We start from the raw sequence: 139,442 nt of genomic DNA, 5'->3' as shown, positions 1-139,442 counted from the left end.
TTTCATTTTCCCCATCTGATCCATGCCATTGTTAGCAAACAAGAAAGTTACACGTTAACCATATTATCAATTGTGATGGCCTCGGGATTGAGGAAGGAGCAAAATATCATAGCCAGAAAGGGAGGCAGATGTTTCCACAGGGGAGCTCAGTCCATCCGGTGTCACAGGGGCTGGGGGGCTGGTCAGTGCTGGGGGAAATACACAGTGATTATGCCAGAAGGCACACGAGGAGTTCATTGATTTCATCCAGTTCCAAACCTCTTTAAGTTTTGGTAGACTATGTTTGTGCTTTTTGAAATCTAAAAAGGGAAACTAAAATTCTCATTATTCTTATGTCCCAAATCATGAATTTTCTTTTTCTGTAATTCCCCTTTCACCAAATTTGATTAAGGGGAAGCAGTGCATAGGGAGTATTGTTTCCTTCGTTTGGCTGTGGTTCAGGAGCAGTGCAGGGGGTAGAGTGACACTTAGGGCCTGGTGAGGATTTTCGATGAACCGAAGAGGCCAGAATAATCAAGGCTTCAGGAGTAACGAAGCCTTGATTCGTTACTTGAAGCCTTGAAGTCTGCTTGAGCAGACGGACAGGGCGAGGAGACAGGGCACGGGGGTACCTGGTACTCAGAGGTCCCAGGAGAACCGCGGGAGGGAAAGCTCAGATCACGGGAAGATCAGCGCCTGATCGTCCTCCAGCACAGGGGTCTGAGTCTCTGGCTGGTGCTGCCAAGCCCCTGTCTTTACACTGGACAGCAAGCGTCGGAGTTGTGGGGCGGTGGCAGGCTGTGCGTGCTGACCCCCGAGTCCTTTGTGCACCGTGTTCGGGTCTGCAGAATTCTGGACGATGCTTCAGTATCTTCTGTCATGCACTGAATAATAAGCATAGAGCTTGTATTTAGTGGTGTGTTTTAGATAGTGCTCACTGGATCTTTAAAAAATTCACAACTGTTAAATGAGCTCACTGATTGAGGGGACAGGGGACGAAGGAGGACCGTCTGCCTGTAGTCCTGGTTAAAAAGCGGCCGATGATGGATGCTACATTCCTTGTGATGAGGCTGCACGTTTCCTTGAAGTTGGTGGAGGAGAGCGTTTTAATTACAAACTTTCAGGTGCAGATTTCCTGATCATGATTTGCAGTCACGATTACCCATTTACCGGGATCCAGGTTACATCACACCACACACCTCGTGTGGTATTTCTTCACAATGGAGTTATGTGTGTGTACAGTGGGTACATCTCTGTGGGTGCATCTCAGAGTCAGGTGTCCAGGTGAGCAACGAGAACGATGTGACTAGACCCAAAACACACACTCAGACCCGTCGGCACACTCAGCCACCACCACGGTAGGACCGTCGCCTGCCTGTGCCACCCTCCCCAGGGGCGGGATGGCCATGGCCCTGTCTGAAGCAGCATCCATGCCATTTCAGGAAGCTGTGTCCTTTGAGGATGTGGCTGTCCACTTCGCCCAGGAGGAGTGGGCCCTGCTGGACCCGGCCCAGAGAAAGCTGTTCACAGATATGATGCTGGAGAACATCAGTCATCTGGTCTCGATGGGTGAGTCTCTTATTACTCACTGTTTTCAAATGGGTAAGTAAATGTACTGATTTTTTTTTATTTTATTTTTTTTAAAGATTTTATTTATTTATCTTTAGAGGGGAAGAGAAGGAGAGAGGGAGAGAAACATCAATGTATGGTTGCCTCTCCTGCGCGTCCCCTGCCGGGAACCGGGAACTGGCCTGCAACCCAGGCATGTGCCCTGACTGGGAATCGAACCTCGATTGTGTGGCTCGCAGGCCCGCACTCAATCCACTGAGCCACACCAGCCAGGGTTGTACTGATTTTTTTAAATTACTGTTTTGCTGTGGGGACTGAGGTCAGACCAGTACACAGTATTAAAAATAATAGGGCATTTTATTTTCCACATAGAACTTAGATTTTTTTTTATTTTTTAAAGATTTTATTTATTTATCTTTAGAGGGGAAGGGAAGGAGAGAGGGAGAGAAATATCAATGTATGGTTGCCTCTCATGCATCCCCTGCTGGGAACTGGCCTGCAACCCAAACATGTGCCCTGACTGGGAATCGAACCGCGATCATCTGGTTCTCAGGCTACACCAGCCAGGGCTTGAACTTAGATTTTTTTTTTTCTGGTAGAAGTTGTATTTATTGGCTTTTTTGGCTATATTAGTCAAACACTGTGAAAACTTGTGTTTTCTTACTGAGTGAAAATATTGATGACTCTGCAATCTGTCTTTGAACTTGGGCATGGGCATCAGCAGTGATAGGTCCTTCGTAGTTTTTGGAACAGTCCAAGAGCCACGTTTTTGCTGGAGAAGAACCGTCCATTCTGCTTTTGACACAATCTTCTGTGGGCTGACCTTCCGTGGTGAACTTCCTCTTTCTTGTGAACTTCCTCTTCATCAGCACTTGACCCTGTGCTGATGATCATGTACTGTTACCAGCTCAAAACAAAATCCATGTGCCATTTTCCTATAAAGAGGCGGTTGGCTCCACAAATCCCATGTGACTTCCCAGTGGAAGGAGGGAGAGCAACTGTCAAGAGAGGGAATGGGCGCTCTGCAAGGCCGGTGTCCAGGTGAGCACCCCGAGCGGGGCCTCCGGAGGAGGAGGACCTGGTGGGGAGGGAGTGGACTCTGCACAGGAGTGAAGGAAGGTCTTTCCGTTTAGTCATGTTTCTTAAACGCAGGGGACAGATTCTTCGGATGTCATTAAACCTCGAAGGTGTTAACTTCTATTCAAGGGTCTCTCGTTGTCTTTGGTTTGGGGGAAGGGTGTATTTATGTACTCACAGGAGTTCTCCATTCACCTTTCCCCCATCCCCCACCAAGTTTCACACTTGTAGTCAAGCCCTCCTCACCGCCCACACCCCCTGGAGCACTCTGACTGTGCCTTTGTGACAGCAACGCCACCTATGACACCCGTCGTAGAAGCCTCAATAGTGAGCACCCAGCCTGCACTAACTGTAACTGTCTTTCCATCCAGCCCTTGGGGTCTGGCGGAGCCCCGAGCGCTGATCTCACAGCATTCACACCAGCCTGGGACCCCGTCCCAGAGTCCACTTCCCTTTGGTCACGCATGCCCCATCACCTCTGCTGAGAAAGCCTCCTGCAAACAGCTGCTGCGTCAGAGACCACCGCCACCTGCTTTGAGCCCGTCGACCTCTCCACCGTGACCAGCTTGCTGCCTGTTCTCTTTTGGTGACGTGGTTTCCAAAGATGACAGTGCTGGTGTCAGCACCACTGAGTCCAGGTGAAGCATCCAGTGTGTGGACTGGGGCCCACTGGTCAGAGTTGGCGTTAACCACCACCTCCCACGGAGGTGCCTGGTGCAGCCCCGGGCAAAGGGAGCATGCTGTCTGCACACCAGGCAACTCAGCTGTTGCTGCGGGCTGGGCGCACCTGGACCACAGGTGTGACCTGAGGTTTGCCCAGCAAGCCTTTGTCCACTGGGACATGGGTGAGGGCGTGCGGCCCGCAAGGACGTGGCTGCCCTTGAGAAGGACCGCGAGGAGGATGGAGCAGATGCTGCTGAGGATGAGGTCGGGGGTGAAGAGTGACTTGCCTGCTGTCATTCTGCTCTCCATTGTCTGGGGACTGTCTTACTTGGTTGTTCGTAAAATTGCCCATTGTGTCCCTGACTTGCCAGTAGCAGCTGTGCTTTTGATTTTTTTAATTCACAAACATCCCCTTTTGTGGACCTGTTCCACGGAAATTTTCTCTCTTCCTCCCCAAGTTGCCATTCATTTTATTTTTCTCAAATTCTACTTCAGAAGATGTCAATTGTTGATGTCCGTAATGTGTTTCTTCTGAAAGCATTCCTTACTTTGACATTCTTTCCCATTCACGTGTTAGATTTGAAACATACTGCAGTGGGCATTGGGTCTCCTCACCATTGTAATCCTCATAATGCAGGTCTGTTTTTTCCCAGTCATGTCAGACAGGAGAGATGATTTTAAAAAACAAGAAATGACATGCACTCCACATTTCCACAAGACGGACGCGTCCCTAATCAGCACCACGGTAAGTTCAGTGTGTGTGATCCTGCCCTTTCAAGCACAGCCCCGGGAGGTGAACAAGTCGTGAACTTGGCACAGTCGCCTGATTGAAGTTGGGACCACTGGCTCTCGTAGGAGAAAGCTTTGGTGAGTTTGGTTTTAGGGAAGAAATTTAACCTGAAGTCAAAACTATTACCTGAGGCCTGGTATGCAATGGTGTAACCCTGGTTCACAGACCCACTCTTTGAAACATAACGTCTAAAAATTAATCACACAGCTGCTGCTGGGATGCCACAGGAGAGAAAACCATATGTACATGGGAGAGAAATGCCTACATTTGTGTGAGGGAGGGGAACAGTTTTAGCTGGGGTCTCTCACAGAACAATCACTCCACAATGCAGCGTATGTGTGGGGAAATGTGCGAAGGAGTGAATAAATGCAGCTAAACCTCTAACAGTTCCTTCTTTCCTTTCAAAAAGCAGAGATTTCCTACTGAAGAAGATCCTTTGGAATGTAATAATCTGGGAGAAAATGTTACTGAAATCTTAACATTGCCTCCATGTGTGATACCTCGCCGTGGAAAGAAACCCCGCGTCATCCAAGAATTTAGAAGCGCGGTCCGTTACTTTAATCGGGGATAGACCAGGCGGCGGGAGGACTACGTGGGACGAGTGTCAGCGTGGGAGCGCTTCGGCTCGCCGCTCTGCTGCTGGGCAGCCCAGCGGAGCTCAGGACGGAGAGAAGACCTTTGAGTGTCATGTGTGTGGGAAAGCCTTCCGTAATGCCGCCAACCGCAGGCGACATGAGATGATCCACACTGGAGAGAAACCACATGGGTGTCACCCGTGTGGCAAGGCCGTCACTCATCATTCGCACCTTGGGAAACACGAGAGAACTCACCCCGGAGAGAGGCCCTACGAGCGTCGTCAATGCGGAAAAGCCTTCTCCGGCTCCTCTGTTCTCAGACGACACGCGAGGACCCACGCTGGGGAGAAGCCGGACGGGCGTCGCCTGTGTGGGAAAGCCTTCACGCACTCTTCTGTCCTCAGGCGACACGAGAGGACTCACACGGGCGAGAAACCATGTGAGTGCAGCGTGTGTGGCAGGACCTTCGACAGAAGCTACAACTTCGCGCTGCATCGGCGGACTCACACCAGACAGAAGCCACGCGAGTGCCGTCTGTGTGGAAAGGCCTTCAAGGAGTATTTTAGTCTCAGACAACGTGGAAGGGCGCACACTGCAAGGGTCACCGATGTGGAATACTCACCGCACTTCAAAACTCTAAACACTCTTGAGGACTCACACGCAGAAAAACCAAAGCTGTGTTTGTAATTGGTCTGGAAGAGCCTTTATTCGTCCATGTTTCGTCCAGTTGAAGTTGACTCAGAACAGACAGAGTCCGTTTGTGTAGCGTCTCCCTGACAGTCTTTAGACAATGGACCGACCTGGTAGGAGTCAAGCTGCAAGTGGAATGGGCGTGTGTGAGCCTTTGTCCACAGTTCTGCCAGACCACGTGGAGAAGTCAGAGGCTGGCCTGGGGGTGCAGTCACGGGCGGGGCGCTGGCTGTGTGGGGCCTGCAGGCCGCTGGTACGGCAGGACCTGGGCTCTAGCCCTGACCACGAGGTGCTGTTGGCTGGGGCTACTTGCCACAAGTGTGGTGGTGGGCGCTGTAGCGGGGACTCGAGTGCTGTGTGATGGGCCCTCTGACTGCCCCGAGGTGAGGATCTGACCAAATCCGTATTCGACCTGGGGCTGACCCGACCCTGGGCCCATCCAGCTGAGAGCCAGAGCCGACACGAGTTTCCGCCTGGCTTCTGCTCCCACTGCTCCCTCTGACCCTTATTCCCTACCAGCAGGGTCTCGCCTGGGAGTGGGTCCTAACCAGCAGTGAGGTCTGAGTCCAAACTCAGGATGGAGGTCTGTTGGCCCAGCCCTGGGCCTCAGCTGGGCCTAGACAGGACTAAGGTGGGAGGGGATGAGAGCAGGTAGGGACATTAATGATGAAGGATCAATCAGCTGACTGGCATGAGTTAGACTCTCAGTGGTGGTGGTGGTCCCTGGGCAAGTGCTTGTGCAAGCCCCCTGCTCTGTCTCCCTGTGGAAGTGACAGGGCAGGAACCAGAATCAGGGACCTCTCAGCCACATGAAAGATTCAGTTAATCTAAACCATGAGTGATGGTGGGGACATGGGGAAATTATGTGTCAGAGAAATTCTCTGCATGTAATCAGTGTAGACCTGGCTGGATTCATGATCTGTCCTTTAAACAAAGCAGTGGACTGCCCAGGAGGCCAGTCCCAGCTCTGCGGCCACAGTGCACTATTTGACCAAGCGCCGCCCTGGTGAGCACCAGAATGTTCCGGCGACTGCTGAAACAAGCAGTGAGTGGGAAACACCCAGGACCAGGAGGGTGATGCCGCTGGAAGATTAGTAGGTAATCTGTGCTAAAAATGGTATTCTATGAAAAAAGGTAAAACATTATTTACCAGTGAGCCTAGGGTGTGACTACCTGCCACAAACTGCTTTTAGTTAGTAAGTTTTAATTTAAGATCCTCCTTTGTGGCTACTTTGGGTCCCTGAGTTTGTAAGGCTGCCTCACAGTCCCTTCCGAGCTTTCAGGCTCAGCACGTGGCCTCTCTCCTTCCACACTGTTGCTGCCAGAGACTGACTTTCAGATTGACCCTGAGTGGATCAATGTGATGTGTGACGGGCCCCCCGACCCTGAGTGGTGGTGGGTGAACAAAACCATATCAGAATCTATTTCATGACAGGGTTGGTCAGTTCAGGGGCTTTGGCGCCGCGATGGGGTCAATGGCACCCATCATGCACATTTACTCCTGGCGTCCCCGCGTCAGGAGGCAGCACGCATCCTCATGGGACTGGCATGGGAGACAACGTGAATGGGAAAATACAAAGTAGATACTGACGAAGTTTGTATATCCAGTTGCCGTTTTGGTAGAAGACTTTGAACTTGGTAAGACATGAACAGGGGGCTGGAGGGAAGATGGCTGACCTCTGGTTCAGTGGAGAGCCCCCAGCCCCAGATGGCGAACACAGCATGGCCAGCTCCACCCCGACGCAGCCTCCAGTGGAAAGCAGCCCTCCGGTCCCCAGCGTCTGCTCTGCCCAGCTGCTTTGGGAGAGTGAGGGATGTGGGAAACCCTAATCACAGCTGAGCTCCACAGCTGCGAGGCCCAGGCTGGGCTCCTGCCTCTGGCACACTGCCCGTCCCCTGCACTGGGCTTGGATTTGCCAGACAAAGGGGCCCATCTCACTGAGTAACAGAACAAGGAAGAGCCTTTGAAAGGGAACCTCGAATATTCTTTTATACATACTTGACTTCATTGTACTTCAGTTTTATAAAACATACCTTTTCATGACACCTTGACCCAAATGCCTGCAACCTGAGAGAAGCATTTACTCAAGTGGGAGAGAAGTTTTCTTTACTTAGGAAAAATAACCACTTTCTGTTTCCACCTACACATCACAAACAGCTGCTATAATGCTTCACACAATTCCCAGATATGGGAACGATAATAAGACCAGTGTTTTTGAACAGTTGGTTAAGACTTTACATAAAAATACCATCCTATTTTCCTCCTAAGTCTGTAAAATACCAGAAATTGTTCTCCCACCTCTGCATGTATTCAGGAATTTCAAGTCATACTCTGCACGACCTTAATACCTAATCCCTAGCTATTTGGGCTCAAGCACAAAAGATCAAAATCAGCAAAGATGGCAACTCCCTTGTATTCAGCCCATCTCCCAGGATGAAGGCTGCATTGCACCCACCAGCCCTCTGCAGTGCCCCATGCTGTGCAGGGCTGGGTCTTTGGGCTGTCCTGATTTGTTCTGGTGGCGGAGCAGATGAAGCTTGCCCCTGACCTGGCAGCAGCAGCTCCATACTCTCCCCGGAGTGAGCCAGAGCCCAGTGGCCACGGGACCAAGGTTCGAGAGCCAAGTTGTGGTCATCCCTGGTGGGGATTGAAGGCAGTAGCCCACCGCCCGCCAGGCCCAGGGAGTGTGGTGCGTGCACTGTCCTAGCAGTTCAACTCGCTCCCTTCTGCCAGGATTCCAGAGAAAGAACCCATTTTTATTGCATGTGACTCCCTGCTTGCAGATTATGTAATAACATAAACAGGCTTTATCAGTCCAAGTGACAACCCCTGTGGTCTGGGTTCGCTGACCCGTTGAACAAGGAAGAATGAGTTCAGAAGGCGCCAGGAACAGAGCAGAATCACGTGGCTATCGAATGGTACAGCTACTGAGCAGCGTTTTAATCTCCACTGGTACGCAGAATCCGTCCCCATACCCAGGTTCCCCTACCACCTGGGGACCTGTAGTCCATCAGCCACACCTAGAGTACACCGCACCCCACATTCCTCCTTTCTTCACTGCCCATTTAATCCACGTTTACTCTCGTCAGCTGATGTCCAGTGGGACCCACCATTCTTATTCACCCGGCCCTTGAACCCATCTGTCGATGGAGACACCAGTCCCAGCGACTGGATTATTCTCCATTCCGGGGCCGTGTCTGACAAAGCACCGACTCGGACATGGCTCCTGGTTTAAGTGCCCACACCCACTGACTTCCTTTCCCTCCTGTGCTCAATGAGCTCCAAGGCCCCCCTGTGAGTTTGGCAAAGTGCACACCCTCACCCACCCCTGTGGCTTTCTACACACAGACGGGGTCGCCGCCCACAGCACAGATGAGCTCGACCCTGAACACCCCTCAGCTCACTGCCTCCACCACCTCCCACTGCCCCTGAACAGAAGGGCCTTCCACTCTGGGATGCGCCCAGCCTCTCTCAACCCATCCCCTCTCCTGCTCTCTCGGGGACTCTCTGTTATTAGCTACACAGAATCTCATTTACTGGCCACATCTCACCTTTTCTACTCATTAAATTGCTATGTCTCTTCCATTTTGAAACAAAAACCTCATACAAACATTGTTATCTATAATTTCTGACCTCAGGTTGCAATCAAAATGAAAGTTGAAAAGGCGTTTACTGTCCCCTCCCTCTGACTTAGACAACTAAGTACCTCCCCGTAAATGCATCTTGCTAACACCTCCGATGTTCTTCCCATAAAATACCTAAGGCATGTGTCCCCACCTTCTGCTTGGAACCAAGGAACTGGACTATGACCTCCTTTGGGGACCTTTGTTCTCCTGTAACTTCTCAGGCCCCTGGGTGACTTCAGCTGACTTGGTGGTCCCTGCTCAGCATCCTTGCAAAGAGCAGCGCCAACAACACTGTGGGAATGTCTCCAGCACCCAGCCTGGCCCTCTTCTTTCTGAGAGCAGTGTCCTAGAGCCTTGCCCCACACCCAGGTCCCTCATCCGCAGCTGCTCACAGGGGACTTCGTCCTGAGTTCAGCTTCCCGCTTCCCCCACCCATCGCCCTCCCCACAGCTCCACCGGGCACTGGCAAGATGCCATCATATACCTAGTCTTCGGTTTTATATATTTATGTGTTTACTGTCTTCTGCACCAGCCACACTCAAGCAGGCCTCACTTCTGCCAGACCCTGTGTGTGCTTTGTGTGGACATGGTTTTCCTTTGATAAATACCTCAGAGTGGAATGTGCTGGGTTGTATGCAGTTCCAGACATTTTTTATTTGTCAATTTTAAAGAGAGTAAAGAGAGTAAAGAGGTGAGGGAGGGGGAAGAGAGAGAGACACACAGAGACGTTAATTTGTTACCCCACCTACTGAAACATCGTTGATTGATTCCTGTATATGCCCCAACTGGGGGTCAAACCTGTGTCCTTGGTGTATCAGGATGAGCTACCTGGCCAGGGTGGGTTGTTTGTATCAAGGTAAATATGTCTATAAGCAGGATTATTGGTAGCCTAACTTCTTACATGTAGATGAGCTCACGGCCTAAAACATGCAAGAAAGATTAAGAATAATGTTTGCTGAACAAATGGAAACACCTATTTACCCATTTAACATTCCAACAGCCTTTCCAGTACACACCATCACCTTCACTTAGCTCAGGGGCCCCGCTGCTTGCAGGGAGCTGCGCATCCAGGCACCCAGACAACGCCCCTGGTCAGGCTCTAGTTCCAGGACAGAGGAACTGCTGACTTCAGGCCAAAGAACTTTTCATTTAAAAGCATACAGGAGGTTAAAGCATAGAGTTGTTACTATTGTAATAGTGCATCGCCTTGTTTAATCTTTGGAGAAATCCTGTGTGGTATGGACCACTATTGGTGGGAGAGTCCTGCTTCTTCCTACTGATGCCTGTAAAGAAGTACAGATCAGCACATCTATTAGCGTGCAATCAGTTTTATTAGTGATCTGCTCCCACGGAAGACAACGGGCCTAGCTCAGATGGGGTGGGGTGAAAGGTAGAGGTTCAGGGCACAGCAGAGCAGGGGAAGTAAGGGCAGCTGAAGGCTGGGGCGGGGGTGGGGGGGGCAAGCCCCCAGTAGCCTGAGAGCCAAGGCAGCAAGTCCTCTGCTCCAAGGACTTACATAGTAGGCGGGACGGGAATAAAAAAGTCACATATTGATTGACAAGTAGATGTGGTGTCAGCTTTTGGGGGGAGGCATGACTGCCCACACTTAGGTATGTGTGGGGGTCTGTTAGCCCAAATCCTTATCTTGCTCCAGACCCCATTTGTTCATCTTGTTGTAAAACAGATACATGACAGGAGGCAGTTAATTAAAGTTGGGGCTGTTACCCAGTGTTATTTATGGGCTTTTTGCTTTGGGCACTGGGGACCCTCTCTTAACTTTCAGGCCTTGGGATGAAAGCACAGCTTCAAGGCTTTCTTTCCCAGACAGTGGAAATGCTACATAGAATTTTAAGGACTTCCCTCCTTTCTTGCTAACAAGTTGTAACTTGTGTTGCCAGAACACCTGGCAGTATTACAGGACCAGGCTCAGAGCTGCTGAGTTAGCAGGTGAGACATGCCTCCCTCCTCCTCCCAGCCTTGGTTTGTTATTCATTCTCCCTAAAAGTGAAGAGGCGTTTGCTAGCAACCAGGACGCTAGACTGGTAACCAGAACAGTAGGCTCAGTCTTAAGAGGTCTGCCCATGCTGTCTCCTGCCTCCCTACTGCCGTCCCCACGTCATCCCATCTCGGAGGAAAAATGAGGCAAAGCAGCCATTCCTGGGTCCAGCCCTGCAGTCGGTTTGCAGCCCGGACTCCGACCGCCAACCTGCCCCTGCTCCTGCAGCAGGAGCCAGGGACCTGCCCCCGCTCCCCACCCCCACGGACTTTTCTCCTACTTGGGGAAACACCCACAGGCTGAGAACACTTGCCACCATCTAGAAAGAGCTGAACAATATTCTGAATTGCTTGTAAATAGCACTTGGGCCTGAAACCCACATCTAAAAGACAACCGGGTGCACAGGAAGGCTGAGAGCAAACCTCAGGGCCACCTCCGAAATTCCTGTAGTTTCTGGGTTTCAGGGCTGTGGTTGGAAGCGCGAGCGGGTTGGGCTCTGCATCCGGCTGCAGGCCGAGGGCCACCAGGATCCCGGTGCTCTGGCGCTGTGAACGCGCACCGGGAACAGGAAGGGCAGCCACTGCACCCGGCCCTCTGGGACCACCTTGCACGGAGGGCGGGGAAGAAGTAAGGGCCCACCGCGCATGCCCGCCCCTCGGGTCTCCGGACTCTGGTATCACACAGTCACACGGACCAATCAATGCCTCCAGGGGCGGAGCTTTCTGCAGCGACTTCCGGCAATAAACCCGGACGCGCCACCGCAGGGACCCCGAGGTGGTCTGCGCTCGTGGCGGGGACCGGGACTTTTGGTGCGCAGGTAGGGAGAGGGCATGGCAACCCGGGTGCGCGCTTCTTTGGGGGACAGGACCGTGGGTGCGCCCGATGGGGACCCTTGCGCGTGCTCAACCCGCCCCCCGCCTTCGGTGCACCGGGTACCCGCGGCCCGAGTGTCCCTGCAGGGTGGCCCCGTCCAGGGACCCTTGGCCCCTGTCCGCTCGGGGCCATCTGGGGCCCGGCTCCCTCTGTCCTCTCCGTGTCGTCCCGCACGGATGTTCCTGCGTTGTGCGTCCCCCGCACAGTGAGCTCGGTGTGGACCCATCCTCCCTGGCCCTGGTCAGCTTGTGCAAACTCGGGCTTCTGGAGTGTCCTTTCTTCCCTGCGAAGCCCGCTTTTCCTCCAAACCCTTACATTCCGCCCCAGTCGGAAAACGCACCTTTCCTTTTAGTCCTTCACATTCCATTCCTGTCCTCCTCGTGCTCTGGGTTCCTTGAAGCATCGATGGTGATCTCTGGTCTCGTTGCGGTGAACCCCGCTTTGACCATCAGCCCTGCGTTCAGCAGTTCTTGGTGTTCTTTCCGGATCGAAGTCGTCCACTCCGTGACTGTCGTCCACAGTCACGCTTGACCCCAAGTTGCTTGGAGATCTTGTAAGGAAAACAAAGCAGTAACAGAGGTCAAACGCTTATGCAGTTGAGGGCCAGTCATCTCAGAACAATGAAAATGATTTTCTCAACATGTATGTGTATGATGAAAAATAACAAACAAGGGGGGAAAACTCCTTTGCCAGTTTTTCTCTGAAAGTGCCTTACTGTTACTGTCGTTGTAATCTTTTGTTCTTATTTTTTTATAGTGTATTTATAGCACCAGCTCTTGGTCAGCTCTTACAGCTGGATAACTGCTGTAAACTGGCTACTCCAGTCCATCTGACTTCAGTATAAGTAGCAAAATACATGCGGACTTTTAAAATGTATTAGGTATGCTTTTTCTGGTCAGGTCTTTCTTGTCTTAGTGTTTTTATATTTAAATCAGTCATTACTTTAGATCCTTCCTATTGATATGTGCAATATAAGGTTGTAATGTGAAAAAACCTCTGCAATTTTATGACACCTATTTCATAGGGTGCTCAGGAGTCGCTGTTACACGAACACAGCAACAGGGCATTGACCTTGGAGTGCCAGCTCCACCAGACTCTCTGCCTCGGTTTCCTCTATAAATGGAGAATCAGCCCTGCAAATCGGGGCCGAGAACATTCCCCGCCTTGCAGTGAGGCCTAAATGAGCTCATATGGGGACATTGTTCAGAGTGACGCCTGACCCACAGCTAAGATGTAAAGATGTTTGCCCTGATTAGCATTAGCTACCAGGAAGTGTGCTTGTGAACCAAAAACACTTCTCTTTAGTCTGACTCAAGTCAGGGATCTCCCCCAGCACGGAACGGCACAGGGTCCAGTCCTGCAGAGCCCACTGTGTTCTGCCACCGAAACACAGTAGGGGGAGATTTGCTTCAGTTCGGCCCCCTGTTGCTGTCTCACACTGGTTGGCATAAACTGGGTATAAAAATTGCAGGTTTAACCAGCTGTGCCATGACTGAGTAGCCGCCCTTTGAGTAGTTGCTCTTACACACTTAATTTCCAAGAGTAATTTATAGTTTTTGGGGGTTTTTTAAAATATATTTTATTGATTATACCATTACAGTTGTTCTATTCCCCCCCTTCATTCCCCTCCACCCACACACTCCCTCCCCCACCATTCTCCCCCCCTTAGTTTATAACCACTTGTCTCAAGTTCTTTAGATTCTATATTTCCCCCACTATTCTTGCCCTCCCCCTTATCTATTTTCTACCTACCATCTATGCTATTTTCTGTGCCTTCTCCCCCCTTCTCCCCCTCCCACCCCCCTGTTTCTAATCCTCCATGTGATCTTCATTTCTATGGTTCCACTCCTGATCTAGCTGTCCTCTTGGTTTGCTTTTGTTTTAGGTGTGGTTGTTAATAACTGTGTGTTTGCTGTCCTTTCACTGTTCATATTTTTCATCTTCTTTTTCTTAGATAAGTCCCTTTAGCATTTCATATAATAAGGGCTTGGTGATGATGAACTCCTTGAACTTGACCTTATCTGAGAAGCACTTTATCTGTCCTTCCATTCTAAATGAAAGTTTTGCTGGATAAAGCAATCTTGGCTGTAGGTCTTTGGATTTCATGACTTGGAATACTTCTTTCCAGCCCCTTCTTGCCTGTAAGGTCTCTTTTGAGAAATCCGCTGACAGTCTGATGGGTACTCCTTTGTAGGTGACTGTCCCCTTATCCCTTGCTGCTTCTAGGATTCTCTCCTTCATTTTAGTCTTGGCTAATGTAATTATGATGTGCCTTGGTGTGTTCCTTCTTGGGTCCAACTTCTTTGGGACTCTCTGAGCTTCCTGGATTTCCTGGAAGTCTATTTCCTTTGCCAGACTGGGGAAGTTCTCCTTTATTATTTGTTCAAATAAGTGTTCCACTCGTGGCTGTTTCTTTCCCCCTTCTGGTACCCCTATAATCCGGATGTTGGAATGTTTAAAGATGTCCTGGAGGTTCCTAAGCCTCTCCTCATTTTTTTGAATTCTCATTTCTTCATTCCTTTCTGGTCGGATGTTTCGTTCTTCCTTCTGGTCCATTCCATTGATTTGAGTCCCAGTTTCCTTTCCATCGCTATTGGTTTCCTGGACATCTCCCTTCATTTCAATTAGTTTAGCCTTTATATGTTCCTCTAATTTGTGACTATAATCAACCAGTTCTGTGAGCATCCTGATAAATAGTGTCTTGAATTGTGCTTCTGAGAGGCTGGCAATTTCTCAGTCGCTTAGAGTTATTGGCTCTGGGACTTCGAGTTCTTCTTGCACCATCTTTTGGGCTGTTCATGCCTGTTCCGTAGCAGGATCAGAGCCCTAAGGTGTTCACTAGAGCAGGGCATCTAAGTCGCTGGGTTGTGACGTTGTATGTGGGGGCAGGGTCAAAGAGGGACAATGGCTTCCCTCTGCCGCCTGCCGCCCAGGCCCCCACCGGCGCGGCAGCCACCACCGTCACCAGGCGCACGCGTTTCGTTCCACTGCACGCGAGTGTGCCACCGCCGTCAGCCCTCCACCACTGGGTTCGCCCCCTGGGGCCTGCGTGGTCCGTCTCACTGTGCGCGAATGTGCAACCGTGGTCAGTCTGCCCCACACCCCGACTGGTTCCGGGCTGCCTGTGCGCCTAGGTCGGGTGATCTGTCCTGCCTGACCCATCTCCGCTGCTGGCCCCGCCTCTCTTACCGTCCCCGTTGAACGGTTCGTAGTTGTCGGGCTTCCGTATAATTCAGTTTTCTGGTCTTTGGGTGTGTCCTTGTTCTCCAAACCTTTGTTGTATTCAAACGTGGTTGTGGCAGAAGGCACAGTGTTTCCACCTATGCCTCCATCTTGGCGGAAGTCCCCAATATACTCCAAGAGTGATTTATAGTTTTTATTTTTCATTTTGAAATTCTGAAAACAGGCAATTATAATTGACTGTATAAAACCCCAGTAATTCAGGTCTTTGGCAGAACAGATACATAAATTCTCAAAAAGTGAAGGGCCAGTGTCATTCTAAAAGTTCAGTGACATTGACTGATTTGCTAAATTAGGTGCCTCAGATTGGGAATATTTTTTAAATATTTTATTAATTTATCTTTAGAGGGGAAGGGAAGGAGAAAGGGAGAGAAATATCAATGTTTGGTTGCCTCTCATGAGTCCCCTGCTGGGAACTGGCCTGCAACCCAGGCATGTGCCCTGACTGGGAATCGAACCACGATCGTGTGGTTTGCAGGCCCGAGCTCAATCCACTGAGCTATGCCAGCCAGGGCTCAGATTGGGAATATTTTTGAAAATTTGAGACCCAGGCCTTTAAAATTGCAATGTATCTTCATCCCCCTCACCCACCCCATTGGCTGTTTTGTTATTATTTATAATAACTGCTCATAGAGGCTGTGCTCTTTATTTTTAGCTCATGATCTATATGAGATTATACTTTAAAGTAAAACCTTATTGTAATCCACACAGCATAACATGACAAATCTATGGAATACACACATCTATAGTGAAACAAATACTTTCCTCTGTTGAGCCCTAGCTGGTGTGTGCCCGACTCATGTGTGTGCCCCCTCCTAGTTGTGCACCTGCCACCCCTGTGGTCAGTGTTTTGTCCTCACCTGACCATCACCTACAGTCTCACATGCCCCAAGGCCAAGCTCCCATCCTCTTCCCTTCACAGGTTTCCCACACGATTGGCTTCTTTCCTCTGAGTTTCTCTACCACTCACTCAGTACTCACACTGCAGAATTGCACCCATGTACACATTTTCCTGTGCTTTAAATACATTTGCATATGTCATGACATGACGTGTGGCTCATCTCATCTGTGTGGCTGCTGTGTTTTCAGTTTCACAGAGCATGCTGATGATGTGTGTGGTCTGTGCTCACACGTTTGTCACTGGAATGCACAATCCTGTGTTCGGTCTGTGCAGCAATGTTCTGCACGGTTGCCACTTGATCTGTTCTTCCAGTCACGGAATTCTGAATCCACAGAATGCTCCTGAGAGATACTTGGACACTAGTCAAAGATTGTGCTAACAGACATTTTCCTTTTGTATGTTTTCTCTGAGACTAAATTGCCATTCAGTTATCACCTCCTATATCACAGGACTTGCCGCTTTTTGTAGAAGTGTTCTCTGGCTTATATCTGAAGCTTCAAGAAACTAAAAAATCAGATGTGTGTTGTTGGGCAGTCATAGATAGCTCTGTGGATTGGCTGGATGTGGGAGGTGGCTCTGCATTTCGGGGTGATTTGGGTTGTGACACAAACCTGAAGGTGAGGCTTATGCAAACAGTGTTAAGAAGTGGGGGGTCCGAGGTGGCTGCAGAGTGTAGGTGGAAATGACACACACCTCCTTCCGGTGCCAAACCAGGTTTACAGCTAAATTGTAGAGACATCAGCCTGAACGACCAACTGAAGGCCAGCTGGACGAGAGCATTATATCCGACTGTTTCTGGAGGAAGCACACAGGAACCGGTAAGAAGGGCGGAGACATGAAGAGGGCTGGTCCCTGCATCCAGGTGCGGCGCGGAGAAGCTGGAGGGATAGCTTGGCAGCAAAAGCACTCCCTGAGGAGTGTGGGGTCTCAACCCCACACCAAGACTCCCAAACCAGAGCACCAGGGCCCGGCGGAGGAGTCCGCATAGCGTCTGGTGGTAAAAATCGGCAGAGTCTGTCCCCGGGGAAGAGCAGGGAGTCCGCTGGAATCCCCAGGGCTCTCCTCCAGTACCGATGCTCAGGAGCTCACTCTCGGACACTCGCCCGGGGCTCTGGCAGAGGGAAGGTTGCCGAGGGCCCCCAGAAGCCGTGCAGGGGCTCTGGAGAGAGATCTGGAGGGTCAGCTGCGGAGGTCCTGGCCTGAGGCAGCACCCCACACCACCCTTGGGTGCCACCTTTCAGAGTCAGGCACCCCTATACTTACAGCACCAATGTGGGCAGCGCACTCACCCAGTCCTCCAGACACTGGCACCACCACCCTGCCAAGATCGAGTCGGGCAGAAAGGAAGACTGGCTGCCCCCTCATGGAGCCTGAGGTACACTGTTCTTCCAGAGAAACCACAGCCGGACCCTCAGATGGACCTTGAACCGGGTGCCTTTGGAGTGGGGACCACGCTCCACCCTATCCTGTGGGTTAGGCAGGCACTGCCCCCAACAGAAGACGCCCTTGTTGTGGTCTCTGGCCTACTGCAGCCACAGAGCCGAGGGCAGGGGTGCAGCTTGCCCCCATCCCTGGGGCCAGTGCCCCCCCATGGGAAACTGCCTTCATCTGGTTTGATAAGCTCTGCTCTCCCCGTCTTTCTGGGCTCAGTTCTGAGGGGGGGACAGGGGAGACGCCTCTTAGAGCTGGGACACTCAGAGGCCCTCTCCCTCAGAGTCTTCAGTCTGGGGCTTGAGCAGGCGCGGCTGCAGAGCTAAAGGGAGGAGTGCAGCTCGCCCACCTCCCACAGCCCAGCCTGTGCCACCCCCCAGTAGAAGCCTTTCTTGATCTGTCTGCCCAGGTTCCTGTGCCCTGCCCTGCCAGACCTGCTCCCACACTGGGGACATACCCAACCTGAACCTGTGGTGCGTGGAGCTGGAGACTCTAGCAGAGACTGAATGATACAGCTCTGGAGTAGGGGCCACATTCTCCCCACTGAGTGCCTGACCACACTGACCCCAAGTACGGGACCCATCAGCCCCATCCTCCCGACCTGATTGCCCCATCTGACTGAGCTTGAGCCCTGTGTGAGGGTCAGTAGGGCATAGTCAGCTTGGGCCCACTCTGTAGCCTCTTCCTAAGATCTGGAGGGAGCACGGGCAGCCTCAGGCAGGGGCTGATTAGCTGACAGGTAGACACCAACCTCAGGGAGCCTTGGACTTGTACTGATCTTTTCCCAGCTCAGAGCTCCTTGTGCGAAACCTGGCCCCACCATGCACACCTGGGCCCAGTGGATGCAGCCACAACAGTGAGAAGCATGGGCGCTCCAGATGGGTGGGTGGCCCAAGGCCAGTCACACACAGTGTCTGACATAGACCAGCGCCAGCGCCCTGGCCAAGGGGAGCCAACACCAGTGTGACCAGTGGAGGGCTTCTCACCGCACTAGAGCTTGACCTAACAAGCCACACACGGCACAGCCCAAGTGGAACTCCAGCAGACACTAGACCCTGCTAGAAACAACTCCGCCTCGAGGGGAAGCCCCTCACGGCACGCACACCACAAAGCCCTCATCACCAGTTTGAGAGTCACAGCTTGTGATGGTCCACCTAATACACAGAGATAGACGCAAACATGGAGACGCAATGGGGAGACAAATGTGTGCAAAATGAGAGAACAAGAAAAATCCCCAAGGATGGCGTGAAATGAAAGCAACCAAAACATGGGGTGCGGCAGAGTTGGAGATAACGGTTGTAAGGATGCTCAGGACCTTGGGGAAGGTTGGGTGATCTCAGTGAGGACTTAAACAAAGAGGTAGTTGTTATGGTCAAACTGGATGGTCACTGGTTCAATTCCAGGTAAGGGCACATGCCTGGGTTGCGGGTTTGGTCCTGGTGCATGTTTGAGAGGTGGCTGATTGATAGTTCTCTCCGTCTCTTTCTCCCTCTCTTCCTCACTCTCTAAATAAATAAAATCTGAAATGAATGCATCTAATAGCAGGTTAGGTGAAGCAGAAGATCGAATCCCTGATTTAGAGGATGAGAAACAGTAGGTTACCAAGCAGAACACCAAAAAGAAAAGAGAACTTTAAAACCTGAGGAAAATCTAAGGGACGTCTGGGTCAAGATCAGGTTTAACAACATCCATATCGAGTGAGCGAAGGATAGAGAACCCGTTTGAAGAAACAGTGGCAGAAAACTTCTCTAACCTGGGGAAGGAAAAGTCCCTCAAGCTCAGCAGTCAAGATAGTGCCAAAGAGGCCCACTGCAGGGCACCTCGTAATGAAAATGGCGAAGGTTAAACACAAAAAGAATCCTAAAATCTGTAAGAGAGTCAGTTAGTTACCTATAGGGGGGCTCCCATAGGACTGTCAGCTGATTTCTCAACAGGAGCACTTCCAGCCAAAACAGACTGGCATGAAATATTAAAAGTGGTGAAAAGCAAGGACCTACAACCAACACTCTCCAGCTAGGATATCATTTAAAATTGAAGGTGCAGTAAAGAACTTCCCAGACAAAAGGGGAAAAAAACCCAAAACACAAAAACTACCTAAAGCAGTTCATTACCACAAAATGAGCATTGCAAGAAATGGTAAAGGGAATGCTTTAAGAAGAAGAATAAGATGAAATATATAGAGAAGAACATAGGTATGAAGAATAAAATGTTGGTAAGTAAGTACCTACCAATAATCACCTTAAATACAAATGGATTAAATGCTCCAACCAAAAGACATAAGATCACTGAATGGATAAAATAACATGACCCACATGTGTGCTGTCTACAGGAGACTCACCTCAGAACAAAAGATACACACAGACTGAAAATGAAGGGGTGGAAAAATATTACATGCAATTAGAGACCAAAAAATCGACCAGGGTAGTGATACTTGTGTCAGACAAAACAGACTTCAAAACAAAGGCCCTGCCAAGAGTCAAAGGTTACTACATAATACTAAAGGGATCTGTCCAACCAGAGGATTTAACCCTTATAAACATATATGCACCCAACACAGAAGCACCTAAATATGTAAAGAGAATCCTGGTGGACATCAAGGAGAGATTGACAGTAATACAGTCATAGTTGGAGATTTTAACACCCATTGACAGAAAGTCAACAAGGAAACAGTGGCCTTAAAGAACACCATAGATCATATGGATTTTTAATTGTTTAGGGAAGGGTGTTTTTTTTTTTTTGAGGGGAAGGGAGGGAGAAAGAGAGGGAGAGAAAAATTAATGCATGAAAGAAACAGTGATCGTTTGACTCTTGCACTCCACCAACTGGACACCTGGCCTGCACCCCAGGCATGTGTCCTGACTGAGAATTCAACCAGCAACACTTCAGTGTCCAGGACAACAACCCACCCGTCGAGCAACACCAGTCAGGGCTAAATCAGATGTTTAATTGACATCTTCAGAGCCTTTCATCCCGAAGCAGCAGACTGTGCATTGTTTGTGTTCCAGTGCACATGGAACATTCTCAGGGTTGACCATGTCTTCGGACATAAAACAAGTCCCAGTAAATTTAGGAATATTAAAATAACATCAAGCATTTTCTCTAACCATGATGCTATGGAACTAGAAATCAGTCACAAGAAAGACACTGGAAAAACACACAAAAACATGGGGGCTAAATAACATGTTACTAGACAATGAGTGGGTTAACAGTAAGATCAAGGAACAAATCAAAAGATACCTTGAAACAAATGCAAATGAGGACACAAAACCCCAAAATCTATGGGACACAGCAAAAACAATTCTGGGAGAAGGAAGTTCAGAGCATTAAGAAAAATCTCTAATAAACAATCTAACCATACACCCCAAAGAACTAGAAAAAGAACAGCAAAGCCCAGAGTAAATAGAAGGGAGGAAATAATAAAGATCAGAGTGGAAATAAATGACATAGAGACTAATGAAAAAAAATACAAAAGATCAGTGAAACCAAGAACTGGTTCTTTGAGAAAGTAAACAAGATTGATGAACCTTTAACCAGACTCATAAAAAAAAGGAGAATATAAATAAATAAAATCAGAAGTGACAGAGAAGTAACTGACATCACAGAAATACAAAGGATTGTAAGAAAATACTATGAACAACTTTACGCCAATAAATTGGACAACCTGAATAAAATGGATAAATTCCTAGGAACATACAATCTTCTAAAACCGAATCAGGAAGAATCAGAGGATGTGAACAGACCAATTACAACTAGTGAAATTGAAGCAGTAATATGTTCATTGCAGCATTATTTATAACAGCCAAGGTTTGAAACATCCCAAGTGCCCATCAGTAGATGAGTAGATTTTTTAAAAAAGCAGATTTTTTTAAAAGCATTTTTTAAAAATGTACACAGTCCACTGTGTACATTTACACAATGGAATTCTCTTGGCCCGTTAAAAGAAAAAGAAAGATTATCTTTTATGACAGTATGGGTGAACCTGGAAATTATTATGCTGAGTGAAATGAGCCAGTCTGAGAAGACAAATACCACATGATCTTACTTATTGGTGGAGTCTAATGAACAAAGTAGAAATATGCATGGATACAGGGAACAGACAGCTGTCGCTGGGGAGGGAGGTTTGGGGACTGGATGGATGAAGGTGAAGGGATTAAGCAAAAAAACACCAAAAAACCCCACAAGGAGATAGAGTGGCAACAGAGTGGTGATAGCCAGAGGGAAAGGGGGTAGGTGGATGTGGGCAAAGGGGTGGGAAATGAGGACGGAAAGAGGCCTTGCTCAGGCCAGTGGACACAGTGCAGGGTACAGATGGTGTTTCCTTGAGTTGTGACCTTGAAGCCTGTATGGCTTTGCAAACCAACAGTACCCCAATAATTCCAATTAAAAATAAATACAGAGATTTAAGGGCACATAATAACTTCCTTCCAAGATACAGGTATAGGTAGATACACTTTGCACAACCAAAAGAAGGACACGACAAATTAAAAAAAAATAACCAAAACTGCCAGAAAATCAAACTGTACGGAAGTCCAACAACCAAGGGGTTAAAGAAAAAACATTCAGCCAGACCGGCAGGAGGTACAGAGACAGGCAGCTGGGTGGAGAAGACTTACCACGAGGTGGCAGCTGGTGGAGCAGGCAGTCCTACATTTGGGGGCAGATACACCAGGAGGAACAACTGGGGAGCGAGACAGACTGCGCAACCCAGAGTTTCAGCGCGGGGAAATATAACCTCAGAATCTCTGACTGAAAACACCTGTGGGGGTTGAGGCAGCAGGGGAAACTCCCAGCCTCACAGGAGAGATCACTGGAGAGACCCACAGGGTTCTAGAACATATACAAATCCGTCCACCTGGGAGTCAGCACCAGAAGGGCCCAACTTGCTTATGTATAGTGACAGAGGTGACTGAAAACCGGCCCAGAGCTGAGCAAGCCGCGCTGTTCCCTCTGACCCCTCCCCACATACAGCGTCAGAACTCTGCAAGGTGGGTTGCCCCACCCTCGTGAACACCTAAGGCTCCACCCCTTACTATATAACAGGTGTGCTGAGACAAAAAATATGGCCCCCAAAAAAGAACAGATCAAAGCTCTAGAAAAAAAATACAACTAAGTGATGAAGAGATAGCCAATCTATCAGATGTGTGGTTCAGAACACTGGTAATCAGGCCCTGGCTGGTGTGACTCAGTGGATTGAGTGATGGCTTGCAGACCACAGGGTTGCTTGTTCGATTCCCAGTCAGGGCACATGCCCAGGTTGCTGGCCAGGTCCCCAAAAGGGGGTGTGTGAGAGGTAACCACACACTGATGTTTTTCTCCCTTTCTGTCTCCCTCCCATACCCTCTGTCTAAAAAATAAAAAAATAAAAAATAAAAAACACTGGTAACCAGGATGCTCACAGAAATGGTTGACTTTGGTCACAAAATGGAGGAAAAAGTGAAGACGATGAGAAGTGAAATAAAATGTACAGGGATCCAACAGTGAAGGGAAGGGAACCGGGACTCAAATCAACAGTTTGGAGCAGAAGGAAGAAATAAATATTCAACCAGAAAAGAATGAAAGATCAAGAACTCAAAAAGACAAGGAGAGGCTTAGCAACCTCCAGGACAACTTTAAACGTTTCAACGTCCAAATCAGGGGTGCCAGAAGGAGAAGAAGAACAAGAAATTGAAAACTTACTTGAAAGCATAATGGAGAACTTCTCTAACGAGGCAAAGGAAATAGATTTCCAGGAAGTCCAGGAAGCTCAGAAAGTCTCAAAAATGCTGGACCCAAGGGAGCACACATCAAGGCGCATCATAATTACATTAGCCAAGATTAAATTTAAGGAGAGAATCTTAAAAGCAGCAAGAGGAAAGGAGAGTTACCTGCAAAGGAGTTCCTTAAGACTGTCGGCTGACTTCTCATAAGAAGTCTTACAGGCAAGAAGATGCTGGAAAGAAGGACCAACCTCAGGAAAGACAAGGGCCTACTTCCAGCACAGCTGTCATTTAGAATAGAAGGACAGATAAAGTGCTTCCCAGAGAAGGTCAGGTTAAAGGAGTTAGCTCCTTTATCGTCACCACGCTCATACCATATGAAGTGTGAGAGGAACTTATGCTAAGAAAAAGAAATAAAAATACAGTAAAATGACAGCAAACAACTGTCAACAGCCGAACCTAACAAAACAGAAACAAAAATAAAAATGAACTAAGCAAACAACTAGAACAGGAATGGAATCACAGAAATGGAGATCACATGGAGGGTCATCAGTGGGAAGGAGGAGAAGGGAGAATAGAGAAAAGATACAGGAAATAAGAGGCATAAATGGTTGGTACCAAATAGACGGGGAAGTTCAGAGTAGTGTAGGGCATGGAGAAGCTGTAGAATTTATATGTACGACCCATGGACAAGAACTAAGGGGGGGGATGATAGTGGGAGGCGGGTGCTGGGTGGAGGGGACTAAAGGGGAGAAATGGGACAACTGTCATAGCATAATCAATAACATCTTTTAAAAAAATTAAGGAATGACTTTTAAGTGCCTTCAAAAGCAAAAATTTAATGTGTGACTGAAAACGTGAATATGTGATTATAGATTGCACAGCTTTGAGATTCTTTTGGTACACAGGACAACCTCTTCGTGCGCATCCCACACTGGTTCAGGGGCCGGACCTGTGGTGGGGCCAGGGGTGTTGCCGAAGATGGAGACTTCCTCCGGAAGATGTCTGTCTCCCCCGAGCCTTTACGGATGCCTGTGCAATAGCCTTCAGCAGTCGCACGAAATGCAGTTGCGAGATGGCGTTTGGATATTTTCGTGTCTCTATACTCTATAGGAGATTTGTACTCTATAATCTCCCACCTTAGTGAAATACGCCAAGTCTGCTGTTGGCGTGAGATTAATAGGCCATGGCCTGTGCAGACTTTCAAATGTTAATTAGGAACTCACTGTTCGTGATCTCTTAAACATGAATGAATAAGTGCTCTAAGTGAAAAGGAACTCGCTGATTACACAAGTTTTTAAACACGTATCAATGGTTTTTACAGGAGAACTATGCCGTTTTTGGGTCAGGACTGGAGGTCTCCTGGGTGGACCTGGATGAAAACGGAGGACGGCTGGAAGAGGTGTGAGTCCTGGAGCATGGAGCTTGCACGCGAGACAGACCAGCGTGACCTCAGTCACAGCATGTGAGTCGTAGTGAAGCAGAGCTGCTCACAGAGGGGTCTGCTTGGTGTTTACGGGCCCACCTGTCTCTCGGGTGGCTGCCCCGCTCTGTGACCTGGGTTCTGGCTGAGACTTTGCTCACACAGGCTGCTGTGAGGAGCGAAGTTGTGTAGCTCACGTCTGGGCTGGCGGGGAGCCTGGTGGCCACCCTTAGATGCAGCATTTGTTACTGAGCAAGGTCTCGCTGCCCCGTGCTCCCAGAGGCCCACACTGTGGCACCAGCGTTTGAGAAAAGAAAAGGCTTTTCTTGTGAAGTCTCTCTGCAAGGAGAGCTGAGGAGAGACTCACATGTGTCTCCCTGATTCAGGGTCCAGGGCAAGTTTTTTGCTGTTGTTGGTTTGTTTGCTTTAGAGAGAGGAAAAGGGAGGGAGGAAGAGATGGAGAGAGGTTGATGCGACACAGAAGCAGCAATGGGCCACCCTTCGCACACACCCCGGGGGTGAACCCGCAACCCAGGCCTGTGCCCGACCGACCGGGTCTAACGGATAGACCAAAGGCCTGAACCTAACCAACTGAGCCACACAGGCTGGGGCTCAAACTTAATTCCTTAAAGACTTTTTTGTGGTGTAACATATGATTTGTCCCAGAAAATGTTCCATGTGCACTGGAAAAGAGTGAGCATGCTCTTGCTTTTGTGTGGAAACTGCTGTTTCCATCTGGCCTGTCATGGCGTTTGAGGCTGATGCTTACTCAGCACTGTGTCGGGGGCGTGGCACACCACTAGTACCCAAGGTCATATTGTCACGCTAATTGTTTTCCAAGGAGTTTATAGTATAATGTAATCTCCTGTTTTAACAAAGCATTTAAAGTCGGAAACTGCCTTGGTTGAACATATCAGAACCCTTGGGACACTCTACAACATGTTCAGCTGTTTCTAGCAAAGCATTCTCAGAAAAACCAGGATCTTAGGTTTCTCGAAACAAAGAAGAAAAAGGAATTAGACATTAGCTGTGTAGTGTCAAACTGCAATGCATTGCTTTGAAAAATAACTGCTGCTTTCTGAATTTAACGTGATTTTTATTTCGCTCTCCTGAATTGCAAACCAAATATTTATGATTGTTTTTTAAAAAGAAAAGCCAAATGAAGATCTCCCTGTAAAGACATTTAAATAGCCTGTATCTTTATTTCAGAATCCTGAACAGTGAAGACAAAGACGTATTCACTAATGAAGAGCATGGGTGTGCATCCAAAAAGAGGAAAAAGGGCCATTTTAGGAAGGACGGCAGCGCTCAGTGTAAGCTCATTTCATTAATAATCTCATGCTGTTTACGTGAATGTGTTGGCGGCTTGGAGCTGTGGGAGCGCTCGGGAAAGACGGCGCAGACGGGTGGTGGCAGGCCCCGCCCAGCACCGCCCACAGACCCCGCGGCACGCTTGTCACAGCTCCTCCGCTGTCTTAGTGAGATTCGCAAACACAGAAGACAGCAACCCACAGAAGAATCCGCGTGTCGGAATGCCCGAACGGGGTCACGGTCATTTCTCTCCCACGCGGGGAAGCCGAGGCTGAGGCGTCTTGACTTTGGACGTTCGTGCAGGAAATGCTGGTGGTGGGAGGAGGACACAGACACCGTCGGAGGTGGGCCCCGGGTGGGACGCGGGGCTGGAGGCTGCCCCCGCCCTCCACGTGCGAGGCCTGGCCCTGCACCGGGGCCCCACCGTGAGGCAGGGGACATGCTCTCCTGTCCGCAGTCGGGGGGGGGGGGGGGGGGGGGCTGGTGGGGACTAGTCATCGTGGTCCTTGAATTCCATGAAAACAATTGATTTAAATTGAATACAGTATAAAGGCAATGAGGGAAGAATAGACCTTTTTATAAGCTACCTAATGTATGAAGAACTGTATCTTTATAATGATGTGTTATGATATCACTGCAGTCGTCATTAAGGTAATTTTCTTCTAAGTTACCAAGAGCCGGTGCCGTCCAGAGTCATTTTCCAGGCACAGATGCGCTCCAGACCTGCTAAACGGACGTTAGGGGACAGAGCCGTTGCTTCCCATTAACCAAGTGGAAGCATCTCCCGTCTACACCTCAGACACTTTTGCTGACATGCGCAGCTATTTTAAGTTCCTGGAAACTTCATTTTGAAATGATTCCCCAGATTTTAGAAACAAAGTTAATTTTTATTCCAGGTTTTTATCGTGAAAAATGGATCTATGTCCATAAAGACAGCACAAGAGAAGTAAGTATCACGATGCACGCAAGTGTCTCTGTGTTGTTTCTGCTGGCTGTGTGATGTCACGTTAAATAGTCTCTTCCACAACATCATGGCTGTGGTTCACACTCTCACAGAAGAAGGCACCAGGGTCTTGGAAACAGTCACTCTCTCTCGTGTGTGTGCGCGTGTGTGTGCGTATCCATGTGCACACGTGTGTGGTCGTGCCCCCAGGACAGGCCTGAGACCACAGCACAAATGTGGTCCTGGGCAGCGTGCCGTGGCCTCCGCCCCATCCCCAGCAGCTGTCAGAGCCCCTCCTGTGGAGGGGGGAGCCCTGTGTGACACCCTCATTAACACCCCGAGTAGCTAACGTGACCTTCGGCAGCGCCTGTGTGCACCTTTCTCCTCTCGGTCGAGTTGGAGAAGCTTCTCTGGGAGCCCCGCTGCAGCCCCACGGATCTCCTGTTGCTCTGCCTGGTCTCCAGGGAGCGGCGCCCTTGCTGTTGCCATTGGAGATGCTCAGCATCCGCCTTCTTTTGTAGCAACCAGGGGAAATGATTGAGGGAGTGGCTGGGGAGTGTGTGTCCGGGCAGCATGCACTTGTTAAGTGTTCCAGACGTGCTCCCGATGGTGAACGCAGCCCAGCTTCCCAGACGCTCACGGATCAGATTCTGAGACAACACTCGCTTGCCCTGTGCAGTGACAGTTGACGTTGTCACGTGCATGTGAAACACCTCCAACCCTTCGTACAGTCGATAGCACCCTTAGAAGAATGTTGGCAGAACCTGACATAGTTTGAGCTTGAGACTTTTCAATACTTCAGCCTCTCTGTGTTGCCACGCCGGTTACAGAAAAGACTGCGGCTCAGACCTGCACCAGCAACAGAGTAGAACTCCCCGTGAGTCTGGGGTCTTATGTGGCCCGAGGGGCAGGGTGTGGCCAGGGCCAGGGAACGAGCAGGATGTGGCCCGAGAGCTGGCACGTGTCACTCTGCAGCATCAGGCTGTCTGTCTTCTCAGCAGGTCAGGACAGGTATCTCTGCTGCCCGTCCCCGTGGCTGACCGTGGCTGACCGTGGCCGACGGCGGCTGCCGCAGCCTCCAAGTGCCCTCCTGTGTGGTTCCAGGCCCCCACGTGGTGAGCAAGCCTGTGCTGTTCAAACGTGCGATTTCCCCTTGCACTGAGTCACCTTTAACTCCCCCAAAGGAAGAGGCTCTTGTGAGGGGGCGGCTGCCTGGGAAGCAGTCACTCCACCAGCAGGGGGAGGTCCGTGCATTGAGAGGGCACCACAGCAGAGATGGCGGCTCGGATGGGTTTCAGATTCTTTGTCTAATCGACCTTTGCTCCCCTCCCCGCCCCCAGGAAAGTGCATATGTGTTGTTGGTGTGTGCGCACGTTGGGACTGGTCCTGGGACTTGGAACGAAGTGCTGTACCCTCCCCAGGCGCCTGTAGTCTGAGCCCCAGGTGTCTCCTGCCACACCTGCTGTTCTCCGTGGTCCCTCCCCACGTGGTCCGTCCCCATGACTCTGAATTGAACATCTCTCTCTGTGTTCTTTGTGTTTCAAAGACTGCAGGTTAGGTGTACAGGGATGCCTGAAGCCTAATGCACAAACCAGTCCGTACAACCATCCAGAACACAGGGTCCTCATTAAAGGAGGACGTGTAAAGCAGGAGAGCTGTGTCTCATTCTGTTTTCAGTCCTCACCTGAGGATGTGTGTGCTGACTTGAGAGGGGGAGGGAGGGCAGGAGGGAGAGGGGGAAGCGTGGATCAGTGGCCTCATGTGTGTGCCCTGACCAGGGGTTGAACCCGCAGCCTTCTGGTGCGTGAGACGATGCTCCAGCCGGCCAGGGCAGTGTCCTTTTTCTTAAAAAGAGGGACTCAGGTTTCCTCTGTGCCCATGGGTCTTGTTGCCTGCGTCCTGGGGTCAGGTGCTGGGCAGGCCCAGCTCCCCTAGTCACACCCCACGGTGATGGGCGGACCCCAGGCCTGCAGGCCTGTGTGACCCCCACAGAGGAGTCGTGCCCTCTGCACAGGTGTCGATAGTGGACACTGTCCACAGTGGAGAGCACCGGATCGTGTGTCTGCAGTGTGCCTTGGGGAGGAGTCCTCCTCCATTGAGGTTTCAGGCTTAAATTGCCATCCACCATGTGTGTCCCAGCAGAAGAAACTGAAGTCCGTGATAAACACACCCTCGTAGTTCAGTGCAAGGCGGTGCGAGGAGGCCGCCGTGTCCTGTCTGGGTGATCGGAACGACTCGGGATTGGCACCGGCATGGCTTCACACTGCTCTCGCTAAGTAGGGACTCAGTCACAACCCCAACCAGCGTCCTTGGCCAGAATTTACAGCCACGTTGCGCAGACTCAGCCCCGTCCCAGGAGCGAGTGCTGATGGGAGCCTGTTTTCCAGCGGCACGGCTACTGCACACTGGGGGAGGCCTTCACCCGCCTGGACTTCTGCAGCGCTGTGCAGGACGTCCGCCGGTTCAGCTACGTGGTCAGAGTGAGTATTCGGTGCCTTTGGCTCCTGCATGGAGCTGCGCTCGTTGGCTGTGTGCAAGGGGGCGCCAGGAGTGGGTTCGGGAGAGAGCAGACTCGGTGCTGCTCAGGGGGTGGGCCTCCGTGGGCTTGGGACAGGTGGGGGAGGGGAGTTGGGGGGAGGGGGCCGGGTGGGCAAACCCCATGTGCAAGAGGTGACGGGTCGCGGACATCTCCCCACGGGGCTGCCTGGTGGTCGCCTGAGTGTTCTGCTTCACAGGCACGGTGGCCTAGCGGAAAATAGGAAATCCATAGAAAATAGAACTCAGAAAGCCTGCTGTGTTCCTGATCTTTTCAGAAGAAATCTGCCTCTTGCTCTGCATGCGAGAGGGGGCTCATGTCTGTGCTCCTGCTCCTGCAGACGCCCTCCCTGCTGTGCCGGGCCAAGGGCAGGTGCCTCCGGCTGCGGGGGCTGGCGGGGGCTGGCGGGGCTTTCGGGGACTCGGGTATGAGGACAAGCTCCTAGGCGTAGGGACCCTTCAGCCTGAGGGGTCTGAGCTGTGTGCCTCAGTCTCAGTTTGGGCATCGCACTGGTGCGTTCGGGGGCTCCTTTGGCACCGGGTGGCCGCCGGTGTCCCCGACTGTCCCCGAGCCACCTGGTGACTCCCGTCTGCAGCCCTGTGTTACTGAGAAGCCTTCTTCCCGACGTCTCTTTAAAAGGAAATGCTTCCCTTGGCCTCACTTTGGACAGCACTGGTGAGACCCATCGCAGGTGTTTGGGGCTGGTGGTTCTCTGGCACAGGAAGTCCGGGGGGCATGTCAGGAACGGCAGAGTGTGGCATGCACCCAGTGTTTGTGTTCGCTGAGACTCCAGAGGGGTCGTGGGGAGGCGCTCTGCCCGGTGAAGAGCACGCCGTCCTATCTGGGCTCAGTACCCCTTCCCTTCTGGCCTTCCCGCCCGCGCCTGGGGCTGTCAGTCCCACGAATGGAGGTCGGCTTCCTCTGGGACCCTGGCCTGTTCTGGACGCACCTCCAGCCTCAGCAGCTACAGTTTCATTTGGCTGAGGTCGCCTCTGGTTTCACGATCTCGTTGTCAGAGTTTGGCCTGCTGACTTCTACTTCTCTGAGGTGAAAGTTTACTTTGTGGCCCTTTTGCGGTTGGTGTTTATGAATGTTCTGTTGACAGGAGGACCCTGCAGACCCTCTGAAGGATGTAATTTTTTTGGATAATCTATGACGCAGGTGTGGTTTAGTTCTATTATTTGGAACTATTATTTAGTTGTTCCACACTCTTCTTCTGAATTTTCTCTTTTAAAGATTTTATTTATTTATTTATTTATTTATTTCTAGAGGGGAAGGGAGAGAGAGAGAGAGGGAGAGAAACGTCAGTGTATGGTTGCCTCTCACGCGCCCCCTACTGGGGACCTGGCCTGCAACCCAGGCATGTGCCCTGACTGAGAATCAAACCAGCGACCCTTTGGTTTGCAGGTTGGCACTCAGTCCACTAGTCACACCAGCTGGGGCGCACATTCTTCTTTAGAATTTTCAAAATTAAAAAGATATATAAAAATCTCCTACAATATTTGTATTTTAACTCTTTGTTATTCAGTTTCTCAGAGGTCATGCTCTATATATCCAGCTGATAGATGCTGATGTCTGGTTATGACTCTGTACAATGTTTGTCTTTTGTCCTTTTATCTTCATTTCCATTCTAACCTGCAATGTACCTTCTCACCTGCTGCCATAGCCCCTGTGGTTCCTGGGTTTGTGCCCTGCCGCGGTGCCATCTGCGGTGGGGCCTGCGCCCTGCGGCCCCCAGAGAGCCAGCTGAGACGCCCGCCAGCCCTGCCTTCTGCTGGGGCCCAGCCCCTCTGGGGAGGATTGTGTGGGTCGTGATGTCAGAAAACTAGCTGTGCTGACGATGGAAGGACCACTGGTCCCCACCCCGAAGGGCCAGCTGTTGGAGCAGCCGATCCCAGACTGGGCTTGGTGATGCTTTTCACTTGGAAATTACAAGGACCCCAGCGAGGTCCTGGCTTTGTGAGATATAGCTGTTAGGTCCACCACATGGGAGCTGAACCACTTTAAAAATATTTCCGTTTATTTAAAAATAAAGGTGGTGTTTTCCACCTTTGTGAATCTCCCTGATGTCTGGTGCAGTGGAAGGCCCCTGGGTCCTCACGTCCGGGACATGTCACCGTGCCCTGCAGGTGCGGGTGGGACCTGTGTGGGGGTCACCTCTGTCCCAGGGACCCCGAGGAGGCAGGTCTGACCCCAAGGACTGCCACAGCCTCAGCCCCTGGCTGTCTGCTGACATGCAGATGGGGCTGTGGAACGGCCCTTCTCCCCTCCTCTCTGAGGAGTGCCTGTGGCTGGGCGGTGAGGCTCTCGGGGTCTGTTCCCGAGGCCCAATGTGGCTGCAGACTCGCCTTGGTCGCATCTCAGTCCAGCCCTCGTCAGCAGTGGTGTGGGCTCTGCGCCTCGTTGCCTGAAATCTTTGTCATTGGTTCCAAGTGCAGGTGGGAGAGACGGGGTATCACTCAGCACTGTGACGATGGTCAGACGAGGAAGACATTTAAGAACGCGTAGGTGGTGAGGAGGATTGAGTAGGATCGGGTCTGGTCCTGTGTGTGGGGCAGGGTCTCCTCCGTGCCCTCCGAGGCGCTGGGGCTGTGCGTGCGCTGCCACGTGGGGCAGGCGCTCTTCCCATACACATGTTAGACGCTGAAGAGAGACCGCTTCCCAGAGACCATAGGGGACTGTCATGTTCACAGTGTGACTTTGGGCACTCTCCAGCCCGTGCGTCTCCGTGAGTGTGAGATGCGCCTCCTCTTCTGCTCTGGAGATTGGCACAGGCAGCGAGACAAGGGGAAGGGGAGGGAGGGGACAGAACCAGCTGGTTCTGAAGTGTGTGTGAGGCAAGAGTGGGCGGAATCGTCAGGAGACCTTCGAGGACGTGTTCACAGGCTCAGGGCAGGTCAGGCGACAGCAGCAGCCACATGTGTGGCTCAGGGGGAGGCCGGGGGCGGGGGCTGGGGACAGGAGGTCACAGCTCTAGGCAGGTGGCAGAGGTGGGTGGTGGGATGGGCCGTGTTGAGGGAACCAGCCCTCCCTGCTGAGGGCGGGACAGCACTGGGCCAGGAGCCTGGAAAGCCCGTCTCCCCTCCCGAGCCTCCTGGGGGCTCAGATACGGGTGAGGGCAAAGAGCAATGATGGGCGCAGGGACCTGTACCCATGCGGGGGGCAGACTCGCCCCAAGTGGAGCCTGCAGACCTGGGGAGGTAGCAACGGCGGCGGGGGCAGGGCTGGGAGCAGACAGACAGTGTGAGCACCAGAGGACAGAGGACAGCGCAGGAGTTGACAGGGGCAGGAGGGAAGGAGCCCTGGATGGCAGGTGCTTCCGAAACTGAGGAGGGGACTGAGGAATGGTGGTTTTGAGTTTTAAAGGTCAGAACAGAAGCGACAGGTTAAGTAAAGCACAGATGGAGTGAGCAGAGCCCTGGGACAGGTCAGAGGTCAGGCTGAGAGCCTGAGTCTCACAGAGTGTGCAGGCCACGCCCCAGACACGCAGGCCACGCCCTCAGCAAGCCACCGAGGGAGCAGACTCAGGGCAGAGGCTCCAGGTGGGGCAACGGGGCCTCTCTGGAGGAGAGGAGGGGAGGCCCAGGGGCTTGCCTGCCTAGGGCTGCCTGGTGCGGGGTCGAGGGTTGCGCTCGCTAGGGTCCGGTTCCCTGTGAGGGAGACTCAGGCGCAGCTTTCCCCTCTTTCTTTGAAGCTTTTACAGCTCATCGCGAAATCCCAGTTGACGTCGCTGAGTGGCGTGGCACAGAAGAACTACTTCAACGTTTTGGATAAAATCGTTCAAAAGGGTAAGAGGGGGACTGATGTTTCTCACCACCCCAACCTCACTGAGGTGGCGCAAGGGGGCTGCTGGCCCGGGTGCAGAGGAGAAGTCTGCCGGGTCACGATGAGCAGTGCGCTGCCGTTTGGACACAACCGGAAAGGCCAGTGAGCCAGGCACACGTCCCTTGGCCAGAGGACATTTCCCTGATCAGCAGGGTGGCGGCTCGTTTGTGCTGGCCTCAGATAAACCCCAAATTTTCTTTTTAATTCACTGTTCACATTGGTTAATCCGTGGCTAACCAATGGAACTGCAGATTGCCCAGCACGGGTGTGCGCAGGTAGGTGAGTTTGTGAGTGTGTACGGCCGCTGGAACATCGGCTCTTTCTGATGAAGGGACAAGCCTGACAGGTTTAAGTCCGAGTTGGAGACTTGGCCCAAGGTGCCCTGTCAGGAAACATTTTCAACTTTTAGTCAGTGCATTGGTGGTGCTTGGAGCGTGCCAGTTTGGGGCTGCAGCGAAGTCAGATCATTGTCTCGGTTGTGGTAAAGTGTACGTGATATAAAATTAAATTTTTCCCATTTTTAAGCTTGTGGTTCAGTGGCATTCAGCACATTCACGCAGTTGTGTAACCACCACCGTCTGTCCCTAGAACTTCCGGTCTTCCCATCCTGCCCCCTGCCCCCGAGCTGCTCGCCCAGCCCGTCCGCAGCCCTGGGCCCCCCACTTGCTGCTCTCTGTGGTCTGGCGACTATGGGGACCTTGCGCAGTGAGGGTCACACAGTGCCCGTCCCCCTGTGCCTGGCCAGCCTCACTGAGCACCAGGTCTTCAGGGCTCCCCGTGCCACAGCACGGCAGGGCTGTGTCCCCGTCTCAGGCAGAGAGAGACTGCCACGTGAGTGGGACACGCTGTGTGTGTGATGCCCAGCGGGTGGCGGCACCCACCCACAGCTGTGCTCTGCCCCTCCCAGTGCTCGAGGACCACCAGAACCCACGCCTCATCAGAGGCCTGCTGCAGGACCTGAGCTCCGCCCTGGGCACCCTGCTCAGGGGGGTCGGCAAGTCCGTGCTGGTCGGCAGCATTGGTGTCTGGGCCTGCCGGCTGGAGACAGTCCTCGCCTGGCAGCGGCAGCTGCAGGACCTTCAGATGACGCAGGTACGACCCTGCACAGAGGCCGTGACGGCTCCCCAGCTCTGCGAGCCAGTCATGTCTTTACCCTTCCGTGGTGTTGTTTCGAGGTGGGTTAAGACCAAAGACTCTTCAGTGTAGTTGCTCCAGGAAAGAGCTGCCTCTGGGTGATGAGGGAGTAAACGTACTTACTTTTAGAAACATTGGGTGTTTCCGGCTCAAGTGACGTACGGCAAGCGCAGGCGTGGTGCTCCGCACCCCTCGAGCCTCCCGCTGCCCTCTACTCTACGGGGACCACACAACCAATCCACTCCTCGTATGTGTCCCTCACCCAGGGACCCGAGGGCCAGGGAGTCTGGAGAAGAGACACCAGACAGAAGCCACCTGTCCTCAGGCTTACAGGTTCTGCCCAGCTGGAGGCGCTGCCCCTCGGGGGGGCTTGTGTTGGGGTGGCAGGTACTGAAGGTCCGGTTGGGGGTGGGGCCATAGCTGGGTGGGACCATGGGGATGTCTGCTTCTGGGGACAGTGAGGGACGAGGTGTGAGTCCAGGTGGGGCCTCCTGTCCCCAGCACACTTGGGCCCCTTGGACGTGGCCCTCAGACGAGCCACCTCAGCCTCCCCGAGGGACGGACACATTTGCTCGCTCACCGACTCTCTTGAGGGAGGGTGTGCTCTGTGCTTGAAGTTATGAAATCCCAGTGATTCAAGCGCCAAGGCACCTCAGGGACAGATAAGCTGAGACTTGGGACTTGAGCTGACCCAGGTGGACACTGCAGGGGACGGCAGCGCAGCACATGACCTGACTGCCACCTCCGTGGCCTGCAGTGTCCTGTGCAGCTGGTAGGTTCAGGTGTGGCCACCTGGTGAATGTGTCTTGCTCATGTGGATGGTCAAGGAGGAACTGTCACCACAAAGCAATCTCGTCCACTCTGGCTTCTCCATTTTCCGCTGTCCCTGTGTGACTGTGCATCCCGGGCCGCTTCGAGGACGAGGACTCTGCAGGGCCACCGGGTGGGGGAGTGGCAGCTGTGTTTCAGTGCCACCGCCGGCCTTGCTAGGCCCTCAGTGCCTAGTGGCTGAAGGCACCGTGTGCCCTGCTCCCTGTCCCAGGTGAACCACGGCCTCACGCTCAGTGACCTGCCACTGCACACGCTGAATGACATCCTGTACCGGCTCTCGGACGGCTGGGACATCGTCACCCTGGGCCAGGTGACGCCGGCACTGTCCGCGCTCAGCGAGGATGGACGGCTGTGGAGGAAGCTCTGCCAGTACCACTTTGCTGAGAAGCAGGTGAGTGCGGGGGGCCTCACCTGTGGCCACAGGGGCAGCTCACAGTGTCGGGAGCGGCCAGACCTTTACAGGAAGTGCCGTGGTTTCCCTTCGGCGGCCTGCACGCAGAGTTGCTCTTCCTTAGAAACAGCCACGACTCTAGAGCACCCCAGGTGACAGGGTGCAACAGGGTGAGCTTTCTGTCCTGGGGGTCTGTCACCTCCGGCAGCCGTGGTCTCAGGGACAGTGGAGCTGCCACCCTGGGTCAGAGCCCACACTGCCCTCTGATCCTCTGGGGGGGGGGGGCAGTGAGGATGGGGCAGCAGTTGGTCACATTCTCAGAGACAGGTTCGGCTGAGCACCTTGAAGTGGTGGAGACTTGTGAGTGCCATCCCCTCGGGCGGGCAGGATGACGGAGGGTTCCTGAGAAGCCCTGGGTCCCGTGGGTGACACACTGTGGTGCGTGGGGTCTGTGCGCAGAAGCCTGTGTGCAGGGGAGTGTGGTGAGCTTGGGGACGTGGGGGCCAGCGCAGCCACCAGGCCTGGGAGGCCATGCTGCCCCGGCCATGTGCCTGGCAGCTGGAGAAGCTCTGGGACAGGCGAGGCCCCATGTGCGGGTCACACTTCGCAGAGTGAAGGCCGGACCCTCTCCAGAGGAAACCTGGTGGCTCGCACTGGACCCCGAGGGCTGTGAGGTGCTGAGGAAGGGCAGAAGCCCCCCTACTCTGGGGGGCCCCCCACGGGTCCTTCCATTCACATGCACTGTCCAAGTGCTCACATAGGCCTGCACTCGCCTGGCTGCCTGCGTGTCGGCACTGTCATTGCGGCACCCAAGCCCATGTGCCATGGTTCCCAGCTATTTTCAGAGAGGGAACTCCCACCCATGAACTTGGGACTGAGGCCCCTGCCCCCCATCCACTTCTGTCCTGGATGCTTGCTGCAGCCGTAGTTGTGGCTGCTGTCCTGCCGCGTGACGTCCCCAGTGCCACTCACGCTGCAGCTCGGGCCAGCAGGCCGTCCTCCTGAGCCCACTCGTTGTGTGGGCATTCGCTGCATGCCTCCTGGCTGCAGACCTGGGCGTGGCTGCTCTGGGCCAGACAGTGACTGTGTCCGTGCTTCTGAGGAGCCGCCAGACCGTCTGCTGTCCCCCCAGTGTGTGCGCGGGGCATTCTGCCTCCTCCTCGTCACCTGTTAGCACTAGTGACAGTCACGCCGTCCTCATGTGCTTGAGGCGGTGTCTCTTCCAGGGAACCAGGAAGAGATGGAACGGGGATGCTGAGCATCTCGGGCCATTTGTGGGTTTTCGCAGAAAGGTCTTTCATGCTCTTCACCCGTTTTTTCACTGGGTTTTCATCGCTCAGCTGTCTTCTCTGCATGTCCTAGACACAAGTCCCTTGTCAGGGAGGGGAGGTGCGTAACATGCCATTTTTTACAGTTGCTTTTCAGCGAGAGCTGACGTACAGCGTTGTATTAGTTTTGGTGTACAGCGTGGTTGACTTACTAACATGGCTTTAACTTAGTAACACATCGCAGGCATCATTCTGGGTCTGAGTATTTCAATCTGCTCAATGGCCTCGCCGTATTTCTAGTACGGACCTGCCCTTGATTCGGTCAGTCCCGTATGGGGTTAATCGCAGGAAGTTTAATTCCAGTAAGTCAAAGTTTCGTGCACTAGCTGCCTTTGTAAGTAGCTTTGCTGCTGGTGCTGCGCAGCAAAACCCTGGGCTGACGCTGATCAGGACACGTGTGTGTCCAGTTCTGCAGACACTTGATCCTCTCGGAAAAAGGCCACGTTGAGTGGAAGCTGATGTACTTCGCGCTGCAGAGGTGCTACCCGACGCGAGAGCAGTACGGGGACACCTTGCACTTCTGCCGGCACTGCAGCATCCTCTTCTGGAAGGTAGTGGGGGGGGCGGCGGGGGCTTCGGGACGCGGGGCAGCCGGTCACTCCTCTGTGTTTTGGCTGCAGTGCTCAGCACTGGGAACTTCTGTGACACGAGGAAGGTGACGGTGGGTGGGGGGTGGGACCAGGCATGGGGCGGCCGCCTGGGCTCGTGGACGCAGGACTGCCCTGTGGTTGGGGGGCGCATCCCCAGGGCAGGTCTGGCTGGGGCCCTCGGGCCACGTGCTGGCAGCTGTCCTGGGAGCCCTCGGTCTGAGGAAGAGGGAGACCCCAGACTTGGCCTTTGCCCCCAGCAACCCTGGCCACCAGCAGTTGCCCTCAGGGTCAGCTCAGCCCACAGCGCCGGCACCCAGGGCCCCAGGCTCCCAGGCTTTCAAGGGGAAGATGTGCCTTCTCACGGGTTTGGTGAAACTTATTTCTACTCTCCTGGCTTATCCACAAGTCTGACCCTTCTGTGAAAAATCTGAACTTAGAAACTTGATCTCTGGCAGTTTCCGTGTCCAGAGAACACGAGGAACCCTTCTTCCCAAGACTTTCCTGGTCTTCATTTTACTGCCCACAGCCCAGGCTGCCCTGAGACACACAGGTTGCCCCACCCAGAGGTTGGCTCCTACAGCCCCCTCTGCAGTAAACCCCAGTTTTCTCACCCTTGACTTCGTGTCAACTAGGATGCTGTCTATGCTTCGTCTCAAGCCTGACCGTGACCCTGGGTGACCTTGGTGGGAGCCGATGGCACCTTGAGGGCCGCTGAGCCTGGCCCAAGGGTGTCTCGCCAGTCCACCTGCCCTGGTGCCTCGGGCTTATGCCTGTAAACATCCCACTTGTCTGTCGAGTGACATATCATTTAACAATGAGGACGCATGAGAAATGTCACTAGGTGGCCTTGTCCCTGTGGACATCACAGAGGCGTTCACACAACCCTGACGGTGCAGCTGCCTGCCTGGGCAGCCGGGTCCAGCTCAGGGGACGGGCGGCGGGCACTCCTGCCCACATGACATGGCAGGTGGGTGGCGGTCGTTTTGCAACAAGCAAGAGTGACAGAAGCACACGCACAGCCTGTCACCGTCAGCGCCGCATCCCCACGGCGCCCCACCTGAGCCAGGGTTCCAGCTCCATGGTCACCGGTGAGACCGCAACAGCCTGTGACTGAGTTTCCTAAAAACACATCCCACCTGCTCTCTGTGTCCACCCCACATGGAAAGGCCAGTTCTGCTTCCCTCTTTCTAGTGAGCCCTGGGGGACGGGAGCCACTGCAGCCTCGTCACCGTCCCTCAAGTTGCCTAGAGGGACCGTGACGTGTGTCTGGGTCTGAAGCCTGTCTTCTCGTCTTGGGTCTTTGGGGCACTTGCCGGGGTCTGGGGTGCTCTTGGCAATAACGGCTTTGCTGAGTGTTGCCTGACAGTTCCAGTTCTCTTAAACAGTGCATCAGACTGGCGCCTTCTAATCTCTCCCCTTCCCTCCCTCGCTCCCCTTCCAGCCTGCCTTCGCCCCCGAGGACTGCCGCCTCGCTTTGCTGCTCAAGGTACCTTGCACTTCTCCACCCTGCCCTGCTCGAGGTGGACCCTGCAGCCACCTGGCCCTGCCTGGGCCGCCGTCCCCTCGGGCAGCAGCCTCAGTGGCTTGACGGGGGTTGGTGGCCAGACTGTGAGGGTCTCGCTTACTTTAGCCGTCACCAAAGTGTTCTGGTGAAATGCCTCAGAGCCCTGCACCTGAGCAGAGGCTCAGCCTCAGGGAAGCTCTAAACGTGTCCGGTGGCGTTCCCTTCGGTGGCAGCACGTAGCCTCTGGGGCAGCCCTGTCCTGGCCGTGGCCACCCAGAGAATGTGCTTGCCTCACCAGGCCTCTAACTCCCACTGGTTCAGGTTTTGGGTGCCGCGTTCTCTGAAGTTCATCAGTCTTCTCATGCAAAACCTCTTTCCTGTTAAGCACGACCCTGGGCCATCCACTGCTGTGGGAGCGTGGGCGGTTCCGGGGCAGCACACCAGGATGCGGGCGGCAGGGACCCTGGGTGTCCCTTCCTCTGGGCAGGGCCAGCTGCTGGGGACCTGCTTCAGGCCACCTGTCCGCCCATCTGCTCCAGCAGAAATCTGCCAGGAAGTTTCTGTATAACCGTGTGCCACCTGTGACGTGGGGCCTGGGGACCGCTCACACAAACACCTGGTAGCTGACCTGTGTAACCCTCTCTCTCCACACCCGCAGGACTCAGGACACCCCTGCACGGCGGCCGACCCTGACAGCTGCTTCACACCCGTGTCGCCCCAGCACTTCATCGACCTGTTCAAGTTTTAGAGGCCACTGGCCCCGCACAGCAGCCAGTGGAGCCAGGAGGTGACCCTGTGACCGAGGGCACAGCAGGGGCAGGACAAGCTGCTCCCAGGCAGGGGACCCACGCAGATGCAACTTCTTTAAAAAGTCCCTTTCTTGTGAGCTCATGGTGATTTGCAGCTTTGCAGATGCATAAACGTGGTTTGGAGGATACCCTGGGTTTCCAGCTCCGCGTTCTCTGCCGAAGACACTAATGGCTGACTACGCACCTCCTCACTGTGTTTCGGCTTCTGGGTTTGGCAGTCACGGAGGCAGGGGCAGAACCATCGATCAGTGTAAATACCTTGTGCAGAATATTTATTTTTCTTAAGACATGTGTTAGCTGCACTGGTTTTGTCAGACAGCTCCTTCGTGAGTGCGGAACGAGCCCCATGAGACATTCCGTGTCTGCTCCGGTGTTCCGTGGCCGGGTTGTGTGTTGTGCAAGGCGGCCGTGACCGGCCAAGGCGCCGCCGTGGGGCCGAGCCCTCAGACAGAGGCCAGCGCCCTGGGTCCTGGGCAGCGAGGTGGAGGGGCCGGCGGTGGAGCGCGTGGAGCCGGGCAGCCCGAGGCTGGGGCCTTCCTGGACTGAGCCTGCTGTTGTGGACCCCAAGTCCTGCCTGCTGACCTAACTCCGTCAGTTTTGCATCTCGCCGGAAAAAGTGGAGATAGCGATTTTGGTATCGTTTATTTAAACCTTTCCAACCTTTAAAAGATTGTTTTATTTTTAAAATAACGCATGGCCATTTCAGAAAATTGGCCCAATGTGAAATCACCTGTCGTCTGGCTGCCCAAAGGGGACTGTCAGCCACAGAGCGGGGGCCTCACCGCTGACCGTCGGCGGGAGGAGGACGGAATCGCTCGCTGCCCATTTTCACCTCTGAACTTGCAGGCCAGAGGGCTCACGCAGACTCATTTCTGTTCCCTTCTTTTATTCTCTTCCTCCTAAGCGTGTTAACGTGTGTAGCTTTGTGTTTGTGGATGACAGTTCTGGGTTTTCAGGGCCCTAGTCCGGGCTGCACGAGCCCCACGGCCACGGCCACGCTCCCTCCCCCGGCTGCCGTGGCGCCCGCATGGCCCTGGAGTGAGGCCCTTGGTCAGTGGCGGCATCCTCACTGCCACCTTCCTCTCAGGACCTGTGACAGGCAGCACCGTGACGCATATGTGTGTGCCTGCCCGTGTCCTTAGTGACCGAGAGGAGGACGAGAGAGCAAGTTGTCCTCACAGGTGTTTCCAGGCTGCTCGTGAGAACAGAGACCGCCCTGACCTTCCTGGACGGCGAGGCGTGTGAGGCGACCCCCTTGCTGCCGCGTGCGCTGCTGCACCGGTGAGGGCTGGACTGTGAGGACTCGCGTCGCCTCCGTGTGTGTGCGGGCCACTGGGTCTCGTTTCGTACTTGCTAAATCCCCCACGTGTGTTCGTGCCTGTAGTACTTGTGGAGTTTTGGTACTTTTTGTATTCATTTTTTCTTTTTAAAAAATTCAATTACTGATTTTCAGAGAGAAAAAGAAACATGAACCTTGTGTTGGTTGATTCCTGTATGTTCCCCAGACGGGGATCAAACTCACAATCCTGGCACAGGGGGTGGACACTCTGAGCAGCTGAGCCACTCGGTTGGGGCGTATTCTAACATTTTCTGAAAGGATACTCACCTTGTGAGGTCACAGTTCTTGTCCCTAAATTAGGACATTGTGGCATCGGGAGAGAAATCGGGCCGCGTGCTCTGGTAGGAGCTGCAGGTGCACTCAGACCCAGGACCACAGGTGTGTGGGGGGTGAGACAAGGCAGGAGGGAGGTGAGCAGTGGAGCAGACGGAGTCACAGAAGACACAGACGGAAGATGGGGAACTACTCCCAGGAGGCCAGATGCCACGCAGGAGAGGGAAAGAAAGGGTCGTGGTGTTTGTCCTTTTTAAAATTGTTTTACTAAGTTTACTGGGGTGACACCGGTAATAAAGTTATGTAGGTTTCAGGGGCACAATTCTGTGCCACGGTGTCTGTACACTGTACTGTGTGCTCTCCGCGCCACGGCGCTGCTCATCCTCACCCAGTGTGCCACACTTCCTTCCGCACGGGCTGTGGGCTCCCGTGGGGCTCCCCTGAGATGGTTCTCCTGAGTTGGCTCTCTGGTTTTAGGGTCATTGTGGATGGTTCCCCGAGTGAGGGTGCCCTGGAGGGCCTGCCTCTGGGGTTTTCAGGAGCACCCGTGCGGAGAATTGGTGCCGATTCTCCTGTGAACATCTGGTGGAGCCCACGCTGGACGCGCAGTGAGCCTGACCCCTCCAGGGACCTCCTGTGGAGGGAGCCTGCAGGGTCTGTCCTCACTTAGCGCTGGGCTTGCTCCGCTGGCTGTGACGTCCTCAGGGTCTGAAGAGCCCTCCCTTGCAGGCTGTATTTCCGTTGCTCATCGTGCTTACCTGCTGGCCCGTCCCTGGACACTCGGACGTGCTTCTGTCTCCCGCCTCGTGTGACTGATGCTGCTGGACACGATTCCTCCCCTTCCTCCCATTCTCACCAGGAGGGGCTCCCTCCGCATCATTCTGCTCACGTGCATGGGGGGGGTGGCCGTGACCCCCCCAGAAGTGGGCGCTGCAGTCTCAGGGCTCCACAGAGCCACCCTTGCTTCCTCCACATGCACTCCCTTTATTCACCTGACATTTGCCTCAAACATGTTTATAATGACAGCTACTGGTCACATGCATTGCATGTATTTTTCATGTGTCATGATATACTACTCTTAATTTTTCTACCCCTTAAAAATGTGAAACCATTCGTACCTGGTGGGGCCTGCAGACACAGGGCTGGTGGGCTGCCATTTGCAAACACTGGGTTTGGCCTTCTCTGTATGTTTCACAGTGTCTCAAGTTAGGTGAACCTGCCTTTTTGTACTCACCCTGCTGTGTCATTGCGAAAGTAAAGTGTGTTCATTGTAAAGTTTTCTAAGCTAGTACACACAAAAAACTTAAATGCCACCCATATTTTGATATATCTTTCCAATGTTCCCAATCTTTTATCTCCTACTACTTTTTAAAGATGTAAGCTCTCAAAGATAAAGTGAGAGAACCAGGTAAACCTGGGAGCTGGGCCCTCCCCTCGCCAGCTGGCGTCTGGAGTCTCCCAGAAGCCACCTGCCCCAGGGGCTGCTCCCTGCTCCCCGGTCCCAACACCCCGTGGAGGGAGTGGCCTTCAAAGCCTGGTCTCTGAAGAAAAAACCCTGTCTCAAAAAAACCTCAAATAAATGACATTTCCTGTCACTCCCACCTCCAGATTCGTTCAGCTTTCTCAAAAAGTCTAACTTATCGAAATTGCACTTAAAAAAATCACATGCATATTTCTGTAAAACTACACTAGTTTAGACTTAGAAAATGACATTAAACAGCAGTAATTCCAGAGGCATCAATAATAATCCCTTGTTTTGAACACTAAAATCCTACCCAACCTTCATCATTACGTGAAAAATACCTGCAATCCTGGGAACCGAGCAGAGACGCTGATTTCTGTCAGGATGGCCGGGTAAGACAAAATGGCGGCTGGACTACAACCCGGAAAAGACGGCGGGCGTCAAACCAGGGAGCCGAAAAGGGCGGGCTTTGCCAAAACGGATATCCGCACAGCAACCTGAGCCGGAGAAAACCCACCAATGATACATTGCAGCTTTGTTCAAAGGGGTCCAATCCCCAGCTCCCATGAAGAGAGTCAGCCGAAATAAACCCCGCCACATTCCCTGCCTGGGCGTGACTTCCCTGGCCCCACTCAGGGATCCATGGGACCAGGGAGCCTCGCCCTGGTGCGCAAACCCCAATAAAGCTCTATACTGTCTAATTTTGTGACCGATTGGCATTTCTTCCTCGGTGGAGCCTAAGAAAATCTTTCAATTTCTAGTCACAGAAATCTGTCCGTCCCAGCTCCTGGGCCAACAGCACAGAGGGCACTTCGGGACGGGGCTCGCCCTCCACAGACCCGGCAAGGGAACCCTGGACGCCAAGGTCAAGATGTCTCGAGCCACATCAGAAACTCCGTGGACCGTTACCGAGACAGCTTACTGGGGGCTCAGTGGCCAGTACCCAGAGTGGACACTGAGTGCCGGGGCCCTGTGCCGAGCAGTCTGTGAGACACGGTGGCTGCTCGGGACGGAGCAGCTGCCTCAGGAGCACGTGTGCCCAGCACGGGCCAGCCTTCCACACCGTCCATGGAGGCAAGAAAGGAGTGAGCCAGGCACAATGCGTGTGCCGTGTCCTGGCTTTGTGGGAGAAGTCAAAAACGGCTAAAAAGACAACTTACCCACAGTTGGGAAAATTTGAATACATATACGAGGGGGGACACCAAAACCAGGAGGATCTTCTGGAGGGCCCCTCGTGGGACAGACCTCCTCTCTAGGGCAGTGCTGGAGGAGCCCACCTGTCCCAGTGCACCAGCGGGTGTTGTTGTGAGAGGCTGTGCTGGGCTTCTGTGAATGTTTTTTTAAGACTCAGCACGTTTGACCATTTCATGACAGGTGATTTGTGAGCACACCTTCCCACAACGCGCTGAGTGGTCAGCAGTTTTTGACCAGAAATGGTGTGACCCCTGTGGCCCACCTTCCCTGTTCACCAGGTCTCTCCCCAAGTGATTGTTTCCCCAGATGAAAAAAGTCCTCAGAGGGAAACGTTTGCTGGTGTGGAAGAGGTGAAACAACCAACTGCTGCCTGGCTGGTGTGGCTCAGTGGATTGAGCACAGGCCTGTGAAGCAAAGGGTCGCTGGTTCCATTCCCAGTCCAGGCACACGCCTGGGTTGCAGGCCAGGTCCCCAGTAGGGGGCGCAAGAGATAACCACACATTGATGTTTCTTTCCTTCTTTCCCCTTCCCTTCCCCTCTTTCTGAAAATAAATAAAATCTTATTTAAAAACCAGCAGATGTACTAAAAGGCACCAAAATCGACAAGGTTGAGAACTGTTCTGAGAGGGAGAAAAGTCTCCAGAGGTGTAACTGTGTCAACTGGAAAGTCCTTGGATGCTGAGCGAGGTTTAACTGTGTATGGATAAGTACAATTTTTTTATAAACGAATTCTGGGTTTCGGGGGTTCCCCCCTCTTATGCGTATTAGATGGTATTAGGGAATTGGTAATTTTGTTGGGTGCGCCACTGATGCTACAGCTGGGCGGGGGGCCCTGCTCTCGCCTCCGAAGTGCACCCTGCAAGTATCTGGGGTCAACGCTGTGAAGTCCACGGTGCGTCTTCAACCGCTTCACCCAACGCAAGGCTCCGCCAGGGCGGCCGACTGGGCTCTTCGCTGCGGAAGGTCAGAAGCAGAGTTTGTGGGTGTCCTCTGCATGATTCCGTCTGCTCTTGCCTAGTTTTCTCATAATACATTTTTTTTTCATTGAAATACTTGTCCCCTCCCAAAGCAAGCCAAATTGAAAGTGCTGGGTCAGTTGTGAAAGTTCAGGAGTAATCTGGCCTCCAGTGGACACGCCTGCTGCTCCCGCCCCTTTGCAGGGATAAGGGACACACTGGGAGAAAGCAGACGCCCAGCTCTGGTTCTGGGACTCGGGCACCCGGGCCACTCGCAGCCACTGAGGAAGGAGTGACAAATACTGGAGATGCAGCAACATCACCACCAGGCTCTCCAAGTTGCCTGGTAAAACCCGTGTAACTGCCTTGTGCCCTCGGGGCCTGGCTCTGTGGCTGGGACTGTCCCCATGTGTCCGGGGGGACTGCTCTTCTGGCTCTGGGGAACGCCTTCCAGGTAGAAGATCTTCCCCTTCCAACCGTTTGCACTCGGGCTGGCTCGTTCGGGGTCCTCTCGCTCACTCCTCGCTGCAACTCAACTTCCCGCCCACCACAGCCAGGCAGAGACACAGCTTCTGAAGGTGCTGTCCTTCCAGGGGGAGTGGGTCCGGACTCACGGCACTCAGTCTCCTGCCCCGCTGGGACTTGGCCTCCGCCCTGGACTCCAGGCAAGTGCTCACCACAGGGTGGGGCCTCCTCCTGGGCTCAGCACAGTGTAGGAGGGTGCAGCCAGGGGGGTCCCCCAAAGAAGAATTTGCAATGGGGTCCAGAACTCAGGGTGTCCAGGAAATATTGCAAAATATGGGATGTCCTCACCCCCACAAGTCTGAGCTGGGGGATGGGATACACGGAGCAGGGCCTCGAGTTGTTTTGCATAAAAACAGTTTCACAGATAACCTCTAGAAAGGTCATTTAACACATCTATAACCTTTAACTGGTTTCACAGATACGTGAAATAGCTGTGGCCATGCTTTGAGCCAGGGAGAAGAGGCTGACTTCGAGATGTAACTAGGAGGCAACTCCCCAGCCCATTACAGGGCCTGCGTGAGAGCTTGGAGATGATTGGCCCCATGCCCTGGGGCCACGCCTGCCCACACTCACCACGGCAGCCCAGTAAAGCTGGGAGGGTATGGGGGTCCTGGCGGATGGAGCCGACTGTGGGAGGAGTCAAAAATGGGGCTGCAAAGGAAGACTGGCGTGGGGATTTAGACGCGGATGCAGCAGCCACTGGAGGGAGACGCGTGCGCGTTTGGCCAGAATGGGGACTCCCTCAGCCCTGTGACCGAGAATCACCACGCAGCTTTGGCAGAGAGAGCCACACGCTTTGGGACAGAGTGGGGGACCCCGCCCCCTACAGCCAGAGGAGCATCATCATGCCGCTTGAACGGAAAACTGCCACGCAGCTTTGGCAGGGAACCGCCACACGGCTATTTCTTCTCCTGAGACATGGTGCCTTGGACTGGGCAAAGGGACAAAGAAGGACTGTGTGTGTGGTGGGTGTTTTAAGGGACTTTGGGATTTTGATGAAGACATTAAGTCATTACTCTTAAGTCTGTAAAACTTGAATGAATACTTTCTTTCCTTTTCACCACTCTCTGACATGGAGAGCCATAACTCTCTGGTGAAGGGAAAGGCGAACCTGGTACAGGGGGACCCCAAGAGAAGGGGGGTCAACTAGGTGACATTGTGGGACCCCCGTCCCTGGCGGCCAATCCGGGAAAACCCTGGGAGACCCCATGTGCAGTAGCTTTACAACTACTTGTCACAGTAAAAGCTGCCAAAACTAGTCAGGAAGGATCTGCCCTATAAGGAGTCCCTCCAGCCCATGAGGTCAGTCTCTGCTTGGAGTTGGCCTGCTCCCATGTTCTCGGCTATAAAATCTGGGTGTTTGGTTCAAATCTTTGTCCCGATCACCAAGAACCTGGTTACCTGTGCCACCAGGATCCCTCCTCTGCGAATGGGATTGGGACCCACTGCTTTGCTAGGGAGCCACACCCTCTGTGTGACTGCAAACATCTCAACCTCTCTTGGCTTTTGAGCTGGTGCTCCCCACCAGTCCCTGCAGTTTTGAAACCTTGGCCTGGGTCCCCTGACCTGCTCGGCCAACAGCAAGGGGCTGTTTGGGAGCTGGGCTCGGGGGAAGGCCCGCGCTCAGAGCCAGGGACCTGGCAGCCTCCCACTGAGGTTCCGAACCCCCCTCCCCTCCCCCACCCTGATCCCTAGGGCCTGCAGGAGGGGCCGCATGGGGGCGCCGTCGAGTGCGCTCCCACCCTCAGCACCTGCCCCCTCTCAAGACAGGAGAGGGAGGAACAGCGGGAGTTGGGAGGCACAGGGCAGCAGGGCAGGAGGGCTTGCGAGGGGACAGAGGCAGGGGGTGCCACGGAGATGCAAACCAGCTTTTCCGTCTCCCTCGGAGCCACCCAGCCTCCATCCAGAAGTCCCAGCCCAAGGCCAGCGAGAGGTCCCCAGTTCTTGTGGGAAGTTGTTGTCCCTCTCAGGGGCCACTGCTCCTAAAACAGGCTTCCCTCTGAGGATAAAGGCTCCTCCAAAAAGATATGGTGAGCAAGTTGTATTCCTCCCACTGGGTGCTCAGGCTCCAACCCAACTGACCAAGCCGAACAAAAAGTGGGACCCCGCCGTAGCTGTGTGGCCAACTGGGCGGCAGTGTGGTCCCAGGACCGAACGTTCGCTGGTTCGATCCCCAATCAGGGCACTTGACCAGGTGTGGTTTTTATCCCCTGGTGGGGTGTGTGCAGGAGGCAGCCAGTTGGTGTTTCTCTTTTCCTCCCCACCTCTCTCAGAAGGGAATAAAATAAACATGAAAAACACAGACCTGGGGCCAGGGCACAGCCTCCGCCAGGCAGACGGCAGCAGGGGCAGAACCTGCTCCTGGGAGCTGAGGCTGAAATTGTCACTCATTCTCCAAGCACCTCCGTGTAGCGTCTGCTTGGAAAACGAGGTTTGAAGTGTCGAGGAAAGTGCACGGGCTCCGAGGCCGGAGCCATGAGTGCGGACCTTCCCCGGGGGGCCAGCAATCAGGCGACCGACAGCGAGACAGTGAGAACAGTAGTTTTATTTTTAAAAATTAGCATTAAGGATGTCTCCTACATCGATGGAAGCACTTCCACATTACAAGACGAAGGAACATCAGTAGGAGGAGCAGACACCTTGCTCCTCACACGGCGGCGCCGTCTGCACAGAGTTCGAGCACAGCCCCCAAAGCAAACCTCTTCTCTCACCCTGTGAACAGAAAGCTGCCTGGATAACGATACTCCTCCGGAGGCAACACCAGTGAACATGTGCATCAGAGCCCACAGCCAGCCGTTTTCATTTCATTGGATACCAGAGAAGGAAAACACTCACATCATCTTTGAAGATTCGAAGCGAGTGAGGTACAGTGCATGCCCCAGCCCCACCCCAGCTGTGCTCTGACTGAGAAACCGCACCCTGCTCTGCCTGCTGGGTGTCCCTGCGGCACACCACCAAGGGCGGTGACAGGCACTGGGTGCCACGGCAGCTGCTCACCAGGCCGCAAAGCTCCAGAGTCCAGATGGTGCCCGCCCCCAACACATGCACCCTGGGCTCAGGTGTGTCAACGTCCAGGGCATGTTTCTTGGGGACATGCAGGGCAACGGTCCCCATGCGGGGCTGTTCGCCTGGGGCAATGAGACCCCCCACCGCATCACAGCTCTGTCACCACCTGACCCACGCACCTGGCCACACACTCGGTCAAATAAACGTCTTGTTCCTTTGAAAGAACACGGATGGGTGAACAGGTGGCCGACAGGAGAGAGAGAGAGAGATGGGTGACTGACGGGGTTCACAGACACGCTTGAGGGACGTGGATGCTCACTGGAGGCTGGAGGTCGGGTGGATGACAGATGACAGACACACCGACCCACTGGGCGTCCAGCCGCCAGTGTGCGGGCTCATTCGGCAAGAGTGGAACAAACATGCAGTGACGTGTGGCAGCACCGCGGGCACCCTGAGCAATGTGCACATGGTGCTCCTCACGAGGGGAACACAGTGCGCCCAGAGAGCGGAACCTCTCCTTCCACGCCAGCCCGAGACGGGCCCGTGGCCTTGCCACAGGAGCAGAGCCATGGGGGGTCGCCACCCAACACAGCAGCAGCCACCACACACAGCTCGTTTTCAAAGCGAAGCCCTGGGTGTCACAGAAAAGAGGCACTTCCAGTGTTTTATACGCAGTTTTAACCCTACGGTGAGTGAATCCACACAAAATCACAGTACTATCAACTTATGAAAACTGATCCCCACTCTATAGCATTCTTTAATCTGTAATCAAAAAAGAACAAACTTTTAGAAGAAAATAAAGATCAATATGTAAAATTCCAGCAGTAAAAATAACACCTGAACGTCAGCAGCGCTGTCCGCACCTGCTGCGGAAGGAGGGCCTTTGTGCAGTGGTGTCTGGTGCTCGACCAGATACCCCCTTTGCTTCTCCAGAATGCGGTTTGCTTTCCCAGCTTTTAACTGTGTTGTGAAAACAGGTCTGATTTTCCAGGTCAGACGCCAGGTCAGGATGTGGCCTCTGTGGAGCTCACTGGGCACCTGGACAGCCCGTCTGTCACGGCTGCTCTGTCCGGTGTCCTGGGCTGAACAAGCCACGGAGCCCTCCTGTCCCAGAGCCGAGGGCTGCAGCCGGGGAAGGTGATGCACCACGCCCAGCGGCCCCAGGGCAGCATCAACACCCACATCTGTGGGTCAGGCTTCCAGGACGCCCAGGATGGCAGCGGCGAGCCAGGGGAGGCCCCGGCAGTCACGAGGTTTGGAAATCGTCACCCGGCGTGCGAGAGGGAAGTCCAAACAGGGACGCAGGCAGAGTGGACTCTGCTGTCTAATTGGGGAAAGACCGGCGACCGGCAGACTAGCAAGGACACCCTGGCGCAGCAAACCTAAGGATGAGGGCACAGTGCAAGGCGAAGCAGCAGCATCGGGCGGAGGCGGCGGCGGAGAGACGCTGGGGTTGGCGTGGCTCAGTCACTCAGCTCCTCCCAGGTATCCGTCAGGTGGCCGCGGCTCTGGCGCCGGATGCCGACCAGCTTCCCGGCGGACTTGAGGCTCCAGCGAGAGCTGTTTCCCGGGCCTGCCAGGCTGGTGTACTTGCTGGAGCCCTTGGCCCCCTCCTCCCAGCCCGGCCGGGGCACTCGGACACTCGGGCCATCACCTGACTCAGCTGCCACATCTTCGAGGGCAAGTCTGGGAGGCTCCCAACCTTCAATCTCATCTGGCTTCTTAGGCTGTAAATTCTGTTTTAAAACCAAGTTGTCCCAAAATCCAGATTTCTTCTCCGTCTTCAACTCTTCCTTTAACCGCAAGCTGGTTCTGTGGAGACAAGAGAGTTCTGTAACGCAGGGAGCTCGCCCTCAGCCCATTTCATAAACACAAGCGGCTCTCCACCACACTTTGAACAGCGCAGACAGTGAACACAAATCCGACTGTGAATCTTTAACAGAAAAACGAGGAAGACTCAGGCAGCCATGTGGGCGATGGCACGCGTGAAGACCACAGACCCACTCGCAGAGCCAGGTCTCAGAGGAGAGGCCGCACACTCGGATGCTCGGTGCCCAGACTCGGGTGCGGGGACTGTCCTGTTGCCCTCGGGTTTCTGCAGGGGCACCCCTCCAGCACGATGGTCTCTGGCGTTTAGCAGGTAATTTGCTGGACAAAACTAAGAATGCAGAACTCCGTCCGCCATGGAGGGAGGAGATATAGCCAACTGGTGGTGGGGACAGACCCCACTTTGAAAATTTTCAAAATATTTGTAATAAACGAGCAGCAACACGTCAGTTTAAATATATTCCATTTCCTAAAGCCTTTTGCATCCTTCACATTTTTAAGGTTTTCTTACCCCTGAATTTCTGAGACTACTGCGCGTCTAATGCAGGGCCCCGGCCTGGGCTTCCAGGCTCTGGCCCAACTGCCGGGTCACAGTAGGTCTGAAACACTGCTTCACCCTCCTCAGCCGCCACCGTCCGCTCATGGGGAGGGACGCTCTCGGTCCCAAGGCAGGCCCTGCTAGCCCCACGCTCCAGGAGGGACAGAGTCGGCGATGGGAGCTCTGCCGCCCTTGGTTCCCTCCCGAGGGCTGACTGCGCTCCCCCCCCACCCGGAGGGACTTACCCCCTGGACTTGGGGGACCGGCATCTTCCCAGCAGGTGTTGTTCATCGTCGTTACTGAACAGTGAGGTCACTTCCTTCCAACCCCGGAAACTCGCTCCCTGCACCTAATCAAAGGTTAAGAGAGAGATCAACTCTGATGCAGGAAAGAAGCAGAACCAGGCGAGGCGTTGGTGCCCCCAGCAGGCACTTCTAATGTGTCGGGCTGGCGGTTGGCAGGAACCTCTCCAAACCTCCTCATGGTAAGTGGGGGAACAGCTAGCCTGTGACGTGGCCGACCAAGGAACGGTGTTCTCAGAGGCTGCTCCTCGGGGGACAGACGAGCCCTGAGTGCTCACCTCGAGCACAGGGCACCCCACTGCATTTACTGATGGAAACACAGGAGCCACAGCAAAAAACGTGCAAAATGTGTCTGGCCCACCGCCAATTACACTTGGGTCACTCGGTGTCCCCATCACCTGTTCAACCAGGTGTGTTTACAGCTGTGTTTACAGCTTCTCTTTTAAACACCACATGCATGTCAGCTCCCCCCACCCAAAGCACTGCAGCTGACACAGGGGACAGAGACATCCCCATTCAGAGCAGAGTGCGTCCTGTGACAAAGCCCGTGAGCAAGAGAACACACTTCTCTGTCCCACCGGGCAGCAGCTCCCGGCCGCAGCAGACAGCGGGACAGACAGGCGGATGCCTTTGCCAAGCGAGGGGGGTGAGCAAGGGGCCTCCCGCCAGGGAGCAGCTACAGCCTGAGACACCTGCAGACACACCTGCAGACACAGGTGACCACTTCACGGTCTGTCCTCGTGTGCCCGCGTATACAATGTACATGAACTGATCCGTGTCATTTCATGTACCTACCACGCTGCCCACGTGCACATTTTACACACAGAGTCCACTGGGGAGGACAGTGCATGGCGGACAGAGGGACTGTCACTGTCTCCTGCTCTGCAGACCCTGAACTTCGTACCATGCGTCAGGGCAGCAGTATGGCTGTCAGGACATACACACCACAGATGGGGATGTCAACCACCATCAGCTCCTCACGGTCCTGGAGGCCAAGGCCAGATTAATGAGGGACATATCTGGGCTCCGGGGAGGGTTCCCGGTCTCCTCTTGTCCCCCAGTTGGGGGTACAGCCTTTGCTGGGACTCCCAAGGGCACCCAGGGCTGCACCTCACAGCCCGATGCCTCCGCAGGCCCCGCTCCTGACCCGTCACAGGGGGTAGGGGGGTGACATGCAGCCCCCGCCCTAGGGGTGTGTACCATCTACCGGAGGTGTGCTGTCCTCCCTAGGCATCACGGACACGGCTTTCCTGATGGGCGCCCCTCACCTGAGCCACGAAGATGGAAGAGGATCTGAGTGACCCTTCTTAACTTCCCCCAGGGAGCCATGCACGGGCAGTCCCAGATGCACAGGAGAGAAGCTAATCCACTTCCAACCACGTCTCCATTTCAGGGAGCTGCCAAGTGTGTGGGAGGGCCTGGCCAGTTAGAGGTCCAGAGCAGGAGGGGCTGTCGCTCCTGGGACAGTGGTCTGGGGGGAAGGACCTGGGAACACCACCGGGGAGAGGCACTCCGAAGGCCCCAGGAAGTGAGGCCAGCGGCTGGCCCCTGGATGTGGTCTGGCCCCTCGTCCCAGGGAAGAGGGGTTCACTGGGGCCACCTGGAGCCCAGGAGCCAGAATACACCGAGTGGTGAGAAGCAGTTGGCGGGAGCATAGGACCGCCACTGGGCAGGCCACGAAAGCTCGGCTATGACGGCGGACACCCCGGGGCCTCGCCTGACTCCCCCAGGAAGGGCAGGGGAATGCCGAGGATTTTCAGAGTTGGTGACAGGTCTGGGGTGAGGGGGTGGCACGTGTGGGGCCCTCAGCCAGGACACCGGATGGAACACAAAATGTGAGAGCAGCGAGAAAAACCAGACTTCCCACCACAGTGCTGCAAAACCCAGCGCGTCAGCGAACACCCGTCCGGAGCTGGGGCCAGAGTGAACCCTGCCTCCGGGTGAGCAGGAAGCCACCCTATCTCGAATTCTGTGCCGCAGGGACCAGCAGCACCAGGCCTGTGGGGACCCCTCTCTCTGAGGCTCTGGGAAGCAGGCCCCTAAGCCTGGCCCTGACACCCCAGCGTGGAGGGGGCCACTCCCGCAGCCTCATCCCGCCCCCGGGGACAGACGCCACCCTGGGAACGTGAGGCCAAGTACATGGAGAAACAGCTGAAACGCCGAGGGACTGCTTGAGAGCCGAGTCCCCGAGTCCCAGAGTCCCGTCGGGAAGGGGACCTGGGGACCTGGGGACCTGCTCCTTTCAATCACCAACTTCACGGTTCTTCGTGAATTTGGAGAACAAACAAGACCCCAGCAGAATACTGGGGAAATTTTCAATACATAATGATAAAATTCCAGTATCCTCAACATCAAAAGTTTTATAAAACTTTACAGAAAGGGCAAGTAGAAAAATGGGCAAAGCGAAAGAAAACCCACGACTCGGCGGGTGTGGAAAGTCCCTGCTCGTTTCCAGGAGAAGACGCCCGACACCGAGAGGCTCCCCCCGGCTCCGGTTGTCTCTGCAACTTTAATGCGCTGGGCGGGCGGGCTGGGGGAGGGAGGCACAAAGGGATCTTTATTGACCTGGTCAGCTGTCGCCGAAGCAGCGTCCAGGCCGCGCGGCCACTCCACCTGGGCCCTGGGGACCGTGTCCACGGCCCGGGGCCTGGCTCCCCGCCTCCCGTGGTCTCCCTCAAGCCTGGCTCTCCCTCGCTCACCTGCCTGTGTCCACAGTCTCTTGGGCTTTCTAAGTCCCGTCCTCCTCCTTCTTGTTAACTTGATCATTTCAAGTTACCTGTCTTCACATTTGCTCATTCCTCCTGCTTGGCCGAGTCTGCTGCTGACACTCCCCCAAGAAGTTTTTCCAGTTTAGTTCTTCAGCTCCTTGTGACACCGTCCGTGTCTCTGTTGACGCCCACACTTTGCTCACGTGTCACTTCCGTGAGCCCTTGGGGATGCACAGATCAGTTTCTATACATTTATTTTGTTCCTTAGATCGGTTTCTGTTGCTTTGTGCACCTTCTTATTTTTGGCTGGGATCGGGCCCCATTGGGGAAAGACCCGGGCCCAGCAGCACGGCTGGAGGCCTGGGAGCCTCCTGACCTCCTGTGGGACGGCCTTCTCAGAGCTCGTGCACTTGACCCCTCTGCCTCAGGGCCTGTCGGCTGGAGGGTGGGCTCATGGGCCCCGGAACAAGCAGCCGAGCTCTGAGGCATCCTCGGTGGCCCAGGCACCCAGAGCAGGCCAGCTCCATCGGCACTGCAGCCAGTGAGACGGGCTCTGGTCATGGGGCAGCTTCTCTCAGAAGCCGGACATGCGTCCCACTCCCTCCCTCAGTCCTGAGGGACGGGCTTGCCTTTGGGCTCCAGGACCAAGTACGCTGAGGTCCACTGTGGCTGCAGCTGGTGAAGTGAGCCCGTGTCTCTCGTCCATTTTTGCACCACTGTCCTCGCCTATGCACCGCGGCTGTGAGTTCAGGCCCTTGAGTCTGTCCGTACGGTCTGCATCCTGCCACCAGCCCTTCTCCTTGGACAAGGCCCCCTCGTAAAACGCCAGGAAGCCCCGACTCAGGAGTCTTCAGTGTTCCCCTACACGGTGGAGGCGGAGCTCGGTGGGGCCTCCCACAGGTCCTCTCTGACAACGTCCTGGGCCAGTCACACAGGCTGCTTTTCCGTCCCCAGGTCTACAGGGGCTGCTGCCCCACGGCCTGCTCGGTCATTTCCTCCCACCTGACACCTTTCTTCCCAGCTACCCTCTCCCCCCACCCCCACCCCTGTCCGTGGCACCCAGCCCCTCACCTGCCTTCTCACACCTACTCCCTCCTGCAGGACGGCCTTGTCCACAGCCCGTCCTGCACACACTTGGGTCCAAGCTCTTGTTAGTGGCTCTGTAGCTCCAAGTCTCCAACCCTCAAAGTACCCCAGAGGTACTACCCCAAAGTACCCCAGGACCTAATGTGCCGTCAGGTCCTATCAGTGAGGAAGCCATGCTGCTGACACCTAGTGAACCGGTGCTGGTCCCTGTGCCGCTCTTGGGAAATGCAGGGGCCACTGGGCTCCTGGTTTTTGGCACTCAGGATGCACGTGGCCTGCCCCGTCTGTGTCTGTGATTCAGACGCCTCCTTTCATGTTTACTGCTGCCCTGTAGGGCCACCGAACCCATGCCGACACACGTCACCCAGCCAGAAGGAAGTCGCGTGTTCTCTCCATGAGACATGCCCAGCCTTCTGGCCCGGAGCACAGCCGGAAGGCTATTTCAGCCTGAGCTTGGGGACCACTGGAAACAGCAACATCACGGACAAAAAGCACCGAGCGTGCGTGGACCACGGGCACTCAGAGCGCAGGGGCCGCAGCAGCAGCAGCGGTGGTGGACAACTCGGGCCGGGGCCACCTTGGCTTCCCCATGGGCCGGGGCACTGAGTCTGCTGTGCGTTCGCTGTGCCCACTTTCAGGGATGCGGTGAGGACCAGCGATGGCCCTGCTAAAATCAAGTGCTCGCTGCAGCTGCCAGTGCCCTCAGAGGGACCCCAGGACCTTCCAAAGGCCGGAACCAGTTCCCATCTGCCCCTCCGGTCCGACGGTAGCAGTCCGGGTGGTGCACGGTGTGCCATCTTCAGACAGGACTGGCAGCTGCTGGCCGAGGCTGGCCCTTCCTCCAGGCAAAACTGTTGGCCCGGTGCACCCTGTGCTCGCCTGCCTCCCACCCAGACACCCAGGCCCCTCCTCTCCTTGGTCACTGCAATCAGTGAAAGTGAGAGCGCCAGTCTTGCTTCAAAGCAGCCCCACCAGACTTTTCGGGCAGAGTCCTGGATGTGTCTGTCTGTCCGTCCACAGGGTCAATGAGGAGAGGCGCTGGTGGATGAACTGCAGCCAGGAAGCCACAGAGCCACCCCCCTCTGCGGCCTAACCCACCCTCAAGTGGCAGATGAAAGTCGTCCTGAGCGTCCACCTGGCTCTCAGCCGTGAAGCCGGGGCCCCTTGCCTTCCATGCACACCCACCCCAACGAGACAAAGGCAAGGTCCCCACAGAGCACACCCCCACCCTGGCCTTGCCTCCGGGGACAAGGTGCGGGAGGCCTGGGCCAGCTGAGGCTGGGGGCAGGGGAGCAACCGTGGCCACAGGTGACTTGGACTCTGTTCAGTGGGGTTCGCGCAGGTAAACTCAGTCGGCTGGCTCCAAGGTGGTGATCGGTGCCCTTTTTTAATGAACACTGGACACTGCGGGACCCGACACTGTGGGACCCGAGATGCCAAAAGGCCGGCCTCCCTGCCCTGTAGCCACCTGCCCTGCAGCACCTGGTGTCCGGCAAGGGTGGCTCTGTGTGACCCAGAGGGTGGCCCACGGCCCCGACTCTCCCAGTCTCCAGGGCTGATTGAGGAGCACACGAGATGGCCCCCGGGTTGTTTTTTGGGGGGGTGCCTATGGAATATGTCTAAGCCTTTTAAAATCTTAACATGAAACTATGCCAAACATTCTCTGAGGTTTGTTATTTAAGGCATTAAAATCTAAAGCTGCTAAACCCTGGCCCGAAGCCACTGGGGCTCCTGGCACCAGGCTGTCGGTGGTCCCCGTGCCATTCACGGCCTCTCCAGGCTGCACAGAAGGCTGAAGGTGGAGGGCGGTCAGCCACCTCGGGGGCCACCAAGAGAGGCTCCAGGTGTGTGCTCACTGGTGGACGACCAGCCACCCAGCAGCAGCTGGGGCCTCACGGGTGACCCACGATGCTGAGGGGAGGGGGTCCGTGTTCGCAGGGGGGAAGCACACATGTGATTTTAAACACAGATGTCCGTGTACACACAGACGTTTCCCTGGTAGCTGCACAAAAAGCGGAACAACACTCCCCAGGGGAAAGAGGCTGAGACCCAACGTCCGACACCTGGAGAGCGGCTCCCGCACTCAGCCTTTCCAGTGAGCGTGCGCCCCAGCGAAACGGAACCTCCTTGGTCTCCTCATTGCTAAGTAATTGCAACGACTGTGTCAGCTCATGAACCTCCCCGTTCACTGTAATACAACCCAGATGTGTATGCACGTCAAAAAGGGGTCCAACAGCCTGAGGAGATGCTCCCAGAAATGTACTCCCTGCCATGTCAAAACTGTCACGCTTCAGAAACATCCTTAATCCCAGGAACGACTGTGAATGCCTCCCATCTCAAAGTTATTAGAACCTAGCATTAGCTATTTTTCTCTTTTTAAAAACAACACAGATCATAGCTGTGTGACCTGATTTTCAAGAAAGTCGTGCACACCAGATCTGAGTGCAAACTGAACACTTCATAGAACAAGGCCAAGGGCAGCCCTGCCCATGTGTCTCCTGAGGAGTGGGGCGGGCCCACCAATCTGGGGACGCTGGACGTCCGGGGATAAGAACTGGAGCACCTTCCAACAAGACACTGAAGTGAGCAGTCGGGACACAGTATTGGAGCCAGCCGACTGCGTTTACCTCGCGACACACTCAGTGAGTTCACCCTTCTCTCGAGTTTCACATAAGATTCCGTGGGAAGAAGTTTTATGGTCGACTTGTCATGAAGTGTCACATTTATTTCTACCAGAAACCGGCTTTTAGATCAAGACCAATCCTCTCAAAGGAACTCACTAAATTTAGAGTATGACTAACCTGTCACAATAATTTTTTAAAGCCTGTTCTCCATGGAAAAGTGTTTTCAGAACATTGCACTACAGACAACCTTAATAAAGCAGCGTGAAAGCCAGCCAGTCGTCCTGCTCCCGAAGACAACAAGAGGAAATCCAGGTGGCTCGGGCGGCGATGAAGACGTTTCAGGCACAACACCAAAGACACGCTTCCCAAGAGAAACAACTGATGATCAGGACTTCCTTGAAATTGAAACCTTCTGCTCCAAAAATGATGCTGGTGAGAGAGGAAGAAAACGAGCCCCAGGAGATACTATTTGGAGCAGACGCATCAGATAGGGCACTTGTATCCAGAACATTGGAAGAGCCCTCAGAACTCAACTAGAAAACTGAACGACTCGTTAAAAAATGGGACAAAAGACCTTCCAAGGCACCTGGCCAGAGAATACACAGATGTCATGTGAGTACATGAAAAGATGTCCAGCCTCATCTGTCACCAGGGAAACGCAAACGGAAACCACAACGAGGCCACGACACACCCATCGGGATGACCAACACCCGCACTGACCGCACCCCAGGAGGCGAGGACGCGGAGCAGCAGGACTCGCACTCGGTCCCGGCGGGAGCGCAGACAGGCGGCCGGATGGGAAGACACCAGAAGGTCACACAAACTAAACCTCGTCTTACCATGGGGCCAGCAATGAGGCTTTGGGTGAAAAGAGGTGAAAACTGATGTCCACACGGAGACCCGCATGTGGGTGTGCACAGCAGCTTCCCCCAGAAAGGCACAAACTCGAAAGCAACCAGGACGCCCTTCAGTGGGTGACGGACACACAAACCGAGGTCCCTGCAGACAGTGGGACAGAATCAGCACTGAGAACAGATGAGGTCTCAAGCTGGGAAGACACGTGGGGGAACCTGACATGCATGTGACCGAGTGAAGGAGCCAGTCTGAAAAGGCCACATGATATGTGTGAGCCCAACCCTGTGACATCCTGGAGAAGGCGAGACTGTGGGGACAGTGATAGATCGGGGGCTGGCGAACGGATGAATAAGTGGAACAGGGAAGTTTTTAGGGCAGTGAAACTTTGTGACGTGATAATCTTGGATACATTTCATGTTACATTTGTCAGAATGACTCTAAGGGAAATGAGGGGCTGTCCTGGGGGGGTGCAGATGGCAGTGCAGATGGGGTGGCAATGGGGGGAGGCTGTGTCTGTGGGGGCAGAGGGTGTGTGGGAACTCTGTGTTTTCCACCTAAGTGGAGAGTTCTGGGCACCTAAAAAGTAATCTGTAAAACACACACACAAAAGACACAGCAAAAGGTATAGACAATTCTGTAAACCAGAAAACCAGAAAAAACCCTTTCGTGAACGCATTACTAATGGTAGATCTAGACGGAGTACATTTTGCTGTTCAATAGCTTATTCTTCCAATGTTTCCTTATGTTAGAAGTTTTTCAAAATAAAAATTAAGAGGGAAAAAACACAGGTTTTTAGGCTTTATCAGGAGAAAGAGAAGCAGAACACATGAGAATCAACTTAAAAATTTTTAGAGTTCATCCAAGAATAATATTGCTTATCTCTGATCAATATAATTACTTAGTATTAAATTACCCTGTAACCTCATATAAATTCCCATCACTACGTTTTGAGATTTAAAAGATTAAAAACTGCGGTAAGCACTCTCACAGAGTAACTTCTGAGAGAAGTTCAGGCAGGAAGCGCATTTCAAGGCTCGATCACGGGAGCGGGTTAACCACCCGCGAAGCCCTCACAAGTCCCGAGAAGGCCACGGGTCGTCTCTCACTTCCTAACAGCTCCTAGCTCATCAGCAGGTCCCAAACATTTGGCAAAAGAGGGCCTTTCTGACCACCTTCAAAAGAGAGCGCTTAATTTCTGACCCGAATCCCGGGCCCATGAAAGGGAATGAACACGCGAGTGCGCATCGGAAAAAAGGGGGGAGCACGGAGGCACCGCACACGGGATCCACCTGGGATCCTCTGTAACGAACAAATTCTGAGCATTCCAAGCATGTCTCCGAACCTGCAGAGCCAGTTGTTTCCATTTTCTGTAGAAAGGTCATCTGCCTTCTTCCTCCAGACAATCAAAGGTTCAAGAAAGGGAAATAGCTGTTATCCAAACAAGCGTCGCGTCCACTTGGCACGCTGCTGTGGTGGCCAAGAGCTTTCTGGTCCCGCGGGCGAGCGCGCGCAGCTCCCAGCGACTGGGGCCTTGCCCGCTGTTTCGCCCCGCGTGGGCAGGTCGCCAGGGCCCCCGCAGCGTCCACCGCAGCCTCAAGGCCACGGCCACGCGCGAGCGTCGCAGGCGCCCCCTCCCCTGCCCCGCGTTCCCGATCTCGAGTGGGGGTGGACAACACGGAAGACTAACGGGCCGCAGGGCCCAGGCCGCACCGGCACCCTGCGTGCCGCCCCCGCGCAACCTCACCTGCGCGCCACCTTCTGCGCGGCCCTGGCCTCACCTGCGCGGCCCCCACCTGGGCGCCCCTCACCTGTGCAGCGGTGGCGTCGGCGGCCTGCGGCGGACCCCCGGCCAGACCGTCCTCCTCCTCTGGGGGCTCGTCCAAAAGCACCCGGCCGCGGCCCAGCTTCCACATGCTCTGGCCGGGTTCCGGCGTCTGCGCGTCCGTGCGCCCCTGTCCGGCTGGGCGCAGCGCGCGGAAGCTCGGGCGGCGGCTCCAGCGGGGCCGGGACGCCGCGAGGGGGGCGGGGACGGGCGGGGACGGGCGGGCGGGCGGGGCCACATCACCCTCCCGGACCCGGACCCGCCCTGCGCCCCCTACCCTGCCACACTTCCGACCCACCGCGGGTGCCCACCTCCACTCGAGAAGGGGTCCCTACCCCCGACAAGGCCCACAGCCCTCATCCCGGACCCTGCGAAGCAAGGACCCGGCCCCAGACCCAAACCAAACAGGGCCAATCCTCGGCCAGTCCCCCCGGCCCGCACAGGGGGACCCCGCCCCGCGGCCAGGCCCCGCCCCGCCCGGGCCACCCAGGAAGAGTCCCCGCCCCCACCGCCTCTCCGCCTCCATCCCCGCCGACCCCCTCACCCGGCCTGGGGCGCGGCCACGTCCTCGGGGCTCTGGCGCTGGGGGCGGGGCGCCGGGCTCCGGTACCCATGGCAACGACCGCGGGACGCGAAGCGGGCCCGTGCGCATGCCCACAGTCGGCAGAGGGGCGGGGGCGCCAGGGGCTGGAGGCGCGGTCTCAGGAAGGTACCCGTAGGCGGCCGGCTCGCTGCGACAGGCGACGCCGCAGGCTGGTGACCGCTGTGTCCTTGGAGCGAGGTCCACCCACGCGCAGGGGCCTCGCTGCATCCGCGGGCGACGCTGTGGCCCCAAGTATCCGGCTGTACATGCGCCCCAGACGGGCCGGGCTGAGACCCGGTGGTCACGCGGCGCAGCGAGACCCCCGGATTAGCCAAGCGGCTTCTAGTGTCTGGGCGGCGGGGCGCTGGGGAATGGGACCTGCAGGCACGGGATGAGCCCCACAGTGGCGAGCAGGCAGGTGCGTCGGGTGCACCAGCATCTGCGCCTTCGGCCCAAGTAGGTGGGTGACCTGTGTCCAAACAGGCGAGAGGAGCGCGGCGACCTGGCGCAGGGCGCGGGGAACCTGACGATCCGGGGTCGGCACTTTTCCCGGTCAAGGTTGCACTCACAGCACAGTGAGCCGGAGACCCCGGCCTGCACTCCGCCCGGGGCGTCCAGGCAGAAGCCGGTTACCTCTCTAAAGCCCAACATGGCTGGTTTCTGTCTCAGAAAAGGGCCAAACAATAAAATACAAAGAGATATCAACTCCGTTATAAAAAGAGAAGTTCAAATTTGCATGAAATGCCATCCTCCCACCCCCGTCAAAGTGGTAATGATTTATGAAGTCCTATCCTGAAAGGGACCGGTGTCGACGTTAGGCGCTGCTGGAGGCCGACTCGGCCTATTCGTCCGCGTCTGCCAAGTTTTGGTGCGCGTCCTCCCGTCCAGCCAGTTAACTTCTACAGAAGAGCGTTTTATTTTACCCTTTATGCTTAAGGGTTGCCTACCTTTCCCCACTAAGCATATATATTCATGCGCTACTTACAAAGCGATTTCAGAACTGTGTGTTTCTGGAAACATTTTTCTTAAGCACTGTAAGTTTACTACTAAAAAAAAATCAAATATACCCTTTGGATTTTTTTGTTTTGTTTTTCAGAAGTGATCAACAGCAAAAATTTTCAGATGAAAAGAGGCTCTGAGTTTGTGGGGAGAGAGGCCCACAGGAACCCCAAGCACAACCCCTGTGGCCTCCGCGGGTACGTGGGTAGGATCTGGAAGGGCCAAGGGGCCGAGTGGGAGAAGCCAAAGTTTAAATTCCAGCCAGACACCTGGAAAGCCAGATAGCTTATATTATCAGTGAGTCACAGAATCATGAGACACGCCGGCACAGGCTCACCAGGACCCTAAATGTCTCTGGACCCACCAGGCACAAATATTACACAGCAATGTAAAGCCTCAGAATCCCTACTAAAAATACTCTACCCAGTGGAAATTAAATTTAGAAACTCTTCATGGGAACATAGAAGAATGTTAAAAATTTATATAGACACACCTTTTCAAACCAGGTCAAATAAGCTTAGACTTCTGGGCTTAAAGGGCTTACAGAACTGGGTACATAGATGGGGCGCGGGTGGGGGTGTTATAGGACCCACTACCCACACACGATGAATGTGATGAGCTCGCACCCAGGCCGGCTGGCACGGTCAAATAAACAAGCTGCCGGCACAAGCGACATGAAACAGCTTACAAAACAAAGCCAGGATCTAAACGCACAGCCTTCAAGGACACTGCAAACAAAACAGGGAAAACCGACTCAGGATATTTCGACAATAACCCAGGTCTGGTCACTCACACAGAGAGCACAGGGCCTGTGCCCACCACTGCCTTCCTCTCTCGGCACAGTCACATCTCTGTGCTCCCAAACTTTTCATTGTAAATTGAACAGCAACCTCCTGCAAACCCAGGACAGTCTGGAAGGAGCAAGCCAGGCTTCCTATATCAAAGACCTAAGTTCCAAGCCATTTTAAACAACATTTTTCATCATTTCTGGGGCCGGGGGACTTCAGGCATTCTGGAATTCTGAGAAGGGCTTCTCATAAGTTCTAGAAATTTGACTATCATTTATTCACTTACAAATTTTGTAAAATTAAGTGATGCTTGTTGATTTAAAAAAAAAAAACTTAGCCCTGGCTGGTGTAGCTCAGTGGATTGAGCGCGGGCCTGTGAACCAGAGGATCGCGGTTCGATTCCCAGTCAGGGCACATGCCTGGGTTGCAGGCCAGTTCCCAGTAGGGGACTCACGAGAAGCAACCATACATTGATATTTCTCTCCTTCTCTCCTTCCTTTCCCCTCGAAAGATAAATAAATAAAATCTTTTAAAAAATAAAAAATAAAAAAAAACAACTTGTTTTCATATACCAATTTGGTAAACTGTAACAATATTGAAGCATTTTATATTTATATTGAAGCATTTCTCTCCACCTGATGTATCCAGAATTTGGAAACTCTTAATGAGTATTTTATTTTTCATAGCAATACATTTATCTGCATGAATCTAATAGAAATCTGATTTCTTCCAGTTTCCAACTGTGGATTTATTAACCAAGACTTTGACCAAAAGGTCGTGTCTGCAAGAGACCTGCCTAGACTTTGAATGTTAGCAAAAAGCTTCAAGGAATAAAGACTTACTTTGGAGCCAATAAAAGCCCCTTGGAGACATGGCCTGGCTCCTGGCTTATTCAGAAGGTTCATGGCTCCTTTCAGGTAAGGAGTGAAGGTTGCTTTCCCTGGAGATGGCAGGGAGGAACCTCAAGGTATTCTGAGGACCTCCAGAACTTGAGTTTCTCAACTGCAGTAGAGGTACTGCAGGCAAAGCTTGTGGCAACTGTGCAGCTTGGTCTCTCTGCTCCGAGAGGCTAATGAAAGCTCAAGCCACAAATTCCTTGTAACATCCCAGCAAAGTATATATAGGAAAGCCTACACAATCAATTGCTATTCCTATTGAGTTCATGCAAATAATCAGGTCAAATTGAAATGGACTTAATGTAGGAAATGCATTGGTCTTGATTCGGCTCTTGGATGAAAAATGAGGGCGATTTTAGGAGAAAAATGTTTCAGTTTTTCTCCTAATCAGAATCTATTATACACAGTTATAAATATTAAACTCTAATTCAGCGAATTGTCTCTAAAATCTTATTTTTCACCTATGAACTACACTGCATCCTGAATTTTTCTAATTTTCTTAAATGTTTTGGCTTTAGCCAAAACTTCCATACACATAGAAGAAAGATTGGCAGGGGGGTCTGAAATAGTGGAAAATTGTAATTGTGGGAAATTGGAACCCACTCAACATTCTTTCCACAGTTTCTGTAAGTGCGTATTGTGACTAATGTGTAGCTTGTAGATGAACAGCCTCTTTTTTTTTAAATATTTTATTTATTTATCTTTAGAGGGGAAGGGAAGGAGAGAGGAAGAGAAACATCAATGTATGGTTGCTTCTTGTGCATCCCCTGCTGGGAACTGGCCCCTGCTGGGAACTGGCCTGCAACCCAGGAATGTGCCCTGACTGGGAATTGAACCGCGATTGTCTGGTTCACAGGCCCGCGCTCAATCCACTGAGCTACACCAGCCAGGGCCCTGTTTCTATAAGAATCCCAGAAACTGACTTCAAAAGAAACAGACTCTGACCTTCAGGCCTCCCAGCTCCTGGGGATTTGCTGACCTTCAGCTGTGGAGCCTGGATGACGTAAAGCCAAAATGCCAAGCCAGGATGACTAAACCAGGGTGACGCACACCGGACCGTCACTTGCCTTTATTGGAATGGACTGTGCTTGTCTGCAGGTAGAGAACTTTTCAACTCCCTCCCTTGATCGCTTTGTTTTGTTCCCCTCGCCCTCCTTACAAAAGCCTGCACTTGAGAGGATGGGGGATGGGCTTTGAGCCAAGAGCCCCAGCTTCCAGGTGGCCGGCAGTGAAAATAAACCCCTTTCCTTTACATTGGCACCTGCCTCCTGAGTATTGGCTTTCGTAGCGGCAGGCAGCCGGGCCTGCGTTCGGTTACACAACCCTCACACAGAGGATCCATTTCTGGACGAAAAAGAGCCTTCTGTTTCCTGAGCCCTTTGCTGGAAGAAGCTAATTTCAGCCTGAATTGCCCATATTGGCTCATAGAGCCGGTGAACATTCACTAGTATAGAAACTCTTCCTTCTGGAACAGCAACCAACCATGCCACTTGTGAGTGGAGACTGGACTCAGTGTGATTATACTCTGGCAAAGTTCCTTTTAAATGCAAGTACGGTGTGGGTGCCACAGAGAACTTTCCACAAATCCAGGCTGCTTGCGGACGGGATGAACATCCTCTGGAGACAGCAAGTGGGAAGCTTCTTCCTAGAGGTGGGGGAGCAGAGGCTACTCTGAAAAAGGACAGGACTTGTGTTGTTCCCGAGAGGTGGGCCAGGCCCCCTGTCTGGGGACACGGTCCCCCTGGCCAGAGCACCCCCCCAGGCAGGCATGCCTGACCAGTGCTGGTGGCCACGCTCACCACATGGAGGGCACACTCCTCTCCAACACCTGGAAGGGCGAGGTGCTCCATGAACTTTAGGGTCAGTGTGGCCTGGAAGGTTGGCGTGCACACCCTGCATGTCAAAGTCTGCGTCTGTCCTCCCGGTCTGCTTCCTCTGCACCACCCTTGGTGTGTATTACAATAACCTCCTGCAGCTTCCGACCTTCTCAAACACCTCCCATACATCCTGAACTTAGTATAGCGAGGAGAGTGTATGTGAAGTAGTCACTAATTCATCAGCTAATTCTCTTAATTTGAAAATTAGTAGAAACAAAACTGAAAACTACAGCCAACATTTGCTTCCTGCATAAGCACTAGTAGTTTTACTAGTATTTTATATGCATTATCTCATTGAATGGAAAGAACACAGAATCCGGAGCACACCGACTCGGATTACAACTTCAGCTCTACTTAGAAAAAGCGAGCCTTGCAAGGATTTGCAGAACCTACCTGTGGGAAGTAGCATGGGGAGAAATTCCAGTTTGGCTTATTTAGTGAATAGATGAATTCCGATGGACAGGTATATCCATGACATACGATAGATACAAGACATAATATATATCTATCTAGTATGTATCCAAAGGGTTCAAACAGCATTCGCTGTTTTGAATTAAGAGAGTTACTACTGTGTAAAACATGAACAATTTGCACATTGTGATAGCAAGTTACAGCAGGTATAAATGAGATGATTTGTGCTTATTTCTCTTATTTTTTACGTTAAAACCCCTGCAACACCCCAGTGATTGTATCCAAATATACACAGAATGAGGGTGAAGATGGCAAGCTCACATTCCAGAAATTAAACAGAAAGCACACGGTAAGTATTTGTAACAATCCCATGTATGATAAAGCAAAATTTGTTTTTTGGTTATTCTGTATATTTTTCTTTTAAAAAAACCATTTACTTTTACAGAGAGGGAACGGGAGAGCCAAAGAAACCCAAAGAAACATCAGTGTGGTTGCAGTGGCGTGTGCCCCACCAGGGAGCAAACCCACAACCCAGGCCTGTGCCCTGACCCCTAATTGGGCAGGGGACCTTTTGATTTGCGGGAAGACTCCCAACCACTGGGCCACATGGGTCAGGACTACTTTCCTAAACTTTTTCAAATTAAAAAGTTCCTTGGCAAATACTGTCGATCCTTCTGCATACCAGCTGTGACTCTCGGCGAGTCCACCCCCTGCCACGTGCGGCGACGCCCCGCACCCTGGCCAGGCCAGGCCAGGCCAGGCCAGGGGTTGGGGGAGGGCTGCCTTCGCAGAGCATGCTGGGAGGCGTCGGGGGAGGGGCTGACACTCTTCGCCTCGGTTTCCACGGTGACTAGGGCCGGGAGCGTTGAGGGGGCCGGGTAGATGAGCGCAGTCAAGCACGCGTTCCGGTTGCGCGCAACGCCTCAGCGGTGCAGTGGGTACGAATTCGTTCACGGGTTAATAGGCTTCAACCCAGCGGCAGTCCGGCTCCTCGGCCTCGACCTCTAGGGTTGACCTTTGCTGCGTCCGGTCTGGCCCTTGGCAGCAGGAACCCAGCTGAGTCACACCCCCACCTGCTCTCTGATCAAACGCCTCCCACTGGCCACGACTGGATCCCATTACCTGGCTGCCTTCAGCAGAAACCCCTTAGGTCACGTCGTCCAGCACACCCTGCCCCACCACTCCTGGGCACTAAACCCCCGGCTCCCTGCGCTCAATGCCAGCGGACCCCCGCTGCCCGCCCCTCCGCAGCCGGCACGGGGCCCCGAATGTGGTGCTAACACAGCTTCGCCCTCCTGTCCTAGAAACTGAGCAGAAGGCACGGAGGGAAGCCCGACCTGCCCCTCCCAGGAGGGCTCCCCATCCCTCGCTGTCTCCACCCAGGATGCCCACTTTTCCGGGTTGGTGGCCCCTCCACCTCCAGTTACTTTGCATCCTTTGTCATCAGAGGAAAGGTCAGTGATTTTAATTAGTTCTTCCTTCTTGCTCCGGAGGAAGCGCTAAGGGCATCCTATTTGGTTGGCTGAGAGGTCCCTTCAGTTTTTCTCTGCCTCTAGCAGCGCTCAGTCATCTTTACCTTTATTGGAAACAACTTTGTCAGATTCTATTCTGTTAAAAGAGTCTGATCAAAAGCTGTCCTATCAGCGTGCATTTAAAAAAACCTTAACATTGGTGAATTTTTGTGCAGCCATTTTAGCATTGAAGATGGAAGAAGATACACACCATTTTTGGCATGTTGAGCTTTATTATTTCAAGAAAGGTAAAGACAACTAAAACGCATAAAGAGTTGTGCGGTGTGTGGAGAAGGTGCTGTGACTGTGTGTCAGAAGTGGTTTGCAAAGTTTCTCGGTACTATTGACATTCTGGCCAAACAACCCTTTGCTGTGGGGCCGTCTTCTGCATTGGAAGATTTTAGCGGCACCCCTGGCCGCTGCCCACTAGAAGCCAATAGTGGGAGATAGCCTGCATACTCAAAATATCCTAATTGATCAAATTTCTAGTGAAAATGAAAAGAAAAATGTGTCCTTTTTTTCATGGAGAAAACGCAGCGAACTTTTTGGCCAACCCAGTATTTTTCTGTGCACACGGCGGCAAAGCGGGGACCTGGCGAGGCAGTGAGGGCTCCACTCTCGACTTCTGCAACACAGGCATGTTTGTGGGGCGTGGGTTGGGGCAGCAGCCTGTGGATCCGTGACTGGTAGACCAGGGTCCATCTGGCCACCAGCTGTCCTCACGGAAATTTCATGACCTGCACATTTCAGAGCCTGGAGCTCTAAGTGGTCAGAGTTACCATGTGGGACATTCTGGGGGGCACATGTTGCTCCTTCAGTGGACACCCCAGAACTTGGTGTCCAGGAACTCAGGGGGCGGAGCATGAGCTGGAGCCCTCTTGTCCAGTGGGAGCAGAGCCGGGACCATGGACCTGCGCTCACTCAGGCATCCTGTCTGAAGAGGCTGGGGACAGTCAGGGCTCGGAGAGGAGCAGGGGACAGTGTGTGCTCTATTGCAGTGCATGTGGGACCCGATGGGGACCCTCCAGGTCTGTAGGATGCTCCATACTCCAGTTTCTCAGTGACAAAGCCGGCTTGAGAGTGGGGACTGAGGAAGCCACCTCCCTTCTAACAACAGCAGGTATGAGTGTGACAGGTGTTGGGAGGGCCTGCAGGTGGACAGGTGCTGGCCGAGGTGTCCATAGTGACAAGGTGCCCCTAAAGGGGCCATGGTTCCATGCCGAGAGGTGACCAGCCGAGGAGGGCACAGGCGAGACCTGAGACGCAGACCCTCCTCTGGAACGCTGATGGCAGGGACAGTGAGGCCCTTTGTAAGAACAGGGCATGTCCGTTTGTCAAGATGTAACGTGGATGCTTATTCTGTTCAGCTTCTAGGAAGGTTTCTCCCAGACTTTAGGAGGAAAGGAAAACAAACATTTTTACTCTAAACACTATATGTGTTCATTTAGAAAAGAATACTGAAAAGGCACTAAAGTGAAGCAACAGTAACATGAACCCCCCATGCACAGGGTCCCCCCAGCTGCCCACCTCCTGACCCTCATAACCTGCAAGTGCACCAGGAGATCGGCACAGGGGGGAAAGGCTGCAAGGAGGCTGTTGGCTAGTGAGGACCTCAGACTAGGGAGACTGTGCTGGACTTAGGGGTGGCCCCTTGCCAGGAAGAGGGCCAGCAGCCCAGCAAGACAGAGGGAGAAGTGGCAGCCCCGGCGGCCAGGAGCCCGTGTCCAGGAGCAGGCTCAACCCTCGCACCTGCAAGAGTGGCCCCATCCTTGCCATCAGGCCCCAGGACCCATTCCAGACCCGGCTCCCAAACAGCAAGATCATGCGTGTCCTTTAAGCCACCGGGTTCGTGGGAGCGTGTCCCGGTGGCCACAGGAAGCTGGTGCACACGGATGACCTTCACTGCATTGGGGAGCCTCCTTCTGAATCACTGTTTCTGGGTAAGAATTCTTCTATTCACTGCTTTTTCTGCCTTTTAAAGAGTAACCATACTGTCTGTCATGTTGCTCCCAAACCGGCAAAGTTAGAAGAGCAGTGACAAGGAGCCCACACGCATTTAGCCGTCAACGAGCAGCAAGCAGGGGGACGTACAGTCCGAGAAATCCCGAGAGCAGCAGAGCCAGGGCCACCAGCTCCCACCTGGACCCTCCGCCAGGCCGACTGCCCTGGTGACTGGTGCGGCAGGGCTGCTGAACTTGGTGGACTTCCGGTTGCACTGAGTCCATTGTGCCTGGTCCTTCCTGAGCCTTTTCCTTCCTTCCTCCGTGAGCTGAGACCTGGTTTTGGTCTGGGGAGTGGGGAGAGACTATGTCCCCAGTCAGAGGAGCTGCAGTTGTTACTAACAGCTGGGATGCGGAGCTCCCGCAGACACATTCCTTTTGTGCACAGAGGGAATGGGCCGAGCGAGCAGCATTCAGCAGTGCCACCCGGGGCCGGAGGGCAGGGGTCCCCTCGGGACCTCTGTTTCCTTGTCCAGAGGAGCCGAGTCCTTGTCACAGCCCCGCCCCAGGCTCCTGAAGGAAGTCTGGTCTCAGGCTTTGAGGCCCAGGGTCGGTGAAAAGCAGCTGGACTGGAGCGGAGGTTCGGGGAAAGAGGAGCTGAGGTTAAGACTCAGTGCTAAGGAAAAAGGCACCTAACTCACGTCCCACTGTGTCCCTGTGTGCACCTAAGGCCCCGGGGACCCTGCTCCGGGGTCGCCGGCCATCAGCACTGGACTGGCCTGCTGTCCAGAGTGCCTGGGCACACCGGCTGCTTCCAGGGCGACGTGGCAGCACCGCTCCCTCTGGCTCCCTCTGCCGCTGCTCCTCCTGTTACCTGGGGGGCTGCCTGCGGGGGCTGGGCCTGAGCCTGTTTGTAATTAGTAACGTCAGAGGAGCGATCGGTGTGCCTGGCTACGATCCGCTGTTTAGGAAGCCCCCTAGTGGCTACATAGAAACAGTGTTAAGAGGGCAGCACTTTCAAAATGAAGAAAAAAAAGGAAATCCCTAGAAGTAGTAATCTTGGAGAAAACTGATGCAAAGCGGGTATATTTACACGCATTTGTAGCTCTGCCGGCTGTAATTAGCTTGGAAAGGTTAATAGCTGTACCCTAAAGCATCTCTTCAAAGGTCTCTCTGTTCCACATGACAAGACCTGCTTTCAGAGATGATTTGAATTCTAATCTAATCACATTGTCAGCGCTTGTTTTCATTCTGTCTGCCCAGGGATGGCTGCTGTGCCTCCTCAGGCTCATGCCAAACGCTGCCTCCCCTGAAAGGGCTTCCCTGGTTCCTGCCGCGTCACAGTGAGCGTGTCCCCCTGTCCCTGTGTCTCCACACCGAATCCTCCACCTACGACTGCTGACTGTGGGGGTCGCGTTTGCCCTGGTAAACTCCCAGTTAAATGAGAACACAGAAAAGCTCATATGGATGATTGCACTTTTGGCAAGAGTGCACGAGAGGCACCCCTTGGAGATGCCATGCCATGCAGGTGTGGGGGTGCCCCTGTCTAGGTGGGGGGTACAGTGTTCAGGAGTGTGGAAGCTGGTCTCAGTCCTGTGGGTCCACCTCCACAGAGCAGTGGCCAGTCAGACGTTCCCGGGGAGAACGCAGTGTGTGGAAGCGAGAGTCAGTGATAGAACCACTGCGAGTGTGCGACGGTAGCCAGGTCACTGGCACGTGTCCCGAACAGGTCTTAGTTCCCGTGTCTCAGAAAAGCGTTTTCTACGACACCCTCCACGAAGCACCAACTCTGGTCTGTGCAGTGCCACCTGTGCCCAGGTGGCTGGGCCGCATGGGAACACCTGCTCTGCCCACCTACAGGTCTGAGGACCCAGGTGTCAGACACCCCACACATGAGCAGGCAGCCTGGTGCTGGTGGCGGGGACACTTCTGGGGGCTGCCTGAGGCTGCTGTGCAGGAGGACAGTGGGAGGTGGCCTCCGGCCAAGCTGTCCTTGTTGGTGAAAACAGCCCTGCTTTACCCTGCGGGTTAGTAGCCACCCAGGACCTGGGAGGCCTGGTCCCCTCTACCCACTAGTTACGAGCCTCCGTCCACAGCGTCTCGGTCGAGGGCCCGGTGCCCGGTCCCACCTGTCAGTTCCCCTGCAGGAAAAGCCACAAGGAGAGCCTGGAACAGCCTCTGGTGTGTGCAGTGGAGAAAGTCCCTCTGTGCTCCCAGGTCCTGTGACGGAAGACAGATGAGGGCCCCTTCCCGTCACATGGGACATGCACCCGGGAGGCTCTGGGAGGGAACGAAGGCCCCAGAGTCACTGGGCCCAAAGCTTGCAGACCTTTCTGGCAGGGTTGCAGGGCCACCCTGCACTCAGAGTGGTCTCTGAGTCATGGCAGGATGCTGGGGGGCTGTGCCACCCTCGCAGCCCAGTGCTGGCTTATGTCCTGTGCTCACGGCACCTCTGTCTCTGCCCAAACGGATGGGCTGAGCACAGGGGACACAGGGACAAAAGGGCCACACACCCCTTGCTCTGGCAGGAGGGCCATATCTCAGCCTCTCAGGCCGCTGGAGTTCAGGCCCAACTGTCATCGAACTCAAGCCTGGCTCAGCCTCCTGTTTATTTTCAATGAGATGCAAGTCTGCGCCAGCCCGACACACAGCGTGTGCTCCGGTGTCACTGGTGTGCACGGGACCTGGCTCCTGGCACTGGCCATCCCCATGGACACGTCCCAGGGCCTCCCACACGCACTCCACACATGGTCTGGGGGAGACACATCATCACTGAACTGGCGAGGGCAGCCCTGCCCTTGGGCGGCCGCTCCGTGACTGGGGCAGAGCCTCCCCGATGTCCTTCTCCAGGTGGGTAAGGGAGAAGAACTGGCCTCAAAGGACTCAAATTGCTGTGTCTCAACAACCACAGAGCATCCACCAAAAGAGACTTTTGGGTACAAGGTGGCTCAAAACTTTACAAAAATATGCAACAGCTTCAAACTATACAGTTTATTCAGCGTAACAGAATGTAGATTTTCAAATTTTACAGGAATTAGAAAAATAGAACCACTGACTAGTCATTGCAGACAACAGTTTTTAAAAAGTGCAAACTCCGTTTCATCTCCGCTTGCCCCGTGAAGCCTGGGACAACCTGGTCCCCACACACAGGCCAAGTGACACAGCGGGCCATGTGGGGCATGAGGACGGTTCAGGGGGTGCCACCCTCTAGGTGCCCAGCCGGGCCCCCAGGGCTGCCCATGGCTCCCTGCTGGGCCCCGGATCCCGGGAGCCAGGGGGCCCGGCTCCCCTCCTGGCTGCGCTCAGGGAACATGTGTGTAGCCCAGTAATTAAAGAGAGCAGAGACCACGCCGGCCTGGTCTGCAGAACAAAACAGAACAAAAGGAAAATCGTTACTCACCTGGCAGGTGTAATCTTTGGGCCTGAGGTCAATTCTGAGAAAAGGGAACACTGACTAAAATGCTACGGTGGGTGACGGGGGCCTCCACGCCATGGGGCAGACAGAGGGGCGGACTCCTGCTGTTTCATCTGCTTGGGCGTGAGCCCCCAGGCTCAGGGCCACTGCACAACGGGACAAGCCTGGCGTCCGAGCTCACAGAACACCACACACAGACTGACATGAAGCAGGAGCTCGCTGGCCAGAGGCGGACTGAACTCTAGCTCCGGAGCTGGTGCTGGGATAGCGCGGCACTCCCTGGCCTCAGGAGGCCCGGCCCCGGGAACTCCCCTTTAAACTAAGGAAACGGTGCTAGGAGGTGGCAGCCCCAAGTTCGCAGCGCTGGGTGTGGGCGTTTCTGCTCCACCACGGACACTCCTGCAGCTGCAGGTGTCTGCACTCCTGGCGGAGCGGCGCAGTAGTTCCCGCCCCTTGGCAGCTTGTACCTGGCGGCATAGCGCAGTGCTCTGAGAACACCTGCAGGGCGTGCTGCAGCCTCTCCGGATCCTGCAGGAGCAGCAGCGCCTTCAGTTGCTCCAGGCCCAGCAGGTCAGCGGCGGACATGCTGCGAGCCTCCAGGCCCGTGAACAGCTCCTCGGCAGCCCCCAGGAAGGCCGGGTCTGGGTCCTGGGAGACACCTGCACAGAGAGGGCCCTGCAGATGCGACTTCATCTCTGATCCCATGGACTGAGGACCCGCCCAGTGTCCCTCCGGTGCTGTGGTAGGGACGTAAGGAGCCTCCACAAGAGGCAGCCTGAGCACGACTCTGCTCATGAACAACGGGCACCTGGCGTCTGCTCATGTGACTGGACCCCCTGGGTGGACACACAGGACAGGGACACTGAGCTCTGCAGACTGCGCTCAGGCCACTCTCAGCAGCAAGGGAACCCGGAGGCAGTGAGCACCGTATCGAGGACACGTGCCACCGTCCCCACCACCGACCACAGAGCTGTGGGAGGGGGGCTGGTGTTCGCCACATTAGCCCTGCATGGAGGTCACGGGACTTGTTCAATGTGACTTTGTGGCCTTGGTCGGCTGTGAAACACGGCCAAGTCCCACTCCTTAACCAGCATCCTCGCCTGCGGGGACCACAGGCACAGGTGTGGTGCTCTTGCCGTGTCTCCCTCCCACCTGCGCTGCCGTGGCCCACGTGCCTTGGGCCTAATCCTCCTCCGTCCCAACTGTTGTTCTCAGTGGATTGCTACATGTCCAGGGCTAGGACTCCTGTTGCATTGTCCTCTAACAGATGCCACCGAACAGTGAAACTCCCGTGGTCCTGGTCTCCCCTGTCGCACTCGAGATGAAGTCAGACCCTGCGGTCTAAGCCCGGGCCCAGCAGAGCCCCCGATCGGCGCCCACCTTTTCTTTAGAAACACAGCCGACCACAGCCTGCCCGGGGCAGTGAGGGCAAGGCGGCTGCCGCAGCCTGAGCTACTGCCGGTCAGAGCCTGGTGAGAGGAAGCTAAACACTCTCATTTTTGCCTCAAAGTGAATAGTTCCTATTGAATAATGAATACTTAATGTTTTATATTTTAAACACTTAAATATTATACCATATTTGTTTCTATTCCTAAATAAGTAAATGCTACTATTCAAAAGAAAAACAGGAAAAATCATACCATCGTAAAGATACATTTCTTGTGTGGACTTCAAAAAATCGAGGATGCCGTCTGCCTTCCCCTGGATGCCCGGGTCAGCTCCCTTGGCTTCTGTGTCCCCCGTGTCCTCCAGGTCCCCTGCGTCACCCTTGCCCTTGTCGCCCAGCTCGCAGCTGTCCTCCCTGGGCTCGTACAGGAAGCTGATGCCGGAGGCTTTTGTGAGTAAGCCGGCTGCTTTCTTCCTTTTCACTTGTTGTTTCTTTTTCAGTTTCCTTTTCTTATTTTTGCTGATTGTGGGGCCACCAGTGTGCTGTGGCTGCAGTGTTTCCTGTGGGAAAGTCTGCGGTCTCTCCATTTCTGCTTGTTCTACATGAACGTTGTTGGGGTTTTTAAATGTTTTCTTTGTTTTATGCTTTCTTCTTCTTCTTCTCTTTGGTTGATCACGAGGCTCCTGATCTATAAAAGCAAAAGTGCTAGTACAACCATTTTCTGTGCACTGTTTGCACAGCAGCCCACGGCAAACATATTAACCTAAACACACTTTCCCATTAGGGTCTTGTCATTTTAGTAGAAAAGGGATTTTGGAAGAATACAGTGATTCACAATGTATTCCAAACAATTACACTACCAAGGATTCTGAGACTTACAATAAAATTAGCAGCTTCCTTATTCTTAAAAAGAAAAAGGAGGTACAGATTGTGAACCCAGAGGAAAAACCACCTAATTGGGCTCCAACTGAAACAAAATGAAACAGAAACAGAGACTAGTAGCCACCTCTGCCCAGGCACCTCACACAAATTGCACCCCGGCGAGCTGCCTACCCTTAACTGCCCACCCCCCCACTGTTGGTCTTCTGAGCAGCCCTTATAAAGGAGCACCTGGAATCCTACTTCCATCAGTAGGATTGAGGCTTTCCCTATCCAATCAGAGCTGTGCAGCTCCAGCCATCAGAATGGCTCTATTCTGGCCAATCAGAACAGTACCCTTTGGGCCGGCCAAACCGCAAGGATTTGGAGCCCTCATTTGCATGAGAACGGACCAATCAGGGACCAGGGACCGGGACTTCTGTCCTTACAAGCCAACTCTGTTGGGGCTCTGGGAGCTGAATTCTGTCTGCACTGAAGACTGTGTTTCCCTGGCTGAAGCCATGCTGCTGACGCTGTCCCCACTGAGCTGTTTGCACTCAGTGAAGTTTCTTTCTGCGCTGTACCCCAACAGTGGGGACTCCTGTTGGTGTTGGGCTGGCACCAGTGACAGTTCCTATGGCTGACCTACCCCAGAACAATAGCTGGTTGTAGCATTAACACAAGATGTAGCCCTAAGTCTCAGCCTCATCATCTGCAAGGTGGAAACGATGCTGCCTCCTCACCCAGAGTCCAGGTGAGACCCATGTGTTAAACAGCATGCTGTTTTTTGGGTCCTGTCCTGAGCTCAGGCACCTCTCACAACCTGGAGCTGAGTGGGCTGGTCCCTGTCCTCTGCAATTATTGCCTGGCCTGACCCATGTTGATAGGACGCAGCAGCCACTCTTGACAGCAAACCAGAACCCCAGATGTCCCCAAGGCCCCCCACATACAGGGCCGATGTGGAGGCCCCGCCCAAGGCCTCCACGTCCTCTCCTAAGGGTCTGGCAGCAATGAGAGAAAAGCCGCCAACAGGACCAACTGCAGACGGATGTTTCTGTCCCAACACGGCAGCCTGGTGCCCTCGGACGGAGTGAGCCACGCGTGGCCGGAACAGCCCAGCAAGTGCAGAGGAGACAGCGTGGTGGAAACACCTCTGAAATCTCTAGTTCAGGACTGTGTTCTGTTCGTGAAAGGGCCCTGCTCTGTCGGGTGACGTGGCCAAGTGCTGAGCCTCCCACACGTCCTCGTCTGTGGTCTGGCCTGGGGCACGGGCGGTGCCTGCCATGCAGTCCAGCCCACGGCTCCAGCAGCCAGAACCTGCCTGACCCCCGAGCTGGAGAAAAGCTGTGGGACACTTGCATGGGGGAACCAGAGGTTTGACTATTTCAAACCTGAAGAGCTGCCATCCCCAAAACATACCTTTCCTTTCACACACGCTAATTTTAAAAATAACCACTGTTTGTCAAAACCCTCTCCATCGCTGTTTGGCACCCACGCCCCGATGAGGTGCTGTTGTGGAGACACCAAAACAGCCACCCGCTCCAGCTCCTCTGGCTGCGCAGCTGTGCCACACCACCTGGGAACAAGCTAATGTTTTAAAGAGACAAGAGTGTTATTGTGAATCAATGCTAAGGCTACAAACGAGATGATTGCCCTCAGCACCCATGAGATCTAGGTGCTAAGTAACAGGGAGTAACTTGCATTTAATCTTGACCTGAGTCATGTATATAGGGCCAGGAGTTAAAATAACAATACCAGATGCTTATAATCTAGATGTCCAACCTTCGGCCCAGGATGGCTATGAATTCAGCCCATCACAAAATTGTAAATTTACTTTAAACATTATGAGGCTTTTTTGTGATTGTGTATACCAATGCATTTAATGTGTGGCTCTGAGGTACTGAAAGGTTGGACACCCCTGGTACTCTTTGCCTAAAATTCAGGGCATTCTGTGCTAACAAGTCTCAATCAGGCACATTTAGCAAGGTGAGACCTGTAGAGATGATGGTCTGTCGACAGAAGTATGTCTGTCCAGGCCCTGGGACAGCCAGCAGGGAGCCAGGCCTGGGAGAAGGGGTGATGGGTTTGGTTTGGCCCGAAGATGAAACGCAGACCAAGGCACAGTGGGCGCAGGGTCAGTGCTAAGGACAGAACCTTCTCACTGAGAGCCCCGGCGGCAGCGGCCACTGGGGCCGGGAGGCCCGATCAAGTGTGGAGTAAGGACTCTGCCTTCAAAGAACGGATGCTCTCTCTTTGACCTCAAGCGGTGACATCTCGAGAGCAGGAGGAGCAGGGCTGTGACAGCCGGACATAGCCGAATTGGCCCCAGCGCTTCAGTGTCAGGACACAATGTAGCTTGTGTAGCTTTTAAATCCAAGTGACCTGAGAACCCACAGGCTGGCCAAACGTGCGAAACTCAGACTTATTCTTGTATTGTTATTTATGAATTACTGTATCATTTTCCACATGGACAACTATAAACCTGTGTTGGCCTTGTCCTGTGTGGCCCCTTAGCGGTCAAGAGGGCACTGAGTTAAAGTGCTGGCCCCGGTTTTGAGCCCAGAGCTTGCTGCCCTGACAGCCACCTGTGCGCAGGCGGTGAGCACGAGAGCCACACTCACCCTGTCACCTGGACACTGGCCCACATGCCGTCCAGAAGGCTGGATGCTGGCATTAGCCCCACATCACCTCGGCTCACGTGCATTGAGAAACATGCCTTCACTGCTCATGTTCACGCACTGGGGTCTTGGAGACCGAGAACAGGACACAGCAGGGGGCCATCAGCCACCCTGACTCATCCCCTGAGGAGGGAGACCCTTGCACATGTGTAATGTTTTAAGTGTCATGTCAGTAAACCAGCAGGATAAAAATGAGAGACTGCACAGTCACCCTGACCTCGTCACACCCTGAGCCAGTGCGCCCTGCAGGGACTATCCCCAGTCAGCAGACTAGAGTGAGTGTCCACCCAGGGCCTGACCTGGGCTGGGCCGCAAGTGATGAAAACCACACCTGACTGGTCGTATGAGCGGCGCTGCCCTAAGATGCTCCTGATGATGCTCCCGAAAGCCTCAGCGACCGTAGACCAGGCTTCTCCAGCGCAGCCAGCAGCCATAGCGTCTAAAGTCGCCTGCTTGGAACCAAGGCCTAGGTCTGTCCGTGCCCAAAGGGACGGGTGTCTAACCCACACAGATCCACTGGAGCACATGCGTCCGAGAGCCACGAAGTCACTCCCTGCTTCAGGGGGTGCCCGCTGTTAAAATGACGACGGCAGCTTCCACAAAAGGACTCGATTTTAACGACTCTGGGTGACCTAAACACAAAGGCCACAGGAATACAGGCAAAGCACATGGGCCAGGGCAGGAGGCAGCAGGGCTGTGGTGGAACTCAGATGTCAGGACAGAAAGCCCAGGTCTGAGCGGAGCCCGTCTCTGCAGAGCTGTCAGAGCTCTGCCTGGAGAGACAGGGACGGGCCCCACGGGCACCAGCCCGCCTCCCTGGGCATGGCCCTGGAAAAGAAGACACCCCACGGAAGGCTCTCAGCGTGGCTGCTCTCATGAACCTGGAGGAAATAAATTAACATAAAGGCTTTGTCTAACAAACAGCTTATAAAAATGTAACTTGTAATAATGTTGTATAGTCAAAGTTATAAATAAAAGTTACCCCTACCTCTGCCAGGTTCCCATGGCAATTTAAATGGAACGGGTTCTAATTATTCAATTCCCCTTTTCGCTACTGTTTAGAGACATCTCTCCACTCTCACCCAGACCAAGCTGCCCCCCAGCTGCTCTCTGGGGAAGGCGGGCCTGGGCCCCAGGACAGGGGGCCTGCACTGTCTGTGAGAGGGACCGCTGTCCGCCGGCACTGTCACTGTCCCACTTTCCACGAGGATGGCGCTCCAGCTCGGTCCCCACAGAGCAGCCGGACGGACAGACACATGTCCTGCAGCAGCAGCCCTCTCAGCAGAGCCCAGGGGCAGCATGCAAGAGATCCCGGCTCATTTTCTCCACGTGCGTGGAGGGAGCTGTGGAGAGGGCTGGGGCCACAGCTCCTCATGAAATCAGCCCAAGCCTGCGCTGGTCTGTTTGTCTGTGCTCGCGCTCTGAAGACTCCTAGCATCGCTCCGCGCCGCCCCATGTTTGGTCTCACAGTGCCTGACCCGCTGATCGGGAAGTCAGAAAGGTCAATGTGCTAGAAAACCCCATTTTCTTAATATCCCAATTAACGTCTCACTTTACATGCTAGGTAGAAATCATCTGGGTACAGCTTTAATTTAAAATTCATATTCCTCTAAAGGAAGTTTTGAAATAATGAATTAAAACCAAATCACTACCATCTCATTTTTCAAGGTAGATACTTAATGTGTGACCAAAGCACCAGTCAACAAAGCAAATAAAGTGATTTCATTTTTCTGTAACAGACATGCGAAGTAAGTGATTTCCATGATTAGAAAACTGATAGGCCATTCCACAATATTCCGAAAACATTGGAAAATGAAGGAAACAGTTCTAACCCAAGGCCAGTACTGTTGCCATCTGGATGCATTTAACACCGGCCGTCTCTGCGACCAAAATCACACTCCACCTGCAGGCCTGAACAGGGCCACACACCACCCCCACCACACATGGCTGCACAGGGGCCTGCTCTGCCCTCTAGGCCGGCTTTCTTACCTCCAGCATCCTCCTCGATGCCGAAGGTGCTCTCGCAGGTGCTCTCGGAACCTGAGCCTTCGGAGGGCTCCTGGGGCACGGGGGCGGGGACATAGCCCTCGGGAGGCAGAGCAGCGGTGTAGAGTCGCCGACCGGGCGGGGCCTCGGTGCCGCCACCTGCTGGACGAAACGGGCACAACAGGGAGCAGTCAGCACCGTGGTGTCCTGGGACCCTCACCTGCGCCACATTCGCTGGACGGGGCACCAGTCAGCTCAGCGCAACGGACCTCAGGGCTGGGCAGCTCCACGCGCAACCAGGAAACAGGAGCGGCCTGTGATTATTTAAATTCACATTAAGTGACTTACCATGTAAACTTCTAGGGTTTTGTAACATAACACAAAAATATAACTGCCTAATGAGTAGGAGGGAGAAAATTAAACTCCTCCCCGCCCCCCATCACAACATGAGCACGAATGTTTCGGTGGCAGATCTGGATGCTTCTCTCCCGGTGTGCTAACAACCTGTGTGCACATGTGTCTTACTGGGGTCGTGCTCACGTGGTTTAGTATGAAACACGTGCACATTACATACACATTTGTATGTTACACAGATAATATCACTCAAAGGTGAATGTTAGGGTAAAACAACATATTAAGATACATTTAAATCTACAGTCTTTTTTAAAAAACCCCACTGGATTTTAATCAATAAACAATAAGCTATGTTTATTGATTTTAGAGACAGAGGGAGGGAAGGAGGGAGGGAGGGGCATGGATGTGAAAAGCTCAGAGTGGTTGCCTCCTGTTTGCGCCCTGACTGGGGACTGAACCCGCAGCCTGGGTGTGGGGATCCCTGACCGGGATCCAACCTGCCACTCCTTCCAACTAAGCCACCCAGCCAGGGCCATCGTCTTTTAATGGCTACAATAATCCATGAAATTGGCAAATAACAACCAATGTCCTAAAATTTACACATAGGGGTTGATTCCAAATTTCCACATGAGAAACAGTTGCTGCAACCGCCGTGCTATAGGTAACTTTGCACACTTGCCCACTCAGGCCTCTTCCAACATGCCCCTGGGAGCTACTGCTGGTGGGAGGGGCTTGCCCTCTCCCTGCTTCTCCCACATTCGACACCAGGAAGGACCAACCCTCTCAACTGTCACATTTCACTCAGAATTGGCAAACACAAGTGGATGCCCTGATCTTTCACAGATAAAAGAAGTCTTAAAAAAAAAAAGGATGGTACAAAATCACTAATTCCTGTGCAGACATTTGGTTTCAGGACATTTAAATTGTAAAAACCTTGAAACGTCTTCAAATTCTTCTGTAATCGATACAGTTCGCTTCGTTACAAAACAAAACAGTCTCGGGGAAGTAAGTGCAGCCGGGGAATGTCGTGGAGAACGCTGTGGTGTCTGTGGGCGGGGTCAGGCGGGTGCCAGGAGTATTGAGAGAGCACTTTACGGAGTCTGACCACCACACTGTGCACCTGAAACTGACACAGGAACACTGACTGTCAACTGTAACTGGAAAACTAGGTATGTTTCCCTCTTTGAAGCTAAGATGCACATGGTGGTCTACTTCTCAACTTAAGTCTGACCTACCACAGGTGGCTAATTACAGCCTCCCTGCTGGAATGGGGGAGCGTGTGGGGGCTGGGCACAGGCCCCACACAGAGCTCCCCTGGGGGGAGCATCGACCTTTTGATCATTTTTCAGAATGATGTTTGGAAGCTTTTAATGAGATTGATCTTTCTCAACAAGAAAGCTGCGTGGAGGTTAGAAATGCGTTGCTCCCTCTGTTCTCAAGACGAGCTCAGGGTCTGCAGAGACAAGTCTTGCGGTGGGAAAAGCTCGCCTGCCATTGGCTGAGAACATCCGTTAGGGAGCTGCAGGCTGACTTCTGAGGCTGTTCTGGGTCTTGTCCTAACGAGACATCATGGAGAGAAGGCACCAGGTCCCCTGGGCCTCAGTGTGCCCACGGGAGCAGCGTCCCTCCAGCTGCAGGTCCTCTCCCCTCCCTGGGTAGGAGGGCTGTGCTGTGTTGGCAGCTCCCTTGTCACGAGGCAGATTCTTGTTCCTGGCTCAGGTGGCAGCGAGCAAAGGACCGAGGGGACTTGACTGAGCAGCGGCAGCCGTGGGGCACCATGGCTTCACAAGGTTTCCCTTTGTCTATTTAACTGTGATTTCCTCATTTTGCTTCTGGCCCAGATATCTCTTTTTTCACCTACAAATAAACTATAATGCTTTTCCTTCAAAATTTCCCAGGCATGTTGCTCTTTCATGAAGAAAAAAAAAAACATGAGTGAGGAGTAGAAGGGAAGTTCAGCGTGACAAGGAAGGTGAACAAAAACCTACGGTCAGGGGGCACTGCCCTCAGTGGACAGGGACTGGACGTTTCCTCATGACAAGCAATGAGACCAGACACCCCTGTCACAAGGGAGTTCTGTCAGGGGCAACTTGTCAAGAAAAATGAGACACCAAAGGCACCCTGATCAGACAGGAAGAAGCAAAATATCTCTACTCACAGGCGACAGGATCTTAATCATTCTTCAGAAAACCCTGAAGAATCCCCCCCAAACCTGCTAGAGCAATGTGAGGCCCGGTTGCAGGGCATAGGTCAATAAGCAGAAGTCTGTTTTCCCATATTGCAGAAGCCTCGCCTTGTCCAGGGTCAAAGGGTTTCCGTGCACTTCCATGCACTAGCACTGAGCCCTCTGCGCGCGCGCACGCACACACACACACACACACACACACACACACAAGCAATGCCATCTACAACGGCCTCACACAGAGTAAAACGCAGTCAAGTGTAAAACCGACAGCCTCCAAACTGTAACTCATTGAAAGAAATCACAGATGACAAGTAAGTGGGACTGTGTCTTGAACTCACAAGTGGACAACTTAATGCTGGTAGGACGGCAACACTGCCCAGAGCCGCACAGATTCAGGGCAGGTTGGATCCAAATGCTGGCTGCTTTACTCACTCGTTTGTTTCTGCAGAAAGGGACAGCCTGGTCTCAGCTCTCCCATGTGACTGCACAGGACCTCGAGGAGCCAAAATAACCTCAAAAAAGAGCCGAAGGGGAAGACTCACTCTCCCAGAGCCAGAACTTCCTACGAAGCCACCGTCATTAGAATGATGTGGCAGAAAGACAGACACAGGTCAGTGGGCGAGAACGAGCGTCTAGAAACACCCATGGCCAAATGATTTTTCCCTTTCAACAGCTCGGCTGAGATGTAAGTTCCACGCATAAGGTGGTCTGTCTGAAGTGTGTGACTCACGGCTGCTCACAGAGCTGCGGATCACACCACATCGACACACACACACCCACAACGGCCACGGTCCTTGTCGCCCCTGGTGGTCACTCCACGCTGCAACACTCATCGGCGGATCCAGCACACAGATGTGGCAGAGCCTGCCGCCCACGCACCACAGGGACACGTGGCTGGTTCTCCCCTTCTGCCCAGGGACATGTGTGCGGAAGCTCCTGTGGTCACCGGTCCTCTGTGCCGAGAGGCTGAGGACCGGGGCTGCGGGTGCACGGCAACAGGGCTGGCGTCTGAGGGGCTGTCAGACGGTCCCCAGGGCACTGTGCTGCTCACATTTCCCCACATCTCCACCGATGGCTGTTACTAACCCTCATGGGCTGGGAGACCTTTGACATGGGCCCCCACAACACTGACACACCGCACAGCCTCTCAGAGGCAGGGACTTTGAGAAGGATGTGGGGAACATGGGAACAGGACTCAGGACACCCCTCCTGACCGAGGGGCTGAGCCTGCTACCCAGTGCTGCTCAGATACGAGAACTGTGGGCGGGGAGCCAGGTTGAATTCACGTGGGTCCCAGCCTCGACTGCCCGGGAGCCCGACTTGTGTGCAACAGGGTGGGGTCCAAGACCTCGTTCGGCACTGGATGCTGAGGAAGGGGCGGTGGCCGCACCCTGTGCCTGGCCTCTCGGGGCGTTGCCCCCTGTCCTGGGGCTGCAGTGACCCCTTCTGTCACCTGGCCCCTGTGACCCTGCACCGGACAATGGCGTTCCAACTGCTCTGCAGAGCCGACCGCGGGCATTTTGCCCAAGAGCACGTGGCTCCGGCCAGCAGCAAGGTCCCTTGCTGTCCAGTCACAGCCCAGGCTGGCAGGGGGCCTGTGGGGCACCCCCACACCCAGCACAGAGGGTGAGGCGCCACTCTCAATCCCTCATGCCAGGCGTCTCCCTGATCAAACGCACTCTGAATCTCGCCAGAACCTCCTGAGATCAATGTCAGGTCAGCGCTGTGATTTCTGACTCACGAATGCACAGGGGATGCAGCACCTGACAAACACCTACGAACAACACCTGGGACCAGGGACATGTTTAAAGAAGCGTAAGTGGTTGTGAGAATCTGAATGGGCGCAGCCATTTAACATGAAACGCCTCCCAAACTGACGTGAAACTTCTCACTAGCCATCAGCACCTGTGGAAAGAAGCCGGGGGGACTAGGAGTAGCAGTGTGAAGAGCTGTCTCTTGACCGCATTTAGGAAGAGAAGCGTTACTTTTAAACAGTGATGTAAAACGTGAAAAGTCCCTCACTCTAGGCAAGAGGCCGTGTGAGACCGAGGCGGAATGGTCTGTCTACCTCGAAGGAGGACAGTGGTCAGTTCCTTGTCTCCCAGGGGGACCTGGCCTGGAGTCTGTAGATGCAGCCCTGGCCTCAGCAGAGGCGTGATGACGCGAGATCACGCAGGAGCTTCGATGTCCCCCCACTTTGTCCCCCACCAGCCTTGTCACCGATTAAAGCCATCAAGTTGGAAGAGAGAAGAAAGCACACATGGACCCTAAACACAAAACCTCCAAAATGGCCAAGAACGAGGCTTCAGAAAGGTTCTGAGAACACCAGGGACCAGCTACTCCTGGGAATGGACAGCTGCCTCCTCCCCACCCCCCCACCCCCCGAACAGTGCCTGATGTGCAGACCTGTGGTACTGCGGTCCCCGCCCCGTGTGCTCAGAGCCGTCCGCTGTGTGTGCGTCTGTGTCCTGACCCCTCTTCTTACAGGGACGCCGGTCCTGCCGGATCAGGACCCACCCAATGGCCTCATTTAACCTCATCTTCCATGGACGCCTGTTTCTAAACACTGGCTCCTCAGGGCCTCGGGGACCAGGACGTGGACACACGGATTCTGGGAGACACAACGTGGCCGAGCAGGCCTATTCTTTGGAAAGGAAAATCCCAGCCAACAGTGGTCACTTGTCCCTTAGGACTGGTCCAGGTGCTCTTGCTTTTACCGACCTGACTGGTCAGCAGCAACCCACAGCAGCGATGGAACCAGCTGTGCGGCTGGGACTCCATTACCCACAGCCCTTACCTGCCACTGGGGGGACGCACCTGCACCTCGCTTTCTCAGGAGGGGCTTCGGGGGCAGCAGGCGGCAGCACTCGCTCTTCCTGGTCACGTGGCTCACAAGGGAAGAGCCTCTTCAGTACTTTTTCAACAAACACTAAGATGAAACCGATTGACAAAGGAGAGAGAGAGAGAAGGAATTACTTAAGGCAGTTTTATTTAAATCGCATACAGTCTATTTATACCAAAGACCTATTCTAATGTTAACATCAGAAAGCAAAGCAACTGTCCTGACAGGACCCCCAACACTGTCCCCAGAGGTCCCTGGCCACCTCCCTGGTACGGGGGCTGGGTCGCCCCACTGCGTGCAGAGGTGGAGGCAGCCCCAGAGCTGGACTCCCAGACCTGACGGGGGCTCTGGAGGCAATTCCAGTCCTCAGGTGCCCATCTCTGACCAGCCCAAGCTCTCCCACGTGGACAAGCCCAGCAAGCCCACCAGTTCTGGAGGCAGAGGGCCCTCCTGGGCCAAACTCTCCAGGCAGGGCTGCCCTAACCTCTCTGTCCCTGTCCCTGGCTGGCTGGGCCCCAGGTCCTGGGGCTCTCCCTGGGGAAAGCGATGAGTGGGGTTCAACATGTTGTGCAGTGAACACCGCCGCCAGAGGTGACCTGACAACAGGAAACCCAGCTCCCAAGACACAGGTTAGTCACCTGCTGGTCCAGCCATTCTCCCAGGGTCACTTACACAAACAAGACCAGATCTCTGCTCCTGGGAAAGAGCTGTCCCCTCTCCCAGGGGACAGTCCGGAGTCGGACGGCACTGACTCAGAGTTATGGCAGGTCTGCAGTATGGGCCTCCGCCTGGCAGGCCACCTACACAGACAGGGGCGGCAGACGCACAGACCACCTGCACTCTGGGAGAGCAGTGCCCAGCTCCCGCCTGGACCCTCCCGGAAGTGCGTGTTCTGGGGCATCTCCTGTGGCTTGAGTTTGGACTCCATTTCCAATGGCAGACACCCCAGGCCCCTCAGCACCTGGTACTCCAGCCTGACCCACTGCACCCCCAAGCCCCTGCCAGTGTGCCCATCTCCTTGTCAGGGCCTCGCTGGCTGTGGCCCAGCCCTAGCCCTGCCCCCACATACCAGCCGGGTCCTCAAGCTCTGTCCCCTTGCTCCACCCCACTCTGTGCCAGTCCCCTTCAGGGTGGGTCCTCCATGGTAGGCAGCCCACCTCTTGGGGAGTGCCAGGCTTGGGGCTGCTTTGGCATCAGGAGCAGTGCCAGGCTCACCAGGTAGTTACTTTGCTGATAAACATGCAGACCTCTTTCAGTTGCCACAGTTTGAAACACAAAGTCTTTTCTAAAAAGAGTAAGACTTCGCCCTGGCCCCTGTGGCTCAGTGGGAGGGGTGCTGTCCTGCAAGGCAAGGGTGGTGGTGTACCCCTACCCTGCTCAAGGCCACGCCTAGGCTTCGGGTTTGGTCCTGGTCGGGGTGTGTGCAAGAGACGACCGACTGGCATTCCTCTCCCCCTCTCTCTCCCTCCCTCCCTAACCCTCCTCTCTGAAAGACTTTTTTAAAAAAGGATGTGATTTTCATTTTTAAAAGTCTGTGTTAAAAGATCAATGTATAACAAGTAAATTAAAACAATTGTGACTTTGTACCAACTGATCCTGCTGGAAAGTTCACTGGTGACTTTCACTTCCCATTGTATCTGAGACCATAGAGTAGACATACAGTGGGGAATGAGACTCTGTGCAATGCTGACCACTTGCACTTAACACCTGAACAACTGCCCCCGAAACAAGACAAGCATTCAGTGCTAAGCTGGCACACAAGCAGCAGCCTCGGATTCCCAGGGGCCGAGGGGCCGCAAGCACGGGTGCAGGCACGTGGAGCCTCCCACCGCTACGAGGACTGGACAGTTGAGACAGAAACCATCAGCTGCTCTGGAACAAACGTTCCTTGTACAGCCACTGACGGCCCTGCTGCTGCCTGCAGCCCCAGAGTGAGGAACTAGGCGAGCCCCCTGCCAACCGCACAGCCGTCCCCTACAAACAGACTTCACTCTGCAAACCAGCAGGCGCTCAGCCGGGTGGGTGTGCTCCCTGGTTCCAGTCCAAAGTGGACAGAAACGAAGACGAGTTGTTCAGGGTGCTGGGCCCAGGGAGGCATCACTTTGACAAAGCTCACGTCGTTTCTGGCTTGTGGAAAGGTGCCCTCTGAAGGGTGTGTGTGCGTGCGCACCGACTGCAGCAATCAGAGATGGAAAGTCCCTTTTGTGCTTAATCTCCTAAGGGCTCAGGCACAAAACAAAGCTGGGGAGCTGGGCGGCAAGTCTGCAAGCCACCAGGGTGCCCACGGCTCCGTGGTGAGTCGCCCGGCACGCAGCCCTGCCCTGAAGCTCCCTGTCACTTCCCAGTAGTGAGGGCACGTTTCAACCTAGCGCTCTGGCATCTGTCAAAAAGCGATCACCAGGAAAGACAAGAGCGGGGACGGACGTTTACTGCCAAGCAGCAGCTGGCCACCGCAAGCACAGGCAGAGAGCTCAGACTGTGAATGGCCAGCGGGGAAGGAGGAAAAACAGCGGAGATCACACCTGCTGGCCATAGGAGAGACAGGTCACTTTGAAATGGTTTCAGAGAGGGCTGCCTGCACGTGCTGTTTCGACTTTAGAGAAACAGCCAGATAAAAATAACATTTCAGTAAAGTGTTCTTTAGAAGTTAGACACCTAGAAAAAACTGCAAATATATAACCTCAAAAAGAAATAGAAAGCTTGACGGCTGGTGAAGAGGCTGTTCAATCGTAAGTGCTTATTCAGTGCAGTTCCTTGATGGAAAATCTAACAATTGGGAGATTTAGTCTGAGAGAGAGTTCGTTCCATCTGTTTGCTGGGGTAACATGCCCAACAAGCTCCTGGCGAGACAGAGGGAACCTACCAGGTGAGAACAGGCCACCCCCTCCAGCTCAGTCAGGTGCACGCCACCTGAAAAGGTTCTTGCAGAAAGAGAAATGGAAATAGGATATTTTTCTTCTGTAATGTTCACTCTGAAAAAAGCAAAGGAAAATGAAAAATATGTGGAAGAAAAATAAGCGCCTTTGAGACCACTGAGTAAGTCACCCCATCAAGTCATGAACATTCTTCTCTTTCTTAAAAAAGTTCACTTGGACACAAAGCAGTGTGCCCTGCCCCCCACACCTGTGCACACAACATTCCCGATCTGCAATGAGGACAAGCCACACGACTTTCCTTGTCACAGACATGGCCCCTCGAGAGAGCCTTGGCTGGACGTGGCGGGGACGGACTTCGTTCCTTTGTGGCTCTGTCCTCGGCACGTGAACCACTGTCTCTGGGGAAGCACGAGGCTCTCGGGGGAGGGAGTGCAGGCAGAACTAAGGCGGGGACATGAGGATGGACGTAGTTCGGAAACTGGGCCTCAAGGCGATGCCCACGGTGGGCAGGATGCCACGCGCCCACAGGACACGTGTGATGACAGAGGCCACGGCCACGGACTGTCGTGTTTCCTGTGCAAAGAGAGCTACGCAGGACCAGCAGGCACACTGCCTACCGTTCAGAGGGCCCGGCGAGCGAACTCGCGAATGGGGAGGGGACATCATCTAAAAGGCAAAACAGGAGTTTGGCTGGCATTTTTGAAATCACATTAAAAAGGAAAAACACTCCTGAAAATAAGACCCGAAGTGGACATTGGCACACACCTCCACCATAACCAATTGCACAGTGAAAGTGAACCCTTCCGAACCTGCCCTGAGCAACCACCCTCCCCCAACTGCCTGCGGTTTAGAGAAGACAGAGAACCCATCTCGGCTGGTACCGGCCCAGCGCTCCCCACCTCAGGCCTGGCCTCTGAGCTCCCTGTTTTGCTGGCTTGCTTGTTGTAAAGATTTTATTTTTAGAGAGAGCAGAAGGGATGGAGGAACATCCATGCGACTGATAAATATTGATCGGCTGCCTCTCCTGCGTGCTTCAGCCAGGGACCCAGCCTGCAACCCAGGCACACGACCCGACCGGGATCAACCTGGGGCACAGGGGACATTCGCCTTGTGGGTCAACACCCGACCCACTGAGTCACACTGACCAGGGCCATGCACCTTGTTTTAACAGCGACTTCAAATTCAAGTCTTTTCAGGGTTACTGTATTCCTTAGAATCCAGCATTCTGAGTATTCTCTTTTCGTATTTAAATGCCTGCTGAATACCCGCCAGCCCCTCCACAGCTCTGTCAAAAACAACTCCCTTTAATGAGCACAGTGCTGAACCTTTGCCGGTAACGTAGGAGTAAAGGAAGAAGTTAATAGCACCACACCAGTTCATGGAAATGGAGTTTAGAATAGCACGTAATTCAGTAATGATAGCTTCTTAATGGGTTTCATAATAGAATTATAAGTGGAAAAATAATTAGCTAAGATTTAAGCAACAGTTGGCCAACTTTCTGAAACATTCATTAGAAGGAAAACAGTGCTCAAAGGGACACAATTAAAACCCTACAACACAGCCCACCTGGTGTGGTGTCCCCATGGAAGGAGCAGAAATCCACTAACACTCATTTTCTCCGCAACCATCAACATTAAAAAATACTCTGAACTTTGTCCAAAGCTTTTCCTTGTAGGGCTCCTGAGGAGCATTTACTGTATCATTAACTAGTCACACACACACACACACACACACACACACACACGTGTACTCACACACAGAGACAGACACACACATAGAGAGACAGATACACACATACTGCCAAGACACACGCACAGGCAGACACCCAGAGACTCTGTCCCACCACTGTTGCTTGGGGACCATGCGTGCTGGTGGCTACCCCAGGAAGCCCAGGGTAAGGGGCGTGCCACGTTGACCTCCAGGCCTCAGGTGCTGGGCCTAAGGAGATCAGGGCTGCCCAGACAGCTGGGATGGAGGCCCACTGACCATCTGAGGTTACCCAAGGGTCCTGGAGGACTAGAGGGCTTGGCTGCCCTCTTCCTCGCTGCCACACCCCCAGCTCCTGGGATGGTGCCCTGGGAAGGCCCAGCCTGGCGGCTGGCAGGAACAAGTTACTAAAAGGCAAATGGACCATCTGCACACAGCACCTGGTCCCCAGCGTGCCCCGTGCCTGGTGCAGACGGGTCCAGGCCTCTATCACCTCGGTCTGCAGTGAGAGGAGTGGTGTCATTTAACCCTTGCAACCAGAGGCTCGTCACCATCTCCCTCTGGGTGAGAAATCTTACAATTAAAAATAAGTCATGGGATCAGCCCACAGGTGGGGCACACTGGGCTGGCATCTGTGCAGTGACCCTGTCTACCACCAGCCCCAGGAACAAAGGAGCTGCAGCAGCGATGGGTGACGGCAGTGACCACATGCTCTCGTGAGCCGCCGTCCCAGGGCCCATGGGGGGGACGGCTCCCCAGACAACCCTGGGACTCAAGTCCTGCCCATCCTGTGAGTGCCCCTGAATGGCCTCTGAGAGGGACGGCTGGACACAGCCTCAGCAGCAGGGAGCAGGGTGGCTTTCTCCAACGGACGAGCATCGCTAACAGGAGTCCGGACAGGACGGGAGGCCCACGATAGGGTGGCAGACACTGCGTTGGGTCACTGACTCCACGGGTGGCTGCATGCTTACCGAGGGCCAGCACTTTGCCAGAGGGGATCTGACAGGACTCGACAGCAGGGGGACAGGCCAGCCACCCTTTACCTACCCAGCACTGTCCCTGGAGGGCAGGTTCCTTCAGCTCCGCCCCCTCTTCCAAGCCAGCACCAGCCCAGGGCCCACCTGACTGAGCCCGAGAGCTGTCAAATTTTCCCCAGTATACTCTGAGAACAGGGGCCCTCCTGGATTCAGTTCAGTTACCTCCCAGAGGTTCCTGAGGTCTGGCCCAAGACACACCCTCCAGAACCAGTGATACACTTTTCCACGTGAAACAGAGCGCATTTCAAAAGAAGAAATTCACTTTGTACTCAAGGACAGTGGCTGCAAAGTCTGCCGCTCTCCCATGACCCCAGGAGCTGTGTTACGGGGGGCTGACTGCCTGACCCCTGCAAACCATGCGCTTTCGGACGGGCTAAGTCTTTTCCAAATGCACACACTCCCCTGGCCCAAGGGAACGGCCCGGAATGCCCAGAGCTGAGGCCTTTAGGCCATCCTGCAGCCCCCCCAGCACCACCCAGCTGTCCTGAGGCCAGCAGAGCTCAGGTCCTGAGCTGCAGGACAAGTGTGAAGAGAGTCTTCTGTGTCCCCTTCACACTCGCTTCCCTTCCACAGACGCACAGACGGCCCTGGGTCTGGAACAGCAGCTAGACCGTGAGGAAGATGGAGGAAGGCCCCAGGCCACTGTTCTCGCCACCTGCCACACGTTCCCCTAATGGCAACACGCACTCCAAGTCACTGACGTGCGAGGGCTGGAGCTGGGGGAGCTCCAACAGCTCAGGACTCAAACCTCTCCCAGCTCCAAACCACCCCCGAGTGGCTCAGGGCTCCGGGTCCCAGCAGAGGGCCCTGCCAGGTCCTGTTAACAGGAGGGGACACACAACACTACTGCTCTGTTCCCGCTGACAGCCAGCAGTTTCAGGATTTAGTAACTGCCTCCCCCCACCAAATACAATGTCCTCAAACTGCCTTGTTCCCCTCACACTCTGTCACACTTCCATCAGAGAGACAGTTTCCAGGGAAAGTGTGTCCTGACTGAGTGCGGGAGGAACAGGTTCTGTTCATCTTTCGGGGACTGACAAAGGTTTTGGAAAGCAGACTGTTTGTGTTCCAGGTGACATAGTCACTTCCAGCACAAGGACGGTGTTAGAGAAACAGGGAGACTTGGCACCAAGCACAGGGAACCCCCATCACCATGCAGGAGAGCAGAGGGGGGTGTGTCAGTGAGCATGAAGACCCCGGAGATGGCCTGTCAGTGGCTGACAGTGGGACAGACAGGTAGGGGGCTGTCACTGGCATCAGCCATGGCCACCCTGGGGAATGACACCCGACCAGACAAACAACAGCCCAGACTCAGTGACACCCGGGGCGGCAGGAGCGCACCTGCAGGGCGCTTCTACAGGAAGGAAGCCACATAGTGGAAACTGCCTCACTTTCCCCATATTCTGCCTTGCCAACCAATTAGTTTCCTTTTCTTGTTTTAAGCAAATGCTTAACTACAGTTGCCACTCAGCTTTCAGCTTTTCATTTCAAAGGGCAAAACCACAATCCTCCGTTTAAATGCAGAGGAGAAAACCATCATGGCCAGAACTATTCCAAGTAACGTAAGAAACACACCTGAAAACATAAAACTAGAAGAAAACACACAAAAAAGCTCCCTGACATCAGTCTTGACAATAATTTTTTGGATTTCACAACTAAGGCACAACCAACAAAAGCAAAAATAAGCCAGTGGGGCCACATGAAACTAAAAGGCTTCTGCACAGCGAAGGAAACCAGCAACAAGATGAAAAGCAACCTGTCCAACATGAGGGAGTATCTGCCAACCATACATCTGATAAGGGATTCATGTCCAAAACGCAGAAAGAACTCAGACAATTCAACAGCAAAAAACAGACCGATTAAAAAAATGGACAGAGGACCTGAACAGACTGTCTCCTAAAGAAGAGACCCAGGTGGAGAGTTCCCGTCACTCACCACCAGGACAGTGCACTGCTCGCTCAGTGAGATGTCATCTCACACCTGTCAGGATAGCCGTCACTGAAAGACAACCAACCAGTGCTGGTGAGGACGTGGAGAAACGGCAGCCCTGTGCCCTGCTGGTGGGAAGGTAAGTGGTGCAGCCCCTGGTGAAAGCAGCATGGATGCTCCTCAGAATTCTAGAAGTAGAGCTACCATAGGACCCAGCAACCCCACTTCTGGGTATCCATCTGAGTGAAAAACACTGACCCAGAAAGCTATCCACACCCCCTCTTCGCTGCAGCTTTACACAATAGCCGATGTATGGAAGCAGCTTCTACGGGCATGGGTGGGCAGGTGGGTAAAGAAAATGTGGCACGTGCACACAGGGGGCTATTACTCAGCCATGAAAAGGAAATCTTGCGGTTTGAACAACAGGGATTGACCTAGAGGGCACTGTGCTGAATGAAACAAGTCAGAGGAAGACAGACACATGTGATCTCACCTACAGTGGACTCTGAAACAAAACAACAAAAAGCCTAAACTGATGGAGACAGGGGAGACTGGTGTCTCCAAGTACTGAGGGGTGGGGGATGGGTAAAATGGGAGCTGGGTCCCTGTTACAAAATAAGTCAGTCCCAGGGTGTCACACATCGGCTGGTGGCTCTGGCTAACAACTCTGTGCTGCACAACCCAGAAGTCACCCAGGAATATTAAAGGGCTTTATGCAGGAACCGAGTTCCCTGCCTCTGACTATTCCATACTAAGGCACCGCCAAGTTAACCGATGAAACGCATAACGCCCTGCCTCTGGCCCTGGTTAAAATACTGTCATTTAATAAACACCCGTGAAGGCCCTGCAATCTACAAAGCTGCAAGTCAACAGCATTCCCTCCACCGTACAGATAAACACACTGAGGCGCAGTGAGGCTGATGCTGTTTCGTTTAAGGTGGCGGGGTCAATCGGTCAGCCCTCGCATCGCTGTCGGGAGCGTCCGCAAACCCCGTATTTCCTCCGGAAGGGGCTCGCCGCGTTGGGGGTCCCACAGCCCAGAGGCCCTGCCCGAGACCCCTGGACACACAGGGCGGCGCTTGCGGGCTCCGGACGTACCTAGGGACTAGGGGCACCCTCGTCCGGCCAGCGGCCGGGGGTCGGGACGGGGACTTGCGCCGAAGGCTTTATCTGAGTAGGCGGCTCCCTAGTCCCCCCGGTTCCCTGAGTGCCCCGCTGCCCAGTCAAGCATACCCTGCCTCCGCGCCGCCGCCATGCGGATCCGACGACCCTCGACCCCTTCCGGGGCGCAGTCCTGCCTGCGGCTTCCGCATCCGTCCTTGTAGACCCGCCCACGACAACAGGCGTGCCCAATCCGGATCCAGGGTCTCTGCTGCTGAGGTCTATCAGGGGCGCTGCGGTTTCGGATTGGCTCTGGGAAATCCGTGGCCTCTGGGGGCCTTCAGTCCCGAGTGGGTTGCGGTCCGGCTGCTGAGGGTTCAGCAGCAACAGGGGTCAGCGGAGAGAGTCATCCCGGCGCGGGGTGGGAGAGTGGGTTGGGCGCGGAGGCCGTGGGCGGCGTCTGCTCGGCGTCCACCCGGTCGGCGTCCCAAGGCTCCGGGGACAGTGGGGCTTAGGGGACCCGCGGGAGCCGGCGTCCGCGTTCAGGCCCTCCTCCTGCGTGCGCTTCTGGGCAGCGCCTCCGACCATTGCGCCCTTTGCGATCCGGCCGTCCTCTCTGGACCGGCCTTCGTGTTTGCCCTCTTCCCCGGGCCCACGTTTCGGGTAGCGCATTTGTGAGCGCCTGTGTCTGGATGCCGGGGGTCTCCGTGGGCGCAGGGGCGACAGTATGCAGTGAGATGGACGGCATGTCTCAGGGATACCGGAGCTTGGGGAGAAAGGGGGCCCAAGTGGCGCGATGGAGTGGTCAGAAAGCCTCAGAGAGGGGAATTTGAGCCATGCTCGAGGCAGGGTACAGCAAGTGCCCCCCACATCCCTGGGTGATGGCGTCTAGGGAGCAGCGCAGAGGCCACCGTAAGCCGAGCACAGTTATGGACAAGGGGATGGTGACAGTGACAGACGTGGGCCAATAGGAGGCAGACCTTAGTGCTGGGGCCAGTCCCTGGACAGTGATCAGCTTTATGTTTTCCAGTGGGCGAGATGGGAATCGGGGCTGGCTTTGAACCAACCAGAATTTCCTGACACCTGAAAGGAGTCCCCTGCGCCCCCGTGTGGAGAGTAGGTTTTGGTGGCGGACACACGGAGACCCGCTGGGTCTGCTGAAGTAAGAAGGGCCTTGGTGTCTGGCCACCATGGGCAGTTGAGGGGAAGAGATGGTTGGATTTTGGATGTATTCAAAGAGAAAGCAAAAGAGATTTCTGATTGACCAAGTGTGGGCTGTGACAGAGGAGAGGTTCACAGTGGCCCCAGGTTTGTTGGCTGGTGTTTCACTGAGGACAGCCAAGCCCCGGAGGGTCATCACTGGGGATGGTGTGTGCTGTGTTAGGTGTGTTACCTGTGAGGTGATGTATAGACATCAGTGAAGCAGTGGAATCTGACTTCAGAGTTCAGGAGAAAGGCCCAGGATACAGATAGAGAACTGGGCTTGTCTGCATTTAGGTGACCCTTTGAGCTATAAGAAGGACTGAGTGGACAGAAAGTGGTCCAAGGACTGAGCTCTGAGGTCCTCTAACTTTCAGAAAGTGGGGTGGCGATGGAGGCCCCAGCTGTAGCAATGAGAGGGGCTGAGTGGACAGTGAGCTGTCCTGAAGCCAACCCTAGAAGTCACCATTTGTCTTGAGTGATGTTGATGGGTGAAGGTGAGGGCTGATCACAGACAACCGGATTTGACCATTGCAGGTTATTAGTGACCTGGATTACAGGAATTTTGTTGGCATAGGGGAGGCAGCAGCCTGATGGGAATTCAATAGAACCACAGGAAAGAAACTTAAGACAATGAATGCAGATTGCTCTCTCTTGGGATTGGGGAAGTGGGGCAGCAGCCAGAGGGTTTTAAAGACAGAACACACACTGCACACACTCGTGTAACCAACAGAGGGTCTTTAAAAAGGAGCAGAACACACACCACATGCCCAGCCTGATTAGGTGCCGAAGCGCCCGATCAAGCTGAGTTGAAAGATGAGGGATGGAGGACAAACCATGGGAGTAAACAATGGGCTGAACACCTTAACGCACAGAGACGAGGCACAGATGGTGAACAGCACATGGAAGGATGCTCCCCGTCACATGTCATCAGGCAACTGCAAGTTACAACCACAGTGAGACCCCCACAGACCTGCTGGGAAGACCCAAATCCAGAGGGCCGACAGCCCCCAGGGCTGGGAGGGTGGGGGCAGCAGGACGCTCTCACTGCTGGTGGGAGTGCAGATGGACAGCCACTTTGGAAGACAGTTGGGCGGTTTCTTACAAAACTAAATATACTCTTGCCATGCAACCCAGCAATTATACTCCTTGGTATTTACCCAAATGAGGTGAAAACGTATGTCCACAGAAAGATCTGCATACAATGTTTGATAGCAGCTTTGTTCCTAATTGCCCGAACTTGGAAGCAAACGAGATCTCCTTCAGTAGGTGAGGGGTAAACTGCGGGAAAACCAGATGACAGCTGTAGAAAAAGGAGCTCTCAAGTCGTGAAAAGACATGGGGGCACCTTAAATGCATATTATTAAGGGAAAGAAGCCAGTCTGAAAAGATCACTGGTTGCCAGGGATTGGGGGGATTGTCGAACGGCGGAGCCCAGAGGGTTTGGGGCAGTGAGTCTGCTCTGTGAGATGCTATAATATGGACACACGTCATCATACATTTACCCAAACCCACAGAACATACAACACCCAGAGTGACCCTGATATCACCTGTGGATTCTGGTGATGACGTGTCAGTGGAGGTTCATCAGTTGAGACAAATGTCCCACCTGGTGGAGGTGTGGGCCATGGGAAGGCTGTGTGTTGCAATGGGCAGAGGTATATGGGAAATATCTGCCGTCTCAATTTTGCTGCAAACCTAGAACTGCTCTAAAATATAAAATATATTTTTTAAAAAGTGGTGTGGAAGAGGGGGGACCTGCTGGATAATGTTGTTGGTTAGGTTGCATGTGAACCTGCCGTTCCCTCCTTCAAAGTCCCCAGCAGCCTTCCAGCCCACTCTGGACAATGAGGTCTTCCCAGAAAGCACCCAGTTTCCTCCAGCCCCACTTTTTAATCTCTTTTAGAGTCAAACTTCCCAAAAGTGTTGACGACAAAGTCAGTCTCCACTTTGTCATCTTCAGTCAACTGCTGCGCGTGTGTCCTCCATAGCCACTGGGTGGTAACTGCTCCTGCTGACGTCACCAGTCCATGTGCACGTCCCAGCCAGCATTCTGGCTCACCCAGTGGTCCCCCAGGAGTACCCTCCACCCAGCTGCAGAACCAGACCTGGGACCCTGCACACTCCCCCTATAACCAACCCAGAAAAATAGCCCCTGTGTATGCCACCTACCATATCTCCCACCCCCACTGTCTAGTCCACAGCTTCATGGTCACTCCTCAGGAGCTCCCCAGGCATTTCAAGGCTGATACCCCACCCAGTGCTACACCTGTGTCCCCACTCCCAGCCACCTCCACCTGTCCTCAGAGCAGCCACAGTGACCTGCGATAGATAACTCTCAGTGCTCAGTTCAAAGTCTGTGAACACAATCACAGTAACAAGATAAAGAAAATCAATGTGATCATATCAATAGATGCAGAAAAAACATTTGACATAATTCAACAAAATCCAAAGTTCAGATGAAAATGCCACCAACTAGGGAAAGCGGGGAACATCTTCAACGTGTTGGAAACCATCTACACAAACCCTGCAGCCAACATCACAGTTAGTGACGAGGACCTGGCTGCTTCCTCCCCGTCACCATGGTGCGTCCCACCCCTTCCCCACACAAGACTGGAAGTCTTAGCTAATGCAGTACGACCAGAAAGAGAAATTACAGGTGTATAGGTTGGGAAGGGAGAAATAAAACTTAGCCCACAAACCACACAATTATCTATGCATAACATCCTTCCCCTCTCAGAATCCTGCATTGAATTTCATTGTGTCTGGGGTATTTATTACTCAGAGTCCTTCGACGTCCTCGAAGGCCCCTGACGTGCACTGTGGACATGTTCACGCAACTCTCTCCTTGCTCACCTTGTCCTGGTTACCACAACTCTCCCCCAAGTCCTTCCATCCCCACAAACCTCCCCCACCTGGATCCCACTCCTGCTCTGCCCTGGCCCTCCCTGCTGGCACCTCCGACCCTGCTGGTCGGCCAGAGGAACTAAAGCGGAGCAGGGGGAACACCACCATCACTCCCTGGGGAGTGGAAGACAGACCAAAAATGCCCACCTTCAGAGCACCTTCACGGTGCCTTCCGGGGCCCCCCACCGGTCTGAGCATCCATGGTCCACAGGGGTGGCCAGCTTGAAACCACATCCAGTACCATGTCCTCTCTCCAGTTCCCTGGGTCCGCCTCCCACACAAACTGCCTGCACCCAAGTCTATAGCTCAGCACCTGCTTGTGGGAGAACCTAGAGGAAGTGAAGATTTAACTTGATCACAACTTCCTCAGACGAGTGTTTCCTGATGCCACCACCTGTATCGGTTGCCCTTGCAACTTTCACCAGTGACACCCTATCTCTTTTCTTTGGGGAAGTGGTTAAACTTTGTAATTATATTACATGTTACTGTGTTATTTTGAAAAACGACACTCTCCCTAGACAGAAGGGCTGGTGTCTGCTTCTGCTCACACTGCAGGGCACGTGAGAGGCACCCAGCACATTTTTGTGACCTGTGTTGTGCTCTGACATGAATGGATAAATAAATGGATCTCAAAAAATGGAAGTACGGGGACAAATATGGGAAGGATGGAAGTAAAGGGGAAGTTCACTGTAACATAAAAAACACTGACCTAGAGTCTGGATTTTGGAGAGCGGTCTGGGACACACAGTCTTGTGGTTTTGACCGAGACAGCACTGTATGGCTCTCAAAACACCAGAAGGTTCGACTGTGGCGAGTTCTTTGTTTCATGGTGGGTCCACTTGCCTCAGCACCTAGAACTTTCCTGGGAAAATAAACAACAACGTATTAATACGAGTGACTGATTATATGGAGAAATCTCATGGAGACACGATTTTGTTGAAAGATCCTGGAGCTTCGGAAAAAACTTTTGTGTTCCATCCCAAGTAGTTTATCTTCTAGTTCCCCTCTTCCTGTTGGAATCCCTACCCATTTCCCTGAAAAAATTCATCTTGGTATATTGCTTCTACCAGCTTTTGCGCCTTTTATCTCATTTAAACCACGCCGGGATAGAGAGGCTGAAGAGCCCTTGATTGAGGACTTGTTGAAAGCGGGTCCCAGGTCAGTTCCCGCACTGCAGAGAGGGAATAAACCGGTCCTGGTTCCCGTGCAACGTGGCCCCAGGACCTCCCTTCCCGCCGGGCTTCGGGTCTTGGAAGGGCATCTCAGCAAATTTAATTACAGGCCATCAAACGTGGCCAGTGTCATTAACGTTTCCGGAACGCTGCAGGTTGTCCACTCCGCCTTGCTGAATTAATCCCCCTCCCTGGCCCCTGGCTGTGTGGTCTCTGCGCTGCTGACAAAGAGCTCACCCAGGAGCGGGCCCCGCGGGTGATCCTCGTGCCTCAGGGGACATGGCCGGTAGCCCCCTTTCCCTCGAAGACAGGGAAGTGTGCGCGGAGGACTAGTGGATCGCTCGGTTGGGGGCACCCACAGAGGGACAGACAATCCACCTGCTGCGGGAGCATTGGAGTGTGGAGGAGCCTTTATCTCGCCCACGAACCCCTCACAAGAATGCGTTCGCGTGTCAGTCTTCGCGTCCGGGGCGGGCTGCACCTGCATAGGTGTTCAGGTGCGCGTGGCATCCGCGGGAACTTCCCAGCACTTTCGCATCTGCTCCGGGGAAGCGCTGGGGCCGCGGGCGTGCTTCAAGCGTCTCGTGTCCCCGCTGTCCCCGCGTGACCGGTTGCCCCCCATGCAACAGTTGGAGGACCGCGCGGTGTGCGCGCTCCCCAGGTCCGCTCGGGGGAAGGGTGGAAAGGGCGGCCGAGGTCGTCGCCTGAGGCTCCGCGCTGTCCCTGCTCGACCCGGCTGCTCCCCAGGTGCCGCCGCGCGCGGGCCGCCCCCCAGTGCGCGGGGCCTCCCCGGGCGCGCAGTGCGCAGGCGCCGCCGGGAGGACCGACTGTGCGCCAGGCTCGAGCGCGGTCGGAGCGCGCGGCGGCGGCGACTGTAGAGCACGGACCCGCGGGCGCGCTGGCGGACTGTCGGACCCGGGGACAGCCGCGCCGACCGGAGAGCCGCCGTCCGGCCGGAGGGGCCAGCTTGCCATGTGTCCCTGCACCTGCTGACCCAGGAGCGCCAAGAATGTCCGTGCTGAGGAAGGTGCGAACCGCCGGGGCCGCGGAGCCCGCGCGGGGACCGGGTGCGGGGACTGGGCGCGGGAGCCGTCGGAGGCGCGGGGTCCCAGGCTGGGCAGCGACCTGCCCAGACCCTGGACTCCCAGGGGCGCGGACGCAAAGCTGTAATATTATGCGCTCGGCCGGGCGGGGACCGGAGGAGAGGGCTGAGCGCAGGATGGGGGCGGCGGGTGGGAGCGGACCCCTCCGGGAAGGGATGGGGGTGCGGCGGCCGGGGCTGAGAGCAAGGGTCGCGGGGGTTGCGGTCCAAGGCTCGAGGTGCCGGCGGGTGGCTGCGGCGCGGGCGGGGCCGGAGGAGTGCGCCGCGAGGGGGTGGCCGCCGCCTGCTCTCCGCGTGTGAGCGAGAGCTCGGGGGCTTTTTCGGGCGGTTGCTAAGCGAGGCGCTCACGGCGCAGGATTTTGTCACCAAGCCTCCCCCGGCAGCGGCTGTTGCTGCTCTCGGCTCGCTCGCTAACGATCGCGCAGAAATAACGGGATGTGACTGTCGCAGCCGCGCGGCGCGGGCGGGGGCCGGCGGGCCAGGTGGCTGGGGGTGGGGGCGCCGAGTGTGCGCGGCTCGAAGCCGGCGGACAAGGACGGGGCGGGCAGGACGTAGAGTTAGAGGCGGAGGGGCGATCCGGCGGGGACCCTCAGAGGCAGAAGGGGTGGCAGGCGCGAGGCACGCGCGGTCGGCGGCGATTCGCAGCGGAAACTCCGAAGCTCCAGCCCTTCCTCCGGCTCCTCTCTCACTTCGCAGCTTCTGTGACTCCAGCCGCCTGCGCGTCGCTTCTCCAGATGAATGGCTAGGGCTGGGGTTGCGGGACTGGGAGCCGCCCGTAGGGCTACGAATAAAGCGTTCGGCAGCGAGTTCTTCGTCTTGTCGTTAATCCTGGCGGCGCAAGCTGTGGGTAGTGTTAGAGCTGGGACTGTCCCCTCGCACGTGGAGGCAGCAGGGCGCAGGGAGCCGCTCCGGACAGCACTGCCCCGCGGGCCTGCTCCTGGGGTCCGGTTGGCTCCCCGCGTGCAGCTCGGAGCCGTCCCGGCGCCCAGGACAGCGATCTGGGTCGCTAGGACTTGTTTGCAGGCGGTGACTACCAGGTGTTAGAAAATCGCCCTGCGTCTCGGCATCGCCTTGCGGGAGTCCACGCACCGCATCCAAAGCGGCCGCCCTCCCAGTCTCAACGCCCACCCCTCCCCCACACCTGGGAGCGAACAATGGACTCGAGGTTAATGCGCATGATACCTTTTCCATTTCACTTCATATTCTTGGCGAAGGTGATAGGCAATTAAGGAGACAAATGATGAAACGATGAAAAATGGTAATTTTTGGCAGGTCAAATTGTTACTCTGGTGTTTCAAAAAATGCCGTTAATCAGGATTTTCCAGTGGCAAGTTGTCTTGTTCAGGCAGCTGGGTGACTCACAGGGTTGGCAGCGGGTGCGCACGTTTCCTGGGGTGGCGTGACTTTTTCGTGGCTCGAAAGAGGACAAACGGGGCTGTGTTCACCCCACATCTGGCCCCCTGGCCAGCAGGAGCGGCCACCCAGCTCCTCTGGGCTGTGAGGGTTATGGACGCGGGGCTGCCTGCGGGCCGCCGAAAGGCCCCTTTCCGTCACCACTCCAGACTCCGGGCCCAGTCAGGATCCCCTGACTGTGCAGTTTGTTCCCAGTGAAGCTGCTTCTGCCCCTCATCCTGCCCAATGTCCCGTTTGCGTCAGGAAGTCAATAAACCGTTAAGTCCCATCTGCCCGTTGACATTTCAGGGAAAAGGGTGCGCTTACTGAGCAAAGGGAGTACTTGATAAATCCCAGCTAGTAAGGTCGTTACAATGAAAGTTCTCTCACCACAAAGATGCTTTTCAGAGAAGCTCAGTCACCTTTTCATACTCTTTATTATTATTATTATTATTATTATTGCCTTTTCTTCCAAAGAACTTGGCACTCGGAGGTAATTATCCAAAGTAGTTGCTTACCTTGAGACAGAAATAAACGTGTGTTTATTTACTAAAATATTTTTATTGTTTTAAATATTTACAAGTTGTCTTAACTGTCTTTGGTTGTGAGTATGCAAAACAGTTTATTCTTGTGGTATCATTTAGTATTGTGTTCTTTTCCACACGAACAACTGTAACCCTACTTTGGCCCACCCTGCATGCTCACGGTTTTTGCTAGGCCTTAGGTTACTTATGATGTGAATGAATTAACAACGTTTTTGAAAACAGAATTTAGATTATTCCTCCAGAGAGATAAATATGTCATCCTATGGCAATCTATGACTTCTTCTCATCTGTCTGTTTCATTTTTGAAATTGTAGCAATTCCAAATGAAATATTAGAAGCAAAAAGTGCTTTGCGAAACTTGAGCCCTCTCAGGGTCTGCATCCCCAGAATCCCAGCCATTCTGAGACTAAAGGGCTCCGGTAGCTTTAAAACGGCCCGGGACCAGCTATCCCCTTTCTCACAGAGCGCCATCCACGCGTGCCCGTGTGGGGGCCCCGAGGAGAGGCTGCCACCCTCTGTGACTGCCTTCCAGGGGAGTGTCACTGCCTCCCCGCTCCCCCAGGGCTGGACTGAGGACACACTTTGGTCCTAAGTTTGAAAGGGAGATGAACAGAAGGGGTCATCTCTCGACCTCTGGAGTGGCTGTGCCGTGGCCATTCACTGGACACCCTGGGAATGGCTGTGACTCACCGCTCTGGCCAGACGGGAGTTGCGTTTCGGCACCGGCAGCGTGCTGCTCTGGAAGAGCCATGGGCGTCCACACAGGAAGCGAGCAGGCAGAGCATCCTATGCCGCAAAAAATGGTTCTCAATCCACTGGCTTTACGTACATGTGACTTTGTGTAGAAGCTTTTGAAGTGGGTTCCGTTGTCTTCGAGGTGCTGCGTGCGCCCAGGGGGAGTGCGTCCTTCGTGTTGGTGAGGAAAATGGGCTTCAGTGGCCGACAGGGTGGGGCTGCAGGGTGTGCGGGTCGCAGCTGACTCCTGTGTCCGCTGCAGGGAGACCCGGCACCTTTACAGTTGCGTCCCCGAACACCAGTTGCCTTCGCTGGGGCGGCCAGAGTTCATGGATAAAGCCCAGCCTGCCTTCCTCCCGCCTTGCTTCCTGCACCGGCCTTGGCTGCCAGCCGGCCGCTCCCAGGCGGCCGCATCAGCCCCTGGGGCCGCTGTTCCGACACTGCCCACGGAGGCTCCGTCGCAGGGACTGAAGTGAACAGCCGCTCCGGGTGGCTGTCGGTAGTTTTCCATGCTGGGAGTCAGGCTTGTTCCTGAGCCATCTGTCTTCCCGGGCAGAGCTTCACGGGCCAGTGTCTCTGGCTTCTGCCGTGTTTGCTGTCTCGGCACCCGCCCTCCCAGGGCCCCTCTGTGCGGAGGTCCCTGGGGAGCCCCCTGCCCATGTATAGCGCAACTCATGGCACGCGGTGCTTCTCAAGAGTTACTGTGTCAGCGAAGGGCGTGACATTTCCTTTCGCCAAGAGACACCTGTGCCTTGGAGGAGGGCAAGCGTCAGGGAGTGAGGCTACGGGGTGGTCCGTGGGGTGGGGGGTGGTGCAGGCCCCGCTGGTGGGGCCACAGCCTGCTGAGGCCCCGAGTCAGGCTGGGCCTGAGGCTGGCGTTGCTGCTGATTTGCTGTGTTGTGTGAACCGAGCAGCTCCTCCCCGTGATGTGCGTTTCTGTCCTTGACACCCAATGGGATGGAAGTGTTTTCAGTTTCTCCAAAAATTTCCACTTCAGGCTCTTGTTCTGGGGCAAGATTTGTCGATCTTCACGTGACACTTCTATCTGCTGTACCTTTTTATGTGTAGGCACAGGAAAAAGAATTAAAATGAGATGTGACTAAAAAGAAATAGACCGCTATAGTCGGCCTGTCCATAAAACTGCAGTGCAAATTAAAAAGGTGAACTTTGAAAATCTAATTGGTCATTGTCTCTACAACGATGTGCCATCCTCTGCACAAAAGAAAACCATGACTGAAACAATGATCTGCAAGGCCATGAAGTATATGTCTTAAGCCAGGCAATATAAAATTATCCTGTGGTACTTAATTAAAATTTCTCCTGCCATTTTTTGCATGACGCCAACCAGCAGCTTCCTGTAGCAGCAGTGTGCAGGCCCCCAAGTTGGGCTGCCTGGGCGGGTGGCACCATTTGGCAGGTTGTTGGACTTCAGCGTGGTTCAATTCCGTTGCCTCTGAAAGAGAGTCAGGTACAGTACTGACTCGACAGGGTTGTCACAAGGCGTCCAGGAGCAGATGCTGGAAAGTGGGGACATCTGTGGCAAATGCTCAGTCCATGCTGACTATTTGTATTATGAGGAAATAAATGGAGCCGTCCGACATTGGAAGTAACCAAGCCATTCCCCAAGTTCTCGGAGACCTCGGATTATTTCTAGTCTTCTCTTAACAGGTCTGTTTTGCCCCCTCTTTCCCAAAAGTTTTGACCCCACATAATCACAAAAGAACAAGGGCAGAAACATTAATAAAATAGAAATAGACAATTTGAACCAACAAGTATGATAACCACAAGTGTTGCTGTAATTCTTTGGGCAACAACTTGGCTTCTGAGTTTCCCGGAAACCGGGTCAACAAAAACCAGCCCCACAGCCCTTGCTGGGCGTTTTTCGGCTGGGAGTGTGCTTCTGTGTGCATGCCCTTGGGGTCACAGCACCGTGTACCACAGAGACACACCCAGCAGTGTTTTGGGAGGTGGGGCCTTTGAAGGAAACCAGAGTGAAGCCTGTGTGCACAGCCACAGAGGTGTGGCCGCTGTCCCCTCGTACTCCTGCGTCATTTCCCTGACCAGTGGCAGGTCCCTGCATCTTTGCACCACCCCGACCTGCATGATGGCACCCTGTGTCCCAGGGCCAGCTTGGATTCCTCAGGTCTCACGGAGCCTCATGTTTCCCAAGATGCTTCCAGGTAAAGGCCCTGACCCTGCCTCCCCTGAAACAGGCACTGGCAGCACAGAAGTGTGAGGGCCCATGTCGCCAGCTGGCCCCACTTGCCCACTGTTTGTCTCCCACCGCACGCTGGGGAGAAGCCCTCAGTCCCCAGTGACTGTCCCCAACCCCTTCGCTCAGGCAAGGGCACTTTCTCTGTGCACCTGCTGTACAGTGACACCTCATGCCAACTGCAATGCTGGCCCTCTCAGAAGGACAACTTCGGGGACAACTTTGGAGGGAGGGCCAGTCTTGCTCAAACTCAGACCTGGCCCCAGCATCCTGTCTCTCTGATGACCTGCCCTAGTGCCCAAATGTGCTCCTCAGCTGGGCGTCCAGGTTCCCAGACCTGGCCCCATGGGACACTGTCCCCCTCATGGCCATGGCCCCTGCAGTGTCCCTGCTGCCCTCCCACAGCCTGTTCCTGCACTTCCTGACTCAGTCACGCAGCCACTGACTGATGCCTTTCTCCAGCCCTTCGTGGCCAGAACATGGCCCTGGGGACAGGACAATCTCCGCTCTGGCTGTGTGGCTGATACCAAGCGCTGTCCTTGGTGCTGAGGACAGACAGTGCCCAGGAGAGAGGAAATGCTCTCCGTCTGTGTTGCTGGGGGCCACCGCACAGGCCCCAGGCTCAGCCACCGTGAAGTTCTGTGTGAGGGGCCTGAGATTGGGCTCCATACCTGATTTCTTTGTCTGCCACGTGAAAATTTTGGCTCTTTAAAAGTAATGTCCACCCTGGCTGGTGTAGCTCAGTGGATTGAGCGTGGGCCTGCGAACCAGAGGATCATGGTTCGATTCCAGTCAGGCACATGCCTGGGTTGCAGGCCAGTTCCCAGCAGGGGATGCACAAGAGGCAACCATACATTGATATTTCTCTTTCTGCTTCTCTTCCCCTGTAAAAATAAATAAATAAAGTCTTTTTAAAAAGTAATTTCCATTTTTCTAGCATTCTTTGAGGTGTTTGGACAGCTTCCAAGCAAATTTCTGAAAACCTGTTTTCTGACTTGATGGAAAACTCAGTGCAGAACCCGCACTGTGATAGGCGCACAGGCAACTGAAGGCTGTGTCTTCAAACTTCAGCCGTGGCCGCTCTGGCAGGTACCGCGTGCTGTTCCAGGCTACCTCGGTAGAGCCACTGGAAGCTTTGTTTTCACTGGAAAGGGTGGGTTGTGTAGCCCTTTCAACTGGCCGCACAGTTGTTTTTAAGGCTCAGTGCATCCACTTGCTTGCTCCTCAGTGATATTTTTGTAAGAGCCACGTCACCCCATTAAAAAGCAAACACACTTTTTTGTGTGTAACCAGCCCCGGAGTCCCACTTCTGGGAGTGCGTCCTAAGGAAGTAACCATGGATCTGCAGGGAGTCAGCGACACAGATGTGCCCCCAGCTCTGTCTCGCAGTAAAATGCTGGAAAGCAGCAACAACAGGAGATGGGAAAACTGCACCGCGATGCAGCCACATCATAGAAGATGCACGTCCATTCAGCACATGCAGGTTGAACATGTAACGTGACAAAGAGGTGACGGCAGCCGGGGAAGAGGAGGACCTGCTCCTCTGTCAGGCCTGCCAGCGGCCACAGCAAAGGCCTCTTGAGGGGCGGGTGGGTGGGAGGCTGCAGTGGCCAGTCCAGTCAGAATATGAGTCTGTCTGGAACATGTCCACTCATTGTTACTAGAACAAGAACAGTTTTCATGACGCTGGTGTGACCTGGCAGCCGAGGAGAGTGGACTGGAATTTGTGCGTGTGAACAGTGATGACTTCACTGTACTAGTTGGTGGGGGTGGTAGACACCAATGAGTGAGCATGTGCACTGTGTGGCTGTCACATTCAAAATGACTGAGCGAGTAGAGCAATGAATCTGCATCAAATTTCGCATCAACCTTGAACATTCCTCCAAGGAAACTATTCAGATGATTCAGAAGGCCGCAGCTATGGGCAACTGGTGATTGGCAGCTTCATCATGACAACGCACCTGCTCATGCATCATGTCTCGTGCAGAGTTTTTTGGTGAAACACTGAATCACCCAGGTGACTCAGCCCCGCTACAGCCCAGATTTGGCGCCCTGTGACTTTTGGCTTTTCCCAAAACTAAAATCAGCTTTGCAAGGGAAGAGATTTCAGACCATTGATGAGATTAAGGAAAATACAAGAAGGCAGCTGATGGTGACTGGGAGAGCTGTGTGAGGTCCCAAGGTGCCCACTTTAAGGGGGTCTGGGGTGTCATTGTCCTATGCACAATGTTTCTTGTATCTTCTTCAATAAATGTCTCTTTTTTTCCATATTACGTGACTGGATGCCTTCTGGACAGACCTTGTAGGTCTCCTTGGTCTGTGGGTGGCTTTCCCTGAGTGCTCCAGGGAGGAGGGTTCCCTGTTCCCTGAGCTCCTCCCCCTCTGACCAGGGGGTGAGTATGGGGTTGGCCTGGAGGCGCACCCTCCGCTCCTGTCCTGCTGGCCTCTGTCACTGCAAGGGGGGAGGTTACCTGAGGCAGCCGGCACTTTTGTAACTTAATGATGCCCTTCTGTGCTTCCACCACTGAAAAACTGTGAAGATATTGCAAACAGGGGAAGATAACACATTCAACTACAAGTCCAACCTTGGCCAGTCGTGGGTTCTTCCACGACACGGGGGAATTCCCTGGCTGGTCACCGGTTCCAGGAACAAGCCCCTGCCAGCTCCGGTGAGACAGACCCTTCTGGACGGACCTGGACCGGCTCCCCGGCCCAATAGGAAAGCAGGAGAGGCTTCAGGAAGGAGGAGCAGGGGCCTTGCCGGGGTTGCCACAGGGATGGGCTCCAGCTCGCTCTGCTCAGGACCAGCTTCCAGGGAGCTTGTGCGGCTCCTGTCACAAGGAGTTTCAGCCACAGGGATGCGGGGCGCCTGGATGGGGGTGACGGAGCCCTGGGGACCCTCACTGCAAACCTCCGTCTTCTTCCAGCCCCTCAGCTGGCCTTTCCCAGGTGGGGGGCTGGGTCCAAGCTGCAGAGAGGTGGGGGCTGCATTTCTGAAGAAGGTGCACAGGACGCAGCCTGCAGCGCGTGAGCCAAGCAGGTCACTGAGCAGTGGGGTTACTGACCGTCTCTGTCAGCAGCACTTGGCCGTTCTCAGCTTGACCTGGGGCCCCAGTCCCATCCCTTGGACACTGTCCTCCATCGTGGCTGTACCACGCCTCCCGAAAGCATTCACTGCTTCCCGGGGACAGGAGTGCACAAACCCCAAGGCCACTGTCTCATTGCTGAGCTCAGTGACCCGTTTCCTTGGCTCCCAGATGTCTTCTCACTGCTACCTGTTATCACAGCCACCACTCTTCTTGAAACTCTCGTCTCCCAGGTTACAGTGTGTCCTCGGCCGTCACCGGTGGGGAGGTGGGGGTTGGTCAGGCTTCTTCTTGAGCTATTGTTTCCCCTGGTGCCCGACCTGCTGTGTATTCTGACGTCACAGAGAAGCCACTGACCCGAAGCCACCATCAGTATTGTCAGGACCTGGTATTTGTATCAAATCGTATTTGTGTCTTACATGCTGCTTCTTCACTTTATTCTTATTTTTTAAACCAAACTGGGAATGGTCCTGCTTCCTTTCAGTGTATATATTTTGTCTGCAGAAGTGCCCATGTTTACAGAGTGTTCTTTGGGGTTCTGATGTGGCCGAGGGGCACAGTCGCTCAGCACACAAGCCTCTTACTAACGTTTTCAGCCATTAATCTGCTATTAATATCTTTTTGTGTATATTTTTTAAAAGCTATGTAACTTTGTCTAGTGAATTCCTGCAGACAGAATCCCTGGACTGACAGGTGTAGTTAGTTTATTCGGGCCGCTGAAACAAAGTAGCACAAACAGAAACAGATCCTCTCCCGATTCTGGGGCCACAAGTCAAAACCAAGGTGTCCCAGGCCAGGGGGTCCTGGGAGGAGCCTGCCTGCCTTGTCCCTTCATGGCGTCAGGCACGGTGTCCTTGGCACTGTGACTCAGCACTGTGCCCCTCTCTGCCCTCGTCTTCTCCTGGTGTTTCCTGGGTCTGTGTCCTTTCCCCCCTTGAATCTGTCCCTTCTGAGGAGTCTTGTCCTTGCATTGAGGACCCACCCAGATGACCCAGAGTCCCTGTCCTCTCATGATTCTTAATTTAATCACATCTGCGAGAGCTCTTTCCCAAACAAGGTCACATCTGCAGCTCCGGGGGTCTGTGGGGGTCATACCCTGCGGGTCATGCCCTGCAGTCACAGCAGTGGGGAGAAGATCCTCCTAAAGTGGCTCCAAGTGGCGTTTGGAGGTGTCCCCACCTGTGTGGGCCATGGGCAGGGGATGTCTGCATGTTCCAGGGACAGGGCAGTGATGGGCGCAGAGCCACAGAGACCAGAACAGAAAGCAGCCGAGGGCAGACTGGCAGGTGCGAGGGACCACATGGAAGGCTTTCTGGGCTTCTTGGGTCAATGGGAGGGACACGTGGCCAGCCTGGGAGCATGTCTGTCCTCGCTTTTCAGTGGCAATTTGCTTTATACTCGGGGGTTTTCCATGAGTGTGTGGCAGTGGCCCACATGGCAAACAGGAAATGGCAGCGGAGGCCGTGTCAGGATCGGCGGGCCCCGCAGTGTGGCCAGGCTCACTCATGAACGGAAAAAAAAGCCAATGACAAACCCCTTTAAAAAAACCTACTGAATGAGTTGTTATTCTAAAAATGACTAAGGACCACCCATGCTCAGCATCCGATTTTCCAGGCAGCTGGAGCATGAGTGCCCTTGTCTGCCCCCGCCGCCCCCAGCCCCCTGTGATGGCGTTTCTGCTGCACACTGAGCCTGGTAGCCACCGTCACCCTCCAGACTTGACCAATCCCAGAACACCGTTCCGTGTTCATAATGAAATGCAGATTCCCTGTTTCAACAGGTCTGATGGGATTGTGTTTTAGGGAAGGGATTCAGGCTGGCTAAATTTAGTCTCTGAAAAGTGTCCAGTCCGGAAGTAGATCTGCTCTGTCCCGGCCGGGCCTTCCCCCCCGCCCCCCCCGCCCCAAGGGGGTGAGCCGCCCGGCCACCAGGTCTTCGAGTTCTTCCGTCAGCAAGCAGTGGTGTCGGCCACGTGGGGCTCACAGCAGCCTGTCCCCAGTGGGGTTCGCTGTCACTGTGCCCACGTCAGCCTCTCAGGTGGCACACCTCTGCTCAGCTGTCACCTCCGCTCCTTCCTTCTTCAGCTCGGCCACCTCCCGGGTCCCCTGTCAGTCCTCATTGTTTTCCCTTTGAAGACGTTAAAAAAGATGACTCATGAGGCTAAAAATGGAAGCCTTTTTCTGGTTTTCCTGTGCCTTTCCTAATTTTTACAATTCTGCTGTATCTGACGTTTTTTCAAGTTTATTGTTTTCTCCTAAAGGCGTAGTGTGACCGCTAGCTTGGGACACCCACCCATTCACTTTCCCGATTCACGCGTGGCAAGCCCAGGTGCCCCCCCACCCGCTTCCGTCTCCCCTGCTTGCAGAGGGGAGGACACCGGCCCCGCACTCCGCCGACTGCCACTTTGTTTTCCCATCGTGCTCCCGTGAGGTCATCGAGGACGCGCCCTCCCAGGTGCTGCCCTGTTAGGCGGCAGAGGGGCTGCAGCGGAGATGCCGGTGGGCCAGGGGCCAGTCTCAACATTCCACTCACTGGGTCCAGGGACGGGTCCGTCCACAGCAGGTCATGGCTGGTGGGCGAGATGCCACCCTTGGACTCCCAAAGAAGTTCATGGGCCACTGACAAGCCCAGACATAGGGATGCGGGACAAGCAGGAAGGCGGGCAGGGTCCAGAGCGCCCAGTGGCACCAGCTGAGAGTGGGGCCCGGTGTCCACATGTGTCAGGATGTGCGGGGCCCGCGTTCTGGTAGTGCGGGGACCGGCAGCCTGTGGTGGAGGAGAGGACAGACTCCGGTTCACCTTCCCGGATTCCTGCTCTGGGCCAGTGGCTTTGGCACCAGGCACTCGATGCCGGGGCCAAGGATCCTGGGTCAGGTGTGAGCCCCTCCGTCTCGCACAGACGTGATACACGGGCCTAGGACACTCAGGGGCCCCGAATAGGGCAACCAGCCTGGGATCTTGACTGTGCCAGACCACCCAGGCCCCTGTGACTTCATGCTGCCCTGGGCCCTGGGATGCGGACGTCATCGGTCTTCAGGGGACCCCAGTCTTGGGGGCATGATGCGGTGTCTCAGTGTCTTTAGCGTCTTCGTGGACTAGCGTTGATTCACTCACCCCCGAGCTTCTTCTGCAGGGAAGCGGGACGTCAATCTGAAGGAACAAGACAGGCACCAAAATGGTGATGGGGCTCAGCGGACACCCGCTTCCAGGCAGGAGGACTCAGGGGTTTCTGCGGGAGAGGAGGTGCAGCTCTGGTCTTCAGCACGAGTGGACAGAGCTGGGGCCCAGGGGTGCTGGCAGGGAGGGGGTCCCAGTGAGGAGCGAGGGGCCGTCTGGGTCAGTCGGCACTGGGGTGCTTTGCTCTCATTCGGTGCGGCCAGGATAAAGAATCGATCGGCCAGCCCATCAGACGGAGCCCGGTCTGTTTCTTAAATGGGTATGTGTGTGCTTCTCCAAGGCGACCCAAGATGACAACATGACATAAATGACCATCATTTTCTTGCATGAACAGAGAAAGCAGGGCATTTCCATGTGTCACAGGTGAGATATGACAAGAAGGGCGTCGGCACCCCAGATTTAGAGGCTGCAGAAAGGGGTGCCTGCACAGGGGGTGGAGGGGCGTAGGCAAGGGCACAGGAGGCGCCCAGAAAGGGTGGGCGTGTCCCACGGGGGTTTCTGGGCAAGCCCTGTGGAGCATCTGAGCGACACTTCCATCCTGCCCAGGGCCCCCTGCCTCACCCCACGGGGCGGCCACCCCCAGCCTGGTGGTGGCTCTGGCCACACGGCCCTTCTGATTCCCCTGAGGTCCCATCCCACCAGTCACTGCACCGTAAACACAGAAACAGACTTCCAGTTTAAAGTCGGGGGCATGCATCTGGTCGGGAGAGGTCCCTGAGCTATAGGCCCCGAGCTTGGGAGGTGGGGGCTCCATCCACCTCCTGGGTGTGATGCCTTCACTGGAGGCGAGGGACCTTGGTGAGAAACACGGATGGCAGTGCCAGCTCCTGTGCCCCACTCTCAGTGGTCACTCGGTCACTCGCCTGGGCCCAGACGCGGCTGGACTGAGTGGCCTACATCTCACCAGGACACTGGCCTCCAACCTGCCTGGCAAGTCGTCTCAGCAACTTGTAAGAATCTGGGTAACTTTGGCTGAATTTCTAGAAACTTCCTGTGGAATACAAATTTTTGGTGCACGTCTGAGGGATACAAAAGAGGACATAGCTTTCCTGTCGGTCGCCGATGAGGGATTTGTTCATTGTATGTGCTCCTGTGTGAGTGCCCGGGGGGCCGGCGCCTTGGAGCTGCCCTGGGTCTGTCTGTGGAGGGAGGTTTGTGTTAGATCAGTGCGCAAGTAAACACGATCATTCCAATTTGTTGGGGATGACAACTGCAAAGATGCACGGGTTCTTTTCGTGATGAGGGCGGCCTGTGTGTGGGGGCAGGCAGAGCACTGTGACCTGAGGTCCGGGTGGGGGCTGGGCCTAGGGTTGGCAGTGGCCTCTGTGCCCAGTGACGGGGAGTGGGAGCGTTCGGGGCCTCTCTCGGTTGGAAATCGACCATCCACTATTCGGGTGCATCTCGTAGTCTCGGTTAGCTGTATGAGTGCGATACTTTATATGGAAGAGCATTTAAAGATACGATAAAAAACCACGTGAACTGTCATTTGCCAAACCAGGCCTGTTGCTCCTCCACGAGGGGGTGGGATCGCGGTTTTCCTTCTCCCTGAATCCGTGTCCACGTCCAGCCCAGAGAGCTCACCCACAGTCGCGTGTCACTGAGGACAGAAGCCAGCGAGTCCAGAAGTGCTGAATTTAAGCATCGTGTGGTCAGGCCTCAGGTCACAGCTGGGACTCACAGCGCCTGCGAGCACACGCCCAGCCCCGGCCACACCTTCCGCGCGGCGCTCAAATTAGAAGAACAAGCGCTCCGCTGGGTCTCCCGCCTCCAGTCTCTTGGCTTGAAACCTTCCCACACACAGCTGCTGGGAGAGTCTCCCTCTCATGTCACTTCCCCGTAGGCTGTGCTCTGTGCTGCCTTTGGTCGAGTCCATCCCTCCTCCCTGGCTCTCCAAGCTGCGCTGCAAAATGTCCAGTCTCCTGCCCAAGTCCGGTTGCAGCCTCAGCCCAGAGCGCAGAAATCCCAGCCCCCGCCTACCGCACAGGCCACCAGGCCTTTGCCTGCGCCAGGCCACCTACCTGGAACATGGTTTACCCACCCGTGTCTAGGCCTGTGTCCATTCCTCTTTCCTGTCTGACTCAGAAACCCCTTTCCTGCCGGAACCGATTCCCGGAAACATCCCCTCCCCAGCTCTGACGATCCCTTTAGCAACTAGCTAGCTACCCAGCTTGCAACGTTCAGAGGATATCTTGCATAAGAGATCTGAATCCAGCTGACGAGTCCTTATATAATGTCTAGGTAGATTTATGACGACGTACAAGGGTGCACCCCATGATGGGCACCCTCTGAGAAACCGTTTCTGACTGCACTGACCCAGTGGGACGGGTTTATTCTGCTCCGGGTTTAAGTGCGTTGCACTGAGACCAGGGTGACTCCCATTGTATCGGCTGGTAGGATATTCCACAGGCGCCTGGGAAGGACGTCATCACTCTTTGGGACCAGTGGGTTGCAGGTGGAGCTGGTCCCAGGTGCAGTGGCCCCTGGGCTGGGTGGGTTGGAGTCAGAAGTCCGTCTTGAAGACCAGACAACTTTGATTTCAGACAGCATGTCTCCAATTTTCCTGTTTCAGATTCAGGGTTTTAGCAGAATCAAGATGGTGTGGAAGTTGATGGGAAGCTGTCTGTGGTCCCCGGTGCTGGGCCTGGATGTCCCCATGACTGGTGCTGGGCTGGTCCGTGTGTGTTTCCCGGGCCTTCCCAGCTGGGTCTTCCCTGAAGCTCTGGCTTCCCAGTGGTTGGTGCCTCTGTCCAGCGACGGCAGGCATTCCAGGACAGGCATGGGCAGAGCGCACTTGACCGTGACGTTTGCTCTCTCTGAGCTCCACTTACCTGTGTGTGGGGGGCGACGGTGATTCATCACCTCCTCACGTGTGTGAAAATCAGAATGACTGGACGTCAGAGAGGCCTGAAGGGACGGAATGCAGGGCAGCGGCTCTGGCTGGGTGCCCACCCGTCCCCTGAAACCTGCTCTGCTCCCCAGCACAAGGCTTCTCAGTGTGTTTGGTTTGCACCCAGGTTGTAAACATTCTTTTTACCACAGAAAGAACTGTATTTACAAGATACTAGTATGCACCCATTTTTATGGCAAAACAATTTTAATCACTTTTCCAACTGTTCTTTGTTTAAATCTAGCAATCTGTATAAGACCCAGGTTCTTGTATTTTCATTGATTAAAAAATTAACCGTGTTAAGTCAGAGATACCCAAACAACTTGTCCTTGCACCGATTTGAAGTCCCCCTGTCCAGGTTTCCTGGGAACTTTGGAAAACACCTGCTTCCATGTCTACTCCCATTTTCACCTTTGACCTCCTCCCCACACAGTTGACTCCCGAGTGCTGTCAGCTCGACCTCCTGACGTGCCAGCTGGGACAGGGACTGGCAGGCTCCTGCTTCTGCCGCCCTGGGACCTTCTCTATCATGGGTGCACCCCCACCCCGTCACATCCCTGGGCCTCTGCTCACAGGTCCATGTGCCTCCATCCACAGGGTCCCTCGGGTGTCCCCCAGAGCCACTTGCTCTTCTGCCTGCTGGCTGCACTGACGCGTTTTCCACGTGGCGGCCGTCTCATTTGCACACACATACCCCCCCATCAGCACGCCCTGGGGAGGGACGTTTGTCCCAACTGATGAACCTGCGCTGACACGTCAGTGTCCCCCAGAGTCCGCAGGTGACATCCGGGTCACCTGGGGGTGGGCTCCTCCCTTGAAGCCAGGGCGCTGGGCTGCGTGGACTTTTTGCTTTTGGCTGCGACATTTGGCTGCGTTCCGTCAGGCCTCTCCGTCAGTGACTCCTGTTGCTCCTTCCTCCTTCCCCCTCCCTCTCCTTCGGAAACTCGTGCTGTCTGGGTGACGGGCGTCTCCTCTACCGTGCTTTCCAGTCCCTTTCCGGCAAGTTTGCTCAATATGACCTTCTAACACTTCCCTCGAAACTGTAATCACCCCCGTTTTAGTTTTAATTTCCAAGTCCTCCTGGTTCTCTGTCTCTTTTTTAACAGCCCAGTATCTTCTGAAATTTCTCTGTGGGACCTTCTTTTTATTTATTTTTATGAAAAATCTGTTTCGTCCCCGCAACATCTCTTTGGCTCAAGGTCACCTGTTCTGCTCATTTCGGCAGTGCAATGTTTGTGGGTGGAGTGCCCCAGGGTGCTGGGCAGACAGTGGGCCTGGCCTTGGGGCACCTTCAGGTCCCCGAGACAGGTCTTCATCAGAGCGCACCAGTTTGGGTTGCGAAAGGAAGACTGCTGGGATTTTATGGTGGTGCCCCCGCCGATAGGCCGAGTGGGATGGGATGGTGTGGAGTTCTGGGAAGGCTGCCGAGTGCTCTGGGCCTTTCATGTGGTTCCTTCCCTGTGCCCTTCTGCCCCCGTGACCGGGTTGGGCATCTCGGTTCTCTGCGGTGGCTGGGCTTGCATGATTCTCTGTAGTTTTCACATTAGAAATCAAACCAAGTTATGAACACGCACACAAAACACACCACATAACCCTTCTTAATTAAGGCTAGCCTTCAAGTAGTTGGGACTAAAAGGCAAAATCTGCATGAGTATTTCAGACAGACATGGCGCCGGGAAGACGGTTGATCCTGGGGTTTCCATGGAGCCTTTGCCCTGGGGGGACCGAGGGAGCAACGCCCCTGACTGGTCTGGTTTGACCCCGCACCCCTGCCCTGGGTTGGGGGCACAGGGCAGGCAGTAGGTGTCCCCAGGAAGTCTCCAAGTTCATCCTGGCCATCAGTTTGGGAGCGGTGCGTGTTCTAACGCAGACACTGCGTTTCTCCCATGACGTGGCCCCTGGCTCCAGAGCTTCGCCGCGTCCCGCTCCCCGGCCTGGGCCCAGGTTGCTGTGGTGACGGCCCAGCCTCGGAGCACCCACGGCCGCCGCCCCGCACTCCGCTCCCGTCCACTTCCTTCCATCTGCCGCCGCCCTTTCATTTTCTATATTTGTTGTCCCCTCGCGGGGAAGGGAGCATCGCTGGGTGAGTCACAGGGAGAGGCTGCCTCGCGGGCTTCTCTTGCTTGGCTCCACGGAACCGCCCTTGAGGGTCCCTATTCCCATCCCCGGGACTGCCCAGAGGGCACCCGGCCTCCCCCCAGGGACGCCTCCCTGCCTGGGGACTGTGGCCGACAGAGTGTCAGGACTGAGGATGCCCATCACTGCCATGGAATTCTCGGGCCAGGACAGGTGAGTAGCCGCAGCAGGTTCCCTTCCCACTGGGTGTAGCCACTGGGCTCAGCCACCCAGTGGTCCTCGCTGGAGGGGAGGCCTAGTGGCCTCACAGTAAATGACTCTCTTGCTGGGTTTCACCGGGTGGTCCCCAGACTCATCTTTTGTGCAGTCAAGCTCTGTCTAAAATTTGGGTCATAATTAGTTCTTGGAAGAAATCTCGATTCGTTACTTCCCTCTGGTTCCTCTGCTATAGATTTTCCTAAATTGGCTTGGGAGCCACGGAAGGAGCGTAGACAGGCACTGCAGGGCCCAGGGCCTGCACACCAGACTTGGAGGGGCTTTCCCACAGCCCGGGGTGGGGGTGTCAAGGTGGCACAGCCTCTGTGTGGCTCTCGTGGCCTTGCTTTCACTCAGAGTCCAGTGGTCACTGGGCCCCGGGGACCACTCATCTCTGCTCCAGGAGCTGAGTGAGCAGCTGGGGCTGCGCTTACCGGAGACTGGGTTGGGCACCCTGCCCCCAACTTCGCCGCCTTCCTCGGACACTGAGGGTCTCCTCCGCGCACGGGGCTTGGTGGGCACAGCTTTGCTCAGACCAGCGGTGCAGTCGTCGCAGAGCTTGGTTCTGTCTCTGTCAAGCAGGGTCCCGTGGGCTCCTCTCGGATTTCCCGGGAGGGTGGGGGTTGGAGGTTACTTTTCCTTAAGGAGATTTGCACCTCTTACAGAAGAGCACGTTATGTAGGTTCTCTAATGAAACACTGTGCCCCCCACCCACTTTCTGTTCAACCATAGCGCTGAACTCCGCTCGGAACTCTGCACTGGCCCCCCGCCCCGCCCCACGCCACCCCGTGCCGTGCCTCTGAGCCTGCACTGGGGACGTGACCTCTAGACCTCACCCGGGAAAGGGACTGTCATCCTGAGTAGGAGTTATTTTGGGGTGTCTGCTTTTCTTCGCAGGTTTGCCGTGCTTGTCACGGAGCCAGGCGAGGGTCACTGCACCCCCAACTCCCTGTGAGGGCCAGCACCACTCAGCGGGGGAGAGGTGTGGTGTGTCCCCTGTCAGACTTCTACCGGGGAAGCCTTTGCTGTGCAGAGTCATGGCGTGTCTTATGCTGATATTCTTTTACTGAGTTGTGTCTGGGGTGTGGGGGGTCCGACTGTGTGGGGCCCAAGGACGCCGGCCTCAGTGAGGTCGGCTCGAATGTGGGCGTCGGCGTGGCGCCTGTCACTGGACCCCTCTCAGGTGGCGCTTCCTTGTTTGTCACTGCGGGTGATGTTGAGGGATGGTTCCGGTCAGCAAAGGGACACAGTGTGTGGACAGTGAGGGGTGGCTATCGATGCATTGTAAGCGGTCAGTGCATATTAGTGACCAGCTGCTCTATCAGCTAGACCCCCTGGGAAAGGACATCTGTACAACAGCCTTTTAGGGCAAATGAATAATGATGAACAGAAAATGCCTGGAACTCACTTGGAGGACTTGGAAAGGGAAGGCTCCAGGGGATGTCCGCTGTGGAGCCCAGTGGGGCTGGGTCTCGGCAGTGGCAGCAGCGCCCTCTGCAGCTTCCCTGCGGATCTGCAGCAAAACTCTCACCTTGCCGAGGCTCCTTAGTGTCAACCTCCCCGGATCAGGACCCCCACAAGGGTGGCCCGGTGACCTCGAACATAGCAGAAAGGTGACTGTTTTCTCAGTGAGTGACTGCTCACTTCTGTAAGCCTTCATCTGTTGATCTCAGCTTTGTATTATTTTAACTTATAAGGAAACTTCCACGAAGTTGGGGAAGGAGCAGAGTAAATCTGGACTAACAGTCGTTCAGAATTTCGATGAGGGAGGGACATGCCGGGGGAAACAGAGTCTGAGTGATTTGGATGGAACTCACACTCCAGTTCTGTGGGTGGGATTGCCAGACCCCCAGAGCCAGAGGCTCGGCCCCACACCCTTCCAGGCCTGGGCTTCTCTCATCAGAACTGGACTCCGTGCACCTTCAGGGGCCACTGGCAGTGTCCTCTGTATGTTCCCGGGAACCCAGGGGACGCCGTGAAGACCCCATAGTGGCACTCGGCCTAACCGGCAGGGGTGCTGTGCCTGCCCACCTATGAGTCATTAATGCTGCTCCGCTTGGGGACAGTTTTCTCTGCAGTCAGAATAGTAAGCCCTCCAGGGAATGAATAAGAATAATGGTAGTAATGGGACCTTATATTCATGGGCCATTTTTACACCAGTACCTCCAAGGCCTTCTCTGCATTATTTTAATCCATACGTTGTACATTTACACATTGTACACTTATACACTGAACATCCATACATCTAATTCATACTACGGCTTGCACAGCACAAGATAGTCACTTGTCTGCCTGGAGGCATGGAGTCAAAGCTGGGCTGCACGGCCCTGACCTTGACAGTGAGCACCCAGGCGTTGCTGCCCCAGACAGCAACAAGGGGACAAGGTCAGCGGTGGCAGCAGGCTCTGGTTGTCTTCTGCCTCCTCAGTTAGAGCCCTTCATTCCACCACAGGCTCAGGTCGGGTCAGCTTGTGCCTCCAGACTCCCTGGTGGGCGAGCGCCGGCTTCCTTCCTTGTGGAAGCTGCACGTGACACTCCAGGTGTGCGGCCGGGGGCGTGTTTCCTGTGTCACGGGCCAGTCCTCCCCGGCCCTGCTCACTCCCGCAGCTCCCTCACTCTGTCCCCCTCTGAGCTTCGGAGGGCTTGGGAAGTATCTGGAGTGCGTGGCCGCCCCTGTTTCAAAGGGGGAGAGTGGACGCCACGCCCCTTGTCCGCATGGACGTCCTCCTCCCGGCGGGACGTGCAGTGGGTGGACATGGGCCTGGGGAGAAGCCCCGTGACCTGCGTGCTCTGTGAGCCGGTCGGCAGCTGGCGGCCCTCACCCAGCACCGGAGGCAGTGTTTCACGTGTGAGCTGATTCCGGTTCAGAAATTATACTTTGCAGAAAGCACAGTGTTTAAGAGTGTTGTTAAATGCTCTTAACATTTTATTTTTCGTTATTTCTTGACTCTGGTTAATAAAAAGGTTTGATTTCCAAAAATACTTATAGAAGTGTAAACAACATTCAAGAAAACAATTGACATTACCCGACCTTTTCCGCGTTAAAGAGCTTACAAATGCAAACCCCTTGTGAAGCTATGAAAGCCTTCGAGACACCCTTCAAATGCGATTAAGCAATGCAATTAATTCCACAGGGCTCACGTCCCTCTTAACCGAAGTGTCTCAGAAGCACCGCATTCCGGGTAAGAAGGGCGGCGGACCACGGCGGTGATGGGGGTTGGACAGGAGTCAGGGGGCGGGAGAAGGCGCTCGCGTGAAGCGCCCTGTGGGCCGAGCGCTGAAACAACACGTTGGAAATTGAGTTACTTGGTGGCGCCACACAAAACATGCGCAGCATTGGTTGAAAGGCCCCTGTCGCTGTTGCTATGGGAACCACAATCTCATTTCTTGAGATATGTTTGTTAGAAAATTCTGCAGCAAAACTTATTTAACCCGACTTTTGTGGTCTAATTTTGTTTTCTTGTTTAAAACAAAAAGTTGAATCCGTTTCGGAGATAACGCTACTATCCTTCAAAAGATGGAAGCGCCCAGGCTTCAGCTTATCAGGGTACCACATCGACTTCCCAAAGCTCGCGGTGGCTCGGTAGGCTTCTGGCTCGAATTATTCCTTTAAACCACGCAAGGCTCCAGACTGTGTCTGGAATTGATGACAAATGATAACTACTCGCCGTGTCACCAGACTGTCACTCATTGGTAAATACCCAACATGTTGTAATATTAAGATCATGTTGAATAAACATTTTCAGGTTAACCATCTTCAATTATTAGTCTCTCTGTACCACTTCATTGTAATGTTTAATACGAGATTTAAACTCTTGATAAAATAGTTGAGAAACACATTTGGGTTAAATCATTGTTATGTTGGGGCTGCTGGACTTTCTCACCGTGAAACCGGCCGCTGGTGTCGGGACGGACGCGCTGCAGACCGCGGTTCGCTCCCCGTCCCGCCCCCTGTCGGGCCAGGGCGAGGCCCTGCCCAGGGAACGGAGGTGCATGCCAACGTTTGTTTCACTTGTTCTGGCTCAGTGTTTTGTTTTCATAATTTCAAAATAGTCCTGTGATATTGTATATGCGAAAAAATATTTAATATCATTTAGGACTTTCCTGAGTTTAAAAAGCTGGGTGCCAGAGAGTTTCTTGACATTTTGAATATGAAAGGGAGCGTGTTTTATTACTTTATCTTATCACGGCAGTTTCTAAGCTGTTAGTAAGCAGAATTTAACAATAAACTCGAAGAAGACCTAATTGACTTTATTAAATGACTCGGGTGTTCCCCCTTCCTGCCAGCGGGGATGCTCCCAGGGTATCTAGAGCGGGACACAAGGCTTTTGTAGAAAGAGGCGGGGCAGAAAGTCAGCGCAACAGAAAGGTGAACCCTCATTGGGGGAAAGTAAGAGTCCGTTGACGGTGACTTCTCATTGGGTGAGCTGCAGTATGCCCATTGGAGGGGCTTGTTGCTGGGCGGAGGGAAAAGCTTCCATCCTCCTGCGGGCGGGCAGCGGCCGCACCTCCGGTCAGGGTGCTGGACCCCACGCACTGGAGGCCGTGAGCGCCCCCTGCAGGCTACTCAAGTCCGGATGCCAATGCCAGGATTCAGGGTCCTTACTCGTTTGTGTTCGCGAAACTGATATGCCCGCTCTGATGTGCATCACAGATTGGCACGGGGAGCATGAGACGAGAGAGTTTTAATGAAGTTAATTTTCTCATGTTAAGTTTCATACGTGTTTTTTTCGAAGTAGATTGCTCTGCGAAGGTGTTTGAGCTATGCTCCTGCATCTCCTTTCTCTCCCGTTCTCATGGTAGCCCCTCGCTGGCTCTGTGAGCCTGGCCCATTGCCCGGCGAGGATGGGGTGTGGGGGGCAGGACAGCCCAGCTGCTGCCCCCGTGGGCTGACGTGATGACGGCAATGACCAGATAAAAATCATTTTTGGTTCTCAGTTTCCTGCTTCCAGCATGGATGGACGATGATATATAATGGAGTTCACATCTAATCGATAAAGTGCCTTTTGAGTGGTACATCCTCAGCGATTTCTGCAGGGCTTCCAGGAACCAGGGATCATTACGGTGCAAGGCGCTGGGTCTTCACCGTCCTGTTAACGGGATCCGGCTTCCCGGTGCTGAGAGCTACTAAACAAGGCATGGAGGCCGAACGGCTTTCCTCACCGAAAAGCAGTAATTATCCAGCAGTACATTAATGAATTGGAAAAAATCTCTATTTCATTAAGAGATACATTTCCAATTAAACTTTAATGTTTATATTTAATACTCATTCATCAAGACATATAATGCATTAATATTTAAGAGTCAATTACACATCTCTAAGAGCAATAATATTTGAGTCAAGTAGAAACATTTTTATCATTAGAATCTGTATGTCACAGAAAATTAAAAAATACATTTTCAGTTGTAAACACATGCATGCATGCACATATATGAGGGTGCAGAGACGGGGAGAAGAGGTCTTTTAAACATGAACCTATTGACAGCAATTCTGTGCAGGAAAGGGATAGAAATAAGAGTTTAAGGACAAAAATGAAGGCTGTCCTCCTGGGTCAGCGAGGATGGTGTGAACCCCAGACGAAGGAGCGGGAAGGTGGGCCCTCCTGTTGGCAGCTAACCCTTCTCGTGGGAGAGGGCTCCATCAACACTGATCAGGCCCAGCCCACCCGCCTCCTTCCCCAGCTCGGACCAGGCCTGTCTGGGAGGCGCTGTGTCGGGACCACCCCACTGGGCACTTGAGTCTGTGTCTAGTTTCCACAGCATCTCCCTGTGGGCACGTTGTCACCTGGCTTGTCCTCACAGGAGCCCAGGGGAACAGGCAGGTGTCCCCCCGTGTAGACATTTGTGATTTCAGGTCAGTCGCATGAAATGAGCCCCACGTGTCCACACAGCAGACTTGGCAAACGTCATGGATCTGACCCACGCCCTCCAAGCCACATCACTTGTGTGGCACAGCCACACGCGTGTTGTTCTATGTCAGTCAGTTTTCATCATGTCTGGACATAATGACCAGGAAGGGAGACTTAGCATAGGCCTTAGAAGCTGTGGTAGTTTCTGAAGCTTTTTCTTGTACCCACGTCCATGTGAAGATGGTCAAACGGGCTGATCCCCCACGTGGGCACCGAGCAGGGAAACACACTGGGCAGGTCTCGGAATCTGGCGTGGGAGGCGCACAGGCCTGCAGTGTCCCCGAGTCGGGTGTCAGGAGGCCTCGAGCGTCAGGGCCCGAGAGCAGGGCAGGGAGCCCTCCTGTCATCAGCTGATTTCGAGGGGATGGTGCATGACTTGGACTTTAAAAAACTGAATGGTTTTGAAAGATCATGAAACTCATGTTAGTTTTTTTAATGTGGTCTCCACGAGGCCAGGCAGGAACGGCACTGGGTCCCGCCTACCTGCTTCCCTCCTCCTGGGCATGAAAGGCCATCACACGGGGCAGACTGGGGAGCTTTGGCATCCCCCACATCTTGAATCGAACCCTGTGCTTTCCCTGCAACAGCTCTTTGCTGTTTTTCTGCAGAGGAATGGGGTTTTGGAAGTGCTGAAGGCCGGTCTTCAAGTGGCCTGGCCACTGGCAGCGGGCCTTTGCTGTGGACTCGGGAGGTCTGCGCTTTTCCAGGTGCCGCAGGCGTCTCCTGCCGACGTTTTCCTCGTGTGCAGCAGAGACACCGCAGCTGCGATGAAGTCAGTGTCCTGTGCCGGCTGCGGTTTCTCCCGAGAAGAAGCCATGCAGAGCGGTCAGGGCAGAGCTGGATGCCGAGCCCTTGCGGGAGGGAAGCGGCATTTCAACTGGAATTTTTTAAGTGGAGTTGAGCGCCGGTAACAAAGAAATGCCCGCCCTGGCTGGTGTAGCTCATGGATTGAGCGCGGGCCTGTGAACTACACGATCGCGGTTCGATTCCCAGTCAGGGCACACGCCTGGGTTGCAGGCCAGTTCCCAGCAGGCGACTCACGAGAGGCAACCATACATTGATATTTCTCTCCCTCTCTCCTTCCCTTCCCCTCGAAAGATAAATAAATAAGATCTTTAAAGAAAAAAAAAAGAAATGCCCTGGAAGTCACTTCTTTGCACCCCGTCAAGGCAGGCTCTGTCCTACCTGCTCCAAACGGTCATTTGTCTCTGAGGATTCTCCTGCCAGGAGTTTGCTGTGTTTTCAGCTTGGCTTTCCCTGCCAGGTGCCTTTGGGCCTTGGGTGACGTGTGGGTCACCTTTGCCCCCCGTCCCCGGAAGGGCTGTAGTCTCCGGGCTCTGAGCCGTCCCACTGGAGGATGGATGGACCCTCCTGCCTCCAGTCACCCTCTGGCGAGGTGATATCTCGCTGTGCTTCCGCTTCAGCTTGTCTGCTTTCTCCCCGCTGAGTTTGGAGAGTTCTTTATGGATTCCGGGCGGATAAGGCCTTGATGGACGAGGGATTGCAAATGCACCCCTGACTGCGGTCTGCCCTTCGTTTCCCCCCACGGTCGCCCTTGCAGAAGCCGACCTCAGAGGCAGGCCCACGTTGGCATCTGAGATTGTGCTCTTTCTTTTCTCGGTGATGTTCCGTTCGGGGTTTTAGATGTCCCCCGAAGTGGTCCCTGTCACCTTGGTCGGCGGACACTCCGTGTGACTCTACTGTGAGCGGCAGCCTCTGGGAGGCGTTGTGCTGGGTGCAGACCCAGTGGGACCCAGGCCCAGCCTGCGGGGTGGCTACGGAAAGGGTCCTGGGTGTCTCTCTGAGTGGCTGGTGTGCCCGTGAGTTTATGTCGTGATCGTCGCAAACCTCAGGCCAGAGGCCAGTCTCCTGGTCCCACCCCAAAATTGCTGTCTTCTCATGTGGAAAACGGGGAGGTGCCAGCTGCTTTGTGAGGACCCAGGCGAAGATCAGGTAACTTCCCGGGTGGGGTCAGATTGGGCAGGGCACCCTGGAGGCCAGGAAAGTGCAGGTGTGTGCCGGGGTGGGGGGGCCGGAAGGAGGAGGATTAAGTCAGAGTGACAAATGGGGGGACATGAGCCACTTGGACGAGTCCCCATTCTGTAGCCCTCCTGTTCCCCACAGTTTCACCAGCAGAAGGCACTCCGTACAGGGGCGGAACGCCTGGTGCCTGCCGGATGGTCACACCTGGGGCAGGGGGGCTGCGGGGAGGGAGGGGGCTGGTGCCCAGGGTCACATTTCATCCCCCACGGCTTTACCTTCGTTTGACACAGTTCTGAGCCATTCTCTGTTGTCGACACAGGATGTGTACTTGCGTTGTTTGATAGCATTTCCGTTTTTAAAGTGGTGCAGCTACAGTGCAGAAGATGTGCCGAGTGCTGGGAGGGGAGAGGAAGGAGGGGCTGGCCCACCACGCCCTGACACCGGGAGGGGCCCCTGCCGAGTTCCATCCCCCGTGCCCAGTGGTGGCCGCTCCCACTGCTCCTTCCTGGAGACGCTGATGATCCAGGGACGTCGAGATGGTCCGTGGTCTCTGCCACAGGGTCTGCCCCTTGCCTGCACCCCCAGCGGCAGCATCAACTGAAAGCCGTCCAGTCGAGGGAGGGGTTTGGAAAGGATCCGAGATGGTGCAGCTGCTTCATGGCTGAATGCAGAATTTCTGCGCCTCTGAGTCCTCGGCCTCCCAAGGTGTCGCTGGGACCCTGGTGCTTCTGTGCATTTGCATGGACAAATACACGTGTGTGAACCGGGTGTGGGTCCAAGCCGCCCTTCACAGATTTCTGACATCAACAAGGACAGGCGGGACGTGGTGTTCTCCAGATAGTGCTTCCACGTCCTTGCCAAAAAGAGCTATTTTAATGTACTTCATAAAAATCCACTTTATTCCCTTTTAGCACAACGTTTTTATTTGGAAATAATTTCAGACCCAGGACATTCTAAGAGAAGAATAGTAGCAAGAGCACCCAGGGTCGCCCCTCAAGGCTTGTCCCTCCCGGCCCCACCTGCGCCCTCCCTGTCCGCCTGCAGTTTGCTTCTCGTGAGCTGCGATACGAAGTTGCGCAGGTCTCGCACTTTTCCTCAGCGTTCTTCAGTGTTTCCTCTGAGGATGTGGATACTCACTTCACAGGCACAGCCCAGGCGTTGCCTGCAGACTGAACTCGCTACGATGTGTTTACCGCCCAGGCTCCAGTCCCCGCAGTGGACCCAGAACGTCTTCCACGCCCTTGCTACCTTTCTTGTGTGGCAGCAGTTCAGGGAGCGGTGTGGCCCCGGGCTACCGTATCCTGCAGTCCCCTCGCTTCACACTTCTATTCCTGTAACGTGTTTTGGTGTGGATACATTGTGCGGTTCAGCCCTCCCCGTCGGGGGACACAGGTGGTTTTGTTTTCTCCACAAAAACCTCGGTGGCAACAGTGAGCCCAGCAGGCGGTCTATCTGAGTGGGTGCAGCCTCGCCGCAAGGAGCTGCCGGATCCGTGGACACGTGTGCGTGCCTCTGACAGATGCCGCACGTCGGACTCAGATGGCTGCAGTGTTTCATGTTTCCGTTAGAATCCAAGATGACCTTGAGTTTGAACATGCTATGTCATTTCATTGAATACCAGTGCTTCCCTGTTGATGAGGTGTTATTTCTGAAATCGCCCTTTTGTGTTATTTTTCCATTTTTAAACTTGTGCTTTTCCAGTCCCTTTCATGGTGAAGGGTTACCACGTGGCCGTCGATGGGTACCCCTGGATTTTCTAAGTAGAGAACTTGTCAGTCAGTGCTGATTTTATTTTTTCCAATATTTTTATTGCTATTTTTTGTCCTGTTGCATGGCTTAGGATCACTAGCATGATGTTAAGTACTGAAATATCATGAAAGTCCCTGTTTTATTTTATTTTTTGGCATTGCATTACACCAGTATTTTATTTTATTTAAACGAGTTTTATTGTCGACACGATTGCAGTTGTCCCCCATTTCCCCTGTCCCCCTCCTTGTTTTATTTTTGACTCTAATAAAAATGACGGATCGCAGCAGGATCCTCTGCTGCAGATCCGAGGCAAATAAAATTCCGTAAATGAAATGAATTTTCCTTTAATCTGAAAAAGTCAGGACTGGTGTTGGCATCAATTAAATACGTATTCAGCACCTATATGAGTAAGTTTCTCCTCATCCCTTAAAACCTTTTGAACAAATAGTAGACATTCTGATGCGGAACCAGTTTTCCGCTCAGAGTTTGGCGTTGCCTTCATCTGCCGCGGGATTCGGTTTGCTAGTGATGTGTCCGCGATGCATTTTCACCGACTCGGCCGAGCGTGCGCCGCTCCCGTGGTTCGCGTTTTCCCACCGGAATCACCCTCCACAACAGGACCCGGCCCTGCTGTCCTGCCGTGTGAGACGCCCCAACTTTCAGTCCCAGACGACTATCCGCTGTCATCTTGGGGCCGCAGAGACCGGACCCCACTTTGCGTGCCACCCCCCTTCGGTTTGCCACCGGCTCCCTGTGGCTCCTTCGTCCTTCCTCGTTCTCCCCTCGCAGTGCCTGTCTTGTGAGGAGTGTCTTTGTTAACAGCTGTGAGTGGGAAAGCTTTTAGACTCCTTGGGTGGCTAAAAATATGAATATTCCCACATAAAATCTAATTTTACCGAGCACTGGAACCTCAGCTCCCAGTCATTTCCCCGCAGAGCCGCCCGGTGTCGATAATGGAGGCCTCGTTCCCACCTGACGCTGTCCCTTCCGGGATTTGCCGTGTCCTCCCCGCGCGCTCGCGTGTCAGGGTGGAGCGGGGGGCTGGCTTCTCTCACTGACGCCCCTCGGTCCTCCCTGGGCCTCACCAAGCGCACGCTGCTTGTTTCCCTTTAATTTTGAAGATTTTTCTCCTGTCAGTTCTGCCTTTTCCCCTCAATTCCCTCTGGTTTTCCTTTTCAGAGTCCCGTCAGAAAGCCACCAGACTCCTGCCTGTCCCCGCATGTCCCTGTTTGCCAAATCCCTGCGTTGCGTGCGGTCCCCTCGCAGAGCCCCCCGGTCTGGCGGCCCCTTACCCCGCTGTCAGCGTGGCCGCCCACCCCCGGGCGTGGGCACTTAGCTCCCAACGCTGCCCACTGGCCTCTTTTCACGGGAGCCAGGGCGGCAGGCAGGGCACCTCCCGGGACCACCTCGGGGTGACGCGGTGGTGTCTGTCACGTCGATGGAGCGTGACTCCCTCACGTGCCGGAGGACTTCCAGTCACCTGTCCTTCTCTGTGAGAATTCTGCCTGACGGGGGTGTGGCGCTACTGATTTGTCCCTAGTAGTTGAAGTGACTTGAAATTGGCCGCATCGGGGGTGTACCGCTGGCCGTCTGCGAGGGGATGGCTCGCTGCGTCCGTCTTGGGTGTCGTTTGTTGGTGGGACCCTGTGCTGCCTCCTGTCCGGGGGCGGGTGGTTTAGTTTGGGAGGCAAATCCTGGGCACATGTTTCCATCCACCGTCTGATGACAGTGTTCTTGTCACTCGTGGCGATGGCTCCGCTGTCCCTGCTCCCGCCATAGGCCAGTGCACAGCCTCACTCTGTGTGTGCGTGCGAAAACCCGCCAGTGTGACGCGTGTGGTGGGTCCACCCTGCTCAGCGCCGGCCCGTGGCACTGCAGCTGCCTCCAAGCGAAGCTGGGCTCGGGCGCGTCACGGCCCCGAGGAGCGTGGCCCGCACCCGGCCATCCGAAACGTCGAAGTCGCCGACCACGGCGCCCACGTGCGCAAACTACCGTGAACGGGACGTGGAAAGATGCTGGCTCTCCGGGCGCAGCGGAAGCAGCCGGGGCCTGCGTGTTAGGACTCGGGCGTGTTCCACTCCTCGCACGGCTCTGACACGAACTGATGGGGGGTCTCCACAGCAGGCGAACTCACACACGCCCCCCACACCGAGGATGGGCTGTGCGTGCCCACTTCCTGCCCAGCGTTTCTGGGTGCAGGCCCAGGTTTCCCCCCGCGTGGAGACTGCTGATCGCCCTCCCCTCGGCCTCAGCTGATCTCTGCTTCTCAGGGAAACCCTGGGCATTTCTGCGCGACGATTGGTCTCTTTCTCGCCCTTCTGCGCTGTTCCCTAAGAAGCCTTTCTGGCGATGACCAGGCTTGGGGAGGGAGGAGGCGGGGAGGGCTCCCCAACTCACTGGGTGCCCGAGGTCAGGCCTGGCCCAGCGCTGCTCCTTGTGGAAAACCCTTGGTCCCTCCAGAGGGGGCGTGGAGACTCCTGGGCCCCACATGGAGGCTTTCAGTGACTTGCCCCCCTCCCCGCCCCATCCTGCAGCTATGCCCCCTGGAGCACTCCAGGCCTGGCCCCCTGGTCGTCTGCCCCCAGGACCCTCCCTGCCCTGGAGGCCCCATGGCCTCCGAGCTTCCCTCCTGGCCCTGCCCAAACCTCCAAGCCCTGCTCATTCCCCCAGAACACAGTTAGGGGCTGGTGTCCATGTGTCCTCGGAGCCGTCCCCACGTCGACAGACACTGCCTTCACCTTTCAAGTCACAGCTGTCACACCCCCAATGTCACCTCCTTCTCTCTTGCACTGTTACGGAGAGTCACTTCCCTGCAGTGAAAGGGACAGACATGAAATATTCAGCAAGTTCTGACTATCGCACAAACACGGCAGCGGAGGTTCTGCCAGCCCCGATCTCCCTGTGGACCCCTGCTCGGGAGTCTTCTCGGTGACTGGTCCTCCAGTGTCACTCTGTTCCGTGTCTCATCAGGGAGGCGGGGGACAGAAGGAAGGGCGGGCGTGTTAGGGTTGTTCTGCCTCCTGGGGCTTCCCAGCTGTGGTCCCTTGAGGAAGCAAACACAGGTCAGGGGCCACGCTTTGCCCGGAAAGCTCTAACCTGAGCTTGTGTGAAGGTGTCATGTTGCTTATTTTGTCCTTATCCCTCAAGACACCGGTCACTTTGGTGTCAGGTTTTCACTCTGAGGCAGCTCAAGCCATCGGGAAGGGCGCTGCTTGTCCTGTGAGAAGGCACCGCACGCCCCTGTTAAGGCCCCGGCTGCTTCCTTTCTCAACAGGGCAAGGATTTGCCCTGAGGGAAACACAGTTGCTGAGAGTCGTCTTTTCCCTCCTGACACCTCTCCCGAGAACGCCCTGGCCGTGTCTCAGGACAGCTGGCCTCCCTGTCTCCCTCCTGCCCCCAACACTTGGCAGGGGGTGGCCCCGGTTCCGGGACGCTGTGTGGATGAGCAGTTACAAGGCTGGGTCACAGCCTTTGCTGGGGACACGTCACTGCAGCTGTGATGCTCTCTCTTCACCAGCTGCTGACACCACATTTTTACATCCTGTTAGACTCCCACCCTCTCCAACAAGCTTCTCGCCAGAGGACACTCTGACACTGGCCCTTGAGAGGCTGGGAGCCACCAGCACTGGGGGCGGGGTGGGCCCTTGGCCTGGAAAGGGGACTGTGGCAGCCAGTGGGTCTGGGGACAGGGTCCCTGCCTCCCCACGGAGAGCGTCAGCAGCTGCCTGGGGGCTCACCCAGCGTGGATCCAGACGTGTCCGTGGAGGACGGGGCACGGGCCAGGTGCGGCGACCTGCCAGCTGGGGACCTGCCTGCCATGTACACTAGGTTCTAGGCCAGCCTTCGGCCTGGCGTCAGCAGGGCACGATGGCCACACCTCTTTGAGAGGAACAGCTCATCCACACCACAATAACATCTGCACCCAACGCGGAGCCGCGTAGGGCCTTTCAAATCCAATTAGGATTTCTCCTTCTGTTTTCTGAGCAGCGCTGACCACATCAGGTGGCCCGTGGCCATGGGTTACTATGGAAACACCAGTAATCAGAGCGCGCGGAGCGGCTCACACTCGACCTTGTTCAGGTCAGGCACTTTCTCCCCATTCGAGCCTGTGCCCACTGATCTTCGGACTTGATTTCCTGCCCTACTTCTGGTCTGCAGCTCAGCTGCGGAGGAAATGCCTGGCGTCGGGAACTCGCCGAGCGTGAGTGTGCGCGTTCTCTCTCGCAGGGTCATGCAGTGTGCGTGTCTGCGTGTGTCTGCGTGTCTGCCCGTGTCCGCGTGTCACGGCTGTGTCCTGACGCCACAGCCCGTCTAGCTGAAATCGGTCACTTGGTGCGGTTACACTGGGAAGAAGGTGTCGGGTCCCAGATAAAATTCCTTCCTTTTGGTGTGAGTCAGGACATGTCTGACCACCTGTGTCAACTTGACTGGACTCAGTAAAACATTGAGCTGTTTTCACGTGAGCCTCTGCTCCGGGTGGAGTGACCGTGGCCGTCTGTCGATAGCCGGCACCCCAGCGGAGGGGACAGACACACTGTGGTCCCCATGCCCACGTGGGCTGTGCTTTGTTCTGGGACTGACGTGGAGGGAGGGGCTGTTCTGCTGTCACCAGCTTGCCGGAAGTGTGGGGGGGGGGTCCCCGCTCCGTTTGTCCCGCAGGTGGCGGGCTGTAGGCAGGAGCCCTCGTGCAGCCGCCCACCTGTGCGGGGACCGGACGCCTCTGTGATCGGAGACTGGTTCGAATCCCCCAATTTCAGTGACTCTTACAGCACCGGATAGTTTCCTATTGCTCAAAATGCACATTGTACCCGAGTGCTGTTTATTATCTTCTTAGCCACTCGTTGAGATGCTGAGCCAAGGTCAGAGCAGCGCGCCACGGGCGCGCACCGTCGCAGGCTGCAGGCTCTCAGCGCTGGGGCGAGCAGGAAATGACTCGGAGGCGAGGCGGCAAATGCCGAGTGCGCGACTGGGTTCCACAGGGGACCCGTCGCCCCCTGCTGGTGTCCAAGTGCACCCTGTGTGTGAAACCTCACTGTGCTGCCGGTTGCTTCTCCGCGATCTTTCTTGCGTCACACGCCACATCACAGTTTTCCTAAACCTTTGTTCACGAAGCCTGTTTGTTTCTATTTTCAATGCCACAGTCCACTCTAACACGGTGTCGTGAGTTTTCTCGTTCAGTGTGTTTACTGATGACCTCTGACACTGAGGGCATGACCGAGGGCGGTTTCTGAGCAGCAAGGCATTGGCTGTCTCACTGTGTGACCTTGGCCCTGCTCAGCTCCCGCCTGGACCAGCCCCAGGGCTCGGGGATGCAGTTGTGTGACTTCGGGACACGTGTTTAGACGTGAGAGCAAACCCTGACGGGGATCTTCCGTCCACAGAGGCGTCTGGACGTGGCCGCCGGACGGAGACGCCCTCTCCAACACGAGTGCACACGGGGCAAGGCCGACCCCTTAGCCCTGGGGTGAAGGGCCCTGTGGGGTCGCCACCCACACTCCAGCCTCCGCTTTGTGTGTGAGAGCGCTGATTCCGGTCAGAGTGTGCACAGCGCCCCCACCTCCTGCCCCCTTGTCCGGGGCAGCCTGGGGACGTCACAGGAAGCAAGCACCATCGAGGGACGTGGCTCCCACCGCGCAGGGGTCTGACTTGAGCCTTCGAAAGTGTGGGAGGGTCTGAGAGGACGACACTCCCCCCTCTTCTGTGGCAGCTTCTGGAAGTTGCCTGCTCTCTCCGGCAGGGACAAGACGTCTCTGGGGTTGGGCAGCCCTCCTGCCCTCCTGGGGGGCAGTCAGCTGGGGGGGACCCAGCCGGGTGCCAGGCACCACGGAGCCGTGGGGTGCAGCCGGCCCAAGGCTCTGGCTCTGCATCCACGCCAGCCAGGGTCCCCTTCACGACTCGGCAAGTCCAAGCCGGTTCATTGCTGCCACCAAACTCAACATGACCAAGGGTTTGAGTTGTGAAAGAACAAGGCTCACGGTACCGCCAGACCCCCACCAACCCTGTGTCGGTCACGGTTCCGCGATGCAGCCGCCAGCAGGATGCGTGTCCACACCCGTGTCGGCATCGCCCGGAGCCCGAGGCCTGGCTGTGAGGGGCCGGCCCACACGTGCGGCCACAAGTTCTGAAACCTGCTGAGAGGCGGCCCGGCTGGACAGCAGCCCCTGGAGGATGGTGGGCGCCATCCCCTGCCTCACTCCGGCCCCCAGGCCTCGCGCCATCCCGGGCTCTGGAGAAGTCGGCCTCGTGGTGGTGGGACCGTCAGGGACAGGAGGGACAGGGCGGCGCGTCGGGGAGGGCGGTTCAGAATCTGGTTTCTGTGGCTGAGGACGAGACGCCGGGCCGTCTCGGTGGGGTCTGTGCGGCAGAGCCGTGTGCTACAAAGGAGGCGGCGGTCGTGGAGCGGGTGTTGTGAAGTAGCCGGACTCCCGTTGTGCGTCCACCCCGCACCCCCGCGCCCGGTGCTGCGGAGGCGCCATGAGACTCCGGCGTCGGCACACATGGGGTGACAGGTGGTCCGTTGGAGGACACGCGTGAACCCACAGATCATTCCCGGGGAAACCAGGCCGAGGGGACGACCGGCGGCCTCCGGGGCTGGGAAAACCGAACTGAAGACGCAGCGGGGGACGGGCTTCATGCCGGTGGTGGAGCTGCTGTTTGGGACACGACGAGCGAGCCTCACCGGGCGTCAGCAGACACGGTCCCGCCTGGAAGCTGTGCCAGACGGTGTCACCGCCTGAACGCAGGGCTCATGGCCACAGGAGCGGCTCCCACGGAAGCCAGGAAGGAAAGCACGATCGGGTCACATGCCTAGTGTTAAACCCGCCCCACTTGTTCGAAGAGGCCACGGCGAAGGCGGCACGTGGCTGACAAAGAGAGAGAGTGCTCACACCCTGTGGAGCAGACGAGAGGCCTGGAACCGAGAAACAGGTCCTCGTGTGGAATTTAGAATTTATCCCCTAAGGGCCGGCCGCACGATGGGACGGGCAGTCGACACAGACACACTAACCAGGAGTCCCATTAAAAGACAGTTAAACTCTGTGAGCGCAGTGAGAAACTTTTTTCACCAGGGGCAAAACCAAAACCTTGATAATACGTGATGTGCTAATTGGCAAAACATTTTGGCAGCCCTTTGGACCAAGGACGTGCGTGTCCCCACCTTAGAAACTGTCTGCGGGGCTGCTGGGAGGTGTGCAGAACGTACACGGAACTGCCGGCAGTTGGGAAGAGCAGGGAAAAGCCCAAATGCCTGACAGCCAGTGGACGTGCAGGGCTGATGGTGGGTGTTCGAGGTGGAGTTCTGTCCGTGCCGAGAGGGGAGGTCTGGCCACGGGCCGTGCTGGTGCCTGAGAAGCTGTCTGTCTGTCTGGCCATGACGTAAACACCCCGTTTGGAGGGGCGGCCACACAGCTGTGCACTTGCTGGTCACAGGAAACCATGCCTGCTTTCCAGTCTGTGGATTATTTTAGGACCCATGTTTGCCAACCGTGCTCGTGTGAATGAAAACCAGGCCATCTCCTTACTTCCTAGGGAGCCGTTGGAAAGTACGCAGATGGCACTTGGTGAAAGAGGGTCGCATCGGTGCCTGGGCAGAGGCTGTGGCGACAAAGCAAGATCTCAGAACGTGGGGCGCAGCACGCCCCGCTTCCCACCTCCGTGAGCACCCACATGGCCCGGCCGGAGCTCTGCAGGTCCACGCACAGGGCACGCTTCCTGCAGCTGCAGATCAGGGACGCAGGGAGGGCAGCGTGGTTTATAGCGTGAGGCTGCCGACAAGTCTGCCCCAAACCCTCGCGTCCCCTCTCACCTCCCTGGTCCTGGGGGCAGCGGGGATTTCTGGCACTCACACCCAGTGAACAAAAGGGCAGTGGATTTTGTAATTTATTGAAGATGTTCTGCCTGTTTTAAAAATTTTAATTTTATTTATTTATCTTTAGAAGGGAAGGGAGGGAGAGAATGAGAGAAATATCAATGTATGGTTTCTTGTGGTGCATCCCCTGCTGGGAACTGGCCCCTGCTGGGAACTGGCCTGAAACCCAGGCATGTGCCCTGACGGGGAATTGAACCGGTTCACAGGCCTGTGCTCAATCCACTGAGCTACACCAGCCAGGGCTGCCTCTTTTTTTTAAAAAGCCACATTCAGTTTTCTCCAGGCACAGCCACGATCGATCGTTAATTCCTGGGACTGCCCTTCCGTGCCCTGGGCTTCCTGCCCGCTCCTTTGCAGAGCTGGGCTCATTCACACACAGTGCTTCCACCGAATCCCACGAGGAGTCATAGCCTGGGTGGAAGGGGGTCTCGTCGTTTCTGGTGGGCTGCATGCTTTGGGGTTGGGATCCCCATTTCAAGGTATTTTTCACTGTGTGCACGGTGTCGCCTGTTCAGTCCGGACTTGGGGGAGCTGCTCTCAGTGGATTTAACTGTTTGTTGCCCAGAGTCATGTTTTCTATGCTCGTTTGTGTTTTCCCCTGAGGGAGGTTGTTGACCCTTTTAAAAAATCATCTTTTCCTGCCCTGGCTGGTGGGGCTCAGTGAATTGAGTGCCTGCATACCAAACAGTCGCTGGTTCGATTCCTAGTCAGGACACCTGCCTGGGTTTCCGGCCAGGTCCCCAGTAGGGGGTGCACACAAGAGGCAACCACACATTGACCTTTGTTGCCCCTTTTCCCTCCCTTCCCCTTTGTAAAAATAAATAAAGAAAATCTTTAAAAAATAAAATCATCTTTTCCCCATTTCTGTTTGTTCCCTGTCCTAGGCCTTCCCATGGTCTGAGGCTTGGCCGTAGCTGCCCGTGTCCCAGTGGCCGCCAGTGACCACCCTCGGCCTGCGTCCTTGGCCCACACCCTCGGCCAGCATGGGGACCGCTCAGGTAGGCTGTCGTCTCCTCTCCCTTCGTTGGTCGCATGGTCACTGTGCTGGGGGAGCCGGTGGCTGCAGGGTGAAGCGTGGCAGTGAGCACTTGGGGCGGCTTCTGTGGGCAGAGGGTCGCCTGTTTGCAGCTGTGACTCAGGTCGTGGGGCTGGGACCTCCAGAGCCTGGGGTCCATGTTCCAGGTGGTGGCCTCTGAGAGGCCACAGGGACCCAATCAGCTGAATGTCCTGGACGAGCCTCCCTGGCAGCACTCTGAGGGTCTCACCGTGCTCCTCAAAGGGCTTCTGTGCAGGATCTGGGTTGAGTCTGCTCCCGGGTGCAGGTTGGGGGCGCCCCACAGGCTGGCTGGTGCCCTCAGGAAGTGGCCCGTCGCCCGCCTCCATCTATCCTTGTAATTAATCAACGCCTTGATTTTGAAACTCTGTGGGGCAGAGCATTAGAGAATCACACAGCTGTGTGGGTCTGGGGGACGTTCTCCCTGAGCCCCAGCCTGGACTCGTCTGTCCTCCGGACCCTCCTGAAAAGGTGCTCGGTGCTCGGTGCGGCAGGCACTGGACTCAGCGTCATTTCACAGCTGAACCTCGGCCCCTCAAGCATCTCCCGCGAGGTTCCCAGTGAAGGGGGAGGGGGGCCCCCGGGGCTGTGGGCTGGTGTGCGAGGGCCCATCTGCCAGTCCTGGTGGGGTACAGCATCTCGCCCCTCCTTCTCCTGGGAGCCCCACTTTCAAATGTCTACTCAGGCGAGGCCTGGCACATCGGCGCTGGAACCCAGGACTCACAGGTGGGGTGCAGACGGCGGGGCGGGAAGCGCGGACTCACGGTGCCTCACGGGTTCACCTTTTGTTTGCTGGGGGCCGTCCCCTCAGTTTGTCTTCTGTTCAGCCCTTGACGAAGGCTATGTCTTTATGGAATAATTCATCTTTCTTTTTTTAAGATTTTATTTATTGATTGATTGGTCTTTAGAGGGGAAGGAGAGAGGGAGAGAAACATCAATGTATGGTTGCCTTTCATGCTGGGAACTGGCCTGCAACCCAGGCATATGCCCTGACTGGGAATTGAACCGAGATCCTCTGGTTAGCAGGCCTGTGCTCAATCCACTGAGCTACACCAGCCAGGGCCCAAATTCATCTTTCTTGTAGCATTTAGCAGTTAATGCTATCTTCATGGCTCGTTAATGCACTATGAGTTTGACGACCAAAAGTTTTCGAAGCGCTTAAATACTGATTTAAAAAGTGTTTGGCCATTTAATTTAATTCGCTGTTTTCACACAGCAGATTTCCTTAGACATTGTGTTGTGAAGTTATTGACAGACACAGGCAAATACACCACAGCGATTATAACCCTGGTAAAACCCTGCTGTTATAAGATATTGTGAAACATTATACTTGTAGTTACACATTTAAAGAATGGAGGGGGGCAGAAGGAGGTTTACAGGTGTGAGCATGTGAAACAGAGTTTATTCTTGTACTATTATCCACAAACTGCTGTATTATTTTTCCTATGGATAACTGTAGACCGACTTCCGTCCCACCCCGCAGTCTCTTTCTTCCTTTAAGTTTTCCAGTTTTATAAGTTGTTACAATTTTGGAGTTTATGCTTCTGCAGCTTTTCCAGCATTCTGATTTCAGGGACCGCATGTGCCCCACAGGACTGGAGGTCGGCCGTGTTCCGGTCTGGTCGCTTCCGTCGACCACGCAGTTCAGACACGAACGGCCGCTGCTTGGCCGGGTCCCTTCTGGAAAGTCAGGCTCTTGGTTTCGTGTCCCTGGAGCCTCAGGCCCCTGTTTTCCTGCAGTTTTTGAATCGTGGAGAGTCGGCGTGGCTTCCAGGAATGTGCCGTTCTCTTAGAAAAGGGTTTGCATGTCCTGAGTCTCCACGGCACACGGACCTGCTCTGTCGTTGTTATGACAATGTGCCTGTTCCTTTAAAAACGTCCTTGGTAAACAGGAGGGCCGTTCAGAGGTTTGTCTCCTAGGAGACCAGGCTGGCTCTTCTTTTGGGAGATTTGGCCACTTCATCCTTCTGAAACAAACCTTCTCGTGGCAACTGGCACCTGCTGGACTGTTGGGTGTGAGTGGACGCTGTGGCCCGGCCCTCGGGGTCCGGCTTCTGCCTCCGAGTCTGCTCGTGGTACCCAGACTTCCGGTCACTTTTCCGCTTCCGAAGATAAAATAAAAAACGTAGTTACACTTTCTGAACAGATTAGTGCTTCCCAGAAGAAACAAAATCTTCCCACCTACCTGTGGTTTCTATGTATGAAAATCAATAACAAGTAGTTACCTAGTTATATTTTTCTTGGTATTTCAATTGTGTCCTTCTAAAGACACTTTGTATTAATTCTTCTCTCCTTTTAGAAAATAGTGGTTTCTTTGTCTCTCTGGGTAGAGCACGTGAAGGAAGATTAGTGAAACTTTTAAATGTGTTCCAGGCTGGGGGGTTTCTATTTCTCTTTGTGTTTTCATTTATAACCCCCCAACCCCGCTGGGCTCTCAGGACACGTGTCCAGGACTTGGGCTTACTGTCCTTTCGGAATCCTTGTCCTTCCTCAGTGATGGTAACTTTGGGAGAGATGTTGCCAGCGCCCCCTGGGCGTGGGCAAGTGCCCACTTGAAAACACTCTCAGAGGCCTGGCCAAGGCGTGCACTGATTTCGCAGTGGGACACAGCGGATCACCCACGGTCGTCCGTGGCCTCTGTCCCACTCCCTCCCGTGATCTGCGCATTGGATTCTCTCACGCGTCCTGTGTCAGCAGCACAGGATCCTGGGGGCCGCCCCTGTGAGGGAGAAGCATCTAGAATTGCTGCTCAGCGGTGGCATTGGTGGACACTGCGTGTCTGAGGTAAAGCTGCTGCCCGCCCGCGCTTGGTGTGTGCTTCTCTTCCAGGGCCTCGCAGCGAATCTGGAAGCGCGCCGCACAGGGTCTGCGGGCCAGGCGGCTGAGATTCGTGTCCGGCGCTCCGGTTGCCTGTTATTCACAGACTCGCGGTCCCACAGCTCTGGAGGCTGGACGGCCCAGGCCAAGGTGCCAGCAGGGCGGGCTCCCCCCTCTGCTTGTACGGGCCGTCTTTGCTAAGTCTCTGACGCCCCGTGGCCCCTCATGGCCCCCCACCCATCTGTCTGTGTCCAGGCCTCCCCCTTTTTATCGAGACGGCTGTCAGCATTGGCAGGGTTCACCCTGTATGGCCTCATTTTGACATGACCACCTCTGTAAAGGCCGAGTCTCCAAATAAGATTGCACGCTCTGGTGTTGCAGGTTAGGACTTCAGACGCTGGGGGCACCGGTCAGCCCACAGGACCCCTGCTGAGCATTTTCTCTTCCCCATGACGCCTCCATTCTCCAGAAAGTGGTTCCCTGCTGCGCGTGTGTCCTGTATGCCTGGCGCCAGGTGCCGGGCTGACGTCCGGCACGGGCTCCAGAAGGGCTTGCTGAATGTGAGTGACCAGGGACTGACCCGGTGGCCGAGGGGCAGGACGCTGGCACAGTGAGGGGCCTGGCGAGGAGTCTCGGCCACTTGTCAAGGAGGGTCACAAAATGTCTGTCCACGTAGTGCCGCAGGGGTCGCGGGTGAGCTGCAGCGGCCGGGGAAGAAAGCCAGGCTCTGCATGCGTGGGGACATTAGGTGGCCAGTTGTTGAGGTTTTATCCCAGAAATGCAAGGACAGTCTTGGAAAATTAATTTTCAGTCTTTGAAAATCAACTAACGAAGTCCGTGCTGTCAGCAGGCCAAAGGAGAAAGAGGTCTCAGGGCCCTGTAAATGGTCTTGGGAAAAGCACCCACAAGCCCGGCGTCTCTGCGAACGGTTTCTGGGGTCTCCGTGAACAGCCGGGCGGCAGTCAGCTCCGGTCCATGCTCCATAAAGTCCAGTCAACGGTCCCTTGGTAAGAACGGGACTGTCTGTCACTTTTCTCGGCCATGACCCCCTTGTGATGGGTGGTATCTCAGACCATGGGTGTGCACTGGCCCGTCCTGTGTGAATCGTCTCCGTGCAGCCTGTGGGTGCCCAGGGCTCCACGTCCACGCACAGCACGCTCAGACACGGGGCGCGCAGCTCCTCTGGGGGACCTGCAGCGTCGCAGGTCAGGCTCACCAGAGTCAGCGTCACCAGAGTCCACAGGGGACGTCAGGGTCACTCTGGGTGGTGTGCGTGCTGTGGGTTTGGACCCGTGTGCGGCAACACGTGCCCATCCTCGAAGCGTCGGATCAGTATGTGCTACATGCTACACACTACATGCTACACGCTACATGCTGTGAGCTGTCCATTTCTCTCCAACCCCCTAGCAACCCCCGATCTATCACTGTCCCCACAGTCTCGCCTTCTTCAGGGTGTCACAGGGTTGGACTCACACATTGTGTGGCCTTTTCAGACTGGCTCCTTCACTCGGTCACATGCATGTCAGGTTCCCCCACGTGTCTTCCCGGCTCCAGGGCTCATCTGTTCTCAGTGCTGACACTGTCCCACTGTCTGCAGGGACCTCGGTTTGTGTGCTCATCACCCACTGAAGGGCGTCCCGGTTGCTTTTGTGTTTGTGCCTTTCTGGGGGAAGCTGCTGTGCACACCCACATGCGGGTCTCCATGTGG

At 54.7% G+C, this 139,442-nt stretch overlaps 3 protein-coding genes and 2 long non-coding RNA genes across 12 annotated transcripts in view; 2 read left to right on the top strand and 3 right to left on the bottom strand.

Moving 5' to 3' along the window:
- Positions 1–1,538, top strand: part of LOC118999066 (uncharacterized) — a 5,193-nt gene extending 3,655 nt beyond the window's left edge. Inside the window, exon 3 of the long non-coding RNA XR_005069029.1 lies at positions 1,422–1,538. This is a non-coding gene — a long non-coding RNA (uncharacterized LOC118999066). The remainder of the gene's footprint in view (positions 1–1,421) is intronic.
- A 10,165-nt stretch (positions 1,539–11,703) lies between these two features.
- Positions 11,704–42,671, top strand: FBXO25 (F-box protein 25). Of its 4 annotated transcripts, XR_005069025.1 has the most exons (12): positions 11,704–11,783; positions 24,432–24,572; positions 25,740–25,843; positions 26,738–26,787; positions 29,172–29,264; positions 33,015–33,108; positions 34,053–34,237; positions 35,322–35,501; positions 37,237–37,380; positions 38,861–38,905; positions 39,582–41,013; positions 41,822–42,671. XR_005069025.1 is itself a non-coding variant. In XM_037063389.1 (11 exons), the coding sequence occupies exons 2-11, from the start codon at positions 24,439–24,441 to the stop codon at positions 39,669–39,671; spliced, it is 1,101 nt and encodes a 366-aa protein (XP_036919284.1). In that variant the 5' UTR covers positions 11,704–11,783; positions 24,432–24,438; the 3' UTR covers positions 39,672–40,400. The 4 variants fall into 4 exon arrangements, 3 of the variants coding, with proteins under 3 accessions (XP_036919284.1, XP_036919285.1, XP_036919283.1); XM_037063389.1 differs by lacking the exon at positions 41,822–42,671 and having other exon boundaries at positions 38,879–38,905; positions 39,582–40,400; XM_037063388.1 differs by lacking the exons at positions 11,704–11,783; positions 41,822–42,671 and adding an exon at positions 16,754–16,798 and having other exon boundaries at positions 39,582–40,400.
- Positions 42,672–49,461: 6,790 nt separating this feature from the next.
- TDRP (testis development related protein) lies at positions 49,462–60,575 on the bottom strand. 2 transcript variants are annotated; one of them, XM_037063392.1, is made up of 5 exons: positions 60,236–60,575; positions 59,770–59,816; positions 58,412–58,571; positions 51,098–51,201; positions 49,462–50,299 (listed from the first exon to the last, which is right to left on the bottom strand). In XM_037063392.1, the coding sequence occupies exons 1-5, from the start codon at positions 60,338–60,340 to the stop codon at positions 49,951–49,953; spliced, it is 765 nt and encodes a 254-aa protein (XP_036919287.1). In that variant the 5' UTR covers positions 60,341–60,575; the 3' UTR covers positions 49,462–49,950. The 2 variants fall into 2 exon arrangements, with proteins under 2 accessions (XP_036919287.1, XP_036919288.1); XM_037063393.1 differs by lacking the exons at positions 58,412–58,571; positions 59,770–59,816 and having other exon boundaries at positions 60,236–60,569.
- A 7,002-nt stretch (positions 60,576–67,577) lies between these two features.
- On the bottom strand, positions 67,578–69,352 carry LOC118999056 (uncharacterized). 2 transcript variants are annotated; one of them, XR_005069027.1, is made up of 3 exons: positions 68,859–69,352; positions 68,363–68,704; positions 67,578–67,799 (listed from the first exon to the last, which is right to left on the bottom strand). It is a non-coding gene; the product is annotated as an uncharacterized LOC118999056 (long non-coding RNA). The 2 variants fall into 2 exon arrangements; XR_005069026.1 differs by lacking the exon at positions 67,578–67,799 and having other exon boundaries at positions 67,843–68,704.
- Positions 69,353–72,189: 2,837 nt separating this feature from the next.
- On the bottom strand, positions 72,190–93,852 carry ERICH1 (glutamate rich 1). 3 transcript variants are annotated; one of them, XM_037063385.1, is made up of 7 exons: positions 93,742–93,839; positions 93,002–93,013; positions 84,915–85,046; positions 79,582–79,737; positions 74,310–74,744; positions 73,137–73,328; positions 72,190–72,614 (listed from the first exon to the last, which is right to left on the bottom strand). In XM_037063385.1, exons 1-7 carry the CDS (start codon positions 93,761–93,763, stop codon positions 72,445–72,447), a joined length of 1,119 nt encoding a protein of 372 aa, XP_036919280.1. In that variant the 5' UTR covers positions 93,764–93,839; the 3' UTR covers positions 72,190–72,444. The 3 variants fall into 3 exon arrangements, with proteins under 3 accessions (XP_036919280.1, XP_036919281.1, XP_036919282.1); XM_037063386.1 differs by lacking the exon at positions 93,002–93,013 and having other exon boundaries at positions 79,582–79,740; positions 93,742–93,852; XM_037063387.1 differs by lacking the exon at positions 93,002–93,013 and having other exon boundaries at positions 93,742–93,852.
- Positions 93,853–139,442: the final 45,590 nt, after the last annotated feature.

Source organism: Sturnira hondurensis, unplaced genomic scaffold (assembly GCF_014824575.4).
Source record: "Sturnira hondurensis isolate 20B ecotype Veracruz unplaced genomic scaffold, ASM1482457v3 Scaffold0014436, whole genome shotgun sequence".
NCBI classification, from domain to species: Eukaryota; Metazoa; Chordata; class Mammalia; order Chiroptera; family Phyllostomidae; genus Sturnira; species Sturnira hondurensis.
The sequence above is the reverse complement of the archived record's forward strand: the minus strand, read 5'-3'. Positions and strand labels throughout refer to the sequence as shown.

Excerpts from the sequence above, each read along its gene's own strand:
- TDRP (XM_037063392.1), bottom strand. The coding sequence starts at position 60,340 with ATGTGGAAGCTGGGCCGCGGCCGGGTGCTTTTGGACGAGCCCCCAGAG. Across the intron at positions 59,817-60,235 it reads CCGACGCCACCGCTGCACAG|AAGGCAGATGACCTTTCTAC; the intron begins GTGAGGGGCGCC and ends GTCTGGAGGAAG. Across the intron at positions 50,300-51,097 it reads CGGTCCCCCAAGTCCAGGGG|AACCAGCTTGCGGTTAAAGG; the intron begins GTAAGTCCCTCC and ends TTGTCTCCACAG.
- ERICH1 (XM_037063385.1), bottom strand. The coding sequence starts at position 93,763 with ATGGCGGCGGCGCGGAGGCAGG. Across the intron at positions 73,329-74,309 it reads AGAAATGTATCTTTACGATG|GTGTCTCCCAGGACCCAGAC; the intron begins GTATGATTTTTC and ends CTCTCTGTGCAG. Across the intron at positions 72,615-73,136 it reads GCACTGCGCTATGCCGCCAG|ACCAGGCCGGCGTGGTCTCT; the intron begins GTACAAGCTGCC and ends TTTGTTCTGCAG.
- FBXO25 (XM_037063388.1), top strand. The coding sequence starts at position 24,439 with ATGCCGTTTTTGGGTCAGGACTGGAGGTCTCCTGGGTGGACCTGGATG. Across the intron at positions 25,844-26,737 it reads GAAGGACGGCAGCGCTCAGT|GTTTTTATCGTGAAAAATGG; the intron begins GTAAGCTCATTT and ends TTTTTATTCCAG. Across the intron at positions 26,788-29,171 it reads ATAAAGACAGCACAAGAGAA|CGGCACGGCTACTGCACACT; the intron begins GTAAGTATCACG and ends CCTGTTTTCCAG.